General features: G+C 41.0%; 1 protein-coding gene, 1 long non-coding RNA gene and 1 pseudogene across 2 annotated transcripts; all 3 read left to right on the plus strand.

Annotated features, from left to right (window-relative positions):
- The first annotated feature begins 1,715 nt into the window (after positions 1 to 1,715).
- On the plus strand, positions 1,716 to 76,821 carry LOC138842845 (uncharacterized). Its single transcript, XR_011377776.1, has 3 exons — positions 1,716 to 1,878; positions 10,458 to 10,546; positions 76,802 to 76,821. It is a non-coding gene; the product is annotated as an uncharacterized lncRNA (long non-coding RNA).
- A 35,309-nt stretch (positions 76,822 to 112,130) lies between these two features.
- On the plus strand, positions 112,131 to 126,429 carry SLC38A2 (solute carrier family 38 member 2). The gene is made up of 16 exons (XM_030835308.2): positions 112,131 to 112,425; positions 113,558 to 113,755; positions 114,043 to 114,124; positions 114,270 to 114,385; positions 117,311 to 117,384; positions 117,487 to 117,579; positions 117,710 to 117,791; positions 119,214 to 119,296; positions 119,695 to 119,753; positions 119,845 to 120,012; positions 120,421 to 120,500; positions 120,617 to 120,717; positions 121,286 to 121,410; positions 121,761 to 121,905; positions 122,010 to 122,107; positions 123,411 to 126,429. The coding sequence occupies exons 2-16, from the start codon at positions 113,640 to 113,642 to the stop codon at positions 123,507 to 123,509; spliced, it is 1,521 nt and encodes a 506-aa protein (XP_030691168.2). The 5' UTR covers positions 112,131 to 112,425; positions 113,558 to 113,639; the 3' UTR covers positions 123,510 to 126,429.
- Positions 126,430 to 137,666: 11,237 nt separating this feature from the next.
- On the plus strand, positions 137,667 to 139,443 carry LOC115841413 (4-hydroxybenzoate polyprenyltransferase, mitochondrial-like; annotated as a pseudogene).
- The last annotated feature ends 4,736 nt before the right edge of the window (positions 139,444 to 144,179 follow it).

A 144,179-nucleotide genomic window follows, 5' to 3' on the forward strand; every position in this document is an offset into this window, starting at 1 on the left:
CCCGTTGCGGAGCACAGGCTCCGGACGCGCAGGCTCAGCGGCCATGGCTCACGGGCCCAGCCGCTCCGCGGCATGTGGGATCTTCCCGGACCGGGGCATGAACCCGTGTCCCCTGCATCGGCAGGCGGACTCTCAACCATTGCGCCACCAGGGAAGCCCAATCAGTGTTTTTTTAACATCACTTTCTGTGACTTCTCACCAAAAGAAGTCACTTCTCACTAATACAACAGCAATGTTACTGAAAACTATCAATAGTGTGTTTTCCTTGTTGGTTCAAATTTCTCAAAGGGTATATTCTCTATTATTAAGCACATTTCATTCCATGAGTTATAGAATGCCTTGTTAGATAAAAGGGAAATAATTGGATTGCATCTTGTTAGAAGTCTAAATTTCAAAAAGAGACTTTATAAGAAAACCTTTCTCAATCATTCTTACAGGAAAACACCTTACACCCTGAAGCCTCACTTTAACGCTCTACTCACAGCCTATGCTGTGGTACCTAGTGCAACCCTAAAGGAAGAAAGTGGCCTGAAAGATCTACAGGATGGCCCATGCCAGTGGAGCAATCCTTTTTAGAGCATTCCTGGCATATAATCTATCCCTAAGTGAAAACACTGGTATAATTCATCAGGTTCTTCTGGCAATGACCAAGTATGTTTTGAATACCAACTCTTTTTTCAGAATCCTTTCTATATTGGAAAACATTAAAGCAAACTCTAATTTATAATTTAAAGCAGGCATTGAAAATCTCAGTGATAAGCCAGTAAGAAAAATTTCTAAATTCTGAAAGAGTACTAAGTCTCTATTAATTGATTCCTGTATATTTACTATATATGCTGCTATTATTTATACTAAGGGATTTTTTAAGTGTCCTAAAACCAACCTTTTTGCATCAGACACAAGTCTCTAATTAGTTGAGAATAAGGCGACAAACAACTAATGCTTAAGCATAACTTTCAATATATGTTATCTATTGACACAAACACAAGAGAAACTCAAATTCCAGAGGTTTGAGTGAATATTTTATTTTTAAAACAAACACACCCCCAAAAAAATCTTCCATTTTTTAAAAATAAATATACAAGTAAGACAAGATTAAGTTTTAATGAATGTTCTGCCATAGTGATAGACCAGAGAAATATACCTTTATCACCAGCACACAGCACCTGTTTTTTTCCAAGCCCACCTGTTGGCGGTTCTCATGACTTCTATAGCAAATGTACTTTTAACAATACTCCATAGATTAGCAGTAGACTATACAAGTAGCCAAAATTCTCCTCAAAGGCTTTGTGAATGAGTGTATCCCTTTCTGGGTTAACACTAAAAGTCCCATGGAAAGGGAATTTACCACAGAAGTCCCAAAGATGACACTGCTCTTTCCAATAAGAGAGATCATGAATGCCCAAAGCTTTGGAAACATTAATTATTTGATTAAATTTAGGGAAATTGGTATTACCAAAGAGTCCCTGCAAATCTAACTGAGTCTGTTTCAGAGAACAGTGATACTGGCTGAAAACCATGGTTTACATTCCATCTTCAAAGTGAGATAATGCAAGAATGCCAAAAATTCCACAGAGCCTTCTCAAGTAACAGTTTTGTCCTTGAGAAAGCATTGGGATTCTGAGTTGTGGAATTTTCCATTCACTTATTCTTTCATTTTCCATCTCCCTTTGCCTTCAAGTGTCAATTGACTTCTCTCAGTCACAGCTGTACAAATCACAGGACTTTTTTTTAATTGACGGAAGACATACATTATTCATCGATTCAGTTTCATCTGAAGGAAATAAAAAAAAAGACACAATTTTATTTTCCAACAAAATATTTAAAGCTGCTTTTTCCCCATGAAAAACTGGACAGAAGACCTCATCCGTGATCTATGTAAGTACAACATTTTTTGCCTATCAGAGCATGTATGAGTTTGATTTTACTAAAATGTAGGCCTCCTTTTTTCCTGTTATGATTCATAGTACTTGCATATAAATATGTAGCAAATTCAATGTTTTTATTAGTTTGTGAAGCGTCACATACCATAATAATACCAAGAACACCCTGTGCTTTTCCCAGCAAGTATTGACTTAAAAGGACACTTTGTTTACATTTGTGCTACATCCTTGATAGAAAGCACGTTGGTATTGCATTGCGGGATGTGTTTTTCTCTAACTGTAAATACAGTGAAGCAGAAAAGTCGAGTAGTAACTCTACACCAAGTAATCACCTAGGCCTCTGGGTTACTGATTGAACCAGACCGCAGGTTAACGTCATGACTCTCATTTAGAAAGCTCTCCTGTAGCTAGAGAAAATGACCTGTGTCCAACTCAACACGCACACACCTTCCTATTTGACAAGCCGGTTCTGAGTCACAAAAATCCCATATGAAATGAAGGAAGAAAATGATGTTCACGTTGGTAGTGAGGTGTGTATCAGCCTTGCACCCTGGCCACAGCGATAGGTGCATGATATGGTATAAGGATAAAACTTTCTCTCCTCCAGGAGATAGTTTACTACCCTTCTCTGTAAAAGTCTTGTGGGACACACAGAACAGCAGAGAGAAACGTCCACCTGCGTCCCCATCTTCAACCCAGCTCACCGTGACGGGAGAACTCAATCCTTGAATAGTCGCCACCAACTACTAACAAAAACACAGAGCTCCAAGCTCTCTGTCAGAAGATAAAAGCTCCATTATAAAAGAGACAGTCACGGCTTTACAAGCCAAACAGAAATTTCTCAACATATCACAGGCATCTCATAACCGATGCTCTCTCATCATGAGTGATCATGGTTATTTAGAGTCAGAAGCAAAATATGGAGAGCTCTGTCTACAGGCAAGTGGAAACAAGGCATAATAAAGGAAGAGCTAGGTGTGTGAGGAAAGTGATGAAGTGGGCATATTTTAATGCTTAATTCATAAGGAAGAAAACGCAGCTCAGGCAGGAATTTAACCCCTTTCTGGTTGGAAGTTCAAATAGACACATAAACAATTATTGCTATTTCTTTCAACATCAATCCGCCCTATATGGTTTGAACGTCTCTTTTGCCCCAATACTTGCATGTATTTCAAGGCTTGGTAAAGGCACCTCATAAAAGCCTTTCACATAGAAAAAGGTACAAATTTCACCATCTTTAATTGTTTCTGAAAACTCATTGATTCTAAGTGGAAGAAGTTATCATTTGTGATGATTCACTCCCAAGTGGCATCAAGTTTACCATTGAACTCACAGTTGGGCATCTCAAATGAGAGATGGAATTTTGGGGGGACCTCACACTTCAGGGGCAGCAAGGAGGGTGGCCCCACAGTAGCTGATGTTGAAAAAGACTTTAAATTCAAATAATACAGGGCACCCAGAACACACCCCAGCAGCATCGCGCAAGCGGCAAGCCTTACCTGTTCTGCAGGGGCTTGTACACAAGCCTGGAGGGTTATTTGGTGATGTCACCTTCCTGTTTCCCCATTTCAGGTTGCCCTCCTGTTCATTTTAACCTAGTATTGTCTGTGTACAGTTGTTGGCGCAAAGGAAAGAACTGTGCGATTTGGGACTTTATATTCCTTCGTGGAGGATTTTGCATTACCTTTGAGTAAAGAGTTTGCTCGAATGAATATTTTAAGAAGTAAAGGGGGAGGGAGGAGAGAAAGAGTGGTCATTGTTTCCATGTTTTTCCTAAGTTAAAATGTTTAGAAAGTTCGTACGTTTAATGCTTATTTATATATAAATAAAAATGATAATGATATGTGACTTTTGTTTATCTCTGGAAATAGGGTAAGATGGAGCAGAAAAAGGTAGAATAAGGTGTGATGGGACAGCCTAGCTTCACAGAGCCTATGGTAGCCGGTGAGGGGACAATAGTACTAGAACAAACTCTTAAGACCTGCTAGTTCAACACAATCGTTTTGGAGCTGAGAAACTGAGCTTCAGTGAGGGAAGGATCTTTGCGCAAAGACAAATAATTGAATGGCTAGGGTTATTATATGAAAATACCACACATTTTTAATAAGAAAAACAAAAATGCAGATTTTACTTACCTGCCATTTACTAGCTGTGTTACCAGGAGAAGGTTACTTAACCTCTCTGTGGTTCATCCGTAAAACTGAGATATAATGGTCATAGGCTTACTGGGAAAAGCAAATCAGTCAATACTTGTAAAGCACCTAGAAACAGTCAGTATTTGATAAATGTCAACTGTTTTTATTATTATTATTACCGCTACTAGTGTGAATTCAGCCAGGCCTTTCTCAAGTAAGTGAGCTTTTGTTGGTTGATGAACTGGAAAACTCAATCCACTATGGCTTGGCATGTCACAATGGTGTAGGTGTCAACATTGTAAGATACACTGAGGCAGAGCCTAGCTTCAGCATGGAGCCGAACCAAGTGGGGAGTGCCTGGGGACTCTTGTCCCCATGACTAATGGTCACTTGTACTTAAAAACACACAGGTAGCAACTTTCATGTAGCATAAAAAAACCCTCCAAGAATGCAGTTGAGGGCTTCCCTGGTGACGCAGTGGTTGAGAGTCCGCCTGCCGATGCAGGGGACACGGGTTCATGCCCCGGTCCGGGAAGATCCCACAAGCCACGGAGCGGCTGGGCCCGTGAGCCATGGCCGCTGAGCCTGCGCGTCCGGAGCCTGTGCTCCACAACGAGAGAGGCCACAACAATGAGAGGCCCGCGTACCGCAAAAAAAAAAAAAAAAAGAAAAGAAAAAGAAAAAGAATGCAATTGAAAACCCAAACCTTTCTTGAGTCCCAATTTTGATTTTTGGAAACCTTGACCAAGCCACTTCCATATCTGGTGTTAATAACAATCTTCACCTGAATTGTTATAAAGATTAAATGTATTTGAAAGCACTTTATGACCTATAAATTCTACAGAGAATTGTACATTCTTAAAAATGTAATGATAAAGCAGAAACTAACACACCATTGGAAAGCAATTATACTCCAATAAAGATGTTAAAAAAAAGAAAACACAATGTATTACGGTTACAAAATGTTTCTCTTATTTTGAAATCACAGGGAAAAAAAATCATTCTTGCTTTCTTCCAGGGATTTAGCGTTGACCATGAAAGTAGGGTATATGGCCAGAATATTCATGGAAAATGTCTTCGAAAGAAAGAACACTGAGCTGGGAAGCTGGGAGGTTTGGGTTCCAGCCCCAGCTTTTCCATGGACACAGCATACAGCCTCAGGCAAGTCGTTTAGTCTTCCTGGCTCCCAGTGTCCTTTTCTGTAAAACACAGGGTGAATTAGATGATGTCCCCCACCTCATTCTATAATTCTAAATGTCATACGTACATTTGCATGAATCCGTGAGGCACAAAACCTGGTAAATTTCAGAAAATAATTTAATAAACAAAATGTCTCATAAGCAATCCGAGCGATCTTGGAACTGACTCCCCAAATATTGCATAATTGTGTTTAGGCAAAGACTTCAAACCCAAGACCAACATCTTGGAACCGGGCCTCTTTTTACCACCACTCGCAATTCACAGAAGACAGGCTGTCCAGTTCCTGTGTTCACACTCATTCTGCCCTAAGGGCTCAGATCATTTTGAAGGTCTCTCATTAATTTGGCGGGGGTGGGGGAGGGGGGTGCTTAGTAAACAGAAAATCATATTGCTTCTTTCAAAAATGAAATGAAAGCCTGCGAACGTGTTTTACTTCTATAACAAGTTCAGCATCTCCAAATGCTTTGATAACAACTTTAGCTTTTCCGCCCCCCTCATTTCTGACTTGATCACTATAACAACTTTGTGAAGTAGTCTGGGCCCAGGAATTTTTGTGCCCGTTTTACAAATGACTATCCTGGGGACAAAGAAATAAAGTAACTTGCTTTCCTCTTGGCATTGATGGTCCTCATTCTTGGATCTCCTGACTCTCACGTGAAACCCAACCCCATCTCGGAGTAACCTCCTCGCTAGGGTCCACCTGCCTGCAGATCAGCCCCTGGAAATGCCTGCCTCAGTTCCCTTCACGAGCAAAAAGCTCTCCTCTTCCTTACTGCCCAAATCATTCTCTGGGACCCCATATAGAACTGAAGTGGTTCTCCGAGTGCTTTAGCCCTTTGAAAGAACTTCCATGGAAAAATAAAATTCCCAAGATAGAAACAATGGACTTATTGAGGACCGAATTAGACCCTGCCTCCATGCCCTGTGGTTTTGCCCTATAAATGTTTTTCCCGTAATTCACTGGCTGCTTTGGGAGAGCTGTCCAGAACTCTTTCATCAGAGTTATTTTTTCAGCCTAAGATTTTGGCCATCTCTCAGTTTATTTTGAAAAAGGGGAAGGGATGAATCATGTCCTAGAAAGAAAGATCTTACAAGGTCCTCAACATTTTATATCCATGGGGATAATTAGGAAGATTGGAGAATTATAGCCCTCTCCATTAACTGACTGAGGAGTAGACCAACTTCAAATCACAAATACAGGATTCTGAACACAAAGTATAATTTTATGGAACTCGCTTCCCGGCCCCCGTGATAGAGACAAGACAGTGACATGTTGGAAGTGCCTGCCCTGCGCTTTGCTGGCAGATGGAATCCAGCAGAGGCAGAGGGCTCTGAAAGATCACACAGGGATTAGCTCCACAAGGAACGTGCCTGTGTTTACATAGTATTGACGTTTCCACCTTCATAATGGCCTCATTTCCTTTATCCCCGAAATTAAGTGGCAGAGACAGCTACTCCTGGTGGCACACATGGTTCCATTGCTTCTTCTGCTGGACTTGTGAGAAGGGCACTGTTGCTTCCCTTCTGGCCACTGAGGCAGCATAAACACAGCTCCCCATCTCAGACTCACTTTTCACTTAAAATGGAAGATACTGGCAGCCATACACATCCCTTCACCTAATTCAGGCCCACAAATAGTAAGAACCTACTGTGGGCAAGGTGGTGTGTTAGGTGCCTCAGGGGACCAAAATCTGAGCTCAGTCGAGTGCGTGATGGCTGGGACGGGACTGTGGCGGGCTGGCAATGGGGGAGATGAGTCTTCAAATTACTGTTTAGAATCAAAGGTTTTATAACAAAAGCATACCTAATGATCAAACACAACAAACTGGTCCTATCAGACTAGGGACCATATCTCCTTTGAAATATCCTTGCATCCCACTCTGGTACTTTAAAAAAATATTTTTTAAGCAAAGGGAAGAGAGGTATCTTGAGGGTTCAGAAAAAGGATGATTCTTAGGGGGATAAGTAATGGTTTCATGAAGAAAGTGGCACTGGAAATGAGTTCTGAAGGTTGAGTAGATTTTAAATAAATGGGTAAAATAATAACAAATATATATATATATATATATAATGCACAATATTTTTTGGCCATGCCACGTGTGATCTTGGTCTCCCAACCAGGGATCGAACCCGTGGTCCCTGCAGTGGAAGCACAGAGTCCTAACCACTGGACCACCAGGGAATTCCCAGTGCACAACTTTAAATGGCACTATTTCATATCTCACGTTACTTCTTAAGACAAAGAGAGGAGGTCCCTCCATGTAGGGAGCTCACCAGGAGCAAAGGCAAGGGTCTGGGAAGCACCAGACATCTGTAGGAACCAGCAAATACTTTTGCGTGCGCATGCCAGACCTTTAGTGAGCACCTACTATGTTCCAGGTGGGCAGTGTAGGTGATACAAGGATTCTGAGGCACAGAGGTCTGCCTCCAAGTGTCATGCAGCCTGGAGAAGAGGTTGACGTAGTTGCCTCAGACTGTATGTGTCAGGTGGAAGCAGGAGATAAAGGTGGGAGGCTACCTCGGGACCAAGTGAAGAGGGTCTTTGAAACTAGGCTAATGGGGTTGTACTTATTTCAGTGGCAAGAGAGGATTATTAAAGATTTGGGGCTGAGGAGATAGGACCTGGGTTGAATACATGATACATTTAGCGCAAACGCATAGGATTCATTCAGAACACAAAGAAATGAGGAAGAAAAACTAGTTGAGAAATGAAGGCAAAGTTCCCAGGCAAGAGATAATAGGGCTCTGAATATGGTAGCGCTAAAGAGGGGTAAAAAGAATGAAAAAAAAGAGGGAGTCAGCTAAAGTAAACAGTGAAGGACATTGAATTGTTTGAAAGGAACAGGACACGTCTGATATGGGCCATGCTGAGTTTGGAATGCTAGCGGGATGCAGAGAGGAGGCGTTTAGCCCACAGCTAAAAAGACAGTTGGGTCTGCGGTATTTAGGTGCTGGCCAGAAAGATACGTTTTGGTACTATCCACAAGGGGGTGACTGAGAAGATCATGGGACTGAACAAGATAGCTGAGGTAGCATGTATAGAAGGGAGAGGAAGAAGACATTCCTGGGGAATATGTACGTTGATGGGGTAGAAGTAGAAAGAGAAGCACATGAAGAAGACAGGAGAAAAGAGAAAAGAGATAATGCAGTGCCAGGGAACGCAAAGCAGGAAAATGTTTAAAAGGGGAGGTATCAAGAGTCAGATGCTAAGGAGAAGCCGGGAGGTATAGACTGAGTTGGGATGAACCACAGGATCTAGTGCTTGGGGAGGGCAGAGTGGGTCACTGGCTGCCTTTGAAAAAGAAATTTCAGTGAGGATGAGAACAGAAAAGTCAGCACTCATCAGCAGAAAGTGAGCGAGTGGACAGAAGGAAGGAGACTTTAGAAGATGGATGGAGGGATGGAGAGTAAAGACGCACATGAGGAGGGAAGGAGTGATGGGCAAGGGGGCAAACGAATCAGGTTTGCAGATGGACGGGTGAAGTAGCAAGGACAAGGGTGTGTACAGCCAAAGGCAAGCTGGAAAGAAGGAAGCATGAAGGGGACAGTGAAAACACAAAGGCTCTCTCCCTAGACAGTCTCGCCCATTCCGAAGGGCACAATTACCACCTCTCCCTGGGATGACTCACACATTTCTATCTCCCGCCCTAATCTCTTCCTGCGCTCCTGATCTATATATAATATGATCTGCTAGACACCTCCTGGGTTCAGGAAGGCACCTCAAACTTAACTGGCCGGAGTTAAATGCACGGTTTTTCCTCCAAGCCGCATCACTTTTCCCTTCTCAACACATGGTACCTTTGCCCACCGAATTGCCAAAGTCGGAAACTTAGAACTTATCTCAGCACCTCGATTGCTCTCAAACCCCTCACCACCACTAAAAGGTTTTAATGTGTCTCCCCAAATCCGCCTTTGCCCCCATCTAACCTCTATAGTACAGCGAGGGTGACTTTTCCAAAACGCAAGTCTGATCACGTCCAACCCCTGCCTGGAGGCTCCGGTGGCTTTCTGTCGGGCAGGGCCAGAACCTGACATGCCTCCCCGGGGCCGCAGCCTGTCCCTGCTCACCTCCCAGCCTCGCCTGGCGCTCTCCCCAGCCTGCACACCCAGCCACACCACCTCTCTTCGCTTCCACCTCTGTGCCCCACACATGCTGTTCCACCTGCCTGGCATCGCCATTCTCTCCACCTGCTTAACTCCTATTTCAAGCAAGACGGGAGACGGTATAGCCGAGTGGTTAGGACTCCAGACTTTGCAATCAAACTGAGTTCCAATCCCCATTCTTCTACTCACAGCTGGATGACCCTAAACAAATTATTGTCTCCAAGCCAGAGTTTTCTCACCTATATGTTAACATGAGTCCATAACACACACACACACACACACACACACACACACACACACACATCCATATAAAACACTAAAATCTGGACCTTTTACATAGGAATCACTTGGTAAACATCAGTCAATTGTATTAATGTTCTTTCCAAGTGTGGGTCAGTCCTCCCTTCCTGGAGATGCCTCCAGTGACCAGGTCACTGCCCCGTGCCATCTGCAGTCTCAGCCCCCTTGCACCCTCCCTTCCTTGTACCCATCACAGATTTAATGTTGCATTTACCATGAGATTTTTAGATCATGTCTGTGTTCTCCACCAGGCTGAAGGCTCTTGGAGACTCTGCCTCCTTTGTTCATGCAAATAGCCCAGCCTCTAACACGCCACCGCCGAAGTAGACACTCAACCAATACCTGTCCAGTGAATGAATGAATGAACGAGGAAACAGACATGGCCCAACTGTGGTTAGCGTGTGTAAGGGTTGGCACGTTCAGCTCATCGGCTATGCAACAACCCAGTATTTTGTCACTTAGCCATTTCATCCTCGCTTTAGGGAGGGCCAGATAAGCAGCGTGTCATCTCATCTGTGAGTACCAGCACATTGTTATTAGCCATATTTATTTTTCAGAAACGAGGTGAGTCTGGGGTACAATCCGTACTTGTGCGAGCCTCATTGATCAAGGACATTTGGTAATCCGTCGCTGAGGCAGACGATGACAAAAGGATGATCATCTCATAATTAAAAAGGCTCATGAATATTAGCACATTAAGTCCCAGAACACATTGGTCAAGTGGAAAGGACAGAACAGAAGCTCCTGAAGGCCGTCTTGTGTGCCAAGTGAGGAACACTGAGGGAGAGCCATCTCCCTGGCTCCCTTTAACCCATCTTAATTTTCTGTGTTGTAGATACAAACACAGATGTAGAACTGGACCCCTCGCCGGGATGTGGCTTCTGCAGGTTTCTGACTGTGAACCGTGACTTTTGGGCTCGTGAGGTAGGTCCCATCCTCCCTTCCTTTCACGTCACCTTCCCTCTGGGTCTCTTCCGAGGAAAACATTTTATTCTAGGGAATATTTTCTGAAGAATTCTCTTGGTGTCTGCTGGTGGGCACATCCTAAATCCATGGGAAATTCTACACAATCCTGGACAAACCTTTTTGAAGAAACACATTATTTCCCAGAAATTCTAGTATAAAAGCACATTAGGGTTTCAAAATGCAAAGTGACTGGGAAAAAAGGCTCATGTAACATCAGAAGCAGAAACCTGATTGTAAAGTCACGTCTGCGCTAAGGTTGTAACTATAGGAAAATTCTATAACATATTGATGGTAACTGGGAGGAAACATGAAAACAGCTGGTTTTTAGAATGGCAAGATTAGAGATATGTTTTCTTTCCCTTTTTTTCTTGCTTGATTTCTGTTGTTGTTATAGTATTGTTTGTACAATACACAGTTGTCAGCTAAAAATTTATATTATGCTTAAAATATGGTGGGAAACCATAATCACTTGTACTAGAGACATTAAAAATTATACCCCACCTTAAAGTTGAATATGGAAACTATGGAGCTATTCTACCTTATCTTTTAAAACTATTACTTATTCTACAAAACAAAGCGGGAACATCTTCTAGCATAGTTCTTAAAATTGGCAGAAACGAATTTCATTTATCTCCTTCAGCATCACGGCAACAGCCTCAAAACTTTTATTTTCTTCAATGAGAAATGATAGAACAGAATAAATTTTTATTAAATTTTCTGTCTGATTAGCTAGTAGACAAGAAAACCTGTCTAGAGAAACTACCCTATGTTGGAGGAATCCTTCGTAGGGCAGAAAATGCTTCAACGTATATTTGCCTCGTGGCAACAAATGCTTAAAGAGAGAATGCTTGTTGGGTGCTGACAGCCAGAGTTGAAACACTGAATTACAGGTCTGCAAATTCAACTCAGAAAATAACCACAAAGTCTCCTGTTTCTTAAGCCTTCTGTTTATTCCATGCTTCATTCACAGGGACCTATTTCCTGTAAACAATACAATGTAGGGTTAGGATAAATCTCACACTGAAGGGGCATTTCCTTCTGTCCAGAAATTTCCACTTGCTCCTTCAATGAACTGATTCCTATCCCTAGGAACTGACTGCCTTGGCCCTCTGGAATGCCATTAAGAGGTTAAGAGGGCCTGTGGCTAGTTTAGACTTTATCTGTCTTAGAACTCAGGTCTCTCCTGTGTCCCTTCCATGCACGTCAGTCCAGCAAAAATGTATCCAGCTGAGTGACTTCCCAGAGCTGTTGAGTCAACAGGCTCTACCAGGAGGCTATGGAAACACCTTATTGGCCCTTGAACGCTGCCTCTCACCCACTGGTTAGTTAGCTCGGTTCATGCCGGACTTCTAAATAGTTCAATCCGGAGTCAGCTGGACTGCGTGTTCCTAACTTTCCTCTTCACATGACTGGTTATATGTGGTGAAAGTTATCAGCTGCGAAAACAAATAAGTCCAGTGCCACAATAACAAGTGATCTGCTGACCAACAAATGAACGACTCAATACTGGTAAGTTGATTGCCACACTAACGTTCATGAACTTGATTCTGGAGGCAAAGGGGACCACAGAATGATTTTTAAGAACAGGAATAATGTAACCTGGGTTTGAGATAGGAACTAAACGTAGAGGCTAGAGGAAAATAAACTGTAGAGCGTAGAGATCGGCTGGAATCAGGAAATGAAGAAGAAGCAACTGGAATAGCTGAATTGGCTCAAACCAAGGCAATGACGACAGGCATAGAAACCAAATAGATAACAGAATAAAAATGGATCAAATGATGCAACAGTTTGATGTGGATTAATGAAGAAAAACACCTGTCAAGACAGAGTTAAGGGGCTTCCCTGGTGGTGCAGTGGTTGAGGGTCCACCTGCCGATGGGTTTGTGCCCTGGTCCGGGAAGATTCCACATGCCACGGAGTGGCTGGGCCCGTGAGCCATGGCCACTGAGCCTGCGCGTCCGGAGCCTGTGCTCCGCAACGGGAGAGGCCACAACAGTGAGAGGCCCGCGTACTGCAAAAAATAAAAATAAAAATAAAAAGACAGAGTTAAGAAGACATTAAGTTTTTAGCCTAGGTTATTGAGTTGTTGATGGTGTCATTAATATAGCTGAGGAACCAAGAGGAAAGGTTTGGGGGATGAGACAGTGAACTTCTGGTTTTAGGCCTGACAGTTTTAAAGTGTCTGGGAGATATCCATGAGGAACATTCTAGCGGCCCATAAAGAGATGCCAGGGCTACACACTTCCTTTAGAATAGAAAGGTCAAGAGGAGAAACACAAAGATCGCCAAGTGAATATCACAATACATGGGTAAAGATATATTAATAGGGTCAGTTGCTTTCTTAATCCATAAACACTCTTTCTATTTTTTTAAAGATTTGTTATATTTCTGTTGTAAGAACAGGGAGTAAAAATACGAAACACATGGTGAAAATCTCTAGTTTTTGTCATTGTTGTTTTAATTAAAGCCTTCAGTCCTAGACAGGAAAAAAAAAAAAAAGATATGCCAGGACTAGAAAAGCACTTAACAGTATAGACTTTGAGATTAAACCTTACTTCTGCCACTTAGGTTGAGTGGCCTTGGATAAGATAGTTAAACTTTTGAGCCTCTAGTTTCTTATCTGAAAAATGAAGATAATAATTACGTTATAGAATTGTTGTGAATATTAAAGAAGATCATGCATGGAAAGCACTTACAATGTCTGAAACATAGTAGGAACTCAAAAAAAGTATCTACCCTTGGACGCCTGCAGTAATCTCTTCCTGTTCTCCCTGTTTCGTCCTTTACCTTCCTCAGTTCACCTCTGCATGGCAATCACAGAGATCTTGTTATAATAAAAATGAGCATCCCATCACCCCTCTGCTTAAAAGCCTCTAAGTACTCAGCATTCCTATCCTCCAACATGACACTCTTGTCCTAGCCCCAGGGCCTTTGCATTTGCTGTTCCCTCTGCCTGGGGTGCTCTTCCCCAGATTTCTCAAGCTTGGCTCTTTTATATCCTTCTGCTATTAGTTTACCGGACACCATCTCATGGAAGCCTTTTGATAATACTTTCTTCATCTTCCCCAAGCACTCTACATATTCTTACTCTGTTTTTATTTTGTCTGTAGAAAATTAGTATTTGAAATGAAAAATTCGTGTATGTGTTTACATTTTCTGTCTGTTCTCCCTCTTCAATAGGAATGTGAGTTTCTTGACAGCATGTCTGTCTTAGCCCCCACTATAATCAATTCCTGGCACACAGTAGGATCTCTATAAATAATTGTTGAATGAATGAATGAATACATATGGAAGTATATGGATCCTCAAATATAAAACATGCATTTCGGGGCCTTCCCTGGTGTCGCAGTGGTTGAGAGTCCACCTGCCGATGCAGGGGACACGGGTTCGTGCCCAGGTCCGGGAGGGTCCCACATGCCACGGAGTGGCTGGGCCCGTGAGCCACAGCCACTGGGCCTGCACTTCCAGAGCCTGTGCTCTGCAACAGGAGAGGCCACAACAGTGAGGCCCGCGTACCGCAAAAAAAAAAAAAAACCAAAACAACATGCATTTCTTCCCCAGTAAGATTGAACAGTCTAACTCAGAAACATAATCCTGTGATGTTGAGTTACTCTAACCTGGGTGCTTCACCGAGGTAAGCCAATTAACCTTTCTGGCCCCCATTGTCCTTCTCATCATGAAAAGGCCAACAATTGTCACTCTCCTGCCAAAGGCAGACGTAGTGAAGAATCAGCAAGATGAAATCTGGCCAGCGCCTGGAGTTTTACAAGAGGTAGACATTCTACTTAACTGTTCAACCCACAGTAAACATGACAGGCACAGGCCAAAACGACAGAATCAAAATCCCGAAAGTCACATCAAGTCACTGGACTACAAATCCCCAAATGGCCCTCAAACAATAGTCTGTCAGAATTTCTACCAAGCTACAGGATCACAATTCAGTGTGGCAGTTCCTGAAATCTTATGAAAAACAAGGCCACGCCCCTAATGGATCAGTGATCACAAAGAAAATGCAAAATGCCTTCTGCCGCAGCATGGTCAACGCCCCAGTTCCCAAGCTCCTGGCTTCCCTCTCTCCATGGACAGCACCCATCAATGCCCCTCAGGTGCCCCAAAGCCCACTGCAGGTATTCAGCCAGCACCCCCTAGGAGCTTACTCTCAGAATACCTTTTCGAGATCCACCCAACCAAACGGAAGGAAATAGTTCAGTCTTGGGCATTATTTCAAGTTCGGCAAATGAAAGTTTATAAGTCTAGGATAATGACTCAGCTCAGGACCACTCTGACGTGAGCAGCATCCCTTTGCAGTTACAAACCCATTGCTGTCTGTGAAGTCTCCGTTAGAACAAGGGAAGCCAGGAAGCTCATCACACCTGGTGTTGGGATTAAGAAAATGGATTTTGCTTTTTGTTTTACTTGGGTTTTCTTGATTTTGTCTTCACTTGCCAGTTGTGTAACTTCGGGCAAGTTATTCTAAATCCTCAGGGGCTTCAGTTTTCAATTTATACAATGAGGATAAGAATGCCTATCTTAGTGGGTTGTGGTAGAGGAGATGAAGGAGATAGAGTAAAACGCTAAGCATACTCAATGAATGCTAGCTATTATTGTTAATCAGTAGGTAATCATTAATTGTCAATAAAAATATCTGAATTCATGTTATTTATTTTTTATTCATCCAGCAAATATTTACTGAGCATCTACTTGATGCCCAGCATTGTGGTAAGTGCTGGCTATGCATCAACAAACATGGGAGACTGAGCCCTGCCCTCGTGCAGGCAACAGATTTGTAAATAGACAGTTACAGGGTGGTGAAGTAAGTGCTACATGGGGATGGTTCAGAGTGCAGTGAGAACACCTGAAGGATGTCAAACATGGGGCAGGGAGTCAGGGAAGGCTTCTTGGATGAAACGTTGCTTAAGCTATATCCCGAGAACGTCATCCAAAGGTTGGAGGAGATAGAGTAAAGAAAACCCTCTGCAGAAGAAACACTCTTCACAGATGCTCAAAGAATAGACAGCAAGGCATTTTCAAGTTGCTGAAAACAGACTTGAGCAAAGCACATTAGGCTGATAAAGGTCTTAGTAAGTCCTTGTTAAAGAGTTGCTGTCTTAATCTGAGTGCCTTGGGGAACACGGTAAGATTTTAAGCCAAAGAGTGGCATGGTTGCATTTGTGTTTTAGAATGATCACTCTGGCTGCCGTGTGAAGAATAGATTTAGACAAAGAAACCATTATGAGTCCATGAATCAAGAAAATATCCCACAAGGCTGTGGAGAAGTGGTCATACTCCAGGGACATTTAGAAGAACAATGATGGGACTTGACAATTGATAGAGTGAGGGAGAGGGAGGGGAGGAAGGTAATGCCAGGTTACATGGTGGTTCCACTCACTGAGCAGGAAACACAGAGGAGGAACACCTTTCGGATGTTCAGTACAGAATAAGCTGAGTTTGAAATGCCTGCGGGACACTTGGGTTGGGGCCGGGGGGCATAGGTGTGGATACTCAGCGGCACAGCTACCTTCCTTTAGTACTTACTCACTGCCACTATGTTCCAGCCTCATAGGACTTCTCTTCCTCAAATACACCAAGCTCATTTCCCCTTGTAGGCCTTTGCATCTGCTGTTCTCTGCAGCGGGGATCCTCTTCCCTCAGATGGCCAAATGCCCGGCTCCTTGAAACTCAGATGTCAAATCAGACATTACCTCCATCGAGGGGTCTTCTCTGACCGCGCAGCCTAGACTCTTCCCAAAGTCACTCTCAGTCACTCCATCCTAAATAACATCATCACTGCCCTGGTAAGTGATAACTCTTGGAAATTATCTTGTTCTTTTATTCACTTACTTTTTTCGTTTGTCACCCACACGCTAGAACTGTTGTCCAATACCATAGCCACACGTGGCTTTGTAAATTTAAATGCATTAAAATGAAATACAATTTGAAAATTCAGTCCCTCGTGTGCACCAACTACATTTCAAACACTGAAGAGTCACATGTGGCTAGTGGCTACCATATTGGGCAAGACAGATACAGAACATTTCCATTATTGCAGAAAATTCTAATGGACAGCTCAGCTCTGGGAAGAAAGTTCCGTGTGGCCAATGCTTCCATATTCCCAGAGCCTAGAAGAATGTTTTCTAAACTGTAGGCCATGTTTCATTTGAGGATTGGGAAATTTAGTAGATAGTAACCAGTATAAGTTTGTGAAATAGAATAGAAAATAACAAAGCATATCACATTAAACATAAGAGGAGTAAGAATCTCTGAAGGAAAATTTGTTTGTATGTACGTGTGTCCTAGTGGCGTTATAAATGGTATTTCTTATTGTATGTCACAGTCCAGAAAACCTTGTACATAGTACCTGTAATATAGTATGGGCTCAGATTATTTTTTGAAATTTTTGTTGAATCAATCAATAAAACGTTTTATAGTTTATCTGAATACATTGACTCCCAACTCACACCCCAGTGAAGTGGGAATTATTATGCTTATTTTGAAGTCGAGAAAATGGAGGTTATGAGAGTTAAGTGACTTGTTCAGATGACAAAACTTAAAAGGGCTGGAATTAAGTGTCAAATCTGAATCTGGCTGACTCTATATACTATGGTTTTAACCATGGATGTGGCTGGCTTACATAATGGGAGAAGAGACGAGGAGCTTGGAGAGGACTGGAAGGGAACCTGGGCGTTGGGAGATAAGGCAAGGAGGAAGAGTCTGGAAGACAGAGAAGAGCGTCAAGTAGGAAGAGGGAGCCTGTTGGGAAGGAGGGAGTGGTGCACACTACAGAGGGGTCCAAACCTCAAGGAAAATGGAGCCTGCAAATTTCAGTAAAGTTATCATGGAAGAGGTCGTTAAAGACTTTAGCAAGAGTGATTTCAGTGAAGCGATGGGTTCAGAACCTACCACTGAAGGCTGAAGGGAAAATGAGAGGCGAAGTACACTTCTGCTGGCTGGGAGGAAACGAGGTGCCGTCGAGGCAGAGTTACTGCTGATTTATTTTCAAAATAGGACCTTGTGAGCACGATAATATGTTGATACGAAGGGAGAGGTTGATATAAAGAGAGAGTTCCTGAGTGCACAGGAGGGGGTGAAATCCAGGGAAGAGACAGAGAGATAGCTCGGCATAAAGGGAGGACGGCCCCTCTGATTTAACAAGGAGGAAAGGGAGGGTCGAGAAATGGGTCAGAGACAAACTAGAAGCAGGAGGTTGCCGGAGCTTCTCCCCACTGGTCTCTTTTCTCTGGGAAACAGGAGAAGTGCTATGAATGAAGAGCAGGAAAAAAAGCGTGGAAAGGGTATTTCCTTAAATTTATTTTTATTGAAGTATAGTTGATTTACAGTGTGTTAATTTCAGTGATTCAGTTATACATATACATGTATCTATTCTTTTGGAAACGGTATTTTAAAAAAATAAACAACAAGATTTTATCGACATTCACATGTGCATAAAACCCTCAAAAACCTGTTCCTACTTCTCCTAAATCAGAAAGCCAAAACTTCCCTCCATCACAGTGCCCTGAAGGAGAGATACTAGAAAATGTTGAGAGAAGGGTACTCTGATCAGGTGAAATGGATGACAGGGCTGACCCAGAAAGCAGGAATGGGGGGCAGCACAAAGGGGCCCCGGGGAAGCTGCAGCCTGTGAACGTTCAGTGACACCAGTCAGCAAACTTCCTGGAAATGCCTGGACAATCTCTGACTCTAATTGAGCTGTTTAACACACCAGACTTGAGCAGTAAGAACCTGACCTCATTCCTCCCGAGAAAACTAAAAGCTGAAAGAAACAAACCTCCAGCAGAGAGCAAAAGAGAAATATAACCAAGGGAGCCATTGTTGTGGGATTTAGACCCTCAAGTATATAAAAATCTAAACTAAACTTGTACCCTTTTTGCACCCTCCTTTTTGCCTTATGCAGTCATTGAAAGTTTCCAGTCCTGCACTTATAGGTACCTAAGGTGATGTTAGTATTACAAGGTTTGTTTAAAGTTAGAGAAACATAAGCCCTCCGTATTATAAAAACTGTTCACTCTACCTCCTGAGTCGGGAAAAAAACATTTTCTTTCCTACCACGTGTTTCTTTCCTGTCTGCCTCCTTCACTGCACACTCACTCTCACTGCACACTTCACTTCTGGTCACCAAATGTGTGGGAGGTTTTACCCACACCAAGCGCTTCTCCATGACACCAGCTGGGTATCCTACAACTTAATTATGACTCTGTCTACCTGGAGAGGCATCTGATCCCACATGCTACTAGCTCAGTCCCAGCAGACTGTCCCCCACTTTAGAGGGCTAGAGTGAGTCCGGATTGTCACCTGTGCTTCTGACCAATGGGCTATAGACCAAAAGCTCTCACAACTCCTCCTCAGGTTTGATTAATTTGCTAGAGCAGCTCACAGAACTCAGGAAATCAGTTTACTACATCTACTGGTTTATTAAAAAAGGAAATGATAAAGGATACAGATGAACACCCAGATGGAAGAGATGCACAGGGCAACGTATGTGGGAAGGGGTGTGAAACTTCCGTGCCCTCTCCAGGGGCACCATTCTCCCCACGCCTCCACCTTTTCCCCAGCCTGGAAGCTCTCCAAATCCCCTACTATTGGGATCTTACGGAGGCTTCCTCATGTAGGCATAAGCAATTCTTAACTCCATTTCCAGCCCCTCTCCTCTCTTTGGGTGGTGGGGTTGAAAAATTCCAAGCTTCTAACCAAGGCTTGGTCTTTCCAGTGACCAGCCCCCATCCTATCACTTAGGAATTTACAAGGATTTTAGGAGCCCTGTGTCAGGAACTGGGACAGAGACCAATATATACATTTTCTATTATCTCACACCCTCAAAAACTTGTGTGGAGTTGTCCTAAATCCAATTTTAAAAACTTCCTCCATCATTGTGTAGTGAGAACAGCATTCAACAATCAGATTGGCAAAGATCAAAATATTTGAAAATACGATGTTGGCCAGTATTTATAGAAACAGACACATTCCTGCATTGGTGGTGGGAATATAAATTAGCATAACCACTTGGAAAGCAATTTGACAATAATCACTAAAATTGAAAGTTCACGTATTGCTCAAACCAGCTGTTGACTCATGGATATCTGTCTCACAACTGTATTCCCACAGGTGAAAATGCACCTTTGTTTGTAATATCAAAAGATTGGAAACAACCTAAATGCCTTTCCATGGAAGACTGAGACAGTTTTTTATGTATTGAGATGGACAGACCTCCAAAATATAGTTAAGGGGGAAATAGTATAGTTCAGAACAGTGTATAGAGTATGCTACAATCTGTATGAAAAGAAAAAAATGTATATATACACATATACTTATCACCTATATGAATATATATATACACATATACATATATATGTATATGTTTGTGAATATGTAACAGAACTCTAAAAAGATATAAAGTAACAGTAATTGGGAGAGGAATTAGATGGCTAGAAGATAAAGGAAGATTTGCTCTTCAACATCTCTATGTGGATGTTTCGAAATTTTTTATTGAAGTATAGTTGATGTACAATATTATATGTTACAGGTGTAAAATATAGTGATTCATAATTTTTAAAGGTTATATTCCATTTATAGTTACTATAAAATGTTGGCTGTATTCCCTGTGTTGTACAGTACATCCTTGAGCCTACCTTACACCCAATAGTTTGCACCTCCCACTCTCCCACTCCTATATTGCCCCAGCCCACTGGTAACCACTAGCTTGTTCTCTACATCTGTGCATCTGCTTCTTTTTTTGTTATATTCACTAGCTTGTTTTAGTTTTTAGATTCCACATACAGGTGATATCATACAGTAGTCGTCTTTCTCTGTCTGAGTTATTTCACTTAGTAGAATGCCTTCCAAGTCTATCCATGTTGCTGCAAGCAGCAAACTTTCATTCTTTTTTATGGTTGAGTAGTAGTCCATTGTGTGTGTGTATATAGCACATCTTCTTTACCTGTTCATCTGTAGATAGACACCTAGGTTGCTTCTGCACCTTGGCAATTGTAAATAACAGTGCTGTGAACATTGGGGTGCAGGTATCTTTTCGAATTAGTGTTTTGGTTTTTTTTTTTCGGTTTTACACTCAGGATTGGACTTGCTGGGTCATATAGTAGTTCTATTTTTAGTTTTTTCAGAAATGATCGTATTGTTTTCCACCACGGCTGCACTAATTTACATTCCCACCAACAGTGTATAAGGGTCCCTTTTCTCCACATCCTCGCCAACATTTGTTATTTGTGTTCTTTTTGATGATAGCCATTCTGATAGGCATGAGGCGGTATCTCATTGTGGTTTTGATTTGCATTTCCCTGATGATTAGCGATATAGAGCATATTTTCATGTGCCTGTTGGCCATCTGCCAGTCCTCTTTGGGAAAATGTCTATTTAGGTCTTCTGCCCATTTTTAAGTCAGGTTGCTTGTTTTTCTGATGTTGAGTGCCATGAGCTGTTTATATTTTTGGGGTATTAACCCCTTATTGGTCATATCATTTGCAAATATTTTCTCCCATTCAGTAGGTTATCTTTTCATTTTGTCAATGGTTTCCTTTGCTGTGTAAAAGCTTTTAAGTTTAATCTGGTCCCATTTATTTATTTTTGCTTGTATTTCCTTTGCTTTAGGAGACCAATCCAAAAAAATATTGCTAGATGTTTTGAATTTTTAACAGGCACTAACCAATTAAAATTATCAATGTCCAGCGAACTAAACAAGAATACCACCAACTCTTATAAACACAAAGCTCACTTAACACTGTATAAAACTATAGGAAGTCTGATCAGTGATCAGTTGGAATCACCTCCAAAAGATCAGACCTTAAAATATGGAACCCTGAAGTTCATCTCTAATTATGAATTCTGGCTGAGCATTACAACTTAACGTTCTTGTGAGTGCAGAAAACACACGTGTGCAGTGACCAATAGCCCCACTGCTCCCAGTGAGCAGAACAGAACAATTCAAGGAGCTGATCTACGAGTCAAGGATGCTTCCTTGCCAGCCGCCATTATGTGACTGTGGCGTACTTCCAATCTCAATTGAACATTAATTTTTTAATGATTCGAATAAATATAATCACAAAAAGTAAAACAATCAAAGGAAAAAAGAAAATCCCCACATTGTCCTGAGCCAAACTAGAGGAGTATTTCCTCTGGCCCACTCAAGGAGAAGCCAAAATAGCCTCTGAATTATTTTTGAGTCTGATTAAAACCTCGCTCCCAAGACTGTACTTAGGCCCCTTTGTGAACTGCTTGTCATCACAGAAATCTGGCACATTATGTCCAAGACAAGGATTAATATGACTCCCAAGTAAACCTCACAGTGACGTTCAGCCACAGTTACTCAAGTTGAATAATTTGCAGCACCGGCTTCACTGTTGTAAGACACAGTTGACTGTTTATAAGACAGGGAAGTGATTTCTTTTCTTGCATTTTCTTCTCCAGCCTTTCTGAGCAGTTACATTAGGAGGTGGCTGTTTCCCCCTGCTGCTGGGCTCTGTAGCTCCAGCCCTTGAGGAGCAATTCCCTGTGCTACAAACGCCTAGAGGCTGGTTTACTACAAAAGAAGAACTTCTGTTTGGTAAGTGAGTCGTAAGAACAGACTGTAGACCACGCACTAAACGCTAGCGTTAATCACTGCCACAAAGGCAATAGTTGAATGCAGGTAGTTTGATGAAGTTAAATACAAACTTATTTTGGTAAAATTCAATACCTTGGACTCTAGGTCATAGGTGAACAATGAGGCTATGGGGCCAGCACACGTGTGGCAGACAACTTTCCTTTCCCTTATAATTCTAATAATTTATCTTACTGAGCTGTAGTGACACCTCTATTTTCTCATCTAAAAAATTAAGCCTGGACTACCTATATTAGGGTTGTAGTGAAATTCAATTTACTGTGCCTAACGCCATGTAAATTCTGGTAGAAGTAGCTCATAAAAATAAATCTTTTAAAACTTGTAGGCAAAAACAGAAAGTAGAAAATATGTCATTTTGTGTATCACAAAATTTTATAGCTAAAAATAACAACTGTACTCACAAATACATATGTAGTGATTTTTCCCCTCATTTGCTTGCACATTTCCATTCTTTTCTACCATAAAACAAGAAAAAAAATATCCCTGGATACTTCCCAAAGTGGATGCAATTTTTTTCTTGCCTGATGTACAGCCAATAAAGATTAAACTGGTGACCTTGGGCAAGCACCTCAGGATGCCAGTTTCCTCTTCTGTAAAATAAGAAAACTGGACAAGTAAGTCCTTCTGAAACCATAGTGTGTTCTGAAATCACCTGGGGACCGGGTATCTTGGCCATTGTAGTAGGGTCTATGCAATTACATTTTTTTTTTCCGACTCCCCAAGAGATTCTGATGCACACCAAGTTAGAGAATCGTTAAATTCAGTGATCTTTGGGTCACTCCTGGCTCTAACAATTATTAATCTTTTTGAAACATACTTGCTCTGTGTATATAGACAATTTCATAAAAATGCAAAACTGCAACCATACACACGCTCTGGGGACATTTCTTTTCTCTCTTCCTTTTTCTTGAGGTTTCTTCTGCTGCTCATCCTGTTCTACCCATAACAGTCACCCTCCTCCCACAGGATCCCATGTGAACGAACCCTCTATCAATGATCTTAATACATCAAGCAGAGGCCTGCCTGGTCCCTTATTCTAGATTTAGGGTGCTGACTCCCAAGCTTTAAGTATATTTTTTAAAATCTAACTGAAAATACCAATGATGTGCCGGTTCTCTGTCTCCTCTCATTCTGTCTCCCTTGCCGTCATCCAAGTAACCTCATGGAAAAGCAGTTGCTCCTTCACAATCACAGTTGTCTTTGCTTCTGCGTCTCCTGAGCCCCACTCAGTGCTTAGCTGGCACATGGTATTGTTTGTTGACTGACTAACTGGCTTTGGAAAAAGAGAAATTTCAATCTTTGCGCCTGATTGTTTTGTGACTCGGTGAGTCATTGTCTTTACTGAATAGATAGGAGTAAGAATGTCAGAGATGAATGAAGGCTGCAAAGGAGATGGAGAGCCAGAACCCAGAGTCTCCCATGATTCCATCTGTCTCAATTCACAGGCAAAAGAGACTCTGAAACTGGACATTGTGTATATAAAAAGAAGCAGCAGAAATAACAACTCCCTTCAAACTAGGTAAATAGATCAGACCCAAATCGAAGTACATACTAGGTGGCATCTCATAAAAGTTTTTTACCTTCAATTTAATTTGACTGTATTTTGTTAAATTTTTACATTTGGCAAGAAATTGGTAAATATTTTACTGATAGGTGGATTATCTTCATGAGACTGAAATCTGATTATTTCCTTTGGCAAATGTCTATGAATGGGAAGTTGAGATAGGACTGTGCACCCTACGTCCCCCACAATGTATTAGTGGTCCCGCTCCACGTTTGACTCTGTGTCCACCCAAATCACCCTGCTTTATAACCAGGCGTAAGAGCGGACATAACATTGCATCGCTCATCTCTGAGATGCCAGGAAGGATTCTTCCAAAGCCATCAAGAAAATGGACCGTGCTGCCTACCTTGGCATCACAAACCCATGCATAACAGCTCTCCTAGTTAGGTCACTCTTCCGGTGCTGTTAATGTCTATTACACATTTAATTAAGAATTCAGCAAAGGAGCCAAAGATCAAAAGAGCATGGCTGATGACACACCCTCAGATCCCTAAAAAATCAATACAGAGCCCATACATTGACCTGTTCTGGAGGACATTTCCAGTGCTGTCACACTTGCCAGATAGCTCTGCCCAGAAAAGACTTTGGTCTTCAGGGCCATCGGGCAAACCTCCTGACACGACTGCAGTCAACATCAATCATAGTGACACTATTAAGTCAGATCTTTAAACAGCTTGGGACATTATTCAGAATGCCTCAGAGTCACACTTCCATCCTATGACCTTCCCACATCTGTGAGCCACGGTGACTACGTCCAGGATTGGGGTGAGAAGAGTCAGTGGAAGCGCCACAGGAAGGGGACTCTTCCACAGCCCCTTCTGGGGTCTTTTGGTGGCTTCTGTCAAGTTCTCCTCTTGTTCTTGAGAGTCTTCATATAAAATAACAGAGTTACCTCCTTTTCTCCAGATGCACAATGAACCACACTATTCTCAGGACCTAGTGTAAATGGGTGTGTATTCAATCCTCACTCCCTTAAGAGGACAAGAGCTTAGTGAGGGGTGCAGATCTTGGAACGTAAATATGTCTGAAATGTTTAATATGGCTAATCCATATTGTTTTGACAAACTTTCCATATAGTTGCTCAGTTAATGTAGAAGTGTGAACTTGATCCAAGACAAAGCAAGGAAGTCAAGCAGTTACTGCATGTGAGATCTAAACATAAACAGATAGCTAGATTCTATTGTCACTGGCCTCCACATCTGGAGAAATAAATCTAATTTAAACTAATGCCCACCAATTTTTTAAATTCCGTAAGAGACATCAATATCTGGAACTACAAAGATATATACTAATTATTATTTTTATGAAAATAAATATGAGCTATAATATGCTATTAACATTCATTTACATACATGGTCACCAATCCTTCCATCAAATTACCCTTCGCCCTGTTGTTCAAACCCAAAACTATTATCAACAGTTTCCTTGGTTCCCTGCTTTCCCTCAATCCCACACCCAATCCACCATTAGCTCTAACACAAAATATATCCTATATTTTCCCACCTCTCCCCAGTTCCCTGGCCCCTGTTCTAGTCTGAGCCAAAATCGTCTCTCTCCTGGACCACTACAATAGCTTCCAAAATTTGTTTCTGTTTCCCTTCCTGCCCTCCTCAAAGCCATGCTCCATTAGCAACCAGAAAGATCACTGCATAACTCAAACTTCCTATGGCTTTCCTTTACACTTAGGGTAAAACCCAGACTCAGCCTGGCCTTTCACAATCAAGCCCATGTCTACATCTTCAACTCCATCACCTATCACCCTCCCCTCCCTCAGTATCCTCCAGCCACTTTGGCTTTCACTCTGACTTTTCTACCCACCGAACTCCCCTTACTCTCTTTTGCCAGCAATCCTGCCCATCATTTAGTTTTCTAGGTCTCAATTCAATGTCAGCACTCCCCCAAAAAGCATTTCTGAACCACTCTTTCTGAAGTAGGCTCCCAATCCCAGACTCTTGATTACATCACCCTGATTACTTCCTCCATAGCAGTAATCATTCCTTTGACTGTCTTTAGCTAAAGAGAGCTGTCTCATCCAGGGTTACACCCCCTTCCTGTGGTCAGTCTGTATCCACTGATTGGTCTATGCAACAGTGGAAAGAAGAGCCCATTCTCCACAATGAAGGCATCTATGAAAAGCCAGCCCAGTCTCAGATCTCCCTGCAGAGTTGGTGGAGAACTTCCCTGAGTTGCAGCCCAATTTCCTGCTGCCCAGTCCTACTTCCACCCCTCCCATCCACAGATAGGTGACCCCGAGAGCTCTCCCTAAGAACTTCCTACATGCTAGTTGTTTCCTGAGTCAGCTTCCCAATCCCAACCTATAACAGAATTGCTCATATTCTGGATGTGTCTTGAAGGTAAAACCAACAAAATTTGCTGATGGATGTGATAGAGGGTGTGTGAGAAAAAAAGGGAGGCAATAATAACACCAAGATTTTTATCTTAAGCAACAGGAAAAACCAAGCTGCCATTTACTGTCATGAGTAGCTCTGCTGGAAGAACATGTTGGGGATGCGGATGGGACTCACTGTTTGGTTCTGTTCCAATCATGATGCCTACAAGGCACCTAAGAAGAGCATCAAGTAAGCACTTGAATATGTGCTCAAGGGAGAGGTCAGGGCAAAAGCAGAAATGTGGGAGTTGTTAGCATGTGGATGGTGAGTACTCGCAACTGGATGAGAAACTTTTAGATCAAAAAATATATCCAGGGCTTCCCTGGTGGTGCAGTGGTTGAGAGTCCGCCTGCCGATGCAGGGGACACGGGTTCGTGCCCCGGTCCGGGAGGATCCCACATGCCGCGGAGTGGCTGGGCCCGCGAGCCATGGCCGTTAGGCCTGCGCATCCGGAGCCTGTGCTCCGCAATGGGAGAGGCCGCAACAGTGAGATGCCCGCGAACCGCAAAAAAACACAAAACAAAACAAAAAAAATCCATTATAATTTTGGTCAGCATTCCCAAAGTAGACTATCTGCATTATGATTACAGTATTTTAATTTTGATTAATTTTAATTAATTTTAATATTGTCATGAGATGTATTTTGTCACTAATTAGCTATTCTACCTTGAACAAGTCATTTACTTAACTTATTGGCCTCTTGGTTTCTTCATCTGACATGTGGAGATAAATTATAATCATAAACTCCAACTTTAGGGATTAATCTGAGGGTCAAATTAGAAGATAGATAGGAAGACACTTAAAGAGTTAAAACTTATCCTAATGAGACATCTTATTTCTGTTAGGTTTTTTTTAGAAATATAGTTTCTTTGTTATTAAGAATGAAAGTGAAACAAGAATTAAACATCCATTGAATTTCATGTGGGGGACATAACAAATGAATCCAAAGGAAAATTAAGTAAGTGAAATAACATTAGCAAAATGGAAATAAACACATTGGAAAACATTAAAATTCTCGACCAGATAAAACTCAAATTTTCAATAAGCTAAAAAATACAAAAACATTTTGCAAACTAGGAAAAACAAAAAATGAGTTTACGCATTAAATGACAATTGAATAAACCATAAAAGATTTTTGAATAAAAACGAATATTTATCAAAAGTAAGGATGTTAATTTACATATAAGTTTCATTAAAATGATAATTTTTCTTCTTAAAAAGAAACATAGAAACAAACTTGTTTCTCCTAGAAGTTAATTGGAGTTCCTACATACCTGAACAAGATATCATTACGTGTTGTCATCCTTGATCCATACCACTACTTTTTAAACCGGGAAATGCAATTTTACTTGTCTACAGAATTATCTTTTTAAAAATATTTTTAATGGGAAAATCTGAAAAGAGTAACTTAAAATATAAGTCAGTCCTATTCTTCTGATGCCCCATTTCAATTATGCTATCTAGATGTACCTCATCCTGCTCTACTCACTGCATCCTTGCTTGGGAGGATGCAGGGTGGGAGGTCCATAGAAATCCTTTTTAATTGACTTACAATATTGTATTCATTTCAGATGTACAACAAAGTGATTCAATATTTTTATAGATTACACACCATACAAAGTTATTATAAAGTAATGACTAAATTCCCTGTGCTATACATTACCTTCCTGTGACTTATTAACTTTGTAACTGGTAGTTTATATCTCTTAATCCCCTTCACCTATTTCACTCCTTTCCCCACTTCTCTTCTCTGTAGTAAACATTGTTTGTTCTCTGTATCTGTGAGTCTGTTTCTGTTTTGTTATATTTGTTCATTTGTTTTGGTTCTTTTTTTAGATTCCAGATATAAGGGAAAACATACAGTATATGTCTTTCTCTGTCTTAATTATATTACTAAGTATTCAGGTCCATCCATGCTGTCACAAATGACAAAATTTCATTCTTTTTTATGACTGAGTAATACTCCATTGTGTTCTTTACCTATTCCTCTGTTGATGGACATTTAGGTTGCTTCCATGTCCTGGCTATTGTAAATAATGCTGCAATGAACACTGGGGCACATTTATCTTTTCAAATTAGTGTTTTTATTTTTTTGGATAAATGCCCAGGAGTAGAATTGCTGGATGCTTTGGTAGTTCTATTTTTAATTTTTTGAGGAATCTCCATATTGTTTTCCACAATGGCTTTACCAATTTACATTCCCACCAACAGTGTGCTAAGGTTCCATTTCCTCCATATCCTTACAACACTTGTTATTTGTTGTCCTTTTAATGACAGCCATTCTGACAAGTGTAAGGTGATATCTCATTGTGATTTTGATTTGCATTTCTCTAATAATTAGCTATGTTGAACATTTTTTCAAGTGCCTGTTAGCCATCTATATGTCTTCTTTAGAAAAATATCTATTCAGGCCTTCCACCCATTTTTTGATTGGGTTGTTGGTTGTTTTTTTGTTTTTGTTTTTTTGGATACTGAGTTATATGAGCTATTCATATATCTCGGATATTAACCTCTGGTCAGTAACATCATTTGCAAATATTTTCTCCCATTCTGTAGGTTATCTTTTCTATGGCCATACCTCCCTGAATGCACTGGATCTTGTCTGTAGGTTGTCTTTTTGTTTTGTTGATGGTTTTCTTTGCCATGCAAAAGCTTTTAAGTCCAATTAGGTCTCATTTATTTATTTGTGCTTTTGTTTCCCTTTCTTGAGAAGATAGATCCAAAAAATATATATATTGCTAAGACAAATAGCAAACAGAGTGTTGCCTGTTTTCTTCTAGGAGTTTCATGGCTGCAGATTTTACATTTAAATCCATTTTGAGTCTATTTTTGTATATGGTGTGAGAAAATATTCTACTTTCATTCTTTTCCATGTAGCTGTCCAGTTTTCCCAACACCACTTATTGAAAAGACCCTCTTTTCCCCATTGCATGGACTTGCCTCCTTTGTCATAGGAGACATTGACCATATAAGTGTGGGTTTATTTCTGGGCTCTCTGTTCTGTTGCATTGATCTTATGTGTCTGTTTTTGTGCCAGTACCATACTGTCTTGATTACTATAGCTTTGTAACATAGTTTGAAGTCAGGGAGCATAATAACTCCAGCTTTCTTCTTTCTCAAGACTGCTTTGGCTATTCAAAATCTTTTGTGATTGCATATAAATTTGGGGATTAATTTGTTCTAGTTCTGTGAAAAATGCCATGAGTATTTTGACAGGGATTGCATTGAATCTGTAGATTGTTTTGGAGAGTATGAACATTTTAACAATATTAATTCTTCCAGTCCATGAGCACAGTACATCTTTCCATTTATTTGTATCATCTTCATTTTCTTTCATCAATATCTTATAGTTTTCAAAGTACAGGTCTTTCACCTCCTGGGTTAAATTTATCCCTAGGTATTTTATCCTTCTTGATTAGATTGTAAATGAGGTTGTTTTCTTGAGTTCTCTTTCCAATAGTTCATTATTAGTGTATAGAAATGCAACAGATCTCTGTATATTAATTTTGTATCCTACAACATTACTAAATTTATTTATTAGTTCTGGTAGCTTTTTTGGTGAAGTGTTTATGGTTTTCTATATATAGTATCATGTCATCTGCAAATTAGTGATAGTTTTACTTCTTCCATTTCAGTTTGTATGTCTTTTATTTCTTTTTCTTGTCTAATTGTTTTGACTTCAACTTCCAATACTATGTTATATAGAACTGGTGAGACTGGGCATCCTTGTCTTGTTCCTGATCTTAGAGGAAAAGCTTTCAGCTTTTTACCATTGAGTATGTTAGCTGAGGTTTGTCATAAAAAACTTTTTTATGATGAGGTACATTCCCTCTATATCAACTTTATTGAGAGTTTTTATCATGAATGGGTGTTGAATCTTGTCAAATGCTTTTTCTGCATCTACTGAGATGATCATGTGATTTTTATCCTTCATTTTGTTAATGTGTATAACTTTGATTGATTTGTGGATTCCTAAATTTTCCTACCTGTTTTCCCCTTCATCATCCTTGTATGATTTTAAAGCTGCAAATAATTTCTTAAGAATTTAAATAAACTATTAATTATTAATAAATATCTCCTGTTTCTTTATGTATTCTTTTTAAGAATCTAATCTAAACTTGCATCTTTTTAGAGACTTTGTAAAACATAAGAATACTGCCATGTTTTTTTAAGAATACCTATTTAAAATAACATTTTAGGTCTTGTAACTAGTTTACATTATTCCAGGTCATGTAAGCATGACTTGAAAATGACTAATGATGACCAATTCATCTGGCTCATCCATGCAACTCTAGTCAAGTGACCCTCTCTGTCACCACGGGTAACTCATCTTTCTTGGCATGGCAGCAGTCAGTTTCCCTGTCTGTAATACAGAGACTGTGAAGGTTCAGAAAAATGTGTCCTCAGTAGAGTACACACCCTGAAAATCTTTGCTCAAGATAGCCCAGCACATAGTAGGCATTCAGTGAATATGCAATAAGTAAATCAAACTGGTAAAATTACTGACCAAACTCACAAACATATGATATCTCTAGGTGTTAAAGTTCTAAAAATTTTAACAGTTCAAAGATACTATTTCAGAAAGTCACACTTGCTCTGAGTTGTACTTTTTTCACTGGATTCAAGGAGGACTGGGATAATGGAAACTAACTCTTAGATTATCAGAGTGGAAGAAAAAGAACCAAGAACACCTTAAGAGGTATCAAATCCAATAACCACTTTTTTAATTAAATCATAGTTTGGGGGTTGTTTAAATGACTTAATTTCTTTTAGTATTCCACAGTTAGATACTGAATGAAGAGTCTGGTTTCTCCTCAGAATGAAGCAGATTGCTCCCAGCCGGTGAGCTCAGTCTACTTTCTCCCAGTGTATTTTTAGACTGCACAGGAAACACTCGAGACTAAGGAAGTCGGACTGTGACTGACATTTTACCTGTAATGATACTGGCAACACTGGCATTTGTCACCAGTGTCGTGGAACAGAGCTGACAGGCACTCTTTGCTCAGCAACTGAATGGCTTTTCTTCATTTGACCTGATATCTATCCCTGCAGTTTTGCCATGTCCTATAATTACCTCAGACATCATTGATTTTAAAACAGGGCATACCACACTTTATATTATCTACTCCTTTTAAAAGGAATTGTTAAGCATACTACCATCGTTTTGGTACCCTTGACTGAAGATCCAAACAGATGAATGAAACGGCAGTCCAGCAAGATTATCCTCAGCGTATGTAGCTCGATCATTCTCTGTACATCAATTTGAGGTCTCCCTGTGTGAGGTGTCTCATTAGGAGAGGCTGAGTAAAATGTCTGAATCATTACAATGTCTGATCACATAACATAAAGAAATTTACCAACATTTTGGTCACTAATAGGTAACAGTGCAGCAAAATTATGCTTTAAAAGTCTTTCACACTCAGCCATTAAATAACTATTGGAGAACTTTGGATCCAATTCATAGAAAATCTTACATAATACCTGCTTCCTTCATAGTTCTAAACCAACAGAAGATGACATATTCTTTCTTTCCTCTCATTTATTTATATGAATCAGAATCAGACTTTTAATTCACAGAAGGTAATAAGTATACAAAAGCACCTACAGACATTTTGTATATATTAATTGAAAACATAAATTTATTCCATTACCCTAAAATTCCCCTGACAGGGTTCTGAGGTAGCAATCTGGGAGCTTTCTGAAAGGCAAGTCTGATAATGCCTCTCCCCAACTTAAAATCCTTCAATAGATTCCCACTGCTCTAAAATACAGTTCTGACTCTTGAAGAGAGTCTAAAAATGACTGGATCCTTACTGCTTTCTCCAGCCTTCATGCCTCACCCTATGGTCAAACCATGGCGTGTTCTTACTTTCTGGAGCATTCGCTAAAGAAAATTTATGTTTTCATAATGTTCAGGTAGCAGCTAGCTTTTGTAATAATAGGAGATGGATACTTTATATTATTATACAGAAAAAGCATCTTTATCAAGCTTATCGATCCCTAACCAATGAATCATTTTGGTGAAAAGGACATGAATGTGGCAAAGAGGCACATATTTTAAGTGACTAGATGATTTTATGATATAATGGCTACAATTTTTGGAGCTTTAAATATGTGCCAGTCATATATACGTGCTTCACATATATTAAATCTCACCTAATTCTCCCATGAGCCCTTTGAGGTAGGTAACATACCATTTTCATTCTATTGAATAGAGTTGAGATAACTGGGTGCTGGGACCGAATCTGCTCACTTAATTTCCATCATTCTCATTGAAGAGGTTGCAAAGACAAAAACTAGATTTCCAGCTAGGGTACCGGAAGAAAATTGTGTCCCGAAAGGTAGATACATGCAAGTGAGACATGACGATATAGAAGGCGGAAGTGAGGAAACCACTTTCTTATCCTTTCTTGACTGTTTCTTCTGGCAAAAAATGAAGGCTCCTTGGCACCATGCTCCAGCATCCACTCTATAGATACTGTGGTGTTTAGAGACAGCAGCAAGTTCTTGATCCTGGCAGAGTTTTGCGGCTGGTCTCAGAGGTAGTAACCTCCAGTGGGTCAGTTTTGTAAAGTTTTGTGGTCAGAACCTGTTTCTTCAACCCTTCTAATGTTTTTAAGTGCCTAATCCCCTGTATTAAAACCCTTTCAGTTTAAAATACTTAAAGTAGGGCTTCCCTGGTGGCGCAGTGGTTGAGAGTCCGCCTGCCGGTGCAGGGGACGCGGGTTCGTGCCCCAGTCTGGGAGGATCCCACATGCCGTGGAGCGGCTCGGCCCGTGAGCCATGGCCGCTGAGCCTGCGCGTCCGGAGCTTGTGCTCCGCAATGGGAGAGGCCACAACAGTGAGAGAGCTGCGTAACACAAAAAATAAATAAATAAATAAAAATAAATAAATAAAATACTTAAAGTGGTTTCTCCTTTCTTGTATTGAACCTGAGAGTGTGCAAAAGCCTACGTGTTCATTGGACTACAGGTTAAGCTGAAACAAAGGCACTTAAAAAATAGTGTGGCTTAAATAAAACCAAAGTCTGTTTTTCTTCCATGAAACAGTCCAGAAGTGGGTGATATCACACAGGTGGGATGGCTCTATTGTCATCAATATGCAGCTCTTCTCTTTGGCCCAGGGAAGCTCCAGTTTTTGTCTATTCAAAGACATGGGAAAGGGGGCGGGGTGTGGAGAGAGAGAGTAAATAACCAATGATTTTCAAACATACAAAACCCCCTCTCACATACCATTGGCTAGAAATGAGTCACATAGTAAACTTAATCCCAAAGAAAGCTGAGGGAATATAGTGACTAGGTAGGCAACCGTGTGCCCTGCTAATACTTGCCAGGGGGAATTGGATATTTTGTTAGAAAAAGAAAGTAAGTAAAAATGGTTATTAGGGTAACATCACTCTCTTCCATGTCTACCCCTCTGCCTGATGGTCATGCCTACCCTTTTTTCTGCAAATAGATCACACAACCCAAGTGGAATTCTAATCTACTGGCTTCCATGTGAAAGTAATGGTAGCCAAAGATCTCTCTGGTCACAGCTCTTGAGCCTGGCCTCTCTGTTCAGCCTTTCCCTGTTTGCTTCAGTTTAATGTTGGCTACCTTTAGTGGCAACCATTTGAAACAGTTAGGAAGGCAATGTCTTTTATCCAGTCTTTGCTTTGGCCTGATATCCATTTTCTGGCCAAGTAAAATACTTAACAGCAGGTCCATGAGAAAGACCTCCATCATCAAACTTATCTACTGCTGTCTGGGGACACAGATCTTCCAACCCTGCATGGCCCAACTTTTAAGCTCTGAGCCATATTAGATTGCAAACCATAAATGAGAGCTATATTCCCTTATCAGAGCTATATTCCCTTCTATCTCTGCTTACTGACTAGTAATTACCTAACTTCTGTTTCCTCTTATAATACATTGTTAACAGTAGTGAGGACTAGCCAACATATACGTATATTCTGAGTTGTTCTCCTTGAGCTAAAGGTCAGTAGGCCCATAGCCTGTCCTCCTAGTTATAATAGGTAACTGTCTTACCAAATGATATTTCACAGAATAACAAGTGCTGTCAATGTTCCTAGATGAAATATTGTGCCCACGTCACCTCCACTTGTTGCTATCCAATGCCACAAAATTTAGGTTTTTTATGTGGTCACATCCCACTTCTGGTACCAATTTTTGTATTCATTGGATACATGCTAAGGTCTCTTTTCAATTAAAAACAAGAAATCCCAAAATAAAATGTCTTCATAACATAGAAGCTTGTTTGTCTTTCACCTGACAGTGCAGAGGCAAGCAGGAAGACTCTGCTACCAATATGTGACTTTCATCTCTGGGACCCTAGAACTAGCTGTTCTAGTGTTGTCGCCTCCCAGTCAGCAGGAATTGTCTTTTAAAAGTAATGGCATGGACATATATATACTACCAAATGTAAAATAGATAGCTAGTGGGAAGCAGCCGCATAACACAGGGAGATCAGCTCAGTGCTTTGTGACCACCTAGAGGGGTGGGATAGGGAGGGTGGGAGGGAGACGCAAGAGGGAGGAGATATGCGGATATATGTATATATATAGCTGATTCACTCTGTTATACAGCAGAAACTAACACACAGTTGTAAAACAATTATTCTCCAATAAAGATGTTAAAAAATTTTTTTTTAATAAAAGTAATATCCAGAAGATGCCACATCACTTCTGGTGACTTCCCATTGGCAAGAACTTCTTGTTCTTGTAGTCTCGTAGCTACAAAGGATGCTGTGAAATATTGTCTCTAGCTGAGTAGCTGTGTGCCTTGCTAATACCCAGGAATCCCATCACTAGAAGAAGCAAAGGAAAAGGGACCCTAGGAGATAGTGAGCATTCTCTGCCACACAAGGACCAGAGGATTACAGCTGCCTGACTCTAGATCCCTACGGCAAAACTACTTCCAAAACTCCCTTCCAATATTTAGAAAGTCTCTTATTCTTCCTCAGTACTCTGATGGTCCATATTCTCTAGAATAAGAAAGTCATGACTCTTCGTTTGCCATCTTCTTTTAACTTATTTAATCATTCATTTATTCTAGCAGCTATTATTCATTAAATACCTACTATATGTCAGACATTTAGTTAGACAGTAGGAATACAAAGATAACTAAGACAGAATCATCTGGGATCTTCATTCAAAAGTTTCTATTGATTTGGAATAGAATAGTTATTTAGAAAATTCACTATTCTCTTCCGAACATACCGTAAAACAAAAAATTTGTTTAAAAATAATAAATTCAAGAGAAGCACACAAGAGAAAGAGTTTATTTTTCACTTTCCTTCCCCAATTTTGTATCACTTACACCAACTGGCCTAACTAAAAAGTATAATTTAGTGTAAAATGAGTCACTTGAGGTACAAAAATCTTGGCAATAAGGATGACTTGCAACTCAATTTCACCTACACACTCTTTCTAATCAACTGCTATATTGATACCAGCTTTCATCATGAATATGAAACGGCGATATGCAAAAGAGTTTTTTCCCTCTACTTCTGTTGGATCTAAGTCAACGTCAAAATATTCCCCAAAAGAAGCCAGACACAGATGAGTACATACTATTTTATTCCATTTATACCTAAAGCACAAAATCAGGAGAAAGCTAATTTATGCTATCAGAGGTGAGGACCGGATGCCCCCATTGATTGGGGACATGCAGGATGCTTCTGGAATGCTGATAGTGCTCTGTTTCTGGATCGGGGTGGTGATTATACCAGTGAATTCAGTTTGTAAACCCCACTCAACACTCTCTACTGAAACTTCTGGTAGCAGAATTTTTTGAAGGCATCTAGGGAGACTTATGGGGTGCTAAGCATTGTACCAGCCACGGAAGGTTTCCAACAACATATAGTACATGTGTCACCTTGCCATTTCCCATCAAAAGGAGGCAGCTGTGATGTGAGGGGAAAGATGGGGAATCAGGAGCTGGCCTGTGTGTCCATGTGTAAGTCCAAGCTAATATTCATCTCTCCGAGTCTCAGTTTTCTGAGCTATAACTGAGCGCTAAGGCTCTCTGCTCTATAATTTCCTCCCGGTCAGTCATGGTTGCCATTTTCCTCTTTTCATCTAAAGCAGGTTTTTTTGGAACTCAGAATATCAAATTAGGTAGACACTGAAAATAATTAATATAACAAATCCACATAGCTCTGTACCAAAGGCAGGACATATGACTGGAAAACCCTGGGACCAGGCACCCCTTGACTCCTGGTTTATGGTCAATGCCTGGTCACTAGTTTACTGCATAGCCTTAGGCAAAGCACTTCATTTTTCTGGACTTCAGTTTTATCATTTGTAAGACAAGGGGGCTTAGACCCCAAAGGTTCTGTTTCTGAGTTAACTTGTTCAGAGTTAAGAAGCAGCAGAACCCAGACTCTGGTTTTATGGCTCAATCCAAGTTTTCTTCCTACAAATACGTATCTAAACAAAAATAACCTAGGGCTTCCCTGGTGGCGCAGTGGTTGAGAGTCCGCCTGCCCATGCAGGCGACACGGGTTCGTGCCCCGGTCCGGGAAGATCCCACATGCCGCGGAGCGGCTGGGCCCGTGAGTCATGGCCGCTGAGCCTGCGCGTCCGGAGCCTGTGCTCCTCAACGGGAGAGGCCACAACAGTGAGAGGCCCGCGTACCGCAAAAAAAAAAAAAGAAAGAAAGAAAGAAAAAAAACAACCTAAATTCAGATTTAAAAATTCTTGTTGTCCAGTATGCGTTGAACATAGACATCAACCACGTGAGGGAGATATATTACCCCTGCTTTTCAGATGAGGAAACTGCCCATCAGAAAGTTAAGTGATGTGTCCCCACATGTGTGCCCTGATCAGTGCCAGAGGCAGGAGGGAAAGTCTGGTCCACAGACTCAGAACTTTCCTTGCCCCGCGGGGGATTGTAATGGGCCCTCAAATCAACAAATAAGCTGAAAATAAATCCAATGCCAAAGCAAAAATAATCTTTCCTTTTTTAGTTTCCTCCAGTTGAGAAAGAAAAACAAGAACTGGGAGTTTCATTAGTAAGTATAAAATTTCATGTCATTTGTTAAAATGATAAAATTATTGGATCGGCAAAAAATTCCTTCAGTTTTTAAAGTAAAAATAAAAGACACACGTTTTCATTTTCACCAAGAACTTTATTGAACAATCTATTCACCATTTTGTTCCACTACCTTCTGCCATTTCTTCAGGCAACTTCACGATTCCATCTTCCCCAAACTGCCGGACGCGGTTGGCACTTTTTTATCTTTTTGAGCAAAGAACTGTTCCAGGTGCTTTTTACAGTCTTCCAGGGAATGGAAATTTTTTCCATTAAGAGAATTTTGTAAAGACCTAAATAAATGGAAATCCGAAGGTGCAATATCTCGTGAATACGGCAGATGAATCAGAACTTCCCAGCCAAGCTGTAACAGTTTTTGCCTGGTCATCAAAGAAACGGTCTTGCGTTATCCTGATGGAAGATTATGAGTTTTCGGTTGACTAATTCCAGACGCTTTTTGGTCAAGTGCTGCTTTCAGTTGGCCTAATTGGGAGCAGTACTTGTTGGAATTTGTCGTTTGGTTTTCCAGAAGGATTTCATAATAGAGGACTCCTTCCAATCCACAATATCCACAACATCACCTTCTCTGGACGAAGACCCGCCTTTGGTGTGGTTTGTGGTGGTTCATTTCACTTGCCCCACGATGTCTTCTGTTCCACATTATTGTACAGTATCCACTTTTCATCACCCATCACAATTTGTTTTAAAAACGGAACATTTTCATTACATTTCAGTAGAGAATCACATGCAGGTATATGGTAAAGAAGGCTTTTCTCGCTTAACTTATGTGGAACCCAAACATCAAAGTGATTAACATAAGCAAGCTGGTAAAAATGATTTTCAGCATCTCCTGCATGGTATAACATTGACTATCATCTCCTGCATGGTATGACATTGACTATCTCCTGCATGGTATGATATTGACTATCTCCTGCATGGTATAACATTGACTATCTCCTGCATGGTATGACATTGACTATCTCTTGCATGGTATAACATTGACTGTTCTCATTTAACGTGTCACTTTGATCGCTTTCAACTTCAACTGGCCTCCCCCACCGTGGAGCATCGTCCAGCGAGAAATCTCCAGCAGGAAACTTCGCAAACCACTTTGACACATTTGATCAGTCACAGCGCCTTCTCCATACACTGCACAAATCTATTTTTTGCGTTTCAGTTGCATTTTTACCTTTCTTGAAATAATAAAGCATAAGATGCTGAAAATGTTGCTTTTTTCTTCCATCTTCAATATTAAAATGGCTACACAAAAACTCACCAATTTTGATAAGTTTTTTTTTTAAATGCATGCTGATATGACAGCTGTAACAATACAATCTAACAAAACTGTTTCAAACGAAGTTAAAGACAACTAAGCACTACTAGAGCTATCTTACGGAAAAAACCGAATGAACCTTTTGGCCAACCCAATATATACAGTTGACTAAAGCCTCACGATGGATGCAAAATCCCAGCACACTTTTATACTTGATACATATCATTGTGTGTACTGCAATTCACATTTTATCTGGAAGATAAGCTATTTGGGGCATAAAAGACTTTATGAGCCCAGAGTCAAAGATGAACAAAGATTTTCTTTTTTTTAATTTTTATTTTATATTGGAGTATAGTTGATTTACAGAGTTGTGTTAGTTTCAGGTGTACAGCAAAGTGACTCATTTATACGTGTACACGTATCTATTCTTTCTCAAATTCTTTTCCCGCTTAGGTTATTATAGAATATTGAGTAGAGTTCCCTGTGCTATACAGTAGGTCCTTGTTGGTTATCTATTTTAAAACTAGTAGTCTGTATATGTTAATCCCAAACCCCCAATTTATTCCTCCCCCGCACCTTTCCCCTTTGGTAACCATAAGTTTGTTTTCTAAGTCTGTGAGTCTGTTGCTGTTTTGTAAATAAGTTCGTTTGTATTAAGCGATATCACATGATATTTGTCTTTCTCCGTATGACTTACTTCACTTAGTATGATAATCTCCAGGTTTCTTTTCTTTCTTTTTTTTTTTTTATAAATTTCCTGCTAAAGCAGAAAGGCTTAAAGTTGACCACTCAACCTTACACGATGCCCCTGTCAGCTGTCATGTATGACATGGGGGCGTGACCCCCATGGAAACAACTCCAAAAAGCAGAGGATAAAAACTCTGGGGTGAGATGCTATGAACAGCGCTCTTAGCAAACCTAGAAATGTTTTTAATGGTGTTTCAGCCCAGCTGATGATTGTTTTAGAACAAGTCTCCTGTCAAGGTCTGGCCCTTGATCTGCAAAATTCCTTCAGACACTGCGTCTGGCAGGCAGTAATATATCATCTGCCCGGGGAGAATACAAAACGTCCTGGATGTTGCCATGACTCTCAAGTTGTTACAGTTCACTTAAGTACTTCTAAAAATACAATGGGATAGACTTCCCAGGCTTCTTTCCTTTAGATACTACACCATCAATTAAGAGGCAAGAAACAGCTATTATAAGATAGCTTTGAGAAAAATGTACAATATTTAATCAGTCCTTAATGTGTGGTTTTTCTGTGCTGAATCTCCATTCAGTTTTTTTTTTTTTTTTTTTTTTTTGCGGTACGCGGGCCGCTCACTGTTGTGGCCTCTCCCGTTGTGGAGCACAGGCTCCGGACGCGCAGGCTCAGCGGTCATGGCTCACGGGCCCAGCCGCTCGGCGGCATGTGGGATCTTCCCAGACCGGGGCACGAACCCGTGTCCCCTGCATCGGCAGGCGGACTCTCAACCACTGCGCCACCAGGGAAGCCCTCCATTCACTTTTTAAGCCCTAAATTCTACCCTAAACTGAAAACTGAGGTTTGGGGTTAACACTATGTATAATAGGACTAGTTTCTAAATCAGGCGTTATGAGCCTGCCTGTTTGTTTGCTCCTGTAATTGTAAACGTCCGGGGTTGTTCCCAATAAAGGCGTGTTCTCCTGTCACTCTCCAACCCCACCCTCCCCGCTGCAGACAGGGCGACCCCACAGAGTGCGCCGATGTCTCTTGGAAACTGCTCATGCCCTGTAGTACTTTCTAGTGTTCCATGTATCATTTGTTAAACATATTTTCAGAATCTATTCTACCAGAGGCCAGGAGTTACAGATGCAGCATAGCAAGTTGGACATAGCCCCGTCCCTGCAGAACTGACCGCCAAGGTGGATATGGCCAGGAGCCCTGGGCTACCAAGTGGGAGGGAATTAGAGGGGCCTATGGAGGATCACTGGAGGCCAGCGAAGGCTTTCCAGAAGAAGTTCCATCCAGGATGAGACTTGAAGGGCAGTAGGAATTCTCCAAGTGAAGGAGAAGTTCAGGGAAGGGCAGGGAAGGGTTGTATAGGGGAAGACGGGAGAAACAGAACATCTGTGGCTGACAGCCTGAGCCTCGGGGCGCCCACACAGGCCTTCATCATGACCCCAGTGCCCAGTCTGAGGCCAGGCAGTGGCTGTGTGCAGGTAACAGCCTTGCTATGACACTAACAACGTCGATAGGAAGTGCTCTGAGGCTCACATACTGAGCCAGACTCGGCACACGGGTTCCCGTCTGCTGTCCCACCTCCTGGGACCGCTCTCCCAGAAACAGGAACCAGAATTCTCCTCAGTACTCTGTACCTCTTATCAGCCTGTGCAGTTTGAGTATGTATGTAGGGTCCCTACAGAGGGAGGGCGCAAGGTGAGAGGAGGGCTCTCCTGCCTGTTGTCTGCAAGCCTGCATCTGGAAAGCACTCACCACGCGGTGGGCAGTCTGGTGGGTCCTGTGAACAGTCACAGCGAATCGGGAACCAGGCACTGTCCTAAGCCTTTTACATATATGCAGGAATTTTCTCTTTTAATTCTTACAGCCTCTATGAGCCTGCCTGCTTGTTTTTTCCTGTAGTTTTTTTCCACACTATGGGATACTCTGTTTTCCCTATTCTACAGATGAGGAAATTGAAGCACAGAGAGGCTGAGTAATTTGTCTGAGGTGGCACAGCTAGTTCCTGAAGAAGAACGTTGGAACCCAGGCAGCCCAGCTCCAGCCTGAGCTCTTAAGTCCTGCCCTCCGTGGCTCTTACTCCAGCACAAGGACGAGCTCGGCAAGCCTCACTTCCCCCCAGGAGCTGGGGGGAGGTGGACATAAACACCTACCCAGAGCACCGGGGCTTGACCAGAAATATGAATCACATGTCTGCAACTCAAAAACCAAACTTCAAGGAGGCCTAGCCCACAGCATGTAAACAAAACAGAAGCGATCCTGCCTGAGAGAAATGGCTACTTCATTTAAATTATCTCATTGCCCTCTCATAAACACTATGCGAGGGAGACAGCATCACCTCATGCGATATAAGAGGAAACTGAAGATAAGATAAGTTGTGTAACCAGGTCCAGCTAGTGAAGCCAAGGTCCTTGCCCTATTCATTGAGGCCTCCTTAAAATACAGAGCGTTGTCTTCACTCCTCAAAGTTGGCAAACATTTCAGGCAACTTCTCTTTGACGTAGAGAGTAAGGGGAAGTGTTTTCGTTTAGGCGGTTACCAGATTTGCTTCCTAAACTCTGCAACGGGAATCTGATGCAAACACACCAAAACATCGTGTTCATGAGAGACCTCTAGCTCCAGACTATTCCATCTGAGGCCGACAGGGACTCTGCACTGTAAGGTAGAAGGGTACCACGTTGGAGTTCTAGATCCCACTTGGTCCGAAGAAAAGGTATCTGAAGATCGCTGCAAATCAGAAGAAGATAAAGAGGAAAAAGTGTGAGGGGGAGGGAGGCGTGGGTGAAGGTTGGTTATGAATCAGACATCACAGCACAATCAAAGCTTTGATCCTTCCATCAGGACCTTCCTTTAACTGTAAAAGTTGCCTAGACTATGCTGGTCAATCTAGCGTCTGCTTTGGCTGCAAAGTGTCTTCCTGGAAAAGAAAAAAGAACTATAGAGCCAGGGTTTATAGCCAAGATTTCAGAGAGGAAGGTACACTTTAGCCCTGAAGTACAAGATACATTGCTTCTAAGAACAGGGGGAAAAATGAAAAGTATAACTTTGTTCTTAAACATAGACTCCAGTTTTATAATAACAGCTTCCTTTCTCCTTCCTTCAATCCCCCAACCCTGTGAGATAATGCCAACTGTACTAATTAAATTCGCAGACAGAGAACCTGAAGATCAGTTTATATTAGGTTTTACTCTTTGTGGGGGACGAAAAGGGGCAAGGTATTAGACTTTCCAATGAGTAGAAAAAAGAAAAGAACATAGAGGCATAAAAGTAACCCAGCATTTGGTTATCAAGAGTAGCAATGATTCAAGTAAGAGTATAGCAAAGGAAGAGATATGTGGCTGAGTCAGAACCATAGTGACTTGTGTGAAAAAGAAAGGGAAGTGAATCTCGTCCCTTCTGGCCGAGGAGTGCAGACCGTGTGCGGAGCCTGGGGGCAGCCTGCTTCCCCTTGGGACTGCTTGGGGGATTAGATAAATATAAACTTCTTCAAATAACCCAAGATGTGAGAAATTGAAAACATAGCAAGCTGGAGTAGTCATCGGAGGATATATTTAGGAAGAGCTTATTTTGCAAGCTAGAATTACAGAACAGCAAGATGCAGTCAATTAAAAGTATTTAAGGACAAAGTTTCTATGATTGGGAGGGAGTTGCAATCTATGACAAAGAGCCAGAAGGGACCACCTTTCTCCAAAGATCGGGCAATAACTTTAATAAACTGGCTCATTCACCATTGCCCCAGCAGCCAGTTTCTACATCAAGACTAGTTCAAGATTTCCACAAAAGGAAGTGGTTTACAAAAGAATCAGCAGGAACCCAGAAATGTTTAATGGAAAAAAAAAAAAAGACTGCACAAGGAAAAACTTGCTCTGTATACCATTTAGGTTACACGTTTTTTAAGTAGGGGTCCCAGCAAAGGGCAGGAACTTTAAAAACAGGCACTGCTAGAAAATTCCATTACATTCACAGAATTCTTTATGGCTCTTCAGGCACTGTCGTGTCCCTTACTTCAGTGGAGACTCATAATTACCTACTTAGGTAAAGCATGAATTATGGTCATTTTACAGATGAGGAAACTGAGACTCAAAAAAGGTTAAGGGCTTCCCTGGTGGCGCAGTGGTTGAGAGTCCGCCTGCCGATGCAGGGGACATGGGTTCGTGCCCCAGTCCGGGAAGATCCCACATGCCGCGGAGTGGCTGGGCCCGTGAGCCATGGCCGCTGAGCCTGCGCGTCCGGAGCCTGTGCTCCGCAATGGGAGAGGCCACAGCGGTGAAAGGCCCGCGTACCGCAAAAAAAAAAAAAAAAAAAAAAAGGTTAAATACATGGATATGGTCACACAGCTAATAGTGCAGGACTGAGATATGAACCGTGTCTGAATCATGCTTGTTTTTCCTAGGCCATATATACCTCAAAAAATAAAATCTGAGCTCAGAGATGTTAATTGCAGAGAATTGATTTCAACTTTCTTGACCTGCTTGGTCAAATTCATCTCCTGTAGTTGCCTCAACTCTTAGTCGCCATAGCTTTATTTGCCTCCTCTGATGCACTTCTCACTTCTTTGCAGCTAAAAGGGGTTCCATCCTCTACAGGGAGCTTTCCTGAAGACTCTGAACACAGTGCCTCTCCCCTTCAGGCCAAAGCAATGATTACATCATTTTCTGCTTCCTGTCAGGTTTTGCTATTTAAGCTTTTTCTATATGTGACTTGCTTTACCCATAAGACTGACACTTTTGGGTGGAAGAACCATCTCTGCGTCCCCTGTTTTGAGCCACCTGCCTTATCCCCCAAAAGGCCAGGCACTGTACTCCACACACAGAAGATGCTCCCTAAATACAAACTGAATTGCAAAGAATCGGTTATTTTCTAACCAGTTCTATTCTTCCTTGATACATTTCTTCTTGGCATGATATCATCTGGGCACTACAGTAATTTGCATGATACGTTGTGGGAAATTTATCAGTTTTATAAAATATGATGTTTCAGTTGCATGAGGTTCAAGTTGCTGACTTTGCTTAAATCAAAGATTTTATCTTAATCTAATTTGCTATTTTACCAGCTTTCCCCTCTCTCACAGGGAGGAGTAGAAATAGTGACAGTAAAATAATGATGATAAAAATAGCTAATACTTCTTAAGTGTTTATCATGAGCCAGATGCATGCTAAATTATTTATATTTATTATTTCATTTAATCCTCATAATCACTCTCCTCAATTTACAGATGAGGAAATTGAGGCACACAGATGTGAAACAACTTGCCCAAGGTCACACAGCTAGTAGGTGGCAGATTCAAATCCCCTTCAGAGGCCACATTTTAAATTGGTCATTTGGTGCGATTACAAAAACAATTATTCTGTAGTCTTTTTTTCTTCATGTTGATCGAGATATTATCAATTTACATGATGTTTCTGCTTTAATTTTCACAAAAACACTTTGAGATGTGTAATACTGTTCTTCTGGATCCAGCATTTAAAAAGCTCTGTATCTTTTACAACATTACTGAAGCTGAGGCCCTCTGCCTCAGTTTCTTCCTCTCTAAAATGAGAACATGACTGATCATCATAAAGATTAAGCTAGTTTATTCATGGAAAACACTTGTAATTAGCACCAGGTGCCCATGGCAGGGTCCTGTTGGTGTAAAATATTTTTATTATTGCCCGTGGCCTGCCTTCCCCAAGATGGCCAAGAACCTGAGTTGTAGACATTCACTCATTACCAGTAAGGCTGATTCATATGTCTCGCCAGTGTTCAGGATGTGCTTTAAAACAAATTGGTTTTCCAGATGTAACAGAAATATGCTTAAACGAAAACCCACACCTTTATAAAATATAAATGCACCTAGAATGGTAACTGGCACATATTATTAGATCATTGAATATTTGATGATAAATGTATAAATTAATGAATGAGTGGCCAAATAAAGGAATAAATGATCAAAAGCTCAAACAAGAAAGTGAGTGACTAATAAACAAAATTATGAAGTTTAAAATGATCTGCAGGACCTGAAAATAAATACTTCTATAGAGGAGTAAAATGGAAACCACATTTTTTTACTTTCCAAGAAATGCATTTCACTTAATTCGCTGTAAGCCACATCTCTATTAACATGCAATTATTATTTTCCAGAAATAAGTTGGATGAAGTCACATAAAAAGCTCATAAAGTCCACATCCAATTACAAGAGAAACTTACTGAGATCTCACTCAAAATTGAGGAAGGAAGTCTATGGTCAGGTTTTTATTTCATCTTTAACTTCCCACGCTTTTCAAAGAGTCATATGATAACTCTCTCTCAAACATGTGCAAGGAAGTATTGTGATTGTGAAAACAGATACTTCGAATATTTAAGCTAAATATTTACATTCTGCCTTTTTAGTTAAACAATTGACTTTGTTCTTTAGCATTTAGGTCAAAATACTTAAACGTTTTAAAACATCAATAACAAGAGAATATGGTTTTTCACCAGGTAACCTGAATTTACTGTTTTAGCAAAAGTTTCACAAGAAGGAATTGGGCAATTAAAAAATATTAATGCACACACACACACCCTGGAAATAAGAAAAACAGGTGGGGGAGGTGTTGGTCATTTATTTTGGGTGGCACAAAAAACACATCTCTCCTACTTCCCTATGTTTACGTAGTTAAGACTTGCTGAGCATTTACATCTATTTCCATCATTGCAACAATAGCCTCTATTTTCTGACTTTACATAGGATTTACTTCAAAGTAGTTCTTGGATTGGCATGCCTTGGTTTATTCATTTTCAGAGCATCCCTGTCCATAGGCATGGGACTAGCATCTTATCTTTATCCTACAAAATTAAAACTGGAGGTACTAGGGGATGAAGGGACTTGCCCAAAAGAGACAAAGTCACCTAACTATGACTATGAAACTTTGCCTAGAACTCTTATCTTCCTTAATACAGTAGGGTGTTTTCCCACTAGATTATTCTTCCTTTACATAAGGAAGCAGTCCTTTAAGCAGTCAGGTTGACAGCTGGGCAGGACAGGCTGACAACCTGGGCACATTCCAAGAACATTTTTGGAGGTTTGGGTTAACGTGACCCACCAGTGACTCTAAGGCTGGAAAGAAAGAGAAGCGAGGCTGAGAACACTGTGTATGTTTTGAGAAACATGTAACTACTATTAACAGAGCAGTCAGATCAAGCTGTGTCAGAAATGATGAGAAACAGGAGTGTTTTCCAACAAATTTCTTTCCGTGTTAGTTTCACCTGAAACTTCCGCTCGGGCCCTGAATTTTGTGTCTGCTCCTCATGCCAGCCCTGCCGTGTGTTTTTGGAGGAGCCAGAAGACCAGCTTCTCCGGCAGCCAAATCGGGGCAGGTGGCTATGTGGGAAGAGGCTACAGAGGGGAACGTCCAGCTGCACCGAACCGGTCACATTTACCACGTTGGGATGACACCTTCTTCAAGAAGGAAGCCGTTCAGAGACCCTGCAACAGTCACAAGGAAGCATCTGGATTCCCACTGTCACCTCTCTCAAACCTGACTTGAGCTGCCAGGACTGAGTCACTTTCTTTCCACTGTGGCTCACGTTACGGGTGGCAGGTTCCACCTGTTTCAATATTCGGTTGATGACACAAGTGACCCTTGAGAGCTGAGAGACGTGGGCAGCTGAGCAGGCTTCCAAACCAATTGTGGGAGAAACCAAGATAACCTGTCCTCTATAAAAGGGATTACGAAGACAACTAAGGCCAAAAGAGGGTGTCCTAATAGGTTCTTTTGTCTAAAGCTCTTTCTGAGGGTTAACCAGTGTTGGGGGAGAGATCAGTTTAAACAGTAGCAGGAGAGGGCATAAGCTTAAGTTATAGCAGAAAGAATGAAGGTCAGATATATTAAGGACCTTCTGGACACAGGAAAGCTAACACAGGAGGAGAAAGAATAGACCACGGAGATCTCTGAAGCAGATCCATCGCAAGTCCTTCTCATACTAGAATTCTCTACAAGGAAACAGGCTTCTACCAAATGAGGCACCTTGAGAAGAGAAGACGCAAAATCCTTCTTCGCCATCTTGAAATACTCTTCCCCTAAATCCCCTCATCCTTGCCCTCCATGCAAACCCTAAATACAGGTTTCTGAGATAAAAAGAGAGAGCCGGGCTTCCCTGGTGGCGCGGTGGTTGGGAGTCCGCCTGCCGATGCAGGGGACGCAGGTTCGTGCCCCGTTCCGGGAGGATCCCACGTGCCGCGGAGCGGCTGGGCCTGTGCTCCGCAGTGGGAGAGGCCGCGGCAGTGAGAGGCCTGCGTACCGCAAAAAAAAAAAAAAAAAAAAAAAGAGAGAGACCAGAATTCCTGAATCCCTGGCATGGAAGGATGACTCTATCTCCCCTCTTTTACTGTGACATACATGCCCAAAGGGATATAGCAGCCACCACACTGTTTGTCCCTCAGCCTCTTGTGATTTACAGGTAACACTCAGGCCCACAGAGTTGAAGCCACTTGACCTTGATTACATAGCTAGTAAGAGAGGTCTCCTTCCTACTTACTCACCAGGGCCCTTTCCCTGACATTGCACTGCTCCCTTGCATGTTTCATCCCAGAGCAACTGGAACAGACTCCCTCACTCATTCAACCAAAATGTACTGAGAACCCGCTAGCAGGCTAAGCCCCAGGTGGAAGGTCAATTCTCATCTGCTAAAAAATGTTCCTCTCTCCCCTCAATGGGAAAAAAAAAAGATCAAAAGTCAAACTGTACAGGCTCCTAGGTAAGGACAAGCCTTAGACAGGCTTTAAGGTTAGACAGACCTGGACGTGTAGTCTGTCTCTACACTTGGCTAATGTGTGACATTGGGCTTCTCAGTCCTCTTCCGTAAAACTGTGAAAATTCCTCAGAGGCGTGAGAATTAAATGAGATAGCACTTTTTTTTTTTTTAATAACTTAGTGTCTGGACATAGCAAGGGGATGAATAAGCGGTAGCAGTTAGCACTACTACTGACTAAATCGGGCTGGGAGCAGAAGTACTTTTGTCTGTTTTCCTTCACTCTCCCATCAGGTGGCCTCAGAGAACTCACCTCCTGCCTCCTGAACCACATCACCGCAGAGTTACAGGTCAGTTACAAGCGGCCTTGCGAGAACTCACTTAGTGGGTTCTGTTCACAGGGCTTCCTAATTCTCTCTCTCTCTCTCTGAGGCTTTCTCACTAAACCATGGCTTTTAAATTCCTTAGAACCTATGAGTCATCCACCAGTCCAAACTTGCACACCTTCCTGCAAGTAAAACTTCAGAACCTTGCCTAATAAATTTATAGTTAATTGTAAGATATCAGATTAAGATGAGAATTGCTAAACTGAAAAGCAGAAAGAAGTGTATTGGGAGTTTCCCGCATACAACCTTTACTTGTTGTCTCTGTAATTCCTTTAAGCCATAACAATGCGAGGCGCTACGTGAAAAGAGACACGGGATCCCGAGCCTCTCAGCTAGGACTCGTGCAGGACTTAGGATAAGGGCTGTTAAACACGGAGTGACGGGCATGGACACACCAAGGCAGTTAGGGCTATATAAAGACAAGCGCGTCGGGCTCCCCTGGTGGCGTAGTGGTTGAGAGTCCGCCTGCCAAGGCAGGGGACACGGGTTCGTGTCCCGGTCTGGGAAGATCCCACATGCCGCGGAGCGTCTGGGCCCGTGAGCCATGGCCGCTGAGCCTGCGCGTCTGGAGCCTGTGCTCCGCAACGGGAGAGGCCACAGCCACAGTGAGAGGCCCGCGTACCGCAAAAAAAAACAAAAAACAGGTGCGTCAATGTTCAGGAAGGGGAACATCTGTAAGACACAGGGATTAGCAGGATGACGGTCAAGAGTGAAGCAAGATAGCACCTGTTTGGAAAGGCTTCAAGGAAAAGAGTTCTGAAGGGCAGTGGGGTGACAGGCACACGTCAGCGTTGACAAGAGGTGGCAAAGCGGAGATGGCAGGAGTTAACAGAAAAGGTGACCTCTTGGGAGCAGAGAGCAAAAGGGAGGGAATTTGCAAAACTTTTCCAGGACACCTTGATACCCGCGTAGTCACAGAGAAACAGAGAGCAGAATATGTCTGATTAGAAGCAGACATAATTATGTTGCCCACTTTTCCCCCTTACTTGTTCATCTGTATTAATCAAGCAATGAATTCGCTTTCTACTCATTTATCACAAGTGGGAATGTGAATGCCTCAAAGTCAAACAAATAACTTCAAAACCCCAGAAGTGAACTGTTAGCCCCACATGGATCACTGAAAAGCAGAAACATCTAGGAAGAATGGTAGAACTTTTTTTAACTACAGAACTACCTATAATTTAAAAATCAATAAATAAATTTCTAGAAATGATTTTGTTAACATGTCTTGCCACATATGATTGCAAGTTTTTAATGACTAGAAGGTTTACAATTTTGCTTTTTAAACACTGATGTCTAATCCAGCAGCACCGTGTTGTCACTGGAGACTTTTATAAATACTCGTTCACTAAGCTGGTCATGCTCTTGTCTCAGGTCATAAGACTCACACGCATATCCCTTTCAGGAAACCTTGATTTGATCCTCCACGAAGGCCCCGTGGGCCACGTGGGTGACAATTTATATAGTAAAATAATATCTCCTTTCATGCGCACATTCGAGGTGACAAGCACTATTCTAGTACCTTCCTCATCATCTCCAATCCTTGATTAAGGAATCTCACCCTGTAATAAAGGGGATGTCCTTACAGATGAGAAAACTCATCTTCGAGATGAGCATTTTCGGGCTTCGCGAAGAGAGACAGTGTTCCCAAGTTACATAATTAATAAGCTCACTGAAAGGAGACTACAGTCCAGCTCTCCCTAATTCCACACGGAGGTGCTGGGGGAATCCTACCCAAGAATCAGACAGATTACACGAAGAAATCTCTTAAACCTATACTTTAAATTAAAAAACAAAACAAAACAAACCCCAGAATGAAAACAACTATCTTTGTAGACCTGTAAATAGTTTTTCAAATAGCAAATTAAATACCCAGTAAATAAGCTCCAACAGTCCCCCCAACAAGATTGGAACCAGACTCTGAAGGCCACTAAGAGCCCTTCCCCCACCCCACCCCCTGAGTAAAGGAGGTCAGATTTCTCCAGGCGCCCCAACGCCTCCATCCCATCCGCGTGCCAGGAGCTCTGCCGTCCAGGTCTGACACCAGAGGTTGAAAATAACTGCAGTCTGAGCTCTCGCTCCATTGCCACTGGCAGCCAGAATCAATGTTACTAGTCAAGACAATCTCATAGGAAACAATCCGTAATGTCCCGCAGACACCTGCCACTCAGAAAGATGGATCTCGTACGTCACCTCCCCCCTATCCCCGCCACCTTGCCCCTCCCCCATCCCCTCCACCTTGCCCCTCCCCCACACCGTTCGGCTGGCAGGGGGGAGGCGCCTGGGGGCGGAGAGGAAGCCGCCAACCTCAACACCCGCCTGGCCTCCCAGGTCCCCGCTGGCCCCGCTGGCTCCTCATTCTTGGGCCCCTGGAGAAAGCCTGGCCCGCGCGCAGGAATAACATCAGCCTCCACGGAGGCAGCAGCGGGGAAAGGCCAGTGTGTTGAACTTGTTTCTGGAACGGTGAGCCAGTCTGGACCTCAGGAACCAGGAGGCCACCTGGGGACTGGCAGGGTGCCCTTGCTGAAACGGAGCTGCCTCTCCCGGGTCCTGCGTGCCTTCCAGGGTGACGTCCACTGCTCCTGCACCCCTCATTGTCTTCCCTGAACCTCCGAAAAAACACAACCACAACCCTGGGAATTCACTGTGACCACAACGCCCTGAAAATGACATTTCTAGCTCAGCTGGACAATCCCAGCAATGCCACAGTCGTTAAGAAGGTGTAGGTGAAAGGGCTGGGTGGGGCGTGAAGCAGTGAAAATGTGCCTGTATCATGTGAGACAGGAGACTGGCCAGGAGATACAGCACAGCCTAGACGACACCAAAGTAATGCTGATCGCAACAGAAAGAAATTAAAAATCTAGAAGAAAGCGGGGGCGGGACTTAAAAACATGGCGCCCTTCTTAAAGAAGGCGCAGCTGCAGAATTCACATCAATTATATTTTCCAATACAGAAAATGTTTATCCGGCTGCAAATTTATTTGGAACTCCAATATCATTCTATAGCCCCTCTTTCCAAATACCCATCTTCTATTACTTTTTTTACTAGATTTTTTAAAAAATATTGATAAATCATCTTTCTGAATCTCTCCCTCTGTCCCAGCTTGAATTTCTAGGAAACATAATAATAGTAATAATAAAGTCGAATATAAAGGAGAGGACCAAAAAAAAGGAAGGTCTTTAGATCTGAATTCTGATTTCAGAATTCCCTTTTGATGCATACTTTCTTTCTAACCTGCCTTTATGAACACATGCTCAATAGTGGCTAAATGACCCTTTTCGCTAGGAAACATGCAGATTTTCAGGACCCACAGGCCTCCCCTTTCTACTGCACTTGCATTGCTTTGGTTTATTCCCGCCTTACTTTTTGCCTCTCAGAGCGACTGGCAGCTACTGCTCTCCAGTGCTCCAGGCTCACCTTCTCCAAGCCACCCTCCACTCTGCTACCCAAGTAGCATCCTAAACTTTAAATCTCTGTGTGTCCTCCTTAAAATTTTTCGGTGGCTACCCGTGACCTAGAGCAGAGGTTCTTAATAGTTTTGGGACATTTGATTAGAGCTTTGGTCACTTTTTTTCACTCCTTGAAAGCGAATCACTCAGGGTGAATAATAAATCTTGAGTTAAGCATCCTTGGTCTAGAGCAGAGTTCTCCAAAGTGGTGTGCGTGCACCCCAGGGGTATATTAGGTGATCCATGGTGGTACAGAAAAAGCAATATTAGCAATTTTGTATTTATATATTCTTCATCTTTAACAAAACTAAAAAGAATATAATTAGGAAGTCATTTAAATGTATACTAATATCGAATGTATAAAATGACACTGGGGCCCTTGCCCTGTCTGTCTTTCACCTAACACATCTAAGGTTCTCTAAAGAAGAAAGGGAATTCCACAAACAAGGGGCAATGCTGCATCCTCATTCATTTCTTCACCTTCAGTGTATGGTCATGATTTGCATTCTCCAGGCTATAAGATGCCATTGATGGTTAGGTTATAAAATTGAGTCCTTCATAAAGTAGATTCTTTGCAATTCTTTTAAGTAAGATGAAAAATTTTACACCCATACCAGTCTGCTAGTTATTTTGTATCCAAATACTTAAAAAGAGCTATCCAACTACAAGATGACTTGCATGTTTTTCTTTTGCAAACGACAAGGCTCCCAAGTTGTCTGACCTTTCCTGTGAGGACTAGTGGCTGCCAGGATTATGCAGATATTTTCAGAAAAATAAATATGCTTAACAGGTCTCTTTAAGGTAAAGATGACATTTTAACGGTGAATGAGAAAGTAACCGTGTTTCTAAATTAATTTGCTGTTTTGAAATGGGTGTGGTAGGCAGCCTCTGAGATTCCCCTCTCACCCCTTCCCATCCTTTCCTCCTGGTATTCATGCTCTTGGGTCATCCCTCTCCCCTTAAGTGTGGGCTGGACCTCGGGACTCACTTCTAAGAAAGAGAATATAGCAGGGTTACCTCTGAGATTGTTACAAAAAGACTGTGAATTCCGTCTTACGCTCTCTTTATGGAGAAAACCACTGGCAAGGAAGTACTGTCTCTGCAATAGCCAGTGAGGACCCAAGAGAGGCCTGCCAACAGGCATGTGAGTAAACCTGGAAGCAGATTCACAGCGAACCCAGCCTTGAGCTGACTGGAGGACTGGCCAGCACCTCAGCTGCAGCCCTGAGGCAAAAGAACACAGCAAAGCCACTCCCAGATCCCTGACCACAGAAACCATGAGATAATAGATGTCTGCTGTTTTAAACCACTAATTTTAGGGATACTTTGTTACACAGCAATAGATAACTCATGCAGTTGGGGAAAGTTTCCCCATCATTATTGAACTGATGGCTAAAATCATGTGAATGTGTTCCCTTTAAAAGAAAACAAAAAACAAAAAACTCTCCCATCTAAACATTAAAAAAAAAAAATTAGAAACTGAATTTCCTAGCCTATTTTAAAATATCCCAGATAAAGATTATCAATGTGTTTGAACCAACTGCTAAAAATACAAAAATGCAACACATTCCAAAGAGTTTGCAAGATTGACTGATTGACATCAGGGAAGATGAAAAGTTATATATTTCTTTAATTTATTTATTTTATTTATTTATTTTTGGCTGCGTTGGGTCTTCGTTGCTGGGCATGGGCTTTCTCGAGTTGCGGCGAGCAGGGGCTACTCTCCATTGCGGTGCACGGGCTTCTCATTGCGGTGGCTTCTCTTGTTGCGGAGCACGGGCTCTAGGCACGCAGGCTTCAGTAGTTGTGGTACATGGGCTCAGTAGTTGTGGCTTGTGGGCTCTAGAGTGCAGGCTCAGTAGTTGTGGCACACGGGCTTAGTTGCTCTGCGGCATGTGGGATCTTCTCTGACCAGGGCTCAAACCTGTGTCCCCTGCATTGGCAGGCGGATTCTGAACCACTGCGCCACCAAGGAAGCCCATGAAAAGTTATTAATTAAATTTCAAGAACAACCTAAGCATAGTGCTTGAGATTGAAAAAAATAGTGTCACAATTTGGTTAATCATGCCAAACAAACACTTCTTCAGTTGAAACTCTGCCTCTTTGTGAAGTACCTTGTTTTGATTAAGACTAAAAATTATAAGACAGGAACAAAGACACAGACTTACTAGAGAACGGACTTGAGGATATGGGGAGAGGGAAGGGTGAGCTGTGACAAAGCGAGAGAGAGGCATGGACATATACACTACCAAACGTAAAATAGATAGCTAGTGGGAAGCAGCCGCATAGCACAGGGAGATCAGCTCAGTGCTTTGTGACCGCCTGGAGGGGTGGGATAGGGAGGGCGGGAGGTAGGGACACGCAAGAGGGAAGAGATATGGGAACATAAGTATATGTATAACTGATGCACTTTGTTGTAAAGCAGAAACTAACACACCATTGTAAAGCAATTATACCCCAATAAAGATGTTAAAAAAAAAAAGAAAAGAAAGTATCATTTATTCCAGAAACAAAATTAAAAAAAAAAAACTAAAAATTAAACTGAACTTAGAGCCAGTCCTTTAAATTACCCTAACACAAAGTATTTAACCAAAGTTTTCAAAAATATATAACATTTTCAAACCCATTGCTCATGCTAATATTTAATAATATTTTTGTGGGAGCAAAAGTTTAAAATATTGTCTATATAATCTTACCTCTGTGTATTTTGTAAGATATATAACAAGCTAGTATGAGAGTTCATGTATATAAGTAACTAAATGTCCATATAAATTATTAAAGAACTACCTATTTGAAGAGTACATGCTCAAGTTACTTTTACTCATAAGTGTATGCAGTTGAAACAGTTTATATACACCTGACCTCAAAGATAAGTCCAAGTGCTTTCCCTTAGCTTGCACAGCTTCCACCTATCTTTCTAGTTCTGCACTTAGAGCCACTTGCAATTCTCAAGACCCTCTTGAGTGAGCTTAGAAGGGATCCTCCCCCAGGAGCCTTTCTTCTAGCACCACCCCCACCCGGCTGCCGCGTCCACTGAAGAACTCCTACTCATATTTCAATGCTCAGCTTACTTGTCAACTGTTCCATGCATTTCCTCGTCCCCTTCCTCTCCCTCCACCTCCCAGTGCCCTCACAGCACTTTTGTAATTCCTTTATTACAGGACTTACCACACTGTGGTATATGTTAAGGATTTGTTTGGTTTTCATCTACCCTTCCCAAACTGAGGGCTTCCTACAAAATTTACTCAGTAGATGAATGTACAGATGGACTCATTTTTTCAGATCATTTTTCTCATGGCTCGAAGTCTAAAAAGGTGAGAAGAGACTTTTCCTTCGTCTCAGCCTGGCTAGATATCTGGAAACTCCACCACCAAAATTTAATTTAATAAAATGTTTAAATAATTTGTTTCAAAAAAATTGAAAAATTGATTTAAGGACCAGAGCCAGCCTTTTTGAGCAGATTTCTTATAATATTGAGTAAGCCAGCGTTGTCTGCCAGACTGCCTCGGGTTAAATCCGCTTCTGCCACTTGGGCACATTAAGTATCCTCATTGTGTCTCAGTTTCCTCATCTAGTAAATGGAGAAAATAATAATTTGTGTATATAGGTATGGCACAGAGTAAAAGTTCAATAAGCGTTGGTTATTATCCTGTTGCCTTTGTGCAGAGATATTCAGCAAATGAGTAATAAGTGCTAAATAAATTCCCAGAGTGGACCTCCCATGCACCTACCCCTGTGAATAGATGTATTCACCCACAGAGAGAAGCACCTTCAGGGCAGGGCTGTGTCTACTTTTATTTTCATTGTTGTAACCCCAGTGCCTGGCATAAAGTAGGTGCTCATTTAATATTTGTTGATTTATTTCAAAATTCCCCGTACATTCCTGCCTTGTACAGATTTGAATTCACATTGTAGTTCAGACCACCCTTTGGAAAGCATTCTCAGGGTAGCTATTGTCAGAAGCAGGATGTGGGGAAACAGTTAACGTGGCTAATGTTGCAGGAAAAGCTGAGAAAGAGACACAGGAGGAAATGACAGTTCAATAGGGCATAAAAGTCTATCAGTAATGTAGTGGGAAATGATTCACAAATGCAGTATTTACACAAAAGTACAAAATGTTCCAGTGACTTCAGAAAGTTAAAAGGTTTATTTAAAAACAAACAAACAACAACCTTGACAAATTCCAACACAGAATAAGAACTTTTTAAAATCAATTCTACTGTCAGAATTCTTTCAGTTACTGACAGGAGGATAACTGGTATAAGATTTATAAAGGAATTTTGTGGGCTCACATAAATGACAAACTCATCAGGTGAGTCTATCAATCTATTTATTCCTTTCTCTATGCATCCACACGTCCATCTCTCTGACTCCCGATCTGTCTAGATTTTGATCATCTCTTACTGCGGGCAAGTGTTCTCCATTTGGCAGAGGAAAAAAAGGGCAAAACTGCCAACAGCTCCAGGCATACGTCATCCCAGTTCATTAGCCAGAGGTGGGAATTACCTTTTCCCTCTTGGTTCCATGTAGGGTGGGAAGGGTTGCTGGATAAGCTGAACAAGATCTGTCTACCACATCCACAAAGGAAAAACCACTCCAAATTCTGCTAGTTCAACACACAAACCACTTGCCACCTTCACATTCCCTGGCAGTGCTAGTGAATAACTTTTATATGATATCCTGGCACATAGTTTTTCATTTGGCATTTCATCATAAGCATTTTACCCGTTGCTACATAGACTTTATAATGATCAGTTTTAAGGGTCAATATAACATTTAATTAAGTCATTATGTAATAATTTACTTATCATTTCCTTAATGATTAATATTTCTGCAATTCCCAACTGTTGCTGTAATTTAAAAATAGAGTAATTATTCTCTTCTTACCTATAGCATATTAGTTAAAAAAAAATTTCCTTAAGATACTTCCCAGAAATTGGATTAATGAGTGAAACGGTAAGAACAGTTACATAGTTCTAGTTCTTAAGATACATAATCAAATGTATGTTTAAAAAGTTGAACCAGTTTTCCGTGTATTCAGTGATGTGTACATGCCCAGCATCACCATGTGATACGGAGTATCATGTGCAGATAAACTTTCATGAAGTCATGGTGCCTGAACATTCTCACCAGTTCACAATGTCTTCATTAATCCTACGATATTTATAGCCTAACTTTCTCACTTGAGGAAACATACATGAGATTACCCAGCACAGTACGTAGCACATAATAGGCTCTAAAAGTTACGTAAAGCTGCAACAGAATCTGTTATATTCCCATTTATCTTTCTAGGGAAGACCACCTTTTGAAATGAGGGCTTCGATCACACAAAATACAGAACAAAGATAAGCAAAAATAAATCTGTGGGTTCTACACAAAACTATGCAGAAGAAGGAGTACTTAACCTTTTTATCTGCCGACTCCCTTGAGCTTCTCTTACCTGTTTTGGCAAACAATCAAATAAATCTGAAGGTGTTATTCTCATAGAAGCACAATGCAATGAGTGTTGGTCTTTCTCTAATAGTTTGTTTTATTTTGTTTTGTTTTTAAGATTAAACATGCCCACCATTGCTCAATGTTGTGTGTCAAAACCCTGGATGAGTCAGAGTGACCTATGGAAGGCCAGGTCATTTTTTTTTTGCAGTTGTCTGGGCCCCATCCCCAACCCTCCCATTTAGAATCCCCACAGGTAGAGCAGGGTATTTGTAACTTTTTAAATCTCTGTAGGTGATTCTGACACAGAGCCAGGATTGGGGAAGAAAATAAATCAGCCAGTAATGAGGTATTAGTATTAACGTCAGTTCTTCAATTTAAATAGAGAATACACTTGATTGGGGGTTTTTCCTGATACCTTTCCCCTGTCTCATGGTTCCATGGGGTGGAAATACCACCCCCCTCTCTGAGCCCACCTCCCACAGACCCTCTGCCCACCCTGCGGACCAGCCTCCTGCACATCCTGCTTCCCACAGGAGGCTGTGGTTCTTTAGGTTGCCAGTGCCTGCACCTGGGGACATCTGCCCAGAGCCCGACTGAAGGGCCAGTGGGTGCCCTGCACTAACAGATCCAGGCCACATTCTCTAGAACCCACCTGGGTCATTCTCCCAATCTCCCAGTTCCCAACTCAGCCAGGAAAAGGGTTGCTATCTCTTGGGCTCCCTCAAACCCCGCAAGGAGTTGTCTATTCATGCATTTCATCTTCCTTCCTAGACCACATGCTTGTTGAGGACAAGCTGACACATCTCCCGTACGGTTCGTAAGGCACAGAGCCTGGCACCTAACAGACGTCAGATAAATGTGCAGTGAACAGGGCGTGAGGGGAGGTGTGACATTCACTCCACACCCGCTGTGTGCCAAACAGCATGAGAGGTCTTTACCTGATCTCATGCTACCTGCATCGCAGCCCTGGGAGGTAGGATTTAATATTCCCAATTTGCAGGCAAGAATAGAAATTGTCATCAAATGGAGTCCATTTGGTCTGAGAGTATTTATAGGCAAGAACATTACGAAGTGAGAATTTATTCCCCTTTTTCTACGTACTGCCTAGTTCTCTTGAGACGATTTGCTCTCAGCACACAATTAAAAGTCCACAGATTCCTGATATAACAGACATATAGTTATCTAGAGATGTGTGCTCTTGGTTAGAAATTATCAAATTGATCAGCTTTAACCCAGACAAGTGCGCTTTCTCTTTCTACATTGTTCATTATCATGAGATCTTGGTATTTCGAATAGGATTATGCCATTTGGGCTGGGCACTTAAGATTTCCCTAAGGGCCAAGGCTGAGTAATTTTCAGGTAATGAGCTTTAATGTCTAAGGAAAGAGACATCCTGAATCACCTTCTGAACCTGTGCCACGGATCTGCTGTAATACTCAATATCTGTCGTTCTAGAACCTTACATAATTGATCTTGTGACTTGAAATTGAATCACTTTCCAGGCTTCTTCCAAAGTAGTTGCCCTCCTGAACTGTAATCTATCACAGCTACACTTAGCCAGGCAGATGAAGAAAAAGAAAATGATCATTCCTGGTGCTTCCACCTTCACTGAGGAAACTTTGAAGTCACTCTGAGCCCCCTTTACCCTCAAGGGCAGAGTGAACCACAGGCAAACTTTTCCCCAGCCTGAAAAATTACTGAGAGTGAGAATCAGAGGAAAGGGAGATCCTTCCACAGACCCAGGGATTCAGGTCTTTAGTTCTCCAAGGGCTCTGAGCCACCACCCTGAGGAATGACCTGAGTTATACAAACCCTTGTACACATCACCAGGGAGAGAAGTCATATCAGCGTGCAATATCAGTGTGCAAAGTGTAGTAATATTCATTAAGCCATACCCCACTCATTCAAAATTTGAGATCGTCAAACCTGAAAACAGAGGCTTAGTGAGGTTGAGTGACTTGCCAGAAATCACACAGCTCTCAAGTAGCAGAACTGTGGTTTGAAGGTAATTCTCCAGAACTTAAGTTCGGTGTTTTGCTTACTAAAGAGTACTGCCCTTACGGGGAAGGGAAAGCTGAAATGTAACTTTATTCTAAAATAATTTATCGCCTAAAAAATAGCATAACAGAGGATGTGTAGAGATGAGGGTAGACAGAAAGATACATGGTTTTCCTACTTAAAAAGAGATTGTTAGGGGCTTCCCTGGTGGCACAGTGGTTAAGAATCCACCTGCCAATGCAGGGGACCCAGGTTCGGGCCCTGGTCCGGGAAGATCCAACATGCCGCGGAGCAACTAAGCCCGTGTGCCTAGACCCTGTGCTCCGCAACAAGAGAAGCCACCGCAGTGAGAAGCCTGCGCACCGCAACAAAGAGTAGCCCCCCGCTTGCTGCAACTAGAGAAAGCCCACGCGCAGCAACTAAACCCCATGCAGCCAAAAATAAATAAATAAAATAAATAAATTTTAAAAAAGAGAGAGAGATTGTTAGGAATGAGGAAGAAATAGGAGGTTAGAATTAAAAGTCCTCTCTTCAATATGCCAGCTGGATAATGGGAGCTAGTTGACTGCTGTGACCTTCAAATTTTCTCATCTATGGACCTACTCACAAGGACCTACTCACAGGGTTATTATAAGATTTAAATGAAATAATACAGATAAGCTAGCTGAAACTGAGGTACTCAATAAACATTACTTCTCTTCCTTGAAACAGATAGAAGTTAACCATCATTCTTATCCATTCATTAGAGAGTCCTCCCAAGGACTCTTACATAATGGTTTTCTTGGCCTGTTATTGTGTTTCTTTATTTGCTTAACTATTTATTTTCTGCCTCTTCCCATTAGGAGGTAAGTTCAGAGAGGACAAGTCCATTTCTGTCCTGTTCCCCTCATCTGTCCCCCAGACCACTTTTTTTCTCCCATACAATACAGAAAATCATATGCAGTAACTCACCGATGTCTAATACTTGAAGTCTTTGGTTACTGCCAAAAACATACGAATAGAGATAAATGCAAATTACCCCACTCCAAGAAAAAGAGAAATTAGAAATTTACAGAGTACATTTTCCCAACCCTACGCAGGAATTAAGGAGTCTATTTTCAACTCATAAAGTCGTTCTGATGCACACAAGGGCTAAATACAGAATAAACTTCAACAAGCCACAAAAGCACCTACATCTCTCTACAGACTCTTATCTTTGAATAAAAATAAACTGAAGCATGTGCCACTTGTGCTAAAAAAAATTCTGGGCAGTTCACCAAAGCCAAATTGGGGGAAATTACTGTAATGTCAGGTTCCTTGACGGGCATATGCGTCATGGTACCACACATAGGCTTGGAGTCCAAACATCCCTGAGTTGGAATCCCGACTCTCCTGTTTACCAGCTGCGACAACTTGGGTTATTTACTTAAATCTCTCTGAGCCAGTTTCCTCATTTTTTTTTTTTTTTTTTTTTTTTTTTTTTTTTTTTTTGCGGTACGCGGGCCTCTCACTGTTGTGGCCTCTCCCGTTGCGGAGCACAGGCTCCGGACGCGCAGGCTCAGCTTCCATGACTCACGGGCCCAGCCGCTCCTCGGCATGTGGGATCCTCCCGGACCGGGGCACGAACCCGTGTCCCCTGCATCGGCAGGCGGACTCTCAACCACTGTGCCACCAGGGAAGCCCCAGTTTCCTCATTTTTAAATACAGATAATAATATCTGCCCCCTCACAGTCTTGTTATGGAGAATAATGAGAAGATGTATGCAGAGCACTTAGCGCAGAGCAGGAAAAGCACAGGAAACCTCAGGAGCAGCGTTCACACCCTTCGAGCTGCTCTCGTGCCCCAATTTCCAAACAGCCCACATGCCCTCCTCCACTTGTACCCCATTCACATTATACTCCATCCCTTTCGTCCCCTCCTCCAAATTGGCCTCTAGGCACAGACTCAGTTAATCCCCCAATCCACAATGATCAATAAAATTATCTTGAAAGGGAATACCCTCAAGCCATAGGTTTCTGTAGACAATTCCTTCAGTACCAAAAGAAGTTTGTACTTTGAACTTTGTACCGTGTACTCTGAAAAGATATGAATAAACATACATCAGGGACGACCTCTCTGATACCAATAAATAACTCAAATAGGTCAAACGTATAAAAAGAAATCTTGCTTTGTTTTACTAAAAGAAGAAATGGTGTCGCTGATAAGAGGTAGCTAATATGCAACATGAACCTCCTAGACTCAACCCAAGGGAATTGTTCTCTGTGGCATTTTTCCTCTCTGGTTGCCCTTAACATTCTTCATAAATAATATTTGACAAGAAAAAAACCTCAATAGTAAAACTATTTAAAAATCTAACTATCTCCAAATATGTACGTCTTATGTTGGCTACTGTTTAATTTTCCATGATTTCACTGTCCAGTAATTCAGGGAGGAAAAGTGATGCTTTAAAACATCAATTACCAGGTACCTGCCTCGACAAAATAACCAGATAATTACCAAAATCTTGACTCTGCGTAGAGCTGGGTAGGTAAGTATGACAGTATGTAACACACCAGAATTTGCTGCTAAATGAGATTTAAATATTATCAACAAACCATGATTGAGTACCTATTCCGTTTAGATAAAAATATTGTGCTATAGTGACACCAAATCAGAGACTACAAAGGCCCTGTTAAATACTATTCTACTAAACTCTAGACAGCCCCAAGCCTGTACAGTAGAGTGGCCCATCAGAACAGAGGAAAAACAGAATCAAAGTCAAAAGAACAGACCTGAGCCCTGGATCAAACCCTCTGTGACAGGGAGGCCTTGAACAATCACTTAACCTCAAGTTGACCCCTTAATCTTCTCAGCTATTAAAATTAGAATAAACATTATGTCCCTTATTTATTTCAGAAGGTTGGGGTGCTTGAATGAAACTTCAAATAGGAAAGAATTTTGTAAAATATTCTCTAAAACACAAGTAATTTTGTTTGAAATACTTGAGTGAACCGAAGTCCTGAGTCATGTTCAAATGCTACAGTATAGGGTCTTAACCTGAGAAACACTGATGGACCATCGTCACTGCCAACAGGGTATGCAAAACTATGAGTATATCTGCACGTGGACTTTTTTTTTGGGTGGAGGGGCTATAGTTTTCATGAGTTTCTCCAAAGGACCTTTTGTTCCTCTCTTCTTTCACGCCCCACACCCCAAATTAAATATCATCATTCTAAAATAATTGGGTATCTTGACTGAACTGTGATCACATATTTTTGTAAATCAAATATCCACTTCTAATGTATATAAGTTCAAATTTCCATTTTTGGATTCTTTTCATAAAGGCATCATGTACATTTGGAAAAATTTAAGGTTAGAAGGAAAATGTGGCCCTAAACTGGCTGGTGGCAATGCTTCCATGCAAATAGGGATGGGATAAAATCGTTTCTTCATATCCCTTCCCATCTTAAAGACTTAGTTACCTTGTTTGCCATTTATTTGAACTGATCTCTATGAATCACCTTAGAAATATTCTTGGTCCTGAAATAATAAGGACATAATACAAACTCTTTATATAATGATGTTCATCCACAATGTTATTTATAACATCAAAATATTGGGGGGGAAAAAAACTCTAAGTATTCAGGAAGTGATAGTATATCCTAGGATGGAATAATATGCAACATGTTCTAAAGTGATGCTTTCAAAAGATTTTTAAGAACGTGGTAAATGTTAACACTAGTAAAGTAAGCTTAATACAAAAGGAACAAAATTATATGAAAAGTATAGTTGTGTTGTAAAATTACATGTAATATGTATATATTCACATAGTACATATTTTATCATAGCCTGAAAGCATATATACTAAACACTAATAGTGGTTATCTCTAGGTGGTGGGATTATGGATTATTTTTATCTTACTTTTAATTTTCCTTTCTTTTTGTTGTCAGTTTTCCTTTTCTAGTTTGTTGCTGTTATCTTACTTTTCTTCAAAACAAAAATACTTTTTTATTCCTGATTATAAAAACAACTGTAAAATATTTAGGTAGTACAGAAAGACACCAATTAAAAAGCAAAAATCACTAGAAAACCTCCCAATGGCAGATACCACTGTTAACATTTTGATGCAGTCCTTCTGTTATTTCTATACATTCCCCTACACACACACACACACACACACACACACACACACATACACACACACACTACAAAAAGAGAATCAAACTTACATGTTCTTCATAGTCTGTTTTCTTTTAAACTAACAGACTTTATTAGAGCAATTTTAGGTTTACAGAAACAATGCACGGAAAGTACAGAGAGTTCATATACACTCATTCCTCCCCACACACACCCATTCCCCCTGCAATTAACATCTTGCATTGGTGTGGTATATTTGTTACAACTGATGAAACAACATTGATATATTATTATTAACTAAAGTTTACATTAAGATTCACTCTTTTATGGTTTTACCAAATGCATAGTGTCATGAATCCACCATTAGAGTATCATACAGAACAGTTTCACTATCCTAAGAGTCCCCTGTGCTCCACCAATTCATCTCTCCCTCACTTTTCCCACAGCCCCCAGCAACCACTGATCTTTTCTGTCTCCATGGTTTTGCCTTTTTCAGAATGTCATATAGATGAAATCATACAGCATGTAGCTTTTCAGATTAGTTTCTTTCATTTAGCAATATGCATTAAAGTTTCCTCTGTGTCTTTCCTGTCTTTTTTAAGATGTGATAGTTCTTTTTATTTAAATTGCTGAATAATATTCCATTGTCTGGATATACTACAGTTAACGTATCTATTCATCTACTGAAAGACATCTTGGCTGCTTCCATTTTTTTGGCGACTATGAATAATACTGCTATAGATAGGCATGTGTAGGTTTTTGTGCAGACGTAAGTTTTCAACTCCTTTGGATAGATACCTAGATGTGTGATTGCCGGGTCATATGATAAGCCCATGTTTAGCTTTGTAAAAACCTGCCAAACTGTCTTCTAAAATGACTGTTGTAGTCTGCTTTTTTTTGGGGGGGGTAGGAATTTATTGATTTACTTATTTATTTCGGCTGTGTTGGGTCTTCATTTCTGCACGAGGGTTTTCTCTAGTTGTGGCGAGCGGGGGCCACTCTTCATCGCGGTGCGCGGGCCTCTCACGAACGCGGCCTCTCTTGTTGCGGAGCACAGGCTTCAGACGCGCAGGCTCAGTAGTTGTGGCTCACCGGCCCAGTTGCTCCGCGGCATGTGGGATCCTCCCAGACCAGGGCTCGAACCCGCGTCCCCTGCATTAGCAGGCAGACTCTCAACCACTGCGCCACCGGGGAAGCCCTGTAGTCTGCTTTTTAATCAAAAATTTGTTATAGACGTCTTTCCATATAAGTAAATAATAATTGCATAGTATTCCATACTCTGTATATACTGTAGCTTATTTAACCATTCGTCTATTAATAGACATCAAGGGCATTTCCAATCTTTTACTATTGCAAATGATGCTGGGATACACATTGTCATACATGTGTCCTTGATCACTTGTTTAATTATATCTGGGCAAAAAAATCTAAGAAAATTTATAAGGCATGAACATATTTAGTTCTGAAGGAAGACTATACAAATTTACTCTCCCATTAGGAGTAAATGAGAATGCTCTTTCCCCTTTTTCTCTCATAATGAATCCTCCTCAACCTTACCAACCCAACAGCTTATAAATTGCATCTCAATGTGTTTCGGTTTACCTTTCTTTGATTACTCAAGACGTTAAACATCTTTTCACTTTTATTGGATACTCCTAACTCTTTCTTTGTGAGTTGTGCTCATTTTCTTTTTACTTTTGCTGTTGGAGTATGCAAAAAAATATTTTTGCTCTTTATACACCTCATTTCTGCTTTCCAATAGGCAGTTTATTAGAATATGTACTATCAACTTAAGCACTCCTAAGAGCAAGGGGAAAGAAACATTATCACATTAAATGTATATACTAATTTCAGGAAGGGTGAACAAAAGAAAATAAGGAAATTCAGTATTTCTGTGATGTGTGTTCTTTTTAAAAAAAAATGTAACTTTTGTGGGTGGGGATTTTGAATTTTTTGGTTTATTCTGTTTTGTTTTTGCCACACTACACTTTTATATGGTGAACTCTGTGGACCTTCTATTTTGTTTTCTGGCCTTGTGATCGTGTTTTAGCAGGCTTTCTCTAGTCAAAGAGCATTAAAAAAAAACTGTACTTAAATATTCATCTAGCAGTTCAATGTATGTTTTTCAACACTGAAGTCGTTTATCCATTTGTAATTTTTGTCTGTATAAGGTAGAATGTCAACTTATTTTTTTCCAAGTGGCTTGCAAGTTATTCTAGTACCGTTTATAAACAGTTGACCCTTTTTAGCCACTTTATCACACACTAAACCTTCATACATATTTGGGCAAATTCCTGAACTCAGTACTTCGTTTCATTTTCTTTCCGTGGCTCTTTGAAGCTAAGACCACACTGTTTTAATTACTGTAGATTTTAATATCTCAGATAATCTCATGACTCACCTCCTGCAGGTCTTTACTCAAATACCACCTTTTCTGTGAGATCCTTCCCAAGCACCCTATTTACAACTGCAGCTTCCCTCTACCCTCACCCCTGCCCTGCACCCCACCACGACGGAGTCTCTGCTTTATTCTTCTCCTTAGCACACATCACCATCTGACATCCTATGTATTTTACTTAGTCATTTGCATATTGCCTGTATCTCTAAACTAAGTTCCATGCAATGATGTTTCACGAGAACAAGGATTTTATTCTCTTGTATTCACTTTTGTGCCTGGAACACTGCCAAGCACAGAATTGATTCTCAAAAAAATTTGTTGAATGAAAGACTATCCGGTTGAGAGAAACATACTACATACAGCCATTACCCCTTTTTTGAGAATTCACTAGTTCTTTTTATACAACCATTCTTCCGTGAAATAGAGTATTAAGTTGACCAGGTTGATTGGCCTAATGTTGAATAAATAGATTATTTTAAGAAGAATTGACAACTGTACAGCTTGAATACTTCCAAGTAAGATCCAGTTATTTCTTTATTTTTTCAAGTCTTCTTTTATGTCCCTCAGTGTAGTTTAATGATTTTCTTTGTAAAGGCCTTACGAATTTGATATTAATATTGTTCCCAGTCATTCTGTGATGTTTTTGTTATTATTCATTCACTTACTCAATAAATGTTTCTTGTTGTCTCCCATGTGCCAGGCAGTGTTCTAGGAGCTGGGAATGCAGCAATGAACACAAATTGTTCTCTGCCCTCATGGACTTTATGTTCTAGTGAGAATGGAATTCTTTTCTCCCTTATATTTTTAAACTGGTAATGTTTGGTACACAAAAAAGCTATTGAGTTTTGTGTACTTAATTTTAACCTGTCTTCTTACTAAATTCTCTTACTGTTTCTGGGATTATTGCAACTGATTTTCTAGTTTTACCAAGTAGACAATCATGTAACCCACAGATAGTGAAAATTTTGCCATCGAAAATTTTGCCATCGCTTTTCCAAACATATATGTCTCTAGTTCATGTCCTCCTTTTATCTATTAGCATAGTGAAGTTTTCCAATACAGTCCCTGTATTTACCAACGTTTTAACTGCTGAAGTTAATCCCATTTTTAGAGTCAAGAAGAAAAGTCATTAAAAATTTTTTTAATATTTATGGCTGTATAATATTATATATATTTTATATATATATAAAAATATATATATATTTATGCCTGTATAATATTTATACCTGAAATTTTATCTTAGGTATCAACTTATCTGATATGATCCACATATCTGATTTGATACAATTGACATCAGTTGGATACCACTGACGTAAAAGTCATATTGAGAAAATATTAATTTTTTTCTCTTTGCTGGCAGACTGTTGATGCAGAATTGATAAAAAGAAAAGAAGATTGAAGTTGGTTGAGGTTTAGGGGCCTAAGTAATTCACTGAGTCAGCTACTGGTGAATCTATTTTTTTAAGATAAAACATAAAACCATGTTTCTCCATTGAAAGTTAGAGAACATTACATTTACTTATTTCTTTTATATTACTTTCTATTTGCCAATTACTTGTACAAACATTGAAATAGCTACAGATTTAATTTGTATATCCAACCACATTGAAATAAGGCTGCCTGAGTAGTTTTACACCACATTTGTAAACTAAGATTTTCTGAAGTGTTTCATTTGTCCTAATAAAATAAATCAGGGATTAAGAGCAATGATACGGTACCCATTTCTACAGCTGAAGGAAATGGGACTGGGCAGCCCTAAGTGTCTTGCACGTGCTCATATCGTAGGTGGCAGAGCCCGGTCTCAAGCTCTGGTTTTCTGCTTCACATCAAATATTCTCTCCACAGTGCTGTCCCTTTTACTTGGTCTTTTCTACATAATTAGAAACACTCCAATGTGTTTCCTCACTTGCCCAGAAAATTTTCTTAATTGCTACCTTTGCCTATTATTTTAGTAGGAAATTATTTCTTATAAAATTCACATGTGGCTTTTGATTTTATGGCATCCTTTTCCTGGAGGTTCAAATAATAAATGTATGCTTGAAGAGTAAATTCTTACCACAGCCCTGTGTGTGGGGAAGCAGAAATGATGAGTCTCCTGTGATATAAATCAACATTCTAATCGTTAAAAAATAGATGCACTCACTCATAAGTGTCACAGAACATTCCAAACTGAGTAGGAAGGAATATCTGAGTGGCAGTGATAAGAGCCAAGCCTGGAGAGGAAGCACGACAGCCCATTACAAGCTATTGAAAAGTTCCATAAAAAAAAAAAAAAAATGACATACAGCAGGAAATTCCTGACCAGTAGTGTAATCTCTTACATAAATGTGTTGGCAGATAAATGGATTTTTATGATTTTGTTTATGCCCACTTTTTTTTAATGTGTCACTTTAGATGTGACACTTTTTTAGACACTTTTTTAGATGTGTCACTTTGTATTGTAACTTCACTCTAACTCTTGTTTAATGGCCTGATTCAATAAATTGTAAGTTCATCTTAATCCCCTCAAAATACTCTTGGCCCTTTGCCTCAAAGTGGGGGAAGACGTTAGTAACTAAAATACCAAAAGAAACTTGCTGTAAGTTAATTCCTGGAAAAGTATTATATGGAGGATTCAACATAGTAATACCCTAATTTACTATTATCGTATATGGGAATTAGGCAGTGGAAACTTTAATATGCTGATGAAGGCCATAGCTATAGAACTATAAACATGGCACTGAGAGTAAAGGGCTAAAAAGTAAATGAAATAAATATGTACCGAAACCAGGCATATGTTAAATACTGACCTAGATGTTTTACTTACATTTTCTCATTTCATTTTTATAGCAACACTGCCAAATGACTATTATGCTCATTCCATCGAAGCATAATAGAAGTTTCTAGAAGATGTAGTTATATAATCCATGCCCTCCCACCTCCAAGGCAGACCTAGATTTAGTCATTCCTGGCTCTGCCACTTTCTGCCCACGCAACCCTGGGCCAAGTGTGAGCTTTACTTTCCTCACTTGTAAAATGAGTGATGATACCTACCTCACCACCTCACAAGTTTACTGCGAACACACTTAATAAACTGCAAAACAAAACACATTGGCGATTTCTACTATTAACGCAAACAAATAGTTAAACTAATAAGAGAAAAGGATGGGAATTGATTTCCAAATTATTTTCTCGTACACTTTGTTTTCAAATGCCTGATTACACAATACTGAGCTGTGTTTTCCAGGCAAGGTCTTTCTGGTTGAGCGTCAATGAATCATTTCCTTCATATTCAAATGAAAGATATGCCTGGGTAGGTCAAGTTCCACCCTGCTTTATCTTAACAATTCCTTCATTGCAGGTAAGCAAACAATTGGGATTGTTAAGAATTTCACTCCTAGGAGTCTAAGATTCCCTCTCTGCAGTTATTTCCAGCACAAAAGACGGAGACTGTAGGGTCATTGACCTACTGACACTGACACCATGATAAGCTCTATGCCAGTAAAGTGAGAGGCAAGAGAAGTAATTCCAGTATTTCCCATTTTTCTTGTCAACTAAACTCAGTTTGCAAATGAAATCTCATGTGGCTCCACAACATAAGCAACAGATAATAAAAGCAATATGTTATTAGAATATTTCATTGGTTCAAATTTGTTACATGTTTTTTTTGTTGTTGTTTTGTTTTTTTTGCGGTACGCGGGCCTCTCACTGTTGTGGCCTCTCCCGTTGCGGAGCACAGGCTCCGGACGCGCAGGCTCAGCGGCCATGGCTCACGGGCCCAGCTGCTCCGCGGCATGTGGGATCCTCCCGGACCGGGGTACGAACCCGTGTCCCCTGCATCGGCAGGAGGACTCTCAACCACTGCGCCACCAGGGAAGCCCTGTTACATGTTTTTATTATAAGATTAATAAATGAAAATGGTGAATTTTAAGGAACACAAAAAAATTGAAATTGGTGTTTATTCATGATAGTGATACAAATCTTAACCTCAGTATCTCAAAATTTCATTTTGTTGTTTTGTTTTCACTAAATTGAGATAAGTCTGATTCATAGGCAATTGCAAGTGAGAACAGTTTTTGTTGGTTGGTTGTTGGTTTTGTTTTTGTGGTGACTGTAAGTTTGGATGTTTTGTTTTGTCTTCATATTTAACAGTTTATATTGCTTTTCAATTAAGTAGTTAGCCAGAAAGACTTTATTTGAAAATGTGCACAGAAATAAGTTGTCACTAGCCATACAACTTAACATCACCATAATTTAATATTGTTCTGAAAGTATGTATAGATAAAATATTTGTTTAGCTGGAGAACTCAAGAGAATCACCTGAAAAACTACTACAAACAACGAAGACTCCAGTATGATGAAAAACATAATATGGAAAAATCAACAGTCTTCATACATACAAACAACATCCGGAAGATCTAGTAGAAGAAATCACTCTATTTACCAAAAAAAAACCCCAAAAAGGTTAAAATTCCTCAAGATAAACTCGATAGTTATTTTTTAAAAGACTCAAACAAATGGAAAGACATATCATGTTTTTGGTTTAAAAGACTCAGCATCTTAAGATGTCAATTCTTTCAGAAGTTAATTTATGAATATTGGGCCTCCCACTCCCAAAATTGTTAGTAGGATTTTTTTCAAACTAGGCAAGTTGATTTTTAAGTTCCTATATAAAACTAAATAAGCAATAAGAGCCAGGAAAAAGCATCTAGGGAAAAATAAAAAGAAGAATGAGGAAGGATTGATCATACCAATTATTAAAACTGATGGACGGAAGGGATGGAGGAAGGGAGAAAGGCAAACATATAATTGTCAGGGTCTGCCCTGAACATCTCAGAAGAAACTGGCTATATTGGTTGGCTCTGTGGAACAGAATTAGATGCCTTTTGTACCAGTTTTAAATTATATATTAGATGCATGTATAACCCATTCAAAAACTTTAAAATAAAATAATTTTAATACATAGACATTATTTGAGTAAATGAAGACTGTAATTATCTGCTCTATAAAGTTAAGGGAAGCATATATCAATTGCATTTAAATATCTAGTATCCATTTACGTGTATTAGATTTACAGCCTTAATCTGTGATTAGCTATACCGCTGAACAGAAAATAGTTTATAATGTGGTATATTTTGAAAACTTCATCCTAGAATCTAGGACACTCAAATCTTCCAAAACCATTTGACGTTAAGCCATAATATTCAATATAGTCATTTTTTTTAAAAGGAAAGAAAGAAACCAGTTTCTACAGCTGCTACCTTGGAAATAGCTTAAAATACAATTTTTAATGTAAATATCAATATGTTACTTTCCCCCTCCTTTCTTCTTCACTGGTATAGAAAAGTCTTGTTATAAACTTAATGGAATAAATAAGCAATTATCAAATAAATACTTCTTAGTCTTAAATTTCAGCAGAATTCCAATGATACTAGCAGGCATAAAATCTCAAACCCTTAACATTATCCCTGGTACATAGAAGCACTGAAGAAATATTTGTTGAATAAACACTAACTACTAGAAATAATAAGCTATCTTTTGAAATCCTAATGCCATTAAGTGGATTTTTAAATTATGCTAATTGGGATTTTTAAAAAGGTAATTGATATCTTTTAAACTCAGTTTTGAAAAGTCAAAATCATAGGAATTAGGGTCAAAATGGTTTCAATAGAAAAGTAACCAGAAAAGAAAACAGTGTCCTTATTTTCAATAAATATAGCAAAAGTATTCTAACTGTTCTCCTATGGTCACTTGGTCATGCAAGCTCCCCAAAATGTATTATTATAAAAAGAGACATTATTCCTTGCAGCATTATAATAGTAATAGCAAGAGTCTGAAAACAATCTAAGCATTCATCAGTAGAGGACTGGTTTTGAACAAACTCTGATACATTTATGTAATGAAATTACTATGTAGCTATTCTAAAGAAGAAAGCAGGTCTCTGTATGCTGGTGTGGAACAACAAGATATTCTGTTAACTTTTTAAAAAGCACAGAGCTGAAGGAGGAGGGGGGAGCCCACCTTACACTCGCTCTCAAGTCAGTAAGGCTGGAATTGCACAGTCCAAAGGTCCCTGGAAGACCCCTTGGAGCAATGTCAGTTTGGGGGCTCACAAAGCCTTTCTTGGTAAATCCTGCACAGAGCAAGTGTTTCCTATGGCATTGAAAGGCATTTTTAGTTCTTCAGTTGCACATCAGATGAAGCTGGCTATCAGTTAGGGGCCATGCTGCGTGACAGATACAGTCTTAAAAGCCAACCCCTCTAGGATATTATAGCAAAAGTGCAAGCAACAGAAGCAAAAATAAACAAGTGGGACTACATCAAACTAAAAAGTTCCTGCACAGCAAAAGAAGCAGCCAGCAAAATGAAAAGGCAACTTATGGAATGGGAGAAAATATTTGCACACCATCTATCTGATAAGGGTTAATACCCAAAACATGTAAGGAACTCATACAGCTCAATAGCGAAAAAAATCAAACAATCCAATGAAAAGATAGGCAGAGGACTTGAAGAGACATTTTCCCAAAGAAGACATACAGATGGCTAACAGGTACATGAAAATATGCTGATTGCTTTTTTGTAACTATTTACTTGTAACTCTCCCTTTGTCTCTATATTTTTAATTCCTAAGATAGTAATCTGCAATTGGTGTTTATGTTTGACTGTGCTTTTGAATAACTTACACAAACTTCCTGACTGCATTAGATTTGGAGCGTTAGATCTATCAAAATAAAAATAATAAACTAGATTTGGGGAATATTTGAAAAAAAAAAAAAAAAGCCAACCTCTCACCAGCCATAAAAGAGAAGGAAATTTTGCAACATGGATGAAACTTGAGGGCATTGCACTAAGTGAAATGAGCCAGTCAATCACAGAAGGACAAATACAGCATGATTCCATTTCTATGAGGTATGTAAAATAGTCAAACTCAGAGAATAGAATGGAAGTTCCAGGGCATGGGGGAAGGGGAAAGGAGAAGTTGCTTATCACCAGGTATAAATTTTCAGTAATGCACGGTGACCAAGTTCAGGACTGTGCCTACAGTTAACAATACTGTATTGCCCGCTTTCAAATCTGTTAAGAGGGTAAATGTCATGTTAAGTGTTGTTGCCATAGTATAATAAAAATAAAAGGCAGCCTCACCCTGGGTGCAGGCTGCGCAGGTGCTGAGAGTGAGTCCAGCAGAAGGAACAGGGGTGGATGTGTCCATTTCCTGCTCAGGCTTTGAGTGGAATGGCAGGTGAGATCACCAGCACTGATTCCTCCTGCTTTAGTTTCTTTTGTTTGGGTATTATTGTTGTTGTTGTTGTTGTTGTTTTTCCAAGTATATGCAGTGGACTTTTTTTTCACTTCAGATATATACAGTTGATTTGAGTCACATTCACTTATGGCATACCTCCTCTGCAAAATTCTCCCACTTGTGTAGAATAATTAAATAAGACTATACATACCCACATATATAGACTATCTGCAGGGACACTCAAGAAACTAGGAATACAGGTTACCTTTGCCAAGGAGGACAGCGGACTTGGAGAACTGGAGTCAGGAGGACACTTTTAAGTCTGAAATATGTTTGTATTCTTCGAAGGTTTTACCATGTATCGCATTACTTTAAAAAAAATACAAGTGAAAATACTGTTTAAAAATGCACAAAATATCTAATGGTTTAAGAAGATTTAACTGTAAACTGAAGACCTATTAACTTCTGCTCATAATGACTTACTCCTTCTCTACCCCAATTCTTAACTTTCGGGGACTCACAGGATCTTTAAAAGTTTGATAAAACTAAAACCCTTCCCCCCAGTGGAATACCGATAGACACATACATATACACCCGTGAATTCCCTGAACCCTCTGTTTAACGTTGTTACACTACATCAACACTTATCTGTGAGATTCTTGCCAAAAAATGTTTAACCTGAATCTATTCATGAAGATATAAGCAGATAAATCCAACATAAGGAATATTCTCCAATATAACCCCCTTAAATTCTCCAAAAATCCAATGTCATGGAACAAAGCAAAAAAAAATAGAAATCCCAAGAGATCAAGAGACACACCAACTAAACGCAATGTGTGAACCTTGATCGAATCGTGAACTGGGGAGGAAAAGAAATCTACAAAAGACATATTTGGGACAACTAGGGAAATGTGAATATGGATTCTATATTAGATGACATTATGGGATTATTGTTTATTTTAAGGGTGTGATCATGCCCGTAAACAACTGAGGGGTGAAATGTCCTGTCTGCAACTCACTCTATAGTTCAAAACTACTGCACACAGTGCAAATGAATGTGACCAAATGTTAACCGTTGTTAAATCCATGTAAAGGGTATATGGGAACTCGTACTATTTTTCTAACTTTTCTATAAGTACGAAAGTTTTCAATAGAAAAAGTTCCCTTCACTCTCCTATAATTGTAACACAGCGCCACCACCAAGTTTCCCCCTTCTTCCTATTTGCCCATTTGGCTTTCCATCTCCACCTGTCTTGCCAAAATGGCTTGTTGGTAGAGTTCAAGAAATCTAGCACCTGATTCATTTCTTCCAAAAATATTATGAAGCACAGGCAGTGTCTCAACCTCAGCCCAGGCTGCCTTTGTCTTTGTCTCTCTTGGCTACGCTAGGAGGAACTGTGCTGTTATCATCTTTATAACCCCAGTGTTATATACACAGTAAGGGGAAGCAATAAACATTTATTGAACGGAGCCTTTGGACTAGTTCACTGATCTTTAGTACCTATTGTGTTACTCCTTAGCAAAGCGGATAACAGATTTCATGGGAGGATGAAACAGACGCTGAAACCAAATCGCTAAAATGAAATTCTAGGGTTGCCTCTCCCACGAGTATGGATCAAAAGAGCCTAGCTTATAGTAGCTCCGTGCCACATTAGCAAGAGTATAGAAATACAAAGCACGCCCCAAGAAGAATAAAGTTAAGGTTTTTGCACTGCCATCTGTGCAAGCTGCTGGCTTTACCTGACTTCCACCTGTTAGCTTTTTATTCTCTAATACTGTGCTGACAGCATTTTTTGTGATGATAGAGCTGCAGAGCCCGTCACTGGCAACATAAGCACCATCTTACTTTAGAGTAAATAAAACTATTTCAAGCAAATTGGAAACTAAGTGACAGAAAGTGACACAGATGGAAGACACTAGGAACAGGAGGGGAAGGCTGCATTGCTCATCATCCCTGCGGTCCAGGATGGAGTCGACTCTGAAATGCTGGCAGTGGACCCCAGCTGCCTATAGCCAGGTGTACGCAGAACGAGCCAACTAAATCGTATTCATCTTTGGGAAGAAGAAGAAGCTCCTGTGCTCTCCGTTACATCTAGAATCAAATCTATCCGTTGCAATTGGTGTTTCACTTTTTAAAATATGTTTCTTCTTAACTTTACTCATCGCCCATTATTTTTCCTTCTCTCTTTTCCTGTACCTTCCTTCCTTTTCAGAGAAGTCTCTAGAAAGAAAACACATGGCCCTCAGCCATGGACCTGGGAGATCAGAGAGTCAGATTTACCATCTCCAGCTCCCTGCTAATACCAGAAACCTTGATCTGGCTAAAGGAAGAAAAATAGTGACAAATGTGTCACCGGCTAAGTCATTTCAGCCCCCACCTCTTTCTGATTTGAAATACATTAACTTGATTAAGCTTTAAAAATAAATAAATGAAGACATCGGTAGTTGGAGTAATGGCAGAGCACATTGGCCCAGGACAGGCATTAGGAACTGGGAAAAATAATTGGTGATGTAAAACATGTTCCATATCCTAGCCTCTTTTTCATCTTCAGGTCTTTCTGCAACTTTCTGCCCTCTCCCTTCTTTTCCCTCTACCTTTGACCCCCTCCACATCCTGTACCAGTGTCAATTAATGACTGCCAAAGGCACCCGTCTTGCTAAAATTATTTCTGTCTTGTGGAACCAAGACTACGAGTTCCCTTCTCCTTTTCGCTCATTTGTCAGCAAGAAGGTTAAGCTCAAATTAGTCCACAGCAATCCACTATCTATGTGCTCTGATGTCTACCAAGCAGTGCTCTGTTCCAGGTACAAACAAACATCAGGAAGCTTCATCTTTGTCTGCAAGAAGCCCCTGCTCCAGCAGAAGAAAGCAAACATGCCAACGGCTAAGTCTAATGCAAGGGAGGATCGCAGAGGGAAAAGCGATTAAATACCAATGAATGGCGAGTTCGCCAATCCCTACCAGGAGATTATACTACAGAAAATTTATGTTCTAAGAACATTTAAGTAGACAAGAGTGCAAAATAAAGATTTATTGGATGCCACACAAAGAGATCTTCAACCTTAAAAAGCATCTCTCCTCCCAAATTTTTGCTAGCAGTGGGGTGTTGCACACTATGAATGCTTATTCTTTAGAAGAAAAGGAACTACATAGATAGAAGACTGGAGTAACTGCTTATAGTGTTATGTTTCTACCTGTGGTGGTGACTCTTAGTCAAGAAGAGCACTTACTGTGCCTTACCCACAAGATGCTACAAATAAAGCTGAGTAAATTGTCTAGGGTTGCACAGACAATCGAAGCACCCAGGTCACTTAGGGGAGAAATATCTCACTGGTAGGTTTCCCCCTTTCCCTTCTTTTAGTTATCCAGGGAATTAAGCGAGTTCAGAGAAAGTGGACCTCGTGAGTGACCTAACGAAACATTTTTCTAGAGTCAGGCAGCCATGACACATGGAAAGGGCAATACTGTTGGGAGAAGGCAGGAACACAGCAGAGAAAAGAGTGCCAGTTAGGGGCAGCAATCTGATATCCCTGAGGCCCGACTATAAATAACTGCTTTTCCCCAGCTCCCTATCACCGCTTCCCAAAGTGAGAGCTAGACTCCTGGCCAAAGGCTAAACATCAGTCCCACGCACTCCTTTCCCACAAAGCAACATTTCCTAACGCAACATGCTGGTGGGCCATCGACCAGCAGAGGGTCGGGAGTCAGGCGCCTCCTTGCTGAATTCCTGCCCTCCATTTCCCAGCTTTTTGAATCTCTGAGCCACGCTTCTTCATCTGAAAAATGGTACAACGGTGATGATGATAATAACTAGCAACCGTAAAATAGGCACTGTGCTAAATGCTTTAATGCATTATTCATTTAATCTTCAGAAAAAATGTCAGGGCAGTGTTCATTATTATTAGAAGTAATAATAATACTTCCTCCTTTACAGATGAAGAATTGCAATTCTGAGAGGACTTAGTTAACTTACCCAAGGTCTAACCGCCCTGCCTGTGCTTATAAGACCTGTCTAAACAGGGTACTGGGGACTTCCCTGGTGGCGGAGTGGATAAGAATCTGCCTGCCAATGCAGGGAACATGGGTTTGAGTCCTGGTCCATGAAGATCCCACATGCTGCAGAGCAGCTAAGCCTGTGAGTCACAAGTACTGAGCCTACGTGCCACAACTACTGAAGCCCACGTGCCTAGAGCCCGTGCTCCGCAACAAGAGAAGCCACCTCAATGAGAAGCCTGCGCACCACAATGAAGAGTAGCCCCTGCTCACTGCAACTAGAGAAAGCCCGCACGCAGCAACGAAGACCCAAGGCAGCCAAAAATTAATTAATGAATTAATAAACAGGGTATTGATTTGTATGCCCACCAGTGAATGCTACTGTCATTATTTTTGATGCTGTTACTTTTGATGGTGATACTGTTTTTGTTGCTTTTCTCTCTCCCTAGACGTTGGGAGTTCTGAGGTCTATCAAGCACAAATCATTAGCACAAATCACTGGCAAGTCTAAACCAAGGCCTTGGGGACATTTTTTGAGCACCAGATAACAAAACTAATATACTTTTAGATGTTTCATTGTTAAAATATACCTGTTGAGTATGAATGAGAGATCAAGAAGCAAGGAATGGGATTCAGTACTAGTATTTCAACTTCTTACCAAAAAGGGTCCCTTGGGCTTCCCTGGTGGAGCAGTGGTTGAGAGTCCGCCTGCCGATGCAGGGGACACAGTTTCGTGCCCCAGTCTGGGAGGATCCCACATGCCGCAGAGCGGCTGGGCCCGTGAGCCATGGCCGCTGAGCCTGCGCGTCCGGAGCCTGTGCTCCACAACGGGAGAGGCCACAACAGTGAGAGGCCCGCGTACCGCCAAAAAAAAAACAAAAGCGTCCCTCAACGCCTCTGTTTTTTAAGAGTTCAGAATGACAAAATGTAAGGTACATTGTCCTCCGTGTTTCACTTAGATTTACTAAGTTAAAATTATGTATCATATGCCAACTTTTGACTATCCAAACTGTACTTTTGCTCCATTCTTACCTTTTAATTCACCATGTATTGTCATGAAATAACTATGATAAATGTTTAAACCTCTCTCACGCCAAGATACCCATCAGATAAAACACAGCAAGCATTAGCACACACCTGGAGAATTCCCTAAGTAAAACAGAATTATTACTGCATGTCATCACTTCCTTCCTATAGCCAGCGAATATCCCCACATCTGAAAGGGTCATCTTCAAGCTACCCATGTATTTATAATAGTGTGTTCACTGTCTTCCTTCCTCTGGTGCATTGTCTGTGACCTTGACCATCAACATATGTTTATGAAGCTCTAGACATCTTGTGAGAGATTTCGTAGTTATTGAAAGCAATAAAGAGTGACAAGGACAGTTCTATACTATAATACTGCCTGCCGAGAGCAAAATGTCACCCTTCCCGTAAAGGACCCAGAGGCATAATTAGGAGGTAGAAAAGGGAATGATTTTGTAGGCACAGTAATGAGAAGCTGGGATAAAACACAGCAGCAATGGAAAGTACCTTCTCTCCAACATGCCAGACTGGCATCCATCAGTCCACATCCAAAGGGTCCAGGTAACAGTGATGATTCCATGTCCAAATTGTGGAGCAGCAAAGAATGCCCAGGTTAGCAGCCCTCCTGAAGAGGGGTCAGCGGGACTTCCTGCGAAGAAATCTGACTTTTCCTAATAGCATCAATATGAAAACTAAAATAATGAATCCTCCAGTGCACCTACTAAGAACATTAAAAGAATTTAAGCTTCATAGTTCCTGAATACTCATACCCATAAACAAAAATCCATATACTCCACAGAGTTATAAATAAGTCTCGCCTGAAGGTCTCCTTCCCAGTCACATGTTTCTTCATAAAATCTGGTAGAATCTCCTCCCCTTTATCCTAAACTTTATCCTTGTCATTCCTGCCTGTCAGGAACAGGAGGTAAAGAAAGACACGAAAAACTGGGCTCCAGATGCCTGCTCAGTTAACTGGCCCCTGAAAGTTGGCTTTCCTAGGACCAAAGAAAAGGTGTACCTGTAACTCAACATGAAGTCTGCGTGGCAACTCAGGGCCCTGTCTGTAAAATGAGGGAGTTGAGTGCAACCCCAGCCATCCTTCCAGCTTAAACATTTTATGATTCTGGGATGCATGGTGGTGCACGAGAAGAGTCTCAGAGCAACCTCCCATGGCCTCTATCCTGGTCCTTCTGACGGTGGTGTGGAGCCTGGGCCGCCAAGGCCGGGGGGCAGGGAGCTGGACACCACTCTCTCCTCTCAAAAGATGGAGCAGTTTTTTCCCAAGTGACTTTCTTCACCGCACAGAAAAATTATATCTTCTTCACTTTTATTATCAGTATCACTCACCTGCCAGTACCAACACCTGTCCCCACTCCCCCACTTCTCAGATTCGTGACCTCTCTGGGCCTCAGTTTCCTCATCTATAAAAGGAGGGTAGTAATGGTATCTATTGCTTTTGTTAAGGATTAAATTGGTTAACATAGGGACGCACTTAGAACAGTCCCTAGAACATAGTAAGTACCAGGTAATTGCTATCGTTTGTACTGTTATTACTGGTGGTGGTAGTAGTAGTAGGAGTAGTGGTATTCTGTGTTACCAACCCAAAGGATTCCAACACTGTTATCTTTCCCTCACTTATATTGAGTTTAGGGTGAATAGTTCAGACCCCCACTTTAAGAGTGTGTAGACTTAAGACAAAGCCAGTGCCCTGGGGACTTTACCGGAAGGTTTCCCTTTTCTGTTGACAGGAGGCACTGTGTATTGAAAGTGTCCTTGCCACCTCTACAGTATTAATAACTACCAAATGGGACTAGGGAATCATAAGCATGTCAGTGATTTGATTCCATGGGTTTACATCATGATTCAAAGAGTCAAGGTCACAAACAAATGGGATAAAGGAAGACGGCAGCTCCAGAATACCAAGCCCACATTTTTCTTCAACTTTTCTGTAATGTGTTAAAGCTTTTTAGCATTTTAGAGTCCTATATAGTGTCTGTGTTTGATGGACTAATTCTCGCCTAAGAATATTTTGTATTTTGAGTAACATCCCGGTTTATGGGTTGAATCAGGGCAATAACAGCAAATGGCAGAAAAATAATGGGCTAAAATTATTCCCAAACGCAAACCTTTTCTCTCAGAATGAGGTCTAGAGGTATGGCAAGTAGGAACTGGACCACTGCTGCCTCTTCTACCCCCAGTAACTAGTAACACTCAAAGGCTGTGGTTTTTAAATTATATTTTAACTAAGGTTTGAAAAAATAAAAGATAATAGATCCAATCATTTAAATTCTTTTTTGCCAATCCAATATTTGAAAACTTTATAAGTGCTAAAATAATATGTTCCCATCACTGAAGGTTTTCTTCTACGGGATCCTATAATTTCAACACATATCATGAACTAATTTATCCTCGTTCGTCTTAAATCTAGAGGGACATCCTGGCACCAGCCAAAGTAGATGTGGTCAGAATCACTGACATGGACTGATTTAGTTAACTTAATTGTACACATTCTTCATGGGGTGGGGGAAGATGTGTTCAGAAATGAGTGACTAAAAAATATAATTTTCTCAAAAAGTGAATATAATTTGGTGTGGATGGAGTAGAGTGATCAGAAGACAAAGTCTTTCTGGTAGAATTGCCTCTGGGGATCCAACCCATCATCCCCATTGGAAGGATCCAGACAACTGACTGTGAGTGGTGAAGGAGGATCGGGTCCTACCACTGCCTCAAATCGGCACCCACAAAACCCAGAAGACTGTACGATCGGGTCTTCACTCAAATCCAGGTGATGTAATGCATCTCATACAGTGATGTTATCCACGCTGTACAACATTCAAAGTGTGGTAAGGAGTTGAGGTTGGTATCCCTAGACTAGGTAACTCCTTCCTGGGTACTGACTACAGGAGCGGGTCTCAATCCCTTTTTTGGGAGCCCCATATGGCCACCCCATCAGTGGTTGATGAGAAACTCCCTCTTGGCAATCTTCCATACATCCTCTCCCTCTCTCCTGTGGTTCTCCTCTCTCTGGAGGTTCCAATCCTCTGGTCTCCTGGCTTCTGAGTGGGTTTTCAGTTATTCTCATTATCTACTCCACATGGTTCTACCGTGAGATGGGGAAGATTCAGATGTCTGTGCGTGGAGGCAGTCCCTGACTTCCCCTCTTGCAGTCCCCTCTTCCCCTCTTGGGGGAAGAGTCCCTGATAATGATCTGGTCTCTGGGTGAGACCACATTACGTTGCAAAGGTTAATCTCCTGCTAGTATAATTTTCCTACCTTATTCAGTTAAAACAGCATAGTCCTCCTTCCTAGATTCCAGTTGTATTTCCTAAAGCTGCCTTCCACTACCATACTACCCTAGATAAACTAGGTGGCCCAACCATCTCTATCACATTAAGTCAATTTATTTTATTCTTGGCACTCAGTATTAGGTAAAAACTTACTTGAACTCTCTTACATACGAATTGCCTCTCTCCCCATCTTCCCCCTGCCCCCAACCCCACTAGAATGTAAGCTCCATGGGAACAAGGGCATCACCCCTCTCAGGATATTCACTACTTTATACTCAATTCCTATCAAGGTGCGTGACACAAGGTAGTAAGTTTAGGATCTGCATTTCCAGTTGTTGGTTAGTTTTATCACATGGGCACTTCAATGACAACTTGGAAAAAACTGAATTCAGGAAAGATGTTCTCAGAAAACCTCCTCTTCCTCCTTTCTACCATTTGCCCCAGCTGGAGAATTCAGTCATCCTGAAATCAACCTTCTTCTCCTTTCTCCCACATTCTCCACACAAAGGAACTCCCACATTCCTTTCTTCTTGCACCATTTTCCTCCTTCTTACCCTCCACCCATCTCACCCGCTGCACTCCCTTGCCACATCTACTTGGCTCCCAGCTTGTGCCAATTCTTCATCCTTAATCATCCCTCCTTCCCATGTGTAAGTGTTACCACTGCTGTGAAGCTCTTTCCTTCCCACCACAGTTATTGGCTGCCATCTTTGAGCATCACACCACTGTGTCCCTTGATTCACTCAGTGCTTTTTAGGTCCCTTTAGGGTCTCACACTTTCTCAAGAATCTGATCAAAGTCATGGGTCCAAGAAAATCCATATACACTCAAAACTTGACATAAAATGGCAGGACCCTGTATTCTAAACGTTTTACTGCAATATGCATCGTGATTATTTTGTTGTAAGTATTTATTCACAGAGGACACACCTGTCTCCCTCACTAGAATGTAAGCAGTTCTAGGGTAAGTTTGTATGTTTTATCTTTTTCCTTTAATCTCTTTGTGTGTAGCACTGTGCTTCGTATGTACTAGATACTGAAAAATGTTAATGAGCAGACGATCTAGGGTGATACTTAGGTTATTTTATTTAGATATTTAGGTTAATACAATGTCTTCTTAATATCAGTCACACGAGTAGCACCTTCACAGTGCTTGCCATATCAGCTACAACTTGTCCTATTGTTTACTTACTTACCACTTAGGGTAGATTGTTTGCAAGATTATTGCCAAAGATCCCTTCCACCTCTGAACACAAGTGCCCCCAAAAGATGCAAAGTCTATTTCTCTTCCCTTGAATCTAGACTTGTCCTGTCACTTGCTTTGACCAATAAAATGGGGCAGGAGGGATGCTTTGTGACTTCCAGATCTAGGCCTTAAAAGACTCTTCAGCTTTTTTTTTTTTTTTTTTTCACTGTCTTGGGATCATGCACAATATAAAAAAGCCCAGGGCAGACTACAGAGACCACACAGAAAGAGAGGGGCTCAGCCAGCTACAGCCATTCTGGTCAATCCAGCTGGGCTGCCAGAAACATGAGTGAAGCCATCTTGGACCTTCCAGTCCCAGTCGAGCTCTCAAGCCACAAGAATGATCCCAGCAGACATCGTGGAAAAGAATTGCACAGCTGAGCCCAGCCAATCCATAGAATCCTAATAAGTCATTGTTCTTTTTTTCTTTTTTTTTTTTACATCTTTATTGGGGTATAATTGCTTTACAATGGTTAGTTTCTGCTTTATAACAAAGTGAATCAGTTATACATATACATATGTTCCCATATCTCTTCCCTCTTGCGTCTCCCTCCCTCCCACCCTCTCTGTCCCACCCCTCTAGGTGGTCACAAAGCACCGAGCTGATCTCCCTGTGCCATGCGGCTGCCTCCCACTAGCTATCTATTTTACGTTTGGTAGTGTATACATGTCCATGCCACTCTCTCGCTTTGTCACAGCTCACCCTTCCCCCTCCCCATATCCTCAAGTCCATTCTCTAGTAGGTCTGTGTCTTTATTCCTGTCTTACTCCTAGGTTCTTCATGACATTTTTTTTTCTTAAATTCCATATATATGTGTTAGCATACGGTATTTGTCTTTGTCTTTCTGACTTATTTCACTCTGTATGACAGACTCTAGGTCCATCCACCTCATTACAAATAGCTCAGTTTCGTTTCTTTTTATGGCTGAGTAATATTCCATTGTATATATGTGCCACATCTTCTTTATCCATTCATCTGATGATGGACACTTAGGTTGTTTCCATCTCTGGGCTATTGTAAATAGAGGTGCAATGAACATTTTGGTACATGACTCTTTTTGAATTAAGTCATTGTTTCTTTTTTTTTTTTTAACATCTTTATTGAGGTATAATTGCTTTACAATGGTGTGTTAGTTTCTGCTTTATAACAAAGTGAATCAGTTATACATATACATATGTTCCCATATCTCTTCCCTCTTGCGTCTCCCTCCCTCCCACTCTCCCTATCCCAGCCCTCCAGGCGGTCACAAAGCACCGAGCTGATCTCCCTGTGCTATGCAGCTGCTTCCCACTAGCTATCTACCTTACATTTGGTAGTGTATATATGTCCATGCCTCTCTCTCGCTTTGTCACAGCTCACCCTTCCCCCTCCCCATATCCTCAAGTCCATTCTCTAGTAAGTCTGTGTCTTTATTCCTGTCTTACCTCTAGGTTCTTCATGACATTTTTTTTCTTAAATTCCATATATATGTGTTAGCATACGGTATTTGTCTTTCTCTTTCTGACTTACTTCACTCTGTATGACAGACTCTAGGTCTATTTACCTCATTACAAATAGCTCAATTTCATTTCTTTTTATGGCTGAGTAATATTCCATTGTATATATGTGCCACATCTTCTTTATCCATTCATCCGATGATGGACACTTAGGTTGTTTCCATCTCCGGGCTATTGTAAATAGAGCTGCAATGAACATTTTGGTACATGACTCTTTTTGAATTAAGTCATTGTTTCTTTAAGCCAATATGTTTTGGGATAGTTTGTTAACACAGCAATAGATAATAGATATCTGCTTTTCTTTAAATCATCTCTTTTTGTTTTACCTCTTTTGTTAAAATTTTTGTTACTTCTATAAATAGAAAATTAGTGTCACTTTTCATAAGACTAAACATGATGAAAGAAAAACAAAGCAATATTATTCACTTCTATCCAGATACTACTGCCTACAGAAGCCTCTATATTAGTTTCAAAATAAGACCTCCAAATGTCAGAGAGGTATTAAAGATACCCCAGAAGTAAACTGGAACTCTCTCCTTGGTGTAAGCTAGACTGAAAGAAGATATAGTGAAAGTAATGTGGTCATTCAGAAATGTGATATCATGTAGTGCTCTATCACCAAAAATCATTGTCATGCTGCTATAGTTAATAAGTAATAATGCAGGGAGTAAACATCTACAGCAAACCTTGTGAGGAAGTTACTCGAATGGTTGACATTTGGAAGATGCAGTATTAACCTAACACCTCAACATTGAGATAAGCTACAGACAGTCCACATTTTTAGGGCCTGCTATACAACAGTACAATGCTAAACAGAGAGGGATTTGAATAAAAGATAAAACTTAAAGCGATCATGTCCTAGAAATGCTTATATTCTAGTAGAGAAGACAGGTGTGTAAATAAATAGTTATAACACATTAACCATGGTAAACGTAACTGGATTCGATTTAAACTCGAAAGCCCATGGACTCAAACTCCAAATCCCTGACATTTTATGTAAGAGCTTGAGGGTAGATGGCTATTTCCAGGCCCATAACTTTCATCAGCTTCTCAAAGGAGTCCAGTGGGACACATTCTATCATTTAGGACACACTGGATTAGATAATGGTTCGATTGTTGCTACCTCAAGACTTTTCCAGATTGCCTGGACACTTATTTTTAGTCGGTAATTCTGAAATCCAAACTCTTACCTTCTCTTTCCTCCTCGTGGTTTTATACCTTTCTCACATAGGTATACAAAAGCTCTCTTAAATTCTCTGATCACCAGACTTCCCTCAAGATCTCTACTACAATGTAAGTTCTTTGAAGCTAGAGATATGTCATATAACTTCCTGCCTTCCATTATCAATAAACATCTGTTAAATGAAGAACACACCTCCTAGAACTCCTGCAGGGAGTTTCTCCTGCTGTCTAGGACTGATTTTGAAACGTGTTTTCTATTGCTCAGACGCTGAATACTGAATGGGTATTTAATCTGAAACGTGTGCCAAATAAAATATTGGGGGGAAGAAAAGCACCAAGTTCTTCCTGCCATGTGTTCTATGCGTATATTCATCAATGTCTGCAGGGACGGGCATTTTCTGTCTGTGCCTGTTTCGGTCAATGTTGAATATTTTAAATGGTTTGGGGACCGAGTTTACTGACATTCTGCATAAAGCAGCATTGCGATGTGCTTCACACACGGGGCCTCGGGGCCTCTCCCAGGCATGAGAGTGCTGCTGTTAATACGTATGCTTTCCTCACTGTTTCTTCTTTTATCCCATTCCTCCAACATAGCGATTTTGTTTCTCTCTGGAACTTAAATTCAGTGAAAAATAGAGACCTCTAAAATATTAGTACTTTCATCAGAATTTAAAAAAAAATTTTCTTTAGCCGTATTGTGAAGCGAGGGAGCTGAAGTCTCCTCTGTTCAAAGCTCTTAAAGGTTTGACCTTTAAATTTCTTCTAAAATAGTTTTTGCATGAAAACCCAAGAAAGGGAGGATTGTGGTTTGTACCTTGGCATGGAATTTTATACGAGCGGGACGGAAACAGAGAGGTGGTGTTGAAGCCGTCTGCAGGGTTGCTGGCACTGATTGGGGCAGGAGTGGCCCAGTGTCCAAACAAGCACATAATTCATATGACTAATTCTAGCTTTTGCCCAATCCTCTGCCCCACCCCCATAAAACGATCAACATATACGGAAATCTTAGCAAAGCCATCATTTCATTCCCTCGAAATGATGGATTCTCCTCATACCCATGCCTGAACTTTTCCACAAAAGAAGGGGACCTTCGGGGCAAGAGGTTGCAAAGGGCAACAAATCAAAGTGAGCACCCCTGCAAAATCTTCTGTGAAGGGAGAGAACTAAACATCTTTCTTTCCAAGACATTTTCTGGGGGTGTGCTTCTGAGCCATAGAAGCACTGGTGTATGGCTCTGAAAATATTTTATTTATGTATATAATTAGATAGGCATATGCATATATACACAGATACACAAAAACTCTAAACTTTACCTTTTTTTCTAAATACTTTTTAACCTAAACTTTAATTTTTAAGGACTAAGTATTGTCTAAATACACTCCTTAGTTCCATGTGTCCTATTCCAGTACTTGAAACTCCCTTTTCATTCCTCTGTAGCTCTGAACCTTTTTAATTACACCTCATTATAATTAGGAGTTTGAACAGACTAGCCATGACATGACACAATCACTTGCAGAGATGAACACATGTGTGTATTAATATGTGTAATAGAAAACACCTGCCGCTTGTGATGTACAGTTCACCTGATACAAAATAGCAGATTTTGAGGAGAATGCAGCATAAATAGAGTAAGCGCCAGAGGCAAGGCAGGACCCACACAATGATTGCAACGACAGCCCTTGGAAGAGAAGGAGAGTTGTTTTCTTTCTTTCTTTCTTTTTTTTTTTTTAGGAGAGTTGTTTTCACGCTCAATCCTCACACCTTTTCTCTTAGAGCTTCTTCCAGAAGGGAACAAAACAGACGTGTGTGCGTGTGTGTGTGTTCCTGAGTTGAGGTAGAAAGTTCTAGAAGTAGATGTTAGGTGCCTGAGATGCCAACGAAGCAGCTGAATAAAGCAGGGTCCATAAGGACAGGGTTAAACCAGAAGTCCTGGAATGTTTCCCTCCAAGTTCAAAAGTCTACTCTTCTCTGATTAGGGGCAATTGAACGAGCATAAAAACCTGCTTCTCCCCAGATCTAAAGAGCTAAAGGAAAAAGTGGAGTGTTTACTGAAAGGTGGTGGGAGGATGAACAGGCAGGGAGGCGACATCCAAGCCCAGTGCCTCAGAAGCTGTGGACGGAGGGGGAGGCTCCGGGGTGCTTTGAGCCTCTCCACTCAGTGGATGGGACAGCGAGGCCATCCGTCCCCTGAGCACACCTGGAGCTCCCCTCCACCTGGTGAAGACACCCCGTGCGCCTGGATGGACTGTGCACTCACACAAACACCCCTGGGGTGGGCTGCGGTGCAGACAAGAGCAGGAGAAAGACATGGAATCTGAGTCTTTGAAGTAAAATCTCCTTTCCCTGACTCCTCCATCCACGCGGATAATGGTGTGGAAGAACCGAGAAACAGTCAAAATGTCTGGGTCTGTTCTCTGCTCTACCGTTTACTTGCATATGACCTTATGTAAGTGACTAAACTGGTCCCAGCCCAAGTCTTTTTTTTTTTTAATTCTTTTCCATTATGGTTTATTACAGGATATTGAATATAGTTTCCTGTGCTGTACAGTAGGACCTTGTTGTTTATCCATTCTATATATAATAGTTTGCATCTGCTAATCCCAAACTCCCAATTCAACCCTCCCTCACCCTTACTTCCCCTTGGCAACCACGTCTCCTCTCTATGTCCGTAAGTCTGTTTCTGTTTCATAGATACGTTCATTTGTGTCATATTTTAGATTCCACATATAAGTGATATCATAGGGTATTTGTCTTTTCTCTTTCCTCAGAAAGAAGATGCGGTACATATATACAATGGAATATGGCAACACTTCGTTTAGTATATAATCTCCAGGTCCATCCATGTTGCTGCAAGTGGCATTATTTTATTGTTTTTTACGGCCGAGTAAAATTCCATTGTATATATGTGCCACATCTTCTTTACGCATTCATCTGTTGATGGGCACTTGGGTTGCTTCCATGTCTTGGCTATTGTAAATAGTGCTGCTATGAACATAGGGGTGCATGAATCTTTTCAAATTATAGTTTTGTCCGGATATATGCCCAGGAGTGGGACTGCTGGATCCTATGTGAGCCCAAGTCTTTTTAAACTGCAAAATGGACATAAGTGTAGTGTTTACCAAAACAAAGTGGTGAGGGAACAGCTCCTGTACTTGTGTGCCTGTGAGGGAGGGGCAAAGGGGTGGCCTTTCACGGACTGCAGTAGTGCACAGGGGACAGGGAACAGCAAATAGCACCTCAGTCTGTCAAATATCTCACCTGCCGGCCAGAGTCCAGCTAAGCCACACTGAGTGGACATCTGGGCCTCCGCCCGCACAGGGCCCTCTGTCCCACAGCCCTGCCTCCCTCCTGCAGCTAGGACTGACCGCTTCCTGCCTCTGCCGCTTGTGCACTGGAGCCCAGCCCCTCTCACCTCCTCCAAGACAGTGCTCCGAACAGTCCGCTGGCTCTTGCTTCACTGAGCTGTTATTCTCTACTGGATCATTCCCAGCACACAACCGTGCTGCCGTAATTTCTCCCACTTAAAAACATTTTAAAACTTTCCTGGTCCGACATCGTCCTCCAGCTACCACCCTATTTCTCTTCCTTTTGAGAGGAAAACTCCTCTAAAGAGGACCCTAGAGCCTGCCTCCTGTCCACCTCCTCCCATTCCTTCTGGAATCCATTCCAAACAGCTCTCAGCCTCATTACTTCATCAAAATAGTTCCTGTCGAAGTCACCAATGACTTCCACGTTGCTGTCCCCAAGGTCAGCTCCCAGCCCTCCTCTAGCCCACTCTGTCAGCCATACCTGACACGCTGGATTCCTCCCTCTTTCTGAAAACCCTTGATTCACTCAGTTTCTGGGACTTCATTCTGCCCAGAATCCTAGAACAGTATTCCAACCCACTTGGAATAAAAGCCAGAAGCCTTAGAATGGCTTTAAAGGCCGTTTTTGAGTCCTGGAAATGTTTTTCTTCTAGATAACCACAGAACTTCTTCCCTCAATTCCATCAGTTCAAACGTTAGCTTATCAGCCTGGGGGTCTCTCCCTGGCACCCTAGGTAAAATAACGGCCTCCCTAATGCCCTCATTCCCTTGCCAGAAGATTAATATTACAATTGCCCTTGTAAGATATATTGTATAAATTATACAATTACAGGTTTACTTATTTTATATAAACTGGTTTTGCCCACTGCCCTATCCCCAGCACCTACAACACTGTCTGCCCATAGTAGGGATCTGGGTATTTATAAAATGATTGAGTGAAGGAATTCTAAGCCCTGGAAACTAGACAGAGGCTGTGCACATAGGCAGCCTTCAGTATTTAGTGAGAGAGGGAAAGTTGTCAGAATAGAAGTGGACAGAACTAGGGATGTTCTGTCCACCCTACTTATATTGGGCTGGATGGAGCTCTCCCTGTCCAAGGGTGAGACAGGACAAAAGCAACCTGATGCCTTTGAAAAGATTCTCCCGTACCAGGGAAAATCTTGATGTCCTGTTTGGTGTCCTAAATAGAGGTGTATGAAAACACGATCTCCATGAAATCAGAGGACGGACATTCAAGAATGAATAGGCTATGATGAAAGGAGAAAAGAGAATGAAGCCACTGGAATAAGAAGAAAACATGCAAGGAAATTCAAGATGCCGTATCAGAATGAAAGTCTTCCTTTGAATCAATAATGATTCTAATTGGTCCTGCAGAAAATCACCTGTAGTGTGGCTGGATAGCTTGAGTAGCTCTTCTGAAATGCAGCACATAGGTGGGGAAAAAATGCACAAACAAGAATAAAAGACATTTTCCAATATATTAACAATGTTAGGATCTTCAATGATTTTTTTCTCACTTCTATATACTTTTTCCTATTCCTAAATTTTCCATAACTTATGTGTAGAATTATAATATCAAAAAAAGGGAAAGGGAAAAAATAAATACATATATCTTAAATTATTTTTTCACAGTCTTTGGGTTTTTTGAGAGAGCAGGAAATTATTCCCTAGCTGACTGTGCCCATGCAGCCTAGTAATGCAATTCTTTCCCCCTGGCACTCAACTACCTAATTCAGAAGAGACCATGAAATTCATTCTAGTAGTAATTACTGTAGGATTTGGCTTTTTTAATATGACTAATCTCAGGAAGGTTCCAATACTTTGGGTAAGATTAGGAGCACTGAGAAATCATGAAACTGGGAACACTTTATTTCATAATCCTCTGCCTGTCACGGGGATGGGTACACAACCATTTTGTTTAAATGCCTGTTAGGATGGAGAGTGCCAATTCCACTTAAACGTACACATTCTGAGTAAGGGGTGAAAAAATGTTCTGGGGCTGCTGGGCCTAAGTGAATGTTAGAGCTTTGATGGAAACTCTGCCTTGCTGTCCTACAGCCCTAATGTGGTGGTCTTGGCTCCTTCGGGCATACTTCCAAGACTGCAGTTAGGCCTTTAAAACGTCCATTGGTTCTGCCACTATGTAGTGCTATTTCTTTCCCTCCTCCCCCAAACTTGCAAGCTCATTTCTTCTTAAATGCGCCATGAGATGATGCATGAACACATTTTATTTCCTCAATGGAAATGAGGATGCTGTACAGCTGTTAGACTTGAAATCACCAGGTGGTACTTGGAAGCAGGAAGTAAGATGCTGTTGCCAGGGTAACCACACATTCTTCCAGTGATGGGAAGAGCTGCCATGTTTTCTGTGCTCTTAGGAATATATGTTATAAAAGGATTGGCTTAGTGCATAGGAATATTTACTATTTTAAAAGAACATGCATTTCTTCATAAACCAGCAGAATATTTTTTCATATGCCTGAAAAAAAGATTTTATCTTTGCAGGGCATTAGGTCTCATCTTTCTTTGCCAATAGAATTGTAAGGATCCAGTAATAACTCGTATTTTATGTTACCCAAAACGTACTTGTGCATCTCATTTTACACATTAGATGGATTCATTTTAAGTATGAAATTAGAGCTTAGTATTCATACCACTGTGAATTCTATAAGAAAATATATTTACAGAATGTATTCAATTCATCAGTTATGAAAATCATTATTTCCATTCACAGTAGAATCTCAGAGATATAGAGGCTAATCCTCTGAGCTCCTCAAACTTGCACTGGAGTTGACAGACCTGTAGGGCAGTTTGGGACCACCCTGGCAAGGAAGAAGCAGTCCCATAACACACAGAACAAACGAAAAAGAAGCCAATAACACAAATTTCCCTCCTTCCTTCCTTCCTCCCTCCCTCCCTTCCTTCCCTCCTTTGAGTTCTGTGTACTGAGCTCCTACTTCATACTAGGACTGTGGCAGGTGCTGTGAGACTTTCTCTAGGGATTAAACCCAGCAATGGAGGTACAGGTAGTATGTTAGGTTCATCTTCAACTGTACTAGATTTTGTCAAATTGTTTTCTAAAGTAGTAATGCCAGTGAAATTCTCCCAAGAGCGATGCATAGGAATTCTCTTTGTTCTATGTCCTCACAAACACTTGGTCTCTGGTGGATGTGAAATCCTACCTTCTGACAGTTTTCATATTGCATTTTGCCCTGATCACTATGCTCTCGTGATTAATGGCTGTGTGAGATTTCTTTTCTGTGCACTGCCTGGTCGTATCATTTCCCGATTTTTCTATTGGGTTGTCTTCTTATCGATCTATAGAGATTATTTATATATTCTGGGCATTAATTTTTTTTTTTTGGGGGGGGTACGCGGGCCTCTCACTGTTGTGGCCTCTCCCGTTGTGGAGCACAGGCTCCGGACGCGCAGGCTCAGCGGCCATGGCTCACGGGCCCAGCCACTCCGCGGCATGTGGGATCCTCCCGGACCGGGGCACGAACCCGTGTCCCCTGCATCGGCAGGCGGACTCTCAACCACTGCGCCACCAGGGAAGCCCATGATTTTTTTTATATGTTTAAATCTCTTTCGTACTTGCACACTTGTCTTTCACTTGTTTGTGTCTTTTCATCACAGAAGTATCTAATTTTAACATCGTCAAGTTTATTTATCCATATTTTTCTTTGTATATTGTTTAAGAAATCCCTACCTATCCCAAGTTCATAAAATATTTTCTTTTACATGTTTAAATATATGATTCTCATATTTAAGCCTTTAATCTCTAATTGATTTTTGTGTATAGTATGATATAGGAATCTAATGTTACTTTTTTTCCTGTTATAATAAAATCCATTACTAAGCCATCAAACTTTTCCCCAGAATGACCTCTCATATATACCAAGTTTTCATATATGTGTAGATCAGGTTCTAAACTTTCCATTCTGTGTCATCAGCATGTATATCTAAGCCTTTGCTATTACTATTCCGCCTTGATTACTACAGCTTCATGATAAGTTTTCATATCTATTAAAGTAAAATTCTGCACTTCTTTGAAAGTAAAATTCTATTCTTCTTCAAAATTATCTGAACTATTTTCTGGCTCTTTGCTCTCGTATGTATAATTTAGAATAATTTGTTGAACTGCTACTGTCGTCATGAGTATTTTATGCTATGGATTGCACAGCTGATTTTTACATACAAAGGTTAAATAGATATATACAATCTGATGAGTGGGAGCTCCACTACTAAGTAAGTTATATATACAAATTAGAAAAGTGCCATATCCCCAAATCATATCAAAAAATGATTACTGTGTAACTTTGGTTGATTATGGATATTGACAGACATTGGGTCTTTCGTCGGTAAGAGCCTTGGCCATCTCACTCCGCTTTGTATGATGCTACCATCAGCAATCAGTGGCCAATAATTCTTTCTCCTCCTGATTAGTGTCAGTAGCTGGTAGAAGTTTCTACAGTTCATGATGACACAGGAGGAGGTCCCAGCACTGGCTCACTGGCCGGTGTGCGAGGTGAGACCGGAATATGTCCCACCTCATCCACGCTGCTCCCTGGCACCTCCAAGCTGTTTGCCCCTCAGAGTCCTCAACATTAATCACACTTCTGGGATAGGATATAAATTAGTCTGTACATCTTTGGAAACTTCAGGCTTGTCACTGGCTCCATAGCAAATGTAGGAATCTTGCAGAGCTAGGAGAATGTTATGTGTATCTTCACATTCCTATCACATGTTTAATGCCTAGTGGCACTCAGAAATACCTTTATTAAATTGCAATAACTAGAGACACAATAGCTCTGTCTTCATCAAGTGCTGGCCATGAACTCTGAGCACATTTTATGCATCAAGCGTAGTGCTAGATACTTTGTACATATTGTTTCAGATTATCCTTACAGCAATCTTGCAAAGTAGGTAATATAATCCCAAATTTGCAGGTACGGAGGCTGAAGATCAGAGAAGTTATTGACTAAGGAAAGTGTAATAACTAGCAGTGAAGATTCAAACTCAGATCTTTTCAGATTCCAAAGTCCTTGCTCCTTCCTACACCACTTCAGACCATGTCAAAAGCATCAAGTTTAAAACAATAAACATAATGTGACTATTTACATTTAAGGATACTTATTTACAAATTGCCATTTGCCTATATGATAAACAATTCAATCACTTACTTAAAATGCATTAAATGCCTATAACATGCTAGGCACTGGCAGTCCTTAAAAGCAGCTGAGAATTAACCTGCGTGTCAACACACCCTGAAAATAGTTAGAAAAAGTGAAAATGTCAAATTAGCTGGGGCATATAATACGCAAAACAAAACAGAAATTCAAGGTTCTCTGACTGATTACTTGGAAAGGCTACAGATATACTAACTACTATAAATTTTGCCCCAGAGTTGTTTATTGTCCTTTTGTCTAGTCTGAGTTGAAAACCCCAAGAATTTTAAATCATTCCAAAAGATTCTCGAAATAAATTGGGACAAATTCACAGGCCAGATACCAAGGTAGATATTTCCCACCACATGAACTATGCAACACATAATTAAGCAAGCAAAAGATGTTTTTAAATTGTAGTACTGGTTAATGGAAAATATGGGGACAACTCTCTTTTTTTAATCAATAAAAGGTAAAGAGCCTGGTTCTCTCCCTATATCCTTTGGGTAGCATAGTACAGTTTGTAAAAATGGAGGAAATCATAATAGCCATCTCGAAAGCTCAAGTTGATTAAATGTGGTAATGCATTGAAAAGTACTTTTGAAACTCTACTGTGTTGAGTACATGTTACTTATTATTAGATAGAAGTTCGATAATAGAAACAATTGCCTCTAGAGTTATGTTTATACTACAAGTGAGAGAAAAAGCAGAGTTTTCCTCATTTCAGAATGGAAAAAAACATAGGGCAAGAGATGGGAATGGAAATGCAACGTTTCTAAATGAAAAAGGGATAAGAATAGAACCAATAGAAGTTATTTCAAGTTTTCCTAAGAATGAGAGTAAACATATTTGGAACAATAGAACTGTGAAGTGCCTTTTTACAGGTGGCACCCTCTTTGACAGGATAGTAAAGATATTACCTGATTCCAAAGTTCAGAACCACTGAAACTCTCAATAGAAGAATCTGTGGAGGTAACGTCAAAGAGTCAAGACTTTCCGCTATGTTTGGTTGAAGTCCAAACTTTAATGTGATTTTAATCTCTTGTATGTCCAATGAGGAATTTAACTGAGGATAATACTGAAAAGAAATACTGGCTGAGAAACAAGAGAGGCCAAAACCCACAAATCCTGTGAGGCCACTCCTGACATGATTTTATGTCAATAGACTGACTGGTTTTTAGCCAGGGCCTTTTCCAAGTACTCAGTCTTTCAGCTTGTAAATCATTGGAAATAGAATAAAATGCATCATCTTAAACTATAAGTGCATGTAGATAAAAAAAGACCAATGACATTGCAGAAATGATTTCTGGCTAAAAGGGTCTAATATTCTGGTGCCTTTCTCCTCATTTTTAGATGTGTATAAGGTTTGGCAGGACCTTAACCCTAAATTAAGTGCCTTAATAAAACCTCTGATAGAAAACAGTCTTGGACTGACTGTCAGCAAGATGCTTGTGGATTATCTTAAGTAGTAATTAGCAGCTGCCCAATGGATTCAATGACAAAAACCACTCAACCATCTCTTCCCCAACTCCGACTATTTAAGTAGACTAAGACTGAACAAAATGAACAGCACTTCTCCTGAGCTGAAGCATAGGAGGTGATACCCAAACACCCGCTTTCAAGGCTACCACATTCAGTGTGCAGTTTGGGTACCACACCAAATCCTGGGTGGAGGAAGGGCGGGGGCTGAAATCCAGCCTGTATTACACTTTTCAAGCCCTGCACCCTGGAATGGGACTGCATCAGCCAGGAAGAAGATGAGCCTTCTTCAAATCAAAAGCCCGTGAGTCTGAAGGGCTGCAAGGCTAGCTGTCACAAAACCGTCATAAAGACTAGTGGACCCTACCTGGCTGACTCAGTAGTGAGTCCCTAAATGACTTAGGGAAAACCGTGACTTTTCCATTTCCTCCAGAGTAAGCCTTTCACATTATCAAACTACAACTGCTTGACAATCCACACACTGACTACAGCCTATCTCCCACTGAAGGGTACCACCGAGGGTCTTTATCTCCAATGGGAAAAATATAAACAAATCAGTATGTAGCAAGGCCCCCGCCTGGGGCTTTAAGTAATGACATTCATACTCTCCTATACTTTCCTCACCATCTTGTTCTCCAACTTTAGCCCCAGTTGGATAGAAGCACCTAGAAGATGTTTCACAAGAGGGGATAAATCCCAAGGATCATTTTTCTTTTAACTTGAACTAGTGATATATTGCTTAAACTGCCATTTGATATTAGCATCTCTGACATGGCAAAGACAAAATTCAAGATTTTTTATTTGTTTAAACTAACACTAGCATAATGCTTAATAGGCACTAGGCATGGTTCTAAGTGCTTTCTTTATGAGTACAAACTCATTAAATCCTCACCAGTTATTATTCACACTTTACATTTGTGAAAACTGAAGTTCACAGCTAGTAAAAAGCAGAACCAGAAATCAAGGTAGGCCATCTGGGCCCAGAGTCCATGCTCCCTAGATTGCCTTACTGTAGTTGCCACTGTATTTGCAACAAAACAGTCACCTCTGAAGAATATATTTTCCAATCCTTCCACGCTGTGAATAATGCCCTAGGTTAAAGTCTTTGGCAAATAAATGCTGTGGTCCTTGAAGCCAGATATAATACCTAAATTTTTAAAAAATATTTAAAATATCTTATCAAAAGAGTATATTAGGATGCAATGTTCTCAACTTAAGTAAGCAAAGACCAGCTAAGAAGATTTGTTTCATATTCAACAGAAAACATAATTTCTGCAGAACATCTGAAATATTTTAAAGCAAGATGAAATGCTTGCCCTCAGATCCCCTCTTTCCAGGACCAAGGGATGCAAAAATCCCATATTCTTAATAATCATCTGACTTGTCACAGAAGGCATTCAGCACCTTTGCTCTTCAATTCTTTGTAAATTTAGGTTACAAAGTTTATGAAGAGAAAAATTTCAAATTGTGTTAAAAAACATAAGGGGCTGGGGAAGGGGTGTCTCTAACCAGGACTTCTCATGAAATTTCAGAATCATAAGCAGCTTGAAGAAGGAAACTAGAATACTACTTCTCAGATACATGTTCTCTTAACTTTTCTAAATGAAATTTCCAGGACAAAGGAACTTAGTAATCATAAACCAGTACTCAAAATGAACTTTGGGCTTCCCTGGTGGTCCAGTGGTTAAGACTCTGTGCTTCCACTGCAGGGGATGTGGGTCCCATCCCTGGTCAGGGAACTAAGATCCTGAATGCCGCACGGCATAGCCAAAAAAAAAAAAAAAAAAATGAACTTCTAATTGTGATCAAAGATATATGTATGCATGAATACATGCATGTATATGTAAATAGATATGTTTTATCCCGTTATAATCAGCTAACTTGAAGCATAATGCAAATTAAATCCAATTTAGAATCAACTTTACAAAGTAACTAGAAATTACTAATTAATTAACTAACTTCTGGTTTTCCAAAATTGAGAAAGTGGATTTTAGCCTGATGGGTTAAAAACATAAGTGCTAGGTACTTGCTGAGAGCACATCTGGAATCACTTTATCTGGAACTGTTGTATAATGAGGTGCTAACATAGCCAACTATGGCTCGCCCCCCACCGAAACAAGTGTGTGTGTCCTGGACTTAACCCCTTTTCAGTAGCGAGTTCAAATTCCAGAACAGCTTGTCCAGGGATCATGTTGGCAGGAATGTGCTTGTCTTGGAAACCTATGGACCAAAATATGCTCATCCTCAAGAAAAGCAGGTCCTGCAGATAACAGGGGCTGATCAGTCAGTGTTCTCAGATGTCTCAGAACTTCTGGTTCTCACAGATTCTTACCCTCTTCCCAATACCAAGCCCATGTTCTCTTCAGCACTACTTGTAAAACAAAAGGCAATAAGCAAGAAGTGATAAAGAGTCCTAACAAAATATCAACCAGAACAAGATATTTGGGGAGAGGCAATTTTGGGAGGAGAAGGGCAATTTTTCACAATGGCAATGATGAAGACTGTGAATGGACCATAGATCTAGATCTACGCACCATAGTATGTACCATAGGTTGTCAATTCACAAGTTTTCTGGTAGAAAGAGATTTATCTAACGGCTGAATAATACGATTTATTAATTCCCATGACATGACACTCTGAAGTGCATGAGGTCACGGGAGACCTGGGTTCTGCCACCAGTCTTGCTGCTAACCAGCAGTTCAACCAGCGGTAAGTCATCTTCCTGCCTGGCCTCAGCTGTTTCCCTCCATAAAATAAGACTAGGCAGATAATCTCTAAAATCCCTCCCAATTCAGAAGCTCTCCTAGATTCACAGTTTTTTAATGAACCTCAAATACATTTGTGCATGTCTGTGTGTGTAAATATATGTGTATATAAATGTGTGTGTGTGTATGTATACGTATGTGTGTACACACACACACACACACACACGGGGAGAGAGAGAGAAAGAACCCAAACAACCTATTGAGAATTCGAGTAGGCATGAAAATCCAAAGGATCCTCTATACAGTCCAGGAACAACTGTTTGATTGTCATCTCCTCCTCGTGCAGGCCATATGGGTGTTCACCCAGACAGGCCTTGAGTGCTCACCATTTATACCTTTCAGCCTCTCTCGTTTCCTTCTCTCTTCTTAACCACCCTGCCTCCAGAAGATGTATAGTATAGGGCAGAAATTTGCAAACCTGTGAAACGATGCCATGCTTCTCCCTAAATTTTTTTATTCTAAGAAATATAGTTATTTTCACTTTAAAAAATGTTATTTATGCAGGCATTTTATGGGTTCATTTTTTTAATGAATTAAATGTTGTAATTTCTAATATGGTAAATATCAATAGAATAAGACACCTGAAGAAAACTCTTCGTGGTCCTCAATAATTTTTGAAAGTGTGTGCATTTGGGCAGGGGGGAGCAGTTCTAAGACCAGAAAGTTTGAGAACGCCTTGTGTAGTGGTTAAGATCACAAACTCCAGAGCCAGACTGTCTGAGGTCAGGTCCCACTTCTACCACTTAGGATTTGTGTGACATTGAGAACAGTTGCTCAACATCTCTGTGCCTCAATTTCCTCATCTATCAAATGGGGGTAATAATAATAGTGCTTACCTCATTACCTTGTCATGAGGCTTAAATGAGTTGATACGTGCTGTACGTTATCCATCATTCTCTTTGGTGTCTTTCCCTTCCTCTTCTCCACTCCACAGTTCATTCTCTTTTATTCTCATTCTCATTCATTCATTCTCTCTCTCTCTCTCTCTCTCTCTCTCTCTCTCTCTCTCTCTCTCTCTCTCGCTCGCTCTCGCTCTCTCGCTCTCTCGCTCTCCGGCCCTCGCTCTCCCCCCACCACCATTTTTACTTGTTTGGTTTTGCTGGGTTTGGTTTGATTTGCTCTGCTCTAACTACTGCTGCTTCTGCCCTAGGCCAGCAAGTAGCTGTGACTGGCGCTGCTCCTCCAAGAGTTAAAGGCTTAGCTGCCGAGACCTTCCCCAAGGACCACAATTACCGCTTTCCTACCCCTGTGCTGTGGCAGCCAGTTATACTTTGAATTTGCCCTTCACAGACGCTCCATCAGCAAAAGACAACTGGAAAATCAAAGTAAGCAACGCTAAGTTTTTAAAAACATGCTATGTCAGATGAAGTAGAATGTAAAGTAGAAACTTTAGCCTCAGGAATAATCAATGAAACAGAAGGAAGTAGAGAGAAAATGCAGGCAATTACATTCATTCCTTAAAGGAAAAGGTGATATTGATGCAAACTCTTGCCAAATTTGAACTATTTTCTTTCACAGCCTTCCATCTCCTTTCTTAAATCTTTCTTCCACTTCCCAAAACGCCACCCCCCAACTCCTAGAACCTTCAAGCCATCAACTGGCCTCAACATTCTGATGAACTGATCAGATTCCGATCAGAGGCCGATCATGAGCACGTTCTGAGGGCCCTTTAACCTTGGGGTGGGGGTCAGCGTTGAGTTTTATTAAGTATACAATCACAGTCCCTTGTTTCTGTATTAATTTTCTAATCTATAAAGTATTTTCACATAAATATTCCTTTAATTCTTGACAATCAGCATGGGATTATTCCTATTTTATAGTTCTGGAAACTGAGGCTCAGAGAAGTGAGGCCACAAAACTTTGAACTCACAGAACCGAAACTGGATTACAAATGAAATTGGAGAACTGTGAAAGACTCGGGGAGGGGGAGAGAGACGTGGACAGGAGGGGCGGGGCCTGATGGAGAAAGGTGGAGCTAGGCTATTTTTGTTAGGGGGTTACCACTTAAGCAAATCTGCTTTACTGTGGAATTAACCTCTATTAATTCCCCAGGGTTTTTCACAGCGTCTTTATTGCCTCCACAACTCAAGCTATCCATTCTCTAAAAATTCCAAGATTTATTTATTTATTTGTTTATTTATTTATTTGACAAATTTTTTATACAATGGCTACCTTGGCGATACTGTTCTAAGGAGGAGTTTAAGGAAGGTACACCCGTATGTTTTATATTTGTGCTGCTTCAGAATAGAGTGTTTGTAAATTGAGAACTGTCCGTATGGCATGTGTGATGTCATTAAATATATATTCGGTCAGTCCAAAAGTATCTGGCATTTGTCCTTTACCAACATTACTGAGTATTTTAGTTTCTCAGTCATGCGAGCTTAAACTGCACAGCCTAATCTAATGAATGTCAAACTTGTGCAGTGACTCAAGTCGATTAAAGTATTTTTAAGCAGAAAAAAATTAAGAGTCACAAAGGATCAATTGGGGTGAATAGTCATGTTAGGGGAATACAAAGAGGAATCCTTTTGAACCATCCGTTCTTCTGAATATGTTTAAATGTGCGTTAAATACAACTGTTAAGAAAAAAATGTTTATGTGAAATAACACACATCTGAAACAGGAATGTGTTGTTCTTTGTATGTAAAAGAACTGCTATGCAATCTGAAATATTTTTTAGTAATAGAAATATATTTAAGTTAATAAAACTATGCCCTTTTACCTATTTTTGGTAACTATCAGCTCTGTCCAATAGTACTTTCTGCAATAATGAAAATCTCTGCCCAATAGAGGAGCCACTCGTCACATGTGGCTGTTGAGCCCCTGAAATGTACCTAATGCTACTGAGTAACTAAATTTTTAATTTAATTTTAATCAATTTAAATTTAAATAGCCTCTTGTGGCTACTGGCTGTCTTAGAGAGTTATCAGGTTCCCCTCAGCTGTAAAAAAAAATCCTATGATTCTATCATTCTAAAGACCCCAAATTGTGAGGTCAGGATTAAGACTGGGGTTATTTATTAATTGGGTGCAGAAATAAAGTAAGCTAACCTGACAAAATTTTTCAGAGGTTGTTTTTGCTCTTATTTAATAAACATCAAAAAACTATTATGTGCAAAATAACAAGTTGGACAATGGGATATATACCCATGCTCAAAATATATATCCCTGACCGGGTAGTTTATATCTAGCGGTAAAGAAAGAAAGAAAGATAGATAGATAGATAGATAGGAAGAAAGAGAAAGAAAACAAGGAAATATAAGAAAGGAGGAAAGTGGGAGGAGTTTGGACAGAGACTATGTCCCAGTGGGTACACTGGTCTCACAGTTTCTGTTAAATCCCAACTCAGTACATCCTAACAGGACAAGGCTGACCAGTAAACTCATCCTTTTAACTAGTATTGCTTACTAAGCTCCTATTTTAGGACAAACAACTGTGCTGAGCTCTGGTGACACACTGCTGAGAAAGACAGGATGCCCTTCCGGAAACTTAAGAATCTTCTAGGAAGTAGCGTCAGGTGAACAAGCAATGAGAATACAATGTACCACTGCAGGCATAGATTCTAGGTGCCCCAGGAGCACACAGAAGAGGCTTCTAACCCAGTCTTGGAGGCTCAGGGAAGGCTTCAAGAGCAGAAAAGAAAGTTCCAGGAAGAAAAAAAAGAAAAAACCTGGAGTATCTTCCCTATTGAATCCACCTAATATTTATATTTCTTTGTGGAAACTTCCTTTTCATTGGGCATTATGTCATCGACCATTTCAAGGGTGTTCACTTCTTGAGTACATTTCAATCGATATATATTATTCAAACTGATGATTGAACAGCTTCATCATTTTCCTGGAGGGCTTACCATGTCCTAGGCGCTAAAGGTATATGTGGAGACATTTCTCCGAAGGAAAATAAGTTCCCAGGTCAAATATTTCAATAATCTTCCATGCAAGAAAAATGTAATACTGCCCTGGGATGCATGGTTTCTTCTTAAGAGTTTCTTTTTTAAATTATGTGTGATTTTCTATCCAAACTAAATTTAGACATTTCTCCGAAATAAACTTTAGGAAGGCTAAATAAGTAAAAGGAAAAAAATCCCCAACGAAATGTAAATTTAATATTTCAATGCAATTATGCTTGTTAGTAGGGAATTTCTATAGCATTGTGACCACAACGTGGGATTTACCTCGGACAGTTTGGGTTCAAATTACAGTTCTTTCACTTACAAGCTGGAGGGGACTTGTTATCTAACTCGACTGTGCCTCAACTTCTTATCTCTAAGGAATGAAGTTAAGCTGGTTAATGGGACAATAACAGCTCCTACTTCACACAGTGGATGAATTAAATAATCGCATATTTATAAACAACTGAAAATAGTGCCCGCCCCAAGTACTACAAGGACATCAGCTATTCTTATTAATTACAATAATTCTAATTGCAGAAACCTACGAGAAAACAATACACACAGTTCTGGTGGGAAAGTTAAAACTGGTGTGGAAAAAAAGGGACATCCGGCAAGTCCCCAGTCTGTACTTTTGCCTCAAGGTGGGAGTGAGAGAAAAAAGCCCCCAGAACAGACTGTGAGGAAACCTGAAAAGAGCAAATCCATAACGCTCTTCCCAGGCAAAGCAGTCGGTAAACAAAGATCTTAACTTCCTAATTCGGGCTAGTATATATATATTTTTAATTTGCTTCCAAGACTTTGATGGAGCGACTTGAGGAAAAGGAAACGGTCACAATTACTAGAAAGAACTTAAAAAAACACTGGAGATGAAGCAGTTGGAATACTTCTGGAACAAATGTTTCCTTGTAAGAGCAGAGATAGGGGCGGGGTGTCTGTGTAATGTCTACTCAACGCAATAGAGGAATCAGAGGAAATCTTCGCCGATTTCGATTTCCAAAAGTCTTAACGGGGAACCATCTGGAACCTGCTGCACAACAAATCCCACGTTCACCGAATCCTCGAGGATTTCCTCGTGGGTCCGGGAGTTTCATCTGACAAATACCAGTGTCTCTGGGACTCCCCGGGTACAAGGGATGGGTCAAGGCCTCTCACACTTTCGTCCCTCCCTCCGGTGCACGCTTTCACAGCCACAGTACCCCACGGCAAGAGCCACGTACACAGGCACCGACAGCTGCCAACAGGGCGTGATCGCTTCCCAGACTGCAATCTCCCCAGCAGGGCATTCCCACGCGGCCAGGCGAGTCCGTGAAAACTCCGCAGGGCCTCCAGGCCCCCTGCGGCTTTCCTCAAAGGACCCCGAGAAGAGCCCTGATGTTTAGAGCAGTGTAGGTTTTGCAGGTCGCAGGCGCGGGCTGGGCGCGCCCGGTGCGAGCCCGGCTGGCGTGCACTTGGCAGCCTCCCAGCTGACGGAGCTGGACCAAGGGGGCATTGCGGGGGCCGAGATAAAGGCTCGCGTCTCCGCACCACTAGTCTCCTCTCTCCTGGACTCCCCGGCCTCCCCCATCACTTCACTCTTCTCCTCCCCCCCGCCTTCCCCTCCCCGGTTCCCCTCCTCTCCCCTCCGCTACCCCACCCGGGGTCCGGGAGGCGGCGCCTGCTGAGTCACCGTCACGTGGCCCCGGGTGCGCAGGGGCGGGCTGCGCCTCGGCGGCACTGGCGCTCGGAGCCCTAGTGGAAAATTTTCGGAAACCTACTGGGGCTGCGCGCCCGAGGCCCCGCCTCTCTCCCCTCTGCCCCACCCCCACCCCCACCCCCTTCGCGGTCCCCGGCCTTCCGGCCGCAGCCCGGCGCGCCGCTGTGGAGGTTCGTTTCTGCCCGGGAGCGGCGCTGCGCACGCCCCGCCCGCCGCCGCCCCCTAGGCTGGCGCCGCCCGCGCCGCTGGCCCTCCGGCCGGCAGCCCTCACTTCCTTAGCGACCCTTCTTGGAGCTCCGAGCCGCCGTGCGGTCTTGCCCCCGACCTTGTGTGTACCCGGCTGGCATCCTGAGAGGCGGGGAGCGGCGTCCTGGCGCCTTCGCCTTCGCCTCTGGGGCGCCGCAGCCCCCTCGGCCCCGCCACCTCCGATCCGCGTGACACGGGTCCTCCCCATACCTCTTGGGGGGGGGTGGAAGACAAAGGAAGGAGATGGTTCCAGTGGGCGTCTTGCCTTCTACTCATTTAACGCCCTGCATTGCCTCGTCGTTCGAACACATCGTGTACTCGGCCCTATTGTAAATAGTTTACTGACCCCCGCTTACCACCAGGAAAATAAACAAGTTGTTTTCCCTACCCCATAACATTCCCCACTTCGTTTTTCCAGCCACGAATAAAATGTATTCCTGAGACAGCAACTTTGGGGAGTTCGTTGGCCTCACCCACCCAGGGGTGACAAATGGTTACACAATGACGATATTTCACTCAAAAGGGGTGTGTTAATGTGCGTGGATCACTTCGAGAAAGCAAACATTTCACAGTTTCCTCGACTGGTGGACTCTTGGACTGTCCTTTCGGATGGGTGTCGCTGAATGGGGAGGGGGGTTGAGAAGTGGCGTCGGCACCAGGTGTCTCACGATGAGGTTAGTTAGAGGTGGACGCAGGCGTCTTAATCGGACACCAGGTACCAAAGATTTCGTCCAAAACAGTGGGAGTTTTACCTGAATAAAGATCCCGGAACCAAGCCCAGATATTAAAATGCTTTCCAGCTAAGAACCAGAATTGCAGGTATGTTAATTTTAATAAATTCTTATTTCAGTATCTTAGCTCTGGGCAAAGAAAGATACGGAAACTGACTGAAGGCCAGGAATATAAGTCCATGGTGGCTTAAGAATGTTTTGAGTAGAACACATCATTCAGTCGCTGTCATTTTTCTCTGGACAAGAAAACAGACTGTTAACAATTAAGCGTAAAAATAAAAGTATTTTTAAATCGCTCTATTTTGGAAAATTATGAGTCTGAAATTTTAAAGTCGCTTACTGCTCATTAGCAGGTGTCAGTTTACCCAGTGAAAGAACCATGGTCAATTTAAAACAATCCATCATCTTTCTGACACTGTTTTCATTCATATTCATTAGTATATACCACACCTACCAAAATGGACCATTCCAAGGTCATAGGAAAATGCCATTGGGTAAAAACCACAAAAAGGTCTTTAATCAAGTCATTTCTTCCCCCTTTATTTGGTGAGGAGATGAGATAAACAGAGTACTGATACTCTAGGAAGTTCTACAGTCCTGACATAAATATGTTTATACTAAAATGTCTGTAAAGCTATCTAAATATTGCTAAATTTTTTTAAGGTTGAGTTTCTGTGCACACCATAATTTTCCTTTTCAATGAGTGGTGAGGTATGCACTCACAAAACGTTAATGCTTGTGAACGTATGGATTCATAATAAAAAGTGGTTTTTTTGCGTGACTATGTTACCATGCCAGTAGGATCAGAGACATCCACAGCAGTACTTCCCGGAAATATCATCTCTCTTAATAAAATTGACTCACAGAATTGGTACTTCTTTCTTTTTCAGTGGATGTGGCCCTGTCTGCACATGAGCCCTGAAACCACTGCAGCCAACGCGTGACCATGACAGGCAATAGCTCCAGCATGCTGAAGATGGCAGAATGAAAAGACGGTGAGCTCTTAATCTTTGAGGAGATTAAAAGGCCTAGAACTAGAGGCCTAAAAGAATTAACCTTAGGACTGCCCTATCTGTAGACTTCCGATTATACGAGATAGTAAGTGTCATTATTTAAGCCACTTATAATTGCATATTGTGTTTCTTGCAATAAAAACTCTTCTGCTACTGACAACCTCTCTGTGGTAGCTAGCCTCCAGAAGGCCCCAACGATCCTTACCTTCTGGTAGTCACATCTTTGTATAATCCCCTTGTACATTGGATCGGGGCTTGCTTTTGTGACTAGTAGAATATGGCGGAAATATAAAATGTGATTTCCAAGTCTAGTTTATAAAGGCATTGCCTTGATCTCTCTTGGATCACTTGCTTTGGAATCAGCCACGTACCATGTCATGAGGATGCTCAGTCAGGCTTGTGGAGAAACCTTCTTGGAGAAAAATCAACTGGCCAGTACCAACTTGCCAGCATGTGAGTAAGTGACCTTAGAAACAGATCATCCAACCTTAGGCCATCAGATAACTACAGAAATAGTTATCATATGGCTACAACCTCATAAAAGACTCCAAGCTAAAACACACAATTGAATTGCTCTCGAATTTCTGATTCATACAAACTTTGAGAGTTTCAGCCACGGAGTTTTGGAATAATTTTTACACAGCAACTGCTACCTAGTAGAGTATCCTTCAATACCAGAAAAACACGCCAAAGTCACCTGGGTGCTCAGACTTACTACTATTGCTTGGGGCTTAGGAGCTGTCTTAACAAAGATAAAATATAGCCCTTCATTTGTTGGGCCCCTACTAAGCATAATCTCAAGAATAAAATATAAAATATGATAAGAAAAAAAAGAAAGGAATTTATTGAGGAACCTGGGAGAGATTAATGCTAAGAAAATATGGAAGTCATTGGAATAAAGGGAGGCATCTGAGCTGAAGGGAAATGGGGGGCGGGGGTGGGAGTTCACTATTCCTCCATAATGCCAGTGTCCATACTTGAATTTTCAATAACACTGTCTGGACAAGAATGTCAAAATGTGTACATTGCAAAAAGTCATATTAATTAGGTAAAATGAAGCCATTAGAAAGCAATTCTTGAAATCAGTTCTCATGCTTGTGGCTTACAGAAGACTGGCCTCAAGGAAAAATCTGTCCTTTTCTACCATCAAGTCATTGCAACAGACGTTTATTATGTGCTAGGCACTGACGGATAAAGTTAAATGTGCTAATTCAATCAACACTGTTGAACTCCTTCAGTGTATGAGGCACTGTTCTAGGCACTGATGATTCAACAATGAGCAAACCAAAAGACTTATCCTTACTTATCCTTGTCTCCAGAAAGGAGTTTGAGAGGGAAAATGCAGGAAGAGGGAAGAAATCATAGGCAAATAAACAAATAATGAAATAATCTGTTCTTATACCATGAAAAAATACAAAAACTAAAATACGACAATGAGGAAATGGAGATTGCATGCAAGGGGCAACTTTTGCTAGGATGGCCAAGGAAGACTTTTTTTATAAGTTAGAATAATCTCTTTTTATTTTTAATTTTTAAATAAATGTATTTATTTATTTTTGGCTGCGTTGGGTCTTGGTTGCTGCGTGTGGGCTTTCTCTAGTCGCGGCGAGCGGGGGCTACTCTTCATTGCAGTGCGCGGGCTTCTCATTCCGGTGGCGTCTCTTGTTGTGGAGCATGGGCTCTAGGCACACGGGCTTCAGTAGTTGTGGCTCGCAGGCTTCAGTAGTTGTGGCTTGTGGGCTCTAGAGCGCAGGCTCAGTAGTTGTGGCACATGGGCTTAGTTGCTCCACGGATGTGGGATCTTCCCGAACCAGGGCTCGAACCCGTGTCCCCGCCGTTGGCAGGCTGATTCTTAGCCACTGCGCCACCAGGCAAGTCCAGAAGACTTTTTTTTTTTCAGGAGTGATATTTAAACAGACCTAAGTGATGCTACCCAAACATAGAGACAAGGAGATTTCCAGGTGGAAGAAACAGCAAGTACAGTGCCCTGAAAAGGGAATAACTTAAGAGTATTTCAGGGACAAAAAGAAAATCATTGTGGCTAATACATAGTGAAAAGGAACAGTATAAATCAACTGTACTCCAATAAAAAATAATTTTAAAAGAAGATAGAATGATGCAACAAAAAAAAAGGAAAAGAAAAGAAAAGGAAAAGAGTGGCAGGAGACAAGGCTGAGGAGGTAGGCAAGGGCACACCCAGGTAAGGCCATGGTGAGTGAGGAATATGGACTTCATTCTGGTTGCAATTAGAAACCACTGAGGGCTTTCACAATTTATTCTTTTAAGCAAGGGATTTCATTTACGTTCTGAGAAGATCTTACTTTCTGCCAGGTGGAGAGCAGACAATGAACACCAAGAACGGAAGCCCAGAGATGAGTTAGGCTGTGGTGTTTGCAGTGATCCAGGAGAGAGGCGATGGCCGCTTGGACTAGGATCCGAGTAGTGGAGATGGCAAGATTCTGAATATATTTGGAGGCAGAACCCTCAAGACTTGCTGATGGATTGGGTATTTGAGGAAAAGGAGGGCTCCCTCATGAATGGTAGCATTATACTTCTAAATTGTAAAGAATTAGGAGAGGAACAGTTTTGCTAGGGAAGTCAAGAGTTCTGCTTTGGGCTTCCCTTTGGGCGCAGTGGTTGAGAGTCTGCCTGCCGATGCAGGGGACACGGGTTCGTGCCCCGGTCCAGGAAGGTCCCACGTGCCGTGGAGCGGCTGGGCCCGTGAGCCATGGCCGCTGAGCCTGTGCGTCCGGAGCCTGTGCTCCGCAACAGGAGAGGCCACAGCAGTGAGAGGCCCGCGTACCGCAAAAAAAAAAAAAAAAGAGTTCTGCTTTGACCAGTAGGGAATGAGATAGATGCTGTTTAGACATATTAGATAATATGCTTTCTACTGTGTACTCCTACATTTATTCATTCAACAAAAATGTATTACCAGGTACTGTTCTAGGTACTGGAGCTAACAGTGATCAAAGCAGATTAAACCTCTGCCTTCATGGAACTTATATTCTAGTGAGGGAGACCAACAGTAAACAGATAAATAAATATAATTCGGGTAGTGGTAGGTACTTAAATAGGTACTTCAGTGTATTTCATTCATCCAAATACTCAAAAAGTACCTTCTTTTTACAAGTGACTAGGTCAGTTGTGATCAGCCAGATTCTACCCTAAAAGATATTAACAGAAAATGTCGTACATAGACAACACGAAAAGAAGTGGCACAAAAAGATACTTACAAAGCACTACGTTCAAAGTATTGAATAGAATGAGATCAGTTGCAAATGGGAGCATCAAATAAAGAGAAATTAATGAAAGGTCTGGCATTTAAGGTGGGCCTCAAAGGAAAGATAAGAGTTTAGATACATGGTGATAGCAGGGAAGAGGAGGTATGAAGAATATTCCAAGCGGTGGGTAAAGTTTGAATGGGATATGGGAAATGGTTCGAGAACAGTGGCAAACGCACAGGGTAGAAGAAGGGGAATGTATTAGTTATCAATGGCCGAGTAATAAACTACTGCAAAACTTAGTGGCATAAAACAACAAACATTTATTATCACTTATTTCTGTGGGTCAGGAATCCAGGCTGGGCTTAGCTGGGTCCTCTCACTAACGTATTAGCTGGGACTGCAGTCATCTCAAGGTTCAGCTGGCCATGACCAGCTTCAATGCTTACTCTTGTGACTCTTGGCAGGCCTCCCTGGGCTGTTGCCAGAGACGTTAGTTCCTTGCCCTGTGGGCATCTCTGTAGGACAGTTCACAAGATGGCAGCTGGTTTCCCTCAAAGCAAATGAGGGAGAGAGCAAGAGAGAACAAGACGGAAGCCGGAGACTTTTTGTAACCTAATCTTAGAAGTAACATACCATCACTTTTGCTGAATAGAAGCACATCAGTAGGTCCAACCCATATTCAAGGAAAGGGGATTACAAATGAGTATGAATATCAGGTGAGGTTCATTGAGCTTCATCTCAGAAGCTGCCTACCACAAGGAACAGTGGGGGATTAGGATGGAAATATAGGCTAGTGCCACTTCAAGGGAAGCCACGAAAGCCAACCTGAGAATGAAACTACTCGGCTGGACATGAAGGGTAGAGACAAGCAAATATAATGTGGGAGCCCACTTCGGGCAAACTGAAATGCTGGATAAATAGAATTTTGAGGACCATCCTGAAGACGATCTTGTTCAACCACAGGTTGGGAAACAGCTAGAGCCCCCAGAAACAGACCCACTCTATTTTATTAGGTGATAATGGTCAAATAATTCTACAGAAGAGAGCTATCTACTCTCCCTAAAAACTTCTACCGACCTATCTTGACAATGCAGTGCATTCCTGAAAATCCAGAGTTGGCAACTAGTATTTGTGATTATTTTCCTGTCTTAGGATAGGTTTACTCTTAGTAGCTTTCAAAATTCTTTGATCCCAGCCCACAGTAAGAAATAGATTTTACTTCATAACTCAGAATATATACATATTTGTACATAATCCAAATTAGTTTTATAGAATAGTACTAGCATTACTATATATGGCATACTGATATTTTAAATTCTATTTTGTTCTATTGAATTAAAGAAAAAAAAAAGCGTGTAGTAATCCACTGAATTCATCACTGTCCTTTCCTGGGTCCCATTCTGCAGGTCTGAAAGACACTGTTCTGCTAAAACATTTGCTTAGGAATAGAGCAAAGTCATAGCACTTCTGACCAACAAGAATTTGGCGGTATAATTTCCTAGAAATTGGGTCAGGGTACTGTGTCCCATGCACTCTAGCCCAGGGCATAAGGGCAAAAACTCAAGCACATCAGGCCTCACTTGGAAGCCACTTGAGTAACCAGATATGCCTCAAGTGGCCTTTGAAAACATGAATCAAATTTGCAAACGAAAGATCAATGTTTCAATACCTCCCCCTCTTTTTTGTCATTTACTGTTCAGGTTCTTGTCATAGAGAAGTCAGAACAGGATTACAGGCCTCCCCCCAACACACACACACACACCTCCTCAATTTTATGGGTTTCCTTAAGCCTGCACTGCAATCCAAACCACCAAAACATCCAATGGACAAGAGAACTAGTCTGAGAGTAGGATTTGCCAACCATAACCACCTCTGACTATGCAGGGGACTAACCTGGATGAAGAACTGATTTAAGATCTTTTGATTTTCATCAGTTGAAACCTGATAGAAAGGAACTTCCAGCGAGTCCTCTCTAACCCACTACTAAGATTGCTTTCCAGACAAGAGTTGATCGGTGTTATTAGGGAATGTGCGTGGAAGAAAGGTAAGTTTTTTCAGCCCCAAATGTGTATCAAGTGCCAAACTTGCCCTGGGGAGCTCACAGTCTCCCTGGTAAGACTACAAACTTGAACAATTTTGAGTACACGACAGCATAGGTTTTAAAAAGTCCTCGCCACATGGGTTAGAAAACAGTCCCTGCAATAAGAGGGGTGAGGAGGGAGGCTTTCCCGAGGCTCAGTGACTAAGCCTTGAGTGATGGTGAAAAGCTGGGCACTAAAGCAAGCAAGAGTATTGTTTAGGTGAGACTGGTCTGACCAGTCGAAGGGGTGGGGGAAGAAAGCTGTATAAAGGGGAAATCGCGTCCCCCCACGTCAATCATGAACACTGGTGCAGGCCGAGGGCACCCGCAGCCTCACGTGCCACGGAAATAGACAGTTGTACAGATTTCCTCAGGAAAACATTGAAAGCAAAAATTGTGATCACACCCAACCCTGCCCAATCTCTCCCACGTCCTCAAAAGGAAGAGAGCAGTAAGTCAGATCGTTTGTTTATTCATTCATTCAACCAACAATTCTCTCTCCTAAGAGGCCTTTGTTTCCAGCCTTTCCGGCAGCACCGAGTATTCCACAGCGAAGGGGCCCCCTAGTTGCCTGGCTCAGCAAGACCACATCAACACTGGAAGGGGAGGACCAGCATTCCAACCGAGGCAGCGCCTATGTAAATACAAGGAGAGAGAGGCGAGGAGAGCTCTCCAATTGGGGTGGGGTGGTGGGATGACTACAATGTGTTTGCGAAGGGAAAGTGGGACTCCTACACTTCATCGGAAGAGCGAAGCCCCCAACCAAGGACCCCTTTCAAGGAGTCTGGCTTATTGGGCAGGACGTAGCTTTACCCTTAATAGGGTTTTCCGTGTCCGTATAGAAAGGATCTCCCGAAATGGAGCTGCCAACCGACCTAATCAGGCTAGTTTTGAAGAGTGAAAGCAGGTCTAGGAGGAGAAGAAAGAACGAGAACAGAAACCTACCATGGAGACAACGTTGCTGCGTTGGCCCAACTTTGCTAGAGAAAACCCCCCATGTAAATCACAAAAATAACCGGCAGGAAAGGATTGGGTGGGTGAGATGTGTCCCCAAAAAGCCTCAAGGAGAAAGCAAAGCCTGCTGGAAACTCGGACAAAAGGGTATTTGAAGGAGAAGGTTCCTGAAAGACAACCGCATGTCTTGGGCACCAGTCCGGGCTGAAAGGGACAGACCGGGGGAAGCACGGGGGGCGTCTTTCCAAGGCTGACCAGGAGACAGCAGAGCGGGGTTGGCCCGGGAGGAGGGGGGCGCCAGCGGGCGGGGCTAGGCGGCCCGAGTCAGCCGCCGGGGACGGACGCGGGTGGGGCGGGGTGGGGCCTTGCGGGCCCGGGCGGGCGGGGGGCGGAGCCCAGGTGGTGTTGATACACAAAGAGCAGGCACCCGGCGGCTGGGGCCCCGCCCACTGACGCGTCCTCCAAGGCGGCCGCTATAACCCGCCGCTCGCGCCGCTGGCTCCAGAGCCGCGCGAGGCTGCCGAGCTGGAGCGCTTTTCCTGCAGAACTGCCAGCTGCCCGACCACGCGTTCCCGCACACTCGCTCCTTTCCCTTCAGACGGCGGACGCCGGACGATTGGAGCGGCAACTTGCCATTTCCTTGTTTAGTTAAAATTGCTTTCCTGCCTCTAGTTGGATTTTCCGTTTTGTTTTTCTTTTTTTTACAATTTTTGTTTGAGAAAAACTCACCGAAGGCGTTTGCGTGTTGTTTCCGGGATACAGGAGTCGAGCCTACGGAGGTAATGCGCGCGGGGGCGTCTGCAAAGGGCTCGGGGCCCGGGCGGGAGTGGGGGAGGGGCGTCCGGGAGGGGCCGCGGCGGGAAGGCAGCTGCCGCGGTCGTTTACTCCTGGGGAGGGCTTTTTCGGTGTGCTAGCCAGCCTTCGATCCCGGTCCGCACCGAGGTCGCGGCCCTCCTCCGGGCGAGGGAGGGGCGCGGGGGCCGCGTGCCCGCCCGGAGCGGAGCCGCATCCTCCTGTTAGGGGGAGGGGAGCCAGCCGGGCCCCGAGGCTCCGTTGCGACAAGTCTTGTGACTGAATTGAATTAATAAAAATAATTACATAAACGGGTCTTGGAATTTGGGGGCGATGGGAGTGGGTTCGGGCTTTTAGTGTAGCGGAGGCCAGGATTGGGGAAGACAAGCGGGAACGTTTGACAATCGGCGATCGATATTGCATCAGTTTCCTTTTCGGGCAGAGGAGGGGCCGGCCGGGCGAAGCGCTCGCTAGCCAAATGCCTGTGGACTGGTGTGCTCGAGGGCACGGGCGTGCGCGTGTAAACAAACCCTTGACGCCTCTGCGCGCCCTCTGCTCCCTTTCTTGGGAGAGGACTCATGTTCGCCCTTTCCGCCCCCTTCGAGTCTGTCTGCTGCTGAGGCATTTCGCCATCTGGGGGCTCCAGGTGTGAAAGGACGAATTACGCGGCATTGCTATTGTAAATGTTAGAAAGGGGGAGCTGTGCGCCTGGGCTACATGCAGTGCACACCTAGCCAATGCCTGGGTGGGATGTTTGACCTGCGTGCCTGTGCACGACCTAGGAGGCTGCGGGAAAAGCAAAACAGAGCCCCCGCACCCCTCCCGTGAAACTTGAGAGAATGGAGAGGGAGAAACACTAAATTCCGTTGGAGAGGGTCATCGGGGTCCGGGGGGGCGTGGGCCTCCGCAGGCGCAGCGCTGCAGGGGGACCATCTTTGTTCTCCGCGGCTCCGCGGTCTGTACTTTTCCGCCCCTCGGCGCGCGCCCCCGCCCTTCGCGCTCGGCTGGTACTTTTCCACTCGCCTGGCCGGGGATGAATCAGCCTAGCAGCGCCGCCCGGCGGCGTCACGTGACCAGGGCGGGCTCTGCAGTCCTGACGCGCCGCCTCTACCTTCACAGGCAGCCGCGCGGGCCAGTGCATCTCCAAGGACAAAAGGAGCCGAGCGTTACTCGCTGCGCCTGATTCCTCCTGCCGACCAGCATGAAGAAAGCCGAAATGGGAAGGTTCAGTATTTCCCCAGATGAGGACAGCAGCAGCTACAGTTCCAACAGTGACTTCAACTACTCCTACCCCACCAAACAAGCTGCTCTGAAAAGGTGGGAGAAGTTGTGTGCTTTTTAAAAAACGGCCTGTGTGCATCGGAGGTTCTTTACCTGGAACTCTTCTTCTGTTGCTTTAAATTACTGTAGCGTTTGGAGAGAGCGTGTAATCTCTGGAAGATTATCCGGTGGTTGCCATGACATGGTGTCGTGTGAAAGTCGACTACTACTTAATACGCATTTAAGTAAAGATGTGTGACAGCTAAACGCGGGGACCGTTTTGTGTTGAAGCATTCCTTTGTATATTTCAATCCAATTTAGGATTTTTTTTTCTTTTTTTGTAGCCATTATGCAGATGTAGATCCTGAAAACCAGAACTTTTTACTTGAGTCGAATTTGGGGAAGAAGAAGTATGAAACAGACTTTGTAAGTTAAAAATAATTTATGTTTCTGTGGCTTTATGGAGTAAAAGAATAGTTTTACTTTTAGATTTCAAATCTAACTTGCCCAAAGCTGGTTTTCTCCATTTAATTATTGTTATATGTTTGGTTATCGTTTTCCCTCTATGTAGCATCCAGGTACTACTTCCTTTGGAATGTCAGTATTTAATCTGAGCAATGCGATTGTGGGCAGTGGAATCCTTGGGCTTTCTTATGCCATGGCTAATACTGGAATTGCTCTTTTTATGTAAGTATGTGTAAGTAGTGAGTCTGCCATGCAGGGCAGTAAATATGATGATACAACATATATTTTGGCTCCAGAGACTGAATTTACAGTTGAAGTAGTTGGCTTAAAAATCATTTGCTTAAAAGTTAAAATATGAGAAATCTGAAAATCTCTTTATTCTGCTACGTAACTGCATGATATCAAAAAAGCCAATTAGGTAGGAAAAATTAGGACAACTCTTAAAACCGATAATTAAACCAAAAAGTCTTTAAAGTCAAAGGGGATAGTTACAGTTGAATAGGGCTTGAATATTTAAAAAGAACTGTTGATAAATCCAGGGTAGAATTTTTATTCTGGCAAACTCTGAAGCAAGAAATATTAAAAAGCATGGTATCCTTCAAGTCAGTTTGGTAAATTGACAGCCTCCCCAAGGACCTGTGGCTCCTTTTGTACAGAAAGAAAACAACTTTTTTTTTTTTTTTTTAATATATAGGGTGTGGTGGTATTTGTCTAACCTAGAACATGTTTTTAAGAAAAGTGAGTCAATTTTCTGGACCCTGAAAAGCAACCCATATGTGATTTTTTAATTTATTTTTTGTTTTCTTTTTAATATTTATCTCTTCCAGGTCTATGTGATTGCCACAGCAAAAGATGAATATTTTAATAAGTACCTGCTTTGAATTCCCTTTTTTTTCCCCCTAGTTGTCCAGTTAGAATTAGTTACTCCTGTGCTTTCCAGCGTAAATACCTAGAATAGAATTTTGGAGCTGTAGAAGACTTTAGAACAGCAGTTTTTAACCATTTGGGGGGGGTCACTGACCTTTGGAGAATGTAAAAGTATGGACCTTATTCCCAGGAAAAAACAAGCATAAAAGAAAAATACATGTGAAGTTTAGTATGCGTTTTCAGTGATGTTTGTATCATAGCAACTAAGATTGGGCTTCTGTGGGCTCCTGGCTAAGGAACTTCCAGTGGAAGATAGTGTGATTTACTATCAGGCAAAGAAACCACATATGTACGTAGCATGGAATTGTCTCTTTGCTACAGATATGTTTTAGTTAACTGACTGGTGCCTTCTACTCAAGTTATTTTTTTCTAGCAGAATAGAATGTTCATGAAAAGAAAAGCAGACCTTCGCAAAGCTCTGCTTCGTGGTGAAATTCCACGCTGAAGTTAAGCATGGCTTTGAGCTTTGGAAGCTAGGATTCACTTAGCTTGCTTCATGAGCATGAGGCTTTTTGACATCTAAGACCAAGAGCCAGGAATTTTTGTAGAAAGGACCCTAGAGTTTCAAAGTTTTTAGTGGGGTACTTGAATGGCATCATTGTTAAATATTTGAAACCCTTCCTAACTCTTAATATAAAAACTGGAGGCAGTTTTTAAATGCTCTCAGTGTGGTTATGGTGCAGAATTTACATGAGATGACATGGCACCTTTGTTTCGTAAGAGAAAGCAAAATTCTGATATGTTACCCTTGCACTTTTGAAATTATTTATACTCTAATAGGGTCTGTATAAATTTGATGATCAACCATTTAATAAATGGTTAAATAATATTAAGAGTGCTAAAGTGAGTTTTTAAATCCATCAGTATTTTACAGCGTATATTTGGAGGTATAGACGTAAATGGTTCAAAAGCCACATGGCTGCTATCATCTGGTTAAACAACTCTTGTAGCTTACCCTATAACGTAGACTCAACTTGAGGTTGAAAGTGACCTCAAGGGTTATGAAGTCTGTTCATTCCTCATTGTCCTTTCTGTGTAAAAGAAAGGACTGAATTTGTCAGCACACTTTGAACATTGTCTTTGATTAAGCCATGCTTTGTCCAGTTAGAGATGAGGCTGATTGTGTCATTTCCACTGCAGATTAGACCCCATGAAACTTGGGGCATTAGAATGGCAGCTTAATGCTACCACCTATGTTTAACTAAGAGACATCAGTTTCTTTGCCAGTACCATATAAGGTACTGTATTCAGTTTGCCAGTAAAGAATTTGGAAAATGTGACTGTCTTCTTATTTGCAGAGTTTTCTATGAGTTTCCCTGATTTTGATTTGTTGTTGTTCCTTTTAATAAAAAGAAATTTATATTCTTCTTGGCTTGCGTGGGGGGAAGAAAGTAAAGCTGGAATGAGAGAGGACGTGTGCCCTAAAGGAAAGCGTAGTGACTTAGTAGAGAACTTTTGGTTCCTCTCTATTCTTTTTTTTTTTTTTCTCCTGTTCCATCCAAGCGAAAGTACTGAGGGAGGAGACAGCCCAGTCGGACTGATAGCCTGCTTGTTCTAGCGCAGGCATTGTTTAACTGACAATGCTGGGCCTGTCTTCCATACCATGGTGTGCAATGTAGTATATGGTTCCAGTAGTTACTTCTCTGATTTGTGCCCATTTGTTTGTAAAGCTGTGCCTGACACTTAACATGTCAGTATCTTTCCCTCCACTTCCTTTATAGTCCCATTCCTTTGCTTATCTACGTGGTCCAAGTAGTCTCAAGACCTTTCCTGAATCTGTCTCATTTGTATTTCACAAGTAACTGGCAGGTGTTAAAACCATTTTATAGATAAAAGGAACTATACAATGCAGAGAAGTGGCAAGTACACAGCTAATTATCATGGTGCCAGGATCAAAATATAAGTCTTGTAACTCTCCCACTGAAAAGTTAGGTTTTCCAGTGTCTCCCAGCACCTTTGGTTCAGTGGGTGAACCCTGTTCTTAACCAGTACTGTAGAGTTATTACCTGAGACATGATGCAGTCATGTTTAGTGCCAGGTAAGAGAACTTGTTGACACTCTAGTCAGGAGAGTGAACACCTGTCCTTGGGGGGCATTCTGTCTAGTACACAAAATATTAGGACAAGTTCCATATTTAATGTTTAAATAAAGCCAAAAAGAATTGTTTTTAAATATAGACGTGCTTATTTATAACCCTGTGCCTTTTCCTTCTCTCATCAGAATCCTGTTGACATTTGTGTCAATATTTTCCCTGTATTCTGTTCATCTCCTTTTGAAGACTGCCAATGAAGGAGGTATGGTGGCATTTTTGATATTTCTAAAACAGTTATGCCTGTCATGATTTTCTTCCTCTTATAAAATACTTGCTTCATGCTTCTGTGTTCCTTAAATTACAGGGTCTTTATTATATGAACAACTGGGACATAAGGCATTTGGAATGGTTGGAAAGCTTGCAGCTTCTGGATCCATTACAATGCAGAACATTGGAGGTAAGAATTTTTAAAGGACAGTTTGGGTAGACTTTTTTGCTCTTTATGTAGCGGAGAGTGGTGACACGTTACTTTTGGTGTCACATGCCACATTTTGCACTTGTAATGGTATAATTTTGTTTTCCTCCAGCTATGTCAAGCTACCTCTTCATAGTGAAATATGAGTTACCTTTGGTGATCCAGGCATTAATGAACATTGAAGATACAACTGGGTAGGTGCTAAGTAAGGTTACTCCTAAGAAACAATTACAGTCTAAAATGGTTAGATACATTTTTATCAAAGTTGGATACAAAATGATTATCAGTAAATTATTTTTTGTAAATGCTCCTGTTGAAACTGACCAAGAAGTCCTGCCGGAAACTGATTTGAAACTCTGAGAATGAAAGGCCAAAGACAGTAGTTATAGGACAAGTTATACTAGTTCTATAACTCTGAATAACAAATTTCTAACCTGCGTGTGAAAACAGGTTTTCTGGAACTACTTCCCTTTTCTCTTTATATTTACTGTCCCAAGAAATTATAGTTGAATAACTCATACCCCAACCTAAGTTAGGATTAACATTTTGAATTACATTAAAAATCAATTCCTGTCTGATTTTTGTGAATTTGAAATTTCATATATTTAAAGTGCAGCATACCAGAAAATGTATGGCTATGCTGTACAAACCTTGTCCTTCTAGCGAAGTTATTCATCCGAGTGGACTAACAGGTTTTTATCTAAAGTACACATGAGGAGGGATAATGTACTTCACAGCTTACATGCAGCTCATTATCTCAAAATAGAGAGGTTTGGTTATCTCCGTGGCATTTGAAATTTAGTTTAGTAAGCTGATCTTTAAATATTAGTTTTCTGGGAGGGGGGGTCTTTATTGCTGAAGGGAGCAGAGTACAATTGACAGGGCAATTAGAATTTGAAAATAAGTGATTTTAAATGGTGTAGTTGATTACCTAAAAAGGAAAAGGCATTGCTAGAATGCTTAGGAGAGATGCATAACATTTTCTCTTGAGTTCAGAAGGGATCTTTTTACTGTTGCAGTCAAGGTGGGTCAAGGTGTCACAACATACTCTTGGCAACCTGGAATAAGTTCTTGTTTTAGGGGACTGGGTTTTGTTGTTTTGTTTTTGCCTATGTATTTTATCGAAGCGTGAGAAATTCCTTGTTGAAATGTTTAGTAAGTACATTTGCTAACAAATGTCTGAAAGAAACTTGTTATAAAATTTCCTTGTTTCCAGCATCAAAAAAAGTGAGCTAAAGCTATGATGAAGTTGGCACACAGTTTTCTAAAAATGCTTAAAGATAAGATTACTGGCTTAACAATGCCACTTTGTTCCCTACAATAGTATCAAGCCTTTAAGAAGCATTTTATGTTATGAATCAGCTGGCAGCCTTCCCAGAGCAAACAGTGGGACAAAAGTTACACTGTTTGAGATCCCATCTCTAACCTGAGTGAATATTCATTGAGCGCTCAAAGTTAGAAATCTATTCTGTCTATGTGGGCTTTTTGAATAAGCGATACTCTTTCCAAACCTGTCTTTTTTTAAAGTATAAAACGAGTCTTGTGAAAAGAAATGTATGTTATTCTGAGTATATTTGTGGCTGGTTGTGACCTTGTTTTTCTTTTCTTTAATTCAGATTGTGGTATCTGAACGGTGACTATTTGGTTCTGTTGGTCTCACTGGTGCTCATTCTTCCCTTGTCCCTGCTGAGGAATTTAGGTGAGCACACCCATCTCTAAAGAAAATTGAAATGAGCCTCACCAGCTGGTTGGCTTCCTTTTCATAGAAATTAATAAGAGCTAAAGAGCCCCGAAAACATACCTTTGTGAATTTCAGCATTCAGAACTTGTAGGTCTTTGAAAAATTCTAGCAGGATGGTTACCAAAGGGCCCAAATATTCTGTTGACATTTACAACATCTTGTGCTTTATAAAAATAAAAAAGGATAGTTGTTATTGATTTAGTTATTAACAAGTATTTTTAAGTTATTCTACATCTTACTGTATAAGCATTAGAAATTTGATGTGTCCACACTGAAGTCTTGCAAGCAGAATTGAGTTATATTTGCCCTAAACCTGTTTTAGTAAACGAATACCAATTTTTTTTTTCTCCTTATAGGATATTTGGGGTACACCAGTGGCCTTTCCTTGTTGTGTATGATGTTCTTTCTGATTGTGGTAGGTATAATTTTTCTTTAAAGCTAGAGATTCTTTTTCTAAGCCCTGTCACATTATTCAGTCTAACAAATGCAAAATAATGTATTTTCAGGTGATTTGCAAGAAATTTCAGATTTCTTGTCCTGCAGAAGTTGCTTTTCTTATTAATGAAACCGTAAACAGCACCTTAGCACAGCCAACAGCTTTTGTACCTGATGTGGCTTTTAATATGACTGAAGGTGATTCTTGCCAACCACATTATTTTATCTTCAACTCACAGGTAACTATAATCTTTGTGTCCTCAGAGGAAGATTTTAGGGAAGAAGACAGGGAAAATACCCACTAGAAATTTTAAAACACTCCCAAGGTAAAGGAAGATCAGGTAATAGCTGCCCTTTAGGAAACATGATTAGCTCATTATTGAGGACTGAGAAGAAAGTGTTGGTTTGTAGCTTAAAATAGATTGAGAGATGAAATGATCATCTGATGTTCATAACTGATACATTGGGAAATGGAGGATATCGATCACACTTAGTGAAAAAATTAGAAGAGTGGGAGCTAATTGTGCCAGAAAACATCATTTTAGGCTTTGATTCTAAGATTAATAAATATAAATACAAGCTGCAGAACTGTGATAACATGAGTTTGTTATATCAGGATATTAAGAAAGTATTTACGTTTTTTGCAGACTGTCTATGCTGTGCCAATTCTGACCTTTTCATTTGTCTGTCATCCTGCTGTTCTTCCCATTTATGAAGAGCTTAAAGGGTGAGTGCTTTTTACCTACTTTTATATACATTTATTGGAAAAACTAGAAAAATTTTCAATTACTGCTATAACTGCTGCTAAAGTATGCATCTGTATTTTCCTTTGAATTTGTATAGCCGCAGCCGTAGAAGAATGATGCACGTGTCCAAGATTTCATTTTTTGCTATGTTTCTCATGTACCTGCTTGCTGCCCTCTTTGGATACCTGACGTTTTATGGTAAATAATGTCTAGTTTACAAAAAGGATAGTTAACGAAATGGAATTGATACTTTTATATGTATACTTCTGTCACTTTAAAAACTCGGTCTGTTTTGGTATATTTCATATTTGTGATGAACAATTGAATTTAGAGCTTAGAATTTCCTGTAGCGTATATTGAGTCAGTGACTTCTAAAATCCACGTTCCCAAATCTACCATTAGCCATTCGAGGGCATTTTTTACGTGATGTGCTTGCATTTAGGTTCTCCCACCCCCTTCAGATTAATACAGCACACACACACACACTGTAAGCCAGACCATGGGATTTAGCTATTTAGCGCCTGTTGTTTTTAATGGGGGTCATGTGGCTAAATCTCTCCTTGGTATTTCGAAACTTTTTTTCAATGTTATTTTAATTGCATTAACCCTAATTCCAAATTAATCTTATTAACCTCTTAGTTTGTGGTCGTTTTGTGAGTAGCTAATAACTTTGGTGCAGATTTTCCCGTTAAGTTAGATTTTCTAACTAATCTCCAAAGAGGACAGCACACTTGAAGCTTTTTCTTTTCTTGGCCTTTCTCTGTAGAACACGTTGAGTCAGAATTGCTTCATACCTACTCTTCCATCATGGGAGCTGATGTTCTGCTTCTCGTCGTCCGTTTGGCTGTGTTGGTGGCTGTCACCCTGACAGTACCTGTAGTTATTTTCCCAGTAAGTAACCTTTCAGTAGGAATGAATTGTGAAACATGAAGATTTGTGTGATTTCTATGTTTTGGGAGAAGGGAAACACTGCTACAGCAGTATCGAGTTGATGCGGGTTTTTGAAGGTTTTTTTTTTTTTAAATGTTTCATACATCTTTAAAACATATCCTGGGACACTTTTTTCCATAATTGAAGACACAGTGATCTTTCTAGTGTTCAGATATTTAGAAAACAGCAATTGAGGAGGGGTACAATTTTAGTATTTAAATAGCTGCTAGTTGATATATATATCCTGTTGTTTGGGGTTTGTTTTTTTCATTAATTAAATCTGCAGTTTATTTATCCACTTATTTTTGCAGATCCGGAGTTCCATAACTCACTTGCTGTGTGCAACCAAAGATTTCAGTTGGTGGCGTCATAGTATCATTACAGTGTCTATCTTGGCATTTACCAATTTACTTGTCATCTTTGTACCAACTATTAGGGATATCTTTGGTTTCATTGGTAAGTTTTAGGAAGTATCAAAGTTGCTTGAAATATCAGGGATTTTAATGTTTATAAAATGAATAACAAGTGATTCTTAAGAACTGGTAAATGTTCTTTTACAGGTGCATCTGCAGCTGCTATGTTAATTTTTATTCTTCCATCTGCCTTTTATATCAAGTTAGTGAAGAAAGAACCTATGAAGTCTGTACAAAAGATTGGGGTGAGTGAGAGATTATGACTGGAGAAATAATAATAATCTAATGCCAGAAGTTCCTCAACTGATTTTCATTTTAGTCTCCTAAATGTCGTTTATTGTAGTTTCATTTTAAGTTTCTAGTAAACAAATATATCTGTAACTGTGTACTTCACAGATGGAAGATTGGGAGAGGAGGTGAGAGATGGTTTGCCATCTAATATGTATGCTTAAGTTAACTGCAAGAAAGTTATTAGATATTTTAGGAATTAGAGATAGAGATAGAGTGTAAGTAAAAATAATACAGACTCAACTTTCAACGTTGTTTAACCAGTATTTGTTGGACTGCCTACTACTGTATGACCAGCACTTAAATGGGCCTGGAGTATATAAAAGAGAAATAATGGGGTATTTAGTCAAATGAGACTAACCATTTTCAAAGCAAAGCTTGGGGGTTAGGGAGGGGGCTACTATTAGACTTTAAAGTATAATAACGACTGATTTTACAAAGAATATATGGTATGTTAACCACAAATGATCCTGGTGGGGATATTTAGGAGAAAGACTGCATTTCAGTCCTTATTCGCCACTACTATTGTAGTCTGAGTAAACTACTAGAATTGTTTGTGAACCAACAACTGTCATCTTATTTCACCTAAAATATGTAGTGCAGTAACTGAAGGGGGTAGGATTAGGAGTAGACCTGCTCATGTCTCTTAGAAAAACCTCCAGCTTCGACTCAGGCTGCATTTTTAAGATGACTTGGATTTGATTTTGTAAGTTAAATTTTTTTCCTTCTAAAAAATGTAAAAATCCCAGTCCAGTTCTATTATATGAAATAATTTATTTAGCAAAGAAAATTGTTTACCCTTTCATTTCATACAAAGGAATGAAAAGCGAAAGTTTGAGAAGGTTTCAAAGATACAGTTACTTAGTACTCTATAGATAACCCCTTGATCACTCACTTAAGACAGTTTAACTATCTTTAGCAAGGTAAAACTGTAGCTCTGTGGAGTATTATGGACATGCTTTTAGTAATTATAAGCCCATTTTTAAAAGTAGAAAGAGGGGGCTTCCCTGGTGGCGCAATGGTTGAGAGTCTGCCTGCCGATGCAGGGGACGCGGGTTCGTGCCCCGGTCCGGGAGGATCCCACATGCAACGGAGCAGCTGGGCCCGTGAGCCATGGCCGCTGAGCCTGCGCGTCCGGAGCCTGTGCTCTGCAACGGGAGAGGCCACAACAGTGAGACACCCGTGTACCGCAAAAAAAAAGGAATATTTAGCATATGTTTTGTTGCTTGCTGATCCGTTTTCTCTGTGTGCTCATTGCAGGCTCTGTTCTTCCTGTTAAGTGGCGTAGTGGTGATGACCGGAAGCATGACCTTGATTGTGTTGGATTGGGTCCACAATGCCTCCGGAGGTGGCCATTAACCAGCAGCACCACTAAAACTCGATAGTCCATTTGATGCCAGTGTTGAGTCAACTCTCAGCTACTATGAAATTTCACCTAATTTTTCAGTTTCACTTCCTTTTGAAGTGCAGATTCCTCGCTGGTTCTTCTGAGTGCAGAATAAGTGAACTCTTTGTTTGTTTTGTTTTGTTTTTAAAGAAACTATTCTGTATGATAGAAATGGATATTGACAACAAAACCACGAGTCTCGGGTTAAGGGAAGTGACAATTTTATTCCATTCCAGAGAATGGACGAACTCTTAACTTTAATCAAGCCACATGTTTGGCTGTGTCATTGTTTAACTTGGATATTTTATGATTTTACTTGAATGTGCCTAATGGAACCATTCGATGTGAGAAACAATTCTTCTTAATTTACAGCAAAGTATTGAAATAACCATTGGGAAAAATACTATTATTTTTTTGTACCAAAAATATTTAAAGACCTCAGAAGCACTATTCTTTAAAAATTGCTTTTTTTGAACTTTATCCAAAAGCAGTTGTCAGTGAATTCTGTTAAAAAATAATTCATTGTTATTTAAAAACAAATACTAGTATTATGAAATGATTTGCCTTTTTTTAGGCATACTAAGCCAAATACTTTTTTTACCCAAAATAATTTTTAGAGAAAATGATGTAATGAAACATTGTACCATGAATAGGAGCATAGTTTTTATTTCCATTCAGACTTCACCATGAAAGGATAATTGGTTGATTGTGGCTATACCAAATCAGATGAACTCTCTCATCATCACCTTTCTTCTCTGTCCCCAAATGATTTGGTTCATTTAGACTCTGAAGTATTTATGGCTTCAATCTATTAGAATGGAAGATAATGCAGATATTTCTATGGGAAATAAAATAACTAATTTTGAGGTACCAAATAGTGCAATTGGGTAAAACAGGGTTTATTCAGTTGCATCTGCCTCCAGAGTTGTGTTAACAGCTCTGGATTTTTTTTGGGGCCAGCCCTTTTTTGGCATTGCTTCCAGCAGTGGAAAATGGGCATTTGATGGCTGTAGGCCAAAACTATTCTACCCAGAGAGTACAACTTTTCAAAATGCTCATCTGCTCCTGGAAGTGTGAATTACTTGACAATGTATGGTTTAGTTGTGTTCATGTTTTGTCTACAGTAGAGGTCTAATCCATAGGTTACACCAATATTTGGTACAATATAAGTTCTCTTCGTATAGGCCACTGGGTTTCTCATGCAGTAAGCTTTTTAAAAAACTCATGTGCACTGGCTTGTCATCTCATTCTCGTACAACATAGAATTACTTGTTTACATCCAGCAAATGGTTAGCTAGGGAAAACAGTGCAACCTGAGTGTAACTATTGGTCCGACTGCATGACCACCCTTCCTATTTTAATCCCAGTTAGAAGTGAAAAAATTATTTGGCTTTAAGAGCACATTTATTGTACGTCATGGTGTATGGTGAATATATTATTAAATAATGTGGTACTTTGCTCATCAGGCATAATGTCTAAAATCTACTATACATAATTCCATTAGTGGTTGGGGGAAGCAAATAATGGAATCATTCATTGGTCACCTGGCTATAAGGTTGTTCTCTTGAACTAAACATTTCTAGTTTTAGGCAAGGGCCAGAAATGTGGCAGACATGATTTTTGTTACGCATTCTTGTATTATATGTGACTAAATTACAGACAAGATGTGTCTGTAATCAAAGACCCTTGTGGAACTGGAAGACGTCTTGTAGTGCTACATTGGGTGAAGCCAATGGTCCGTTTTTGTTTGTTTCTACGAAAATTAAAGTGGGGACCATCTCGAAAGGCAGTGAGAAGACAGATTCCACAGCACTGCTTTCATTCAGTTGGGCTCTTGGCACTCCATTCGACTCCAGAACCTCACCTCTAGCTCAGACCAAGAATTGGCACTTCTGGTTGGATTCCTGGAAAGAATTGCTCGTTGTGTATCTTAAGACTTGACCAGGGAATACCAAGTAAAGAGTTGTTCTCTACAGTTTACATCCTTTCTTATGGGAGAAAATACCATGGCAACCAGGAAGAAACGAAAAAAAGAAATCCTTCTCACGGCAAATCGATGTGGGAGGCTCCTCCAATCTCCTGGCTGTTTGAGGTTCAGAATCAACTGCCACGGGTAAATTCCATTGCATGATTTTCTTGGAGCTATCTCGTCTACCTGGAGGTTCCTAAACAGTGAATTCCCAGTAATGAGCAGTCTTCAGTATTAAAACCACTGTCGTGTCACCTCATTTTGCATTACTGTCTTCCGTGGATGTTTCAGTTATAACTGTAATGTTATTTATAGAACAGCATTAATCCATTAAAGCTAACCTATTTTTCAATATTTATGATAATCTTATGTACATACATTGTCCATATGTATTTGTAAATAGGTTGTATATAATGTCAGGTTTGGGTCTTGGGTTCAAATGTATATATTCCTATAAGTTTCTTAACTGCATTTTGATGAATTCACATTATGTATCTATAAGAATGGTCCCAAAAGTACCTGTACAGAGATTTCAATAAACAAATTGTGTAAACACTAAAAATTTAAAATACGGTGTAAATTGTATTTGCAATAAACAGACTGGCTGAACATCACATTTTTTTCATGAAAACTTGGTGCAAGTTCAGATCTCTTATTTAAATTTTAAATAAGGTCTAAATTTTCAAAATGCAGTAGTTAACAAAATGATCTAGTGTAATAAAATCAAATATGATCTAGTGTGATTTAAGACCTTTGAGAACCTGGGTGTGTTAAGCTTTCTGTATATAATGTAAATATCCCCACTGTACTGTTAGAGGCCAACAATTCCAGTATGACTTGTTGGCAAAGAGTGCTACACCGTTTCAATGAAACATCCTATGTTTGTTTTAACTGAACTAAAATAAATACATGCTTAATCCTGAGTAGCGGTGTTTTATTGAAAGTAATGATAAGTCGTGTGTGGTGTATTTTGTAAGCACAGCAACCTAGCACTTAGTAGGGTTCCATATAATGTTAGTGATTATAATGAAGAGAATGGTCAGGAAGCTTAAGTTGCCTTTAAGTTCCTAATGATGATAACCAAGTGTGAGGAGGAATGAAAAAAATGCTTAGCATCTGGAAGACCCAGGCTTGGGCCTGCTCTAAGCAGTGCGTCAAAATCACATCTGGGGAGCTTTTTTAAAATGCAGCTTTCTGGGGACTTCCCTGGCGGTCCAGTGGTTAAGACTCTATGCTTCCACTGCAGGGAACACGAGTTTGATCCCCGGTTGTGGAAATAAGATCCCGCGTGCTGCTGGGCTCGGCCAAAGAAAAAAAAAAGGCAGTTTTCGGGAGCACGTGTGTATGTAGTCTGATTCCATAGGTTTGGAGAGCACCTTTTCTCCCAGAAAGCTACTCAAGTGATTTCTGATGCACAAATAAAGTAAGAAACAGGCCTGGGAAGAAGTCGGGTGAGTTCAACCTTTGTGGAGTAGTCCCAGCAAAGGAGAGGAAGTGCTATGGCTGGAGAGGAATCAGACCAGCTGAGGGTTACCTGAGAGATGGACACTTGGGAGGAAGGTTACTAAGATACACAGGGTAGCTCAGGTATGGCCTGCTGGTAGTCTTAAAAACTTAGGGCTTAAAAAGTGAAATATCCAAAGCTGAAACAGAGAGGAAGTTAGAACAGGTGTGCTGGGGAGTGGTTCCAAAGGCAAGGGAACCTTAATGCAAGAAATTTATATCCATTTACTAACAATGTTCGAAAGGGAAAGAATTATTTGTGACTAGAAAGTACAGCAGTTTGCAACGAATCTCAAGAACAAAAGACTAGTAGAGTTTTTAGTCATTCATCTGAGAAGCTTTAATTGAACACCTGTGTGCAACTAACGTGCCCATGGGAAAGACGCTGGGGTAATGTGTCAGACTCAGGTTTTCACAGAATCCATACAGTTCTCCGTTAAGCCATTTTTTAAAAAATACTGAAGTGAACCCAGGATGCCAAGTTATTGATCTGAAATTTAAAATACACATTTGGCGGATGGGTCCCTTGGGATAAAAATTCAGTCCTGCAGCCAGAGAGCCAGATATATTCCAGTAAGCCTGAGGAATAGCCGAGGAACATCTCGGAAGAACCAGGGCTGATTCTCAACTTGGAAGTGCTCTTACCTAGAGAATTGGCTTAGTTACGTTTCTGGTAACAAAGTAAAGAAGATGCGCTTAAATTAGCTTCAGCAAAAATGGTGGCTGAGGGAGAGAGCTTAGGAGGAGATTGGGGTACCTCAGAAAATTGGAAGTTAGATAAACAGGCTAGATTTATTTTAGAGACCTCAGTGACAGGTGTGGAGACTTCACTGTGGGGCTCTACAGTTAGATTCCGAGCACTTTCTTCAGCCAGCCTCTCGAGATAAACATTGGCTAATGATGGGTCCTGCTCTCTAGTCAGGTGGGCAGGTGATACAGCACAGCACGGCTGTGAGACCCACCCCTAAGGTTGGGAAAACAGTTCTCACAGGAAGAGTCCTGTATCCTGGGAAACACCTCAGTTCCAGGCAAACTGGGATGGTTGGTCTAATAAAACAGCCCAGAGGTACTGATAAACTGTTTCTTTGAATTTCCTTTTTCCAAGATAACTGTCGCATGAATAAATATGCCCTTCACAGCATAGTTTTGGTGAGGCTCAAAATTTCAGCAAAAATGTACTAAATGCTTGCAAAATAAATACAGCTAGTACCATGAAATCAAACACTCAGACTTCAAAGGTAAAGTTCAGTTGTCTTTAACAAGAGGGCTCCAACCGGAAGGCTTTCTTGCCTAGCCTATGATCTACCTCCAGGTACCAGAAGCCATCTTTAACCTCTACCACATATAAGTGAGTCTGTGGCTGTGACATCCTTTTCCAAATCCCAGCCAAATTTGGTAGTCCCCCCACGCAGTGTGAGGGAAACACTAACACAGCAAGCCTGATTGCTCACTACTTACGTCTTCGAGGGAATCATGAGTGACCGCTGGCCAGCTCCTGGGAATGCTGCCCTCAGAATGTTCGTTATGTGAGTGACTGACGATTTTGTTATATACACTTGAAGCAACGTATCATCCTCTACTGGCTTTTCAGGTTGCTTTACCAACACCAAGATTGCTGATGTACACCTGATTTCATCGTTGGGGTTCTGAGTCTTGGTTGCCAAGTCTGGTTGCAGAGCAGAATAGGCCTATGGGACCAGGAGTACCGCCCCCCTCCGCCTCCTGCCCCCTGGCCTATAAAAGCCATGGACCTTGAGGCACATTAGGGCTTCCCCAGGCAAGGACATTCCGCACACGTCCCTATAGTTCAGTGCTGGGAAAAGAGCATTCTTGTGTGGCCTCGGACAAGGAAGGTCTTGGAAGCCCGTGACAAAGCTCTCTGGACCCCCCTGTTGCATATTTTTTCCTGTTGCTTTTGTTCTGTATCCTTTGTTGTAATAAACCTTAGCATTGACTATTACCTGCTATCGAGCCCTTCTGGTGAATCACCAAATGAAACACTTACGGCGTCTTTTCTCTCTACATCATCAGTTGTCAAACCTCATCAGCATCTCTTGCCTTCTCCAGGAAGAACCTATTCACAATGAAAGCCCCAAAGCAAGTTTTACTAAATATTACCTGGGGTGTGGGGTGTTGGAGGGTTAGAGAGTAAAGGGACTTTTGACACTGCACATGCCACCGTGTGCAACTTCAGAAAATCCCATTTGACATATTTTTCCCCCAAGTCGGCCTGGCTGTGCTGTGAACTAGAGATTTTCTCTGTCTGCCCTTCCTCCCACACCAATACTCAGCCTGTCCTCTATTCTCATGAGTAGTTCAGCTCTGTCCTCAAATCTGCCAGTTCATCTCAGAGGAACAAAAGTTTGGAGTCATCAGGACCCACCCTCCTGAGATAGCAGTTTACTGGTCATATCTTTTTATTTCCAGTCTGCTTTTGAAGATCTCACTTCTGCTCCCTCCCTTCCTAAATGACTTACCTTAGTACTCTTTCTAACCACGTATATTATTTTCCCTGAATGGAGTTCTGGTAAGTTTAACTCTTTCATCTGATTATTTTTTAAAACTACGTGACATAGAGCCCAACCTGTAAAGTAGATAAGAGCAAAGCTGGGCTGGTTGAAACAGTCAGAGGTGAGGTCTGGAGCCTAAGTGCTCTGCCTCCCAACCTCTTTGCACCTGCTTCATCCCTCCATAGTGATCCAGAAGACGAAGCCTTAACCTAGGGCTTTATGCAACGGGGTTCGAAAAACATGACTGTAAATTCTTTCAGGAGTATGAGACCCCAAGATAAGAGGAATCCTGCCAGCCTGAAGCTCAGCTGCTGAGTCCCCTCTTTCTCTCCTTATTGTCAGGATGGTGGCCTTGGCTTCCTGTCTACAACTCAATCGTCTTTGTCTCAGTACAATCCAAGAGCCTCAAGATGGACACGAAGTTCACAGAGTTCCAGTCTCCTTGACTGTGAATGTGTTGCTGAGGGGATCCTCAAGTCCTTCCAGGTATATCTAAGGTGGAGCAGGTGAAGAAATCAAAGTGGAAACGAGACACAATGTCAACTAATCCATTTCCTGTCCCCTACTCAAGAATGATGCCATCGCCAAGAATTGCTTTCAGGTTGCCAAAATTGTAGTCTCTCTAAATAGGTAGGGTAAGAAACCTTAAAAAAAATGTTGACCTTTGGTTACATCTAGTTCTGGAGGTCTTTAATTTTAAAAGGACAAGATATCATAAACCAATCTTCTGAACCATCTGTCTCTCAGAGATTTGGGGAATTATTCCTAGGTCCTAAGTGTATAACGTTAAGCTTCCAAAGTTATATACATGCTTACTGAAAGTGTGGCAAAATCACACATCGACATAGTTTTTAAGAGTGAGGTATCTGGTCTAAATAAGCAATAAAATACCCAAATATATTGAAGATGCCACTTTAAGGATACAATTCTAGCAAGCAGCAGTTTAGTTTTCTTGAGGGGAAGGGCACACCTTAAGTTTTGGTAAATGATGCATTTTCTTCCAGTGTCTCCAATCTACTGTAACCTATCATGGAATCAGGGTGTGTTCCAAGCCGAAACCAAGCTATATTTCTTTTAAATTTCCTTTCATTTTCTTTGTATTTTGCCTTGAAAGTGACTCAAAGTCTCAAGAGATGTGGAACTCATGGTTCACAACACTTCTGCTCCAGATAGAGGGATTGTATTTTTAAACTGATCCCTAAATAGAAAGATCCAAAGAAGGAAATATGTGAAATATGAAAATCTCTTCTCAAAATGCATGAGAGCCTCATAAATTTGAAAATGTTCTTCCCTCATAAACTGTTCCAAAAAGAAATATTTAGTACTTACCACCTGCATTGGAGGCAATGAAGCAAGCAAGAGACCGCTCTTTCTTGCTTGTGGGGGAGAAGCTAGTGAAACAAGACTCTTTCTTCACACACACACACACACACACACACACACACACACACACACACACACTACACACAAGCAATAATACTTACAAGGCCAGCACAAATTTCACCGCGGTACTTATTGAAGAAGAGTTAATAATCAACGATGCCAGGAGTTGCTCCACACTGGTTGTCACTATGCCACAGCTCATGGAAAGCTCTCCTGGTCTAGGTGGAAAAGCATGACCTTGTAGCTGTGCAAAGTTGGGTTCAAGATCTGATTTGCCATTACCAGCTGTGTGATCTCCAACAAGTTCCTTAACCTGCCCATGCCTCATTTGGCTAACCTTTTAATAGAATTTAGCATAACTCCCATCAGGTAGTGCTTAGCACACGCCAGGTACTGTGCTGAGCGTAGTCACTAGAGGCGGTCCTGAGGGAGATGAGCCAAAAGCCTTATCCACAGCAGCAACCTTCAAGTCCAGGACTTCTGGGCAATGTACAGTGGTTTCTTCATTGGGGCTGATGCCCTGTTATGTCTACATTAGGTCTGGATGTGATTCTTCTTGCTCCAAGTCTTATGAACCAAAAAGATAAGTTATCAGCCCTCAATATACTATGCACTGAGGGTCAGAGGCAGGATAAATGAGCTAAATACTCCTGGAAGTCCAGGTCTGTAGCAGTTCTAAAATACTGCTGGGCCGGGCTTCCCTGGTGGCGCAGTGGTTGAGAGTCCGCCTGCCGATGCAGGGGACGTGAGTTCGTGCCCCGGTCCGGGAAGATTCCACATGCCGCGGAGCGGCTGGGCCCGTGAGCCATGGCCGCTGAGCCTGCGCGTCCGGAGCCTGTGCTCCGCGACGGGAGAGGCCACAGCAGTGAGAGGCCCGTGTACCGCAAAAAAAATAAAATAAAATAAAATACTGTTGGGCCAACCTGAGGAGGGCTTCCTACCCTGGGATAGGATAAGTTATTTAATTAAGTTCCAGTTCTGCCCTTAAGAACTGGATTCTTCCTTTTATGATATCCTGTTTAGCCTTATCAGAAGTGGGAATGAGTGAATAGCTCTTCCTTAGGTGTGAGGCAGTTTTTCCAGCCCATTTTCTACTCAGAGAAGGTTAGGCCCAAGGGTTGTTTTAAATCCTGAGCAGTCAATTTCTCTTCTCCAGGCTAGTGGTCCCTTTAGCATTTGAACTCACTCGAAAAATTTAGTCCTATTCTCGTCTGATTCCAGTGAATTTCATATGCCAATAGCCATACCCACAGTTCTTTGTGAGATATACTTCCTTTTTAAATTCGAGCTTATTTTGAGATAAAATTAATATATCATACAATTCACCCATTTAAAGTATAAGATTCAATGGTTTTTCGTATCTTCACAGAGTTGTGCAAACTTTGCCAGTACTTACAAAACGTTTTCATCATCTCAGAAAGAAACCCCACACCCGTTAGCAGTCACTCCCGATTTCCCCAACCTTCTCCCACCCCAGCTCACTCTACTCCCAGCAAGAGGCAAAAATATACTTTGTCTCTATGAATTTGCCTATCCTGGACATTTCGTATAAACTGGATCATATAATATACGGTCCTTTGTGCCTGGCTTCTTTTACTTAGCATAATATTTCCAAGGTTCATCCACATTGTAGCACGTATCTGCACTTAATTTCCTTTTATTGATGAATAGTATTTCACTGTATGGATATACAGTATTTTATTTATCCATCAAGCAATAGACATTTGAATTGTTTCCACGTTCTTTCTATTATGTATAATGCTGCCACAAACATTTATGTACAAGTTTTTGAAAGGACATAAGTTTTCATTTCTCTTTACTCATACATCTTGAATTTTCTACATGTCTTTGCTTTATTGCCTCTCTCTCTATCTCTGTCTCTTTCTTTCTCAACTGCAATTACCGTGGGCCTATCTTTGGTGAGAAAGACACACCTTAATTCATTCACCCTATTTGGTTGGGAAAGACACACCTTAATTCATTCACCCTATCTTGTCCAACTGAAAAGATACAGCAGGTGTCACCTTAACCCATACAGATTTTAACAATATACCTTATGGTTGTATCTTGATTCGATCCTTGCTCCAGGGCTATTTTAATCAGACTTTGTTATCAGAGCATTGCTCAATGCTACTTTTTACTGTTTGTGGATCAGAAATGGTTGCATTTTGCAACCCTATTAATTCCCAAATTTGTAGACACTCTCTATTCCCTTTCCTGCTCGCAAACTGGCCAATTGTTTTCTGAGCTCATCTATTTCTTATAATACCTTGCCAAACATCGTCATTAACAACCAACACAGGCTATAAACATTCTATTTTCCAACCTCTTCTTCTAAGGTTACAAATTATTAAGGACTTGATGTGCCCACCAAATTACCTCAGATGACAATTTTATCAAATGTTTTGCCACTGCATAATGTGGATATACATCCATTCGTCCTCCAATAATAGTTTTCTGCCACCTGCTAGCAGCCCCTAAGCCAGTACCTCATTGTATGGGAATTTAATTAAAACAGAACTCTCTATGACATCCAGGCTAGACTAGGTGATGCTCTGGTAAAAAAAAAAAACCAAACCAAACCCCCAGAATCTCAGCAGCTTAATTTACAAAATTTAGTTCTTGCTTATGCTACGTGCTCAGTGCAGCTCACCAAGGCAATGAGAAAGTAAAAATAGCTTGGACAGTAAAAATCTGTCCTACCATTCATCAGATTGGAATAAAAGACACAGATAAAGCCAGCCGCATAAGTTAACAGGAAACAATATTTCCCCCAAGGACACACAGCAGCTGTAAAGTGTCATAACAATCCCCTTCGTTAAGTGACTACCACTTTCTTCCTCGCTGAGAAACGGTTCTCTAAAATCGGAGACTATCAGAAATGTAAGTAATTTGATTTAAATTGTTGTTTGAAAAGATATCAGTAAGAGAGGAACAACCTACTCTTGCTGGGCCGGGTTGGGGGGGGGGGTGTCTAAGTTACTCTGATGCAGAGAGCCATCTGGATTTACAGCCCAGATGCAGAGTTTCAGATAAGGGGTTTCTGCACACAGTGTCCCACATCTATCTTAGCTTTCTTTTTTTCCAAGGAAACAAGACCCTGGGTCTACTTTGCAGTCTGAGTGTGATGTTGACCACTTTACACTGCTTTACTTTGCTTGGAGCCTATCAAAACACTGATTTATTTAAATTTAACTCAGACTCTACCCTGGCCCAGAATTCTCTCGATCCTAGTTCCGTCTTTCGCTTTGGTTGGTGAGATGCACCACAGTTTCTCTAATTGGTGATCTCCTTCATAACAATGGGCCGATAAATTTGATTTTGCCTAACAAAGGGTTTGTTTTTGGTGGTTTGGGGTTGACTGGGCTAAGACAAGGGATTCAACTCATTGTAAACTTTTGACAATGGAAGATCTGTATTTTGTATAATGAAATAAATACAGGTTCTTGTCAGGCTCTGCCTTGGCCCTAAATTGTCTTAGTTTTCTGAAGATGAGTTACTCCTTTCCTGGAAAAATGAAGCCAATTGGTCTATATAACACAAGCCCTCACTCACAAAAGCCATTAGGTTTAGAAATAACAATAGCTAAAGTCCTAAAACTTCAGGGCAATTTGAGTACCAGGCCATCTCTTAAAATTCCATTGGAGCACAGCCACGCTGCCACTGAGCCCATTTCTATCTCTGTCTCTCTAAGACACTAATTCCCTAGATAGCGGGAAGCCCTGCACTGGGTCCTGGGTAGTCGACATCTCTCAGTAATATGTGTAGAATAAAAGAGAAGGGAAGAGTTGTAAATATGCAATCTTTTCTCCACTCTCTATCCATCAGTGCGGTTCTCCCTAAAGAATAAGGAAGTCGATATTGGGAACTGCACCAAGAAGCCTCAGAGTTAGAAATCAGGGACATACACAGAGAAAGGGGTAGGACACCAGCCATTGTCCCAACAAGAAACAGATGTGGACAGGATAAAAAGAATTAATAAGGGAAGATGAAGAATCTGGGACAAGCAATAGCAGGGAACCTTTATCACCACTTGTCTGAAAAGGCAACAGGAGGGAAACGTAGAGCCTATTAAGAGCCAACAAACTGCAAGTCCATCATCAGTCACTTCTCATTCCTTCCTCCCCTACAGCCCCAGCCCTGAGCAACCACTAACATAGCTTCTGTCTCTACGAATTTGCCTATTCTAGACATTTCATATAAATGGAATCCTACAATACATGGTCTTTTGTGACTGGTTTCTTTCACTTGGCATAATGTTTCAAAGTCCATCCATCTTGTAGTTTACCTTGGTACTTCATTCCTTTTCATGACTGAATAATATTCCATTGTATGGATTATACTACATTTTGTTCGTCCATTCACCAGCTGATGGGCATTTGGGTTGTTCCCACTTTATGGCTATTGTGAATAATGCTGCTGTAAACATTTGTATACAAGTTTTTCTGTGGCCCTATGTTTTCAGTCCTTTGTAGTGTATACCTAGGAGTGAAATTGTCAGGTTATATATAATTCTATTTTTTACCTTTTGAGGAACTGCTAAACTGTTTTCCAAAGTGGCTATACCATTTTGCATTTCCACTAGCACAGTTCTAATTTCTCCATATCCTCAAAAATGGTTTTTTGTCCGTGTTTTTGATTATTGCCATTCTTCTAATATCCATTTGATAATGTGCTTGGGTTTCTTTCACCAGATTATTGAGTCAGCCTCTGGGATACGATAGGAATAGAGGTCTTGGTGGGGTAAATGCATCAGAGAGGGGTAAGAGCCAGGGTCTTCTTTTCTTTTGCATATATTATACGTGTGCATTTATATACACTCACACATACATACGAACATACATTTGAGTCTTCGGAGAAAAAGCATAGTCACGAACAAAGCATCTTTTCATAGACATTTGTATTTGTAAAGTGTTTCAAGGTAGAAAAATAACTTTAAACTAAATTCTGCTCCTCATTGAACACAGTGGGCATAATAGTTTTAGCTGCCTGTCACATACTAAACAAAGTTCTTGATATTGTCAGAGTAAAAGTTTTAATGTTCACATATGAAATTCTTCAGGTTCCCTGTGTGAAGGGCCTCTTTTAGAATGATTTCAGAAAAAAAAAAGGGATTCTCAGTATACTGCAATAACAGCAAGGACTTATGATTCGGCCCACAGTTCTTACAGAAATACTTAACCCCTTGCACAGCCAACCCTTCCTCTCCAGTAAAACATGCAGCTTAAAAGCATTCTGAGCTTCAGACTTTACCGTGTGCACCCGGGAAATTGTGCAATGTTAGCACTGAGTCCTATGTCAGAGATACTACAACACCAGCAGCCAGAAACCCAGGGCTTCTACTGGTTTACTGGATATTTAATCACAATGAGCTCCTCAACAATCATAACTTGCTTTTTAATGACAAAAATGAAGTGACATCTCTTGGTCTTTACACACATGATAGGAATAGAGGTCTTCATGGGGTAAATGCATCAGAGAGGGGTTAGAGTCAGGGTCTTTACACAGAGAATTGTGTAGTTGACTTAGGAAGGTGACGAAGTTGATGACTTCTATGCTTTGGTCTTCCAATTCGGGATACATGCAGGGGATATATGTGTTGGGAGCAGAGCCTAATGGTGTCTCCCATTTTGATAGTCTCAGTCAGTTGTTTTTTTGCTTTCTGTTCTTTGGAACTACCCAGGTGCTGGAGAAATTGTGATGCTGAGAAGTTCAGAGAAATCATGGCGGACAAACAGATAATTGATGTGGAAGTGGATGTATCGTGGGAGAAGTGGTATCCTGTTTGCAAACACCAGGTTATTTGGTTCTTAGGCTAGCCCAGCTGTCTGTAGAATGTCTGGCAACAGATTGATCTACTCTGCTAGGCCCAGGTTAATATGCTCCCTCGGTCTGTGGGTGGCAGGGGGTTACTGGAGTGATTTGAAATTCTTTTTCCCAAAGTTGGCATGCGAAAGGAGTAATGGAGAGACTGAGTCTATGGAGAGAAAAAGTATGCCTTGACAAGCAGAGTAGAGCGAGTGAGAATAAAAGCAAATAGGGTTGCTATGTAGAAGAGTAGTGCATCACTTTGGTGAATCACAGGTGTTAGAATGGTTTGGAACAGGCACTGGTGAAAAATGAGGTCTAATGTAGTGAGTCCCAAGGTATCTGAAGTGGGTGCAATAGTCCCTACGGGGTCTACAATGACCAGATGTCGTGGGTACCTAGTCATTGGGTCATATCAAGAGTGGGGCCATCAGAAGCGGCTTCCGAAGTTTCCAAATACGTCAGAAAGGCTTGTTGGGGGGCAGTTCTGGGTTCAGATATCTCTAATCAGGAAGGACAGGTAGCTGTCTCTGGAAATGAGGATCTTCTTTCCCTTCACTTCCACCATAGCCCTAAGGTTGTTTGGACCCAGGAAGGAATCATTTCATTTGACTTTAAAGAGATTGCAAAGGATTGACTCTGTCTCTATCTCTCTTTTAATTTATTTTTGTTTTACTCTGGAGCCTATGTTCTTAGAAGAGCTAGCAGTGAATTAGCTCACTGAATATTACAGGTAATTTCTGATAATAACTGATATTATAAGTTAATAATCAGTTATTAAGCCTGGTTGGCAGGCTAAGGAGATTTGTGCTGTTATTTCTAATCTGTTTTATGGATTAGAATTTGTTTTTCTCAATAAGTATAATTAAATGTATGATCCAAATAAGCTCTGAATCTAATCCCATGATTTTTTCTGTGTAGAAATTTTTCTATAATTAAGAATGATCGGCGCTCTCCGGAGCGCCATGCTGGGCGCGGCAGGCGCGGGGCTCGTGCGGCGCCTACGGGCGGGGACGCAGGTGTGGCTGTGGGGCTCGCGCGGCGCTCCCTCACCTTACCGCACGCTGCCAGTGGGCTCCACGCGGGAGACTGGCGGCCCTCAGCCGGGCGGGGGCCGCTCGGGCGGCGGCCGAGCCTGCCTGCGGCGGCGATCGTGAACTCGGCGCCCCGCCCTCTGCAGCCCTACCTGCGCCTCATGCGTTTGAACAAGCCCATAGGAACCTGGCTACTGTATCTGCCATGTACTTGGAGCATTGGTCTGGCAGCTGAAACAGGTTGTTTTCCAGATTGGTACATGTTATCCCTCTTTGGCACTGGAGCTGTTCTGATGCCTGGAGCAGGCTGTACTATTAATGACATGTGGGACCAGGACTACGATAAAAAAAAAAGTAGATTCGTCCCAGAAAGGAACAGAGAGGCTCCTCTCAATTCTGCAGAGTAAGATGGTGGCATCACTTTTGAATGCCACATAAAGCAACAGGATCATTTAGTGTCCTCACTGAAACCCAGCGTGAGAAGCGCCTGTATCAGTTGAATAGCTGGTGTTGCAAAGTGCAGTGTGCTTCCTTTCTCCACAGAGGAGCGGCCATGGGGGCAAGGTTACAAGAACAGCAAGTCGCCCAGTAGCTGCTGGAGACATTTCAACTTTTCAATCCTTTGTTTTTCTTGGGGGACAGCTGACCTTGGCACTGCGTGTTCTTCTGTGTCTGAATTACTACAGTATAGCTCTTGGACCAGCATCCCTACTTCTTGTCATCACCTACCCGCTAATGAAGAGAATTACATACTGGCCTCAATTAGCCTTGGGGTTGACTTTTAATTGGGGAGCATTACTTGGATGGTCTGCTGTCAAGGGCTCCTGTGATCCATCTGTTTGCCTTCCTCTTTATTTTTCTGGAATTATGTGGACTCTAATATACGATACTATCTATGCTCATCAGGACAAGAGAGATGATGCTCGGATCGGGTTTAAGTCCACGGCACTGCTGTTCCGTGAAGATACCAAGCAGTGGCTCAGTGGCTTCACTGTGGCGATGCTGGGGCCACTGAGCCTGCTGGGAGTGAACATCGGTCAAACTGTGCCCTACTACACTGCTGTGGTTGTTGTAGGAGCCCATCTGGCTCACCAGATTTACACTCTGGACATCCACAGACCTGAGGATTGTTGGGATAAATTCACCTCCAACCGAACAATAGGACTAATAATTTTTTAAGGAATTGTCCTTGGGAATTTGTGGAAAGAAAAGGAGACAGATTAAACAAAGAAAAATATAGATAATAGAATAGAAAATTAGCAAATTAAGTTTAACTGGGGATTTTTAAAACAAATTTTTACAAAATGCTCTCAGGTCTTATTACCACATAACTAGATTTGAATAACAGTCTTACAATATGTTAATGAATTACAAACCAGTAGATGAAGTTGTAGAGCATTTTTGCCTGGATTTTAGTTCAACTATGTACTAGTCAAATTCTTCCCCGTCACAGAAACCAGGAACTCTTCAGGATTTGCGATCACCTGGAGTATTTAAGTTATAATTCTCATCTGCAGTTACAGGAATTATATGAGTTTTGGCACTTTAGAAAAAAACTTGATGTGTGTCTCATCTAAATGACTGTCTCTGTAGGAAAATGGTCTCTCTTTTTAGGGCAAAGTAAAGGCTGCTACAGGAAGTTGAGGCTTATTGTTCTTTGCATTGAACTTTACTTACTGCCAAAAGCTGTAATTCAGGAAACCGTTCTGTTTTTTATATTTTAGGAGAATTTAAATCAGTAAATAAAATTTTTTACCTGTTAAAAAAAAAAGAATGATAATTAGCCCTACATATCAGTTGCCACACTTATAAGATTAAAAACATTGCATAACTTAAAACCTGTAACATTATTTCAATCTATCTTCTTCCTGTAGCATTTTTTTTTTTTTTTCGTGGTACGCGGGCCTCTCGCTGTTGTGGCCTCTCCTGTTGCAGAGCACAGGCTCCGGACGCGCAGGCTCAGCGGCCATGGCTCACGGGCCCAGCCGCTCCGCGACATGTGGAATCCTCCCAGACCAGAACACGAACCCGCGTCCCCTGCATTGGCAGGTGGACTCTCAACCACTGCGCCACCAGCACCACGGAAGCCCCTTCCTGTAGCATATTGATGACACTGTTCATTTTAATCCTTAGAGAGGATCAAATGGAAATACAATCAAAAACTCAAATTAGTTTTTCGAGTGGACTTTGTCATTGCTTGCTAGTTTCTCAATTTCTGGAAGAATTCATTGTTTAAATGAATTGGGCATGGAAAATGACTCATATACCCTGGTAGAGAACAGAGGTAGAATTTGGAAGGAGCTTTGCTAGAACTTCATTAGTCATTCTCTTTAATTCTTCATGTCAAATGCATAATGCTGTTTTGGCATTACTCTTAAGAATTATTCAATCTCTCCAGGAAGCTTTAAATGTTCTGAAAACAAACATTGCCTCAGAATTTTCAACTGGTGAGTGTGAATAGAGAATGCAAACATTTCCATAATCCTCCAAGAGGGTTTGAGCCAATTTGCTGTTAATGCTCCCTGCTTCTCCCGGGAAACTCCTATTTCTAAGGTGAAGATGTTTTCAGAAAAAGTTGGCTTTATGTAAATAACCTTCAGGTGCTTTATGAAAATACTATAACACTTCTATGGTGAAATTATTTATAGACGTGATAACAAAGAAAATTACAACAGTTCCGTTAGAACCTAGTCGGCTCTTCTTTTCCTTTTTTAAAAACAGCTTTATTGAAATATAGTTCACGTACTATTAAATTCACACGATAAAATTTACCCTCTTAAAGGGTACAACTCAGTGGGTTTTAAGTATATTCACAGAGTTAAATATACTAACTACAAATTTGCATATTTTTATATATAAATATAAATAATTAATTACATAAAAATATAAATACATTCTATTGTATGGATATGTTTATCTTTTCCTCAGGGGATGGACATTTAGGCTGGGGTTAATACGGGGCTATTATGAATAATGCTGCTATCAATGTTCATGTACAAGTCTTTGGACATATGTTTTCAATCCCAATCATATTTTAAATACGCATTTGTATCGGTTATTGACGTGCTTTTTTCTACTGTGTGCTTTCTTCTGAGACAAAGATACTATATACTCATTTACACTGTCTCTTTCTTTAAGCCTAAGTGAGGAAGAGAGAAGCTGAGGGAGGTAAAAGGGAGGGTCACCCAGGGCCCCAAAACACTCTTTTCGTGATACGAAATGAAGGGGTAAATTCACCACGGCTATCTTCCAATTGCATGTTTCTTTTTTTTTATGTGAAAAAAATGTAAGTAGGCAAACTAAGAATATACACACACATATGCATAAACCTATGAATATGTGTGTGTGTGTGTGTGTGTGTGTGTGTGTGTGTGTGTGTAAAGGCTTCATCCAAAAGATAAATAAAAAGTAATTAAGAAAGATTAGTTTTGGGCTTCCCTGGTGGCGCAGTGGTTGAGAATCTGCCTTCTAATGCAGGGGACACGGGGTCGTGCCCCGGTCCGGGAAAATCCCACATGCCGCGGAGCGGCTGGGCCCGTGAGCCATGGCCGCTGAGCCTGCGCGTCCGGAGCCTGTGCTCCGCAACGGAAGAGGCCACAACAGTGAGAGGCCCGCGTACCGCAAAAAAAAAAAGAAAAGAAAAAGAAAGAAAGATTAGTTTCAAATGTAAATATCAATGTTTTGGGTTTTTTTTTAAATAAATTTATTTTTATTTGTTTATTTTTGGCTGCACTGGGTCTCTGTTGCTGTGCGCAGGCTTTCTCCAGTTGCGGCGAGCAGGGGCTACTCTTCGTTGAGGTGCACGGGCTTCTCATTGCGGTGTCTTCTCTTGTTGCGGAGCACGGGCTCTAGGCATGCGGGCTTCAGTAGTTGGGACACACAGGCTCAGTAGTTGTGGCTCGCGGGCTCTAGAGCACAGGCTCAGCAGTTGTGGCGCACAGACTTAGTTGCTCCGCGGCATGTGGTATCTTCCCGGACCAGGGCTCGAACCTGTGTCCCCTGCATTGGCAAGAGGATTCTTAACCACTGCGCCACAAGGGAAGCCCGGGAAGCCCCTCAATGTTGTTTTTAAGAGTATCTCTTTTGAATATCTGATCTCCAGTTCTTTTTGGGAAATCCAATTTTGCACAACTAGGTCTTGAATGACTTTATTTTACCCTTGTTCTAAGAAGCGATATGCTTACTCAGGCCCAGTTTGTGATTATAGGGTAAACTCAAGGGAAATAAGGTTTTTTCCCCTGCTTGCATCTTTTCTAAATTTAATTGAAAAATCATTCTTTCTTTTATAAAATCCATTACCAATCCTCATTTTATTGATATCATCTGATAATTAAGCAATGATCTGTGTGTAATTCCAATTGCAAAGTGAACTGGCTGTGTTATGCTGACATGGTCATCTCAATAGCAAGCAGAATGAGAGAGAGTGAATGCTCTCACCTCCTGCTGGGACTTCTCAGTATAATGATAACAAGCATCAGCTCTTATTGGTGCCAGGCACCATCATCATATCATTTCATATGCATTTTGTTTAGTTATCACAAAATACTCCAATGGTACCTTATTATCTCCATTTCACAGATGAGTAAACTGAGAGGTTGCAAAAGTCCCCAGAGTCACATAGGTAGTTACTTCTGGAGCTCAAATTCAAACCCAGGTCTTTCTGACTCCAGAGTCTACTTTTTTACCCACTCCTTTATAGTGCCTTTATATGTAATGAACCTGGATGAGGGCAAATAAACCTATAAAAACATTTACCAAATGACCTCACCTGTTTAGAACTCAGCTATTAGACAAACTCCTTTGAATAGAACAGAACTAAGGGTTGGGAAAGAAACTAAAAGGACCAATATGTGGTCAAAATAGAGTTTATAAACCCCATACACTAAAATATATACACATTGCTTATAGGATAATCCCTCAGGCTCTCTCTCAGAGCCTTTTTTCATTTTTCTAAAATATACATAACGAAATACATGAAATTTACCATCTTAACCATTTAAGTGTACAGTTTAGTGTTACTAAGTACCTTCATATTTCTGTACAACAATTACCACCATCCATCTCCAGAACTATTTTCATCTTAAATACTGACACTCTATACCTATTACACAATAACTCCCCACTCCCTCCATTCCCCAGCCTCAGGCAACCACCACTCTACTTTCTGTTTCTATGATTTGACAACTCTATGTGCCTCATATAAGTGGAGTCATACTTATGGAGTCATACAAAGTGGAGTATTTGTCTTTTTGTGACTGACTTATTTAACTTAGCATAATGTCTTCAATGTTTATCTATGTTGTGACATATTGGAGAATTTCCTTCCTTTTTAAGACTGAATAATATTCCATTGTATGTATTATCACATTCTGTTTTTCCATTCATCTGTCAATGGACAGACACCTCTCTTGCTTCCATGTTGTAGCTATTGTGAATAATGCTGTTATGAACATGGGTGTAGAAATACCTCTCCAAGATCTTGCTTTCAATTTTGTGTATATACTCAGAAATGGTGTTTGCTGGATCATACTGAAATTCTATTTTTAATTTTTTGAGGAGCTGCCATACTATTTTCCACAGCAGCTGTACCATTTTGTGTTCTCACCAACAGTGCACAAAATTTCCAATTTTTCATATCCTTGCCAACACTTGTTATTTTCTGTTTTATTTTAATAGTAGCCATCCTAATGAGTGTGAGGTCTTATCTCATTGTGATTTTGATTTGCAGTTTCCTAGTGATTAGTGATGTTGAGCATCTTTTCATATGCTTGTTGGTCATTTGTGTATCTTCTCTGGAGAAATGTCTATTCAAGTCCTTTGACCATTTTTGAATTGGGTTGTTCTTTCTTTTGTGGTTACCATGGGGATTACTTTCAACATCCTAAAGTTATAACACTCTAATTTGGATATATACCAGTTTAATAACATACAAAAACTCTGCCCCTCTTTTTCAGTTGTTATCATAAAATTACATCCTAATATATTGTATGTTCAAAAACATAAACTAGTCTCTTAAATTATATAGAAAACAAAATGTGAAGTTATAAACCAAAGCTGCAAATAATATCAATACTAGCTTTTAGACAAATAATTCTTTAAAAAATTTTATGTCTCTTAAATCATGTACAAATCAAAAAGTGGAGTTACAAACCACTTTTACAGTAACACTAGATTTTATAATTGCCCATGTATTTATCTTTATTGAGCTCTTTATCTATTCATATGGCTTTCAGTTACTGTTTATTGTCCTTTCATTTCAACTTGTGAACTAACTTATTCATTTCTTGCAGGACAGGTCTAATAATAACAAACTCCCTCTGATTTTGCTTATCTGGGAATGATTTAATTTCCCCCTCACTTTTGACAAAGTTTTGCTGGATATAAGATTATTGGTTAACAGTTTTGTTTTGTTTATTCCTTTTAGCACTTTGAATA

Source organism: Globicephala melas, chromosome 10, assembly GCF_963455315.2.
Source record: "Globicephala melas chromosome 10, mGloMel1.2, whole genome shotgun sequence".
NCBI lineage: Eukaryota > Metazoa > Chordata > Mammalia > Artiodactyla > Delphinidae > Globicephala > Globicephala melas.

Coding starts and splice junctions, on each gene's coding strand:
- SLC38A2 (XM_030835308.2), top strand. CDS start 113,640: ATGAAGAAAGCCGAAATGGGAAGGTTCAGTATTTCCCCAGATGAGGAC. Junction 120,013..120,420: donor ATTTTATCTTCAACTCACAG/GTAACTATAATC, acceptor CGTTTTTTGCAG/ACTGTCTATGCTGTGCCAAT. Junction 120,501..120,616: donor ATTTATGAAGAGCTTAAAGG/GTGAGTGCTTTT, acceptor GAATTTGTATAG/CCGCAGCCGTAGAAGAATGA.